At 37.9% G+C, this 121,896-nt stretch overlaps 1 protein-coding gene across 1 annotated transcript; it reads right to left on the reverse strand.

Moving 5' to 3' along the window:
- Window positions 1–25,412: 25,412 nt before the first annotated feature.
- On the reverse strand, window positions 25,413–116,120 carry cntn3b (contactin 3b). Its single transcript, XM_067460228.1, has 23 exons — window positions 115,700–116,120; window positions 96,670–96,807; window positions 94,151–94,295; window positions 85,097–85,272; window positions 78,973–79,068; window positions 74,591–74,794; window positions 70,729–70,831; window positions 64,078–64,262; window positions 59,114–59,250; window positions 57,901–58,030; window positions 57,280–57,430; window positions 57,054–57,181; window positions 52,687–52,862; window positions 48,330–48,447; window positions 47,479–47,637; window positions 46,270–46,419; window positions 45,891–45,961; window positions 44,343–44,577; window positions 39,141–39,250; window positions 35,769–35,955; window positions 33,332–33,444; window positions 30,648–30,813; window positions 25,413–29,910 (listed from the first exon to the last, which is right to left on the reverse strand). Exons 2-23 carry the CDS (start codon window positions 96,722–96,724, stop codon window positions 29,816–29,818), a joined length of 3,090 nt encoding a protein of 1,029 aa, XP_067316329.1. The 5' UTR covers window positions 96,725–96,807; window positions 115,700–116,120; the 3' UTR covers window positions 25,413–29,815.
- Window positions 116,121–121,896: the final 5,776 nt, after the last annotated feature.

Raw genomic sequence — 121,896 nt, forward strand, 5'->3', positions numbered from 1 at the left:
TGGTATAATGATGTTTTGAACGGGTAGCTTTACGTTTTTTTTCTTGTCAGTTATGGTATTCGGTAATAGGTTGCCTACACTGCTTGCAGTGAATTTTCTTCTTGTCTGTAAGGTTTCATCTTTAATCTGCTACCGAATTCAAGCCTAAACAACTGAAATGCCAGCTCAAATTGGAGCAAACTGCACATGATGCAGACAAAGGGATTCAAATGACAATGTTTTGGAGGTGCAAGGTTTACTGCAGAACTGTATTCTTTTTGCTCAGGAGTATTGCCACCTTTGCTGCTTTCCAAACAAGCAGGCTTCACAGGTTATCCAATCACCCAATAAGCACTGGGCCTGTCGCAAGAGGTCTCAACCGCTGCACAAGGAATTTTCTGTTGCTATAGCTACCCGTGCATACCTTTAAAAGCAACCCAGTCTCATGCTTTCTAGCTCTTAGTCAGAGACCTTGGTCATATCATAAAAAGGCACACACACTGGCCACCCACATCCGTTCAGTGACTGCCTGATGTATGTATCCGTGCTGTCAATTTATAAAAAAAAAAAAAAAAATGTCCTAATTAATCGCCAGTGGCGGGCCGTGCATTTCACAGGTAGGGTTTCTGTGGTATATCTTACCTGAATTAATCCACCTCTTAATAAAACCATGATGCCATGGCTATAGAAACCACCAATATTATACAGAAGGGCAAGGAAGATTTCTTTGATCCTGGCAACAGATGATGCCTGAAATATGATTGGGAAAAAGCACTAACCTAAACAAACACCAATGGAAGCAGCGCATCCAAGAGAAAAGCTATGAAAATAAGAAAATACACACACACACACACACACACACACACACACACACACACACACACACACACACACACACACACACACACACACACACACACACACACACACACACACACACACACACACACACATATATATACAATCTTAAATAATTATTTTAAAAAATATTACTACTTTCTAACGTTTAACAATTCTCCAATAATTATTTTAAATGTGATTTATTTTGTCATGCATTAGGACTCTATTCTAATATTAATTAAAAAAAAATATGCTAATTCATCAGTTCTTCAGTTGTGTCACGCCAAGAACAATGTTATGTTCTTCTTCACGGCAATATCCGGATTCAATTCCAACCAGCAGCACCTTTTTTGTTTTTAGAAAATGGCTAAACTCCCATTTATGATGCATTTAAAGGAGTAGTTTCGTGTTTTTTTTCTAGGCTTGGTTGTGTTTATGGGGCGCTGTATAATGTGTCTTAATACTTTTTTTCTTTAAACGCTTAATATATATAAAATCGTTTTCTTATATTTGATCTTTATTCCACACCGCTGTCTCCAATGTTGAAAGGCTCGTTTGCTTCTTGCTTCTATGAAACCCATCCCTCTGAAAAGTGCAATGGTCTTTGATTGGTTAAATGGCCAAATGTAGTTTCATGTATTTTTATTTTAAGTGCTAAGCACAGGTTGTCCGGAAAAACCCCGCCAATAACCATTACGGGCAGAAGTCACATCTGCAGTGACTAGCAAGGGTTTATGATGGCACCAACCCGGGAAGAAGCTTGTGTAGTCCAAACCAGCCATTTTTGTAGGCAATAAACTGCCATAATTTTAAAAGACAATATCTCTGTTTGCATTGAACTTTCAGTGCTGTAACTTTGCAGATACTCTTTATGCTCAAGCAGCAACATTACACACTAACTAAAGTTAAAAAAAGTGAAATCGCATGCAACCACCCCTTTAAGAAAGAAACACGTCCTGACAAAGATGATAGGACGCCATAACACTTTTGTCGGTTGAAAGTGAACTAAAACGATATTATCAACATCTTTAAATCCGGTTCTGAAACTGCTGATCTGAAACTGTGTTGCTGCAGGGCTGCAGCTGGATACTTTTGGCCAACTCCGGCTTGTTTAGAACAGAGATCAGCCAAGGTAAGCTCTGTGTAGGTTTTTAGTCTGGCCCGCCAGAACATGGCTATTTGTGTGCAATGGTTTTCTGAAATGTAGCCTACAAAGTCCTAAGCCACAGCCTACTGTATTAGAAGGTTGTCAATTGTGATTTCTCTTATATTGTTATATTGTATATTGTGATATAGTTATCAGGACTCGGGTTGTATCTCTCTCCTGCTTTGATTTTGTTTTCACATTCCAGCTGCTCGAAATTGATCGCATTTCGCCCTCCTCGCTCAAACCTCACAAACACACAGGGGCTTGTGAATGCTTTAACTTGTTCAAGAAAGACAATAGACAATAAAAGGTCCAACAGAGGAATACTTTTAGCCGTGTTGCTGTTTCAATCGGATTTTGGTGGGGTAATGCGAATTATTACGGCCCACCCATAATCCACAAAGTTCTTGTTTTTATAGTTTTTGTTTTATAGTTTTATAGTTTTTGACCCATAACCTTGTAAACAGTGCTTTAGGATTTTCAGGTAGGTCTAACTGTAGGAAATATACAGAAATACATCTGTACAGAAAAATGTTTTAAACACTTCAGTGTGATAAAACACTGCATAATAAATATAAATGAAATGTAGATTCATCTTTAATTAAAGCTACAAACACTATTGAGTGTTTGTTCACAGAGAGAAGATTCACAAAAAAGATTTTTGATTTTATTTAATGTCTTATCACACTTGAACGGTTATATAGCCCTTGAATAAATGTATAAATAAATTGATCAGATATTTTTACAAAATATTGCCAGTTATTTTCTCTCTTTTTTTTTGCACTGCTGCTGATGAAAATTGTTACACACAAAACAACAGTTGAACCAATCATTTGATTTGAATGATCCAATGAATTGTTCATAAACATTGAATCATTTAGTTTATGAATTAATTAATTTGTGAATGAATCAGTTTAATAAATGATGCAATGAGTCACTACAAGTCTGTCAAGCTTCATTCCTGAATGGGACACTAACAATATCCTAAAATGATAAATGAAATGGAAAACAGAAACCTAAATACTGGATTAAGTAAAGCATTGTACATATGGCACATTTATGAGACATTCTCTGAATCTTTGGAAAGTCTATTCTTTGCTACTTTATTCACCACACACAGTGGCATCTAAATACAGTATTTCTTTCTAACATAATTTGATTAAATTCTTGGCATGCTGGCAGGATGGTATTTTGTAGTGGACACGTGTGACCTTTTGCGATCACTCCAATAAAACATGCTCTGTGTACACTCTAACATTTTTGTCTCTGAATTCAAACAGATTCATAAAACCCAGCATTTCAGTGTCTGTGACTTGAATGCCAATGACTTTGCATTTTTTTTGTGTTGAATATGTATAATTCATGTATAATTCACGTCTTGAGTTTTGTTCGCTTGAGGCTTATGTGCAGAACAGCGAATTAGAGTGTAGCCAAAGAACATATTAACATATGTCAACCCATGGGATCTGGGCTTGTGCCATTCATTTCAATGCAAACCCCTGCCAGTGCTCCTCTTAAATGTTAAAAGCCATTTTTAATTTATGAACAAACAATATAATTATGTAGCCTATGAATACATCCACAGCAGAGTTGTTTTCATTGTAATGTCCATGGCTGATATGTTTTCCCATCAGTTTGCTTAGTGATGAACGTGCATTTATTTAATATATTTAATTATCTATGATCAAAATGGCATTTAACATGCATTTAACATCATTTTATGCTGGCCTATTCATTGGGATAAATGTGTATACAGGGTTTGTGAATTGCTTTCGAACAATCATGTGATATTTATAAAGTAATATAAAATAAAAACATGGTACAAGGATGATCACTACTTGAGGCTTTGAAATGAGAATGATTGAAAAAGAAACACCCCAAGAATGCTTGGCCAGGTCCTGTTATTTTCTGTGTTGTTGTTGCGATTCACTGAACGGCTTTCCTTTTTTTCTGCTTTGATGGTCATCAGACAGATGCTCTGAGAGCCATGATTAACACAATGGAACTAATCACACTGCTAGCCATCAGTGTGTCCACCAAACTTGACAGCCAGCTGTCCTCTCTGTATTAAAGTGTCTTGGCTCCTGATTATAAGAATCTCAGTTCACACAAGTTTGGTCACAAAACCTATCAAGTTTCCTTTTTTTTACTGCCTACAAAGCATGCATGCTTGTGTAGCCTACATTTTTGATGTATTGTAATGCTTTTTCTACACATTTGATCAGTGGATCTCAAACTTTTTGACTTGAAGCCTCATAAAATATCTTAACCATTATTGGTTAAGATATTTTATTTATAAATTTAATCAACTGTGAATTTTTTTAGAATGCCATCCTGTTCTCTATATATATGAGGTTCGCTAATTGTCATTACGAATTTGATTTTGTGTCACGAGCACCATGTTTTTCGAAACATGACATCTGCATTCTGTTCCATGTGGTTGCGCTCTGTTGAGTGTTTTTCAATGCAAGAGTGCGTTGTGTGCGTGAACAGCCCCTACGGCATCATCCTAACTGAAATGGTTGCTGATTTGGAACATTATAGTAACTCTGTCAAATAGAAGTCCTAACTTATCTAATTTACCTAACTTAGCAGCTTAAACTATGTAAGCTTGAATATATTCATTCAAACTAATTATAAACTATACTGTAAACCTAATGCTCAGCATATTTACTTGGAAAGAAACACATTCAAATGAACTTTTATAGGTATTTAGAACTTTATTTTACTTTTCAGTTCACAAAATTGCAACATGTCCTCCAACCAATACGCCTATATAGGTCGTTTGTCACTTCCTTGAAATACGACCCATAGGACCGTTTACTAAAGTTGCGCCCCTATCGACAACATTTTAATTAATTAAATATGACGCACAGGATCGTATTCTAAGTTGTGCTCCCATTGACAGCAGCATTTTAAAGCATTTTACCCTTTTATCTGCTTAATATTTCAGGTTTTGCATAGCTCAGTTGGTAAAGCATTACACTATAAGAACATGTGATCATGCGATCGTGAGTTCGATCCCAGGGAACGCATGTGCTCATAAAGTGTGTATGCACTATTAATCACTGGGTAGGTTTAGGGATGGGTATAGTTGTAAATTAAAAAATATATATTTTTGCTAAATGGAAATATGACAAATGGTGGTAAAAAGTCCAGACATTGCATTAAAATGAACATGCATTTTGGTTGGTAACAACAGTCATACGTCATTTTATGACGTCAAACGTAACGCGACACATTATTTTTACGCCAGCTAGAGGGCGCATGACATTAAAACGTAAATATAGGTTGTAATAAGGTGCTTGAAAAACAACCTATAGAGTCGTATTTTTTTGGAGGACAGGTTGCAAAATTGACACATCTAACTAGAGGATTCTACAGTTTCGAGTCCTCCAACTACTCCACCAGGAGGGGGAGGAGATCAGGAAATTCCAGAGGTGGACAGTAACTAAGTACATTTACTTGAGTACTGTACTCAAGTATACTTTTTGAGTATCTGTACTTTACTTGAGCATTATTTTTTCTGGAAACGTATGACTTTAACTTCACTACATTTGAAAGACAAATATCATACTTTTTACTCCACTACATTTCTATCAAGGTCGAAAGTCGTTTCTGTAGCAGCTCTGAAAATCGGTGTGTGTGTGTACCCATAGTCATACTTTGAAAGTATTTCAGTTTCGGTGAAAAAAAAAAAGATTAGTTGCCACACACTTGATGCATGTCTTATAAAATATTAAAAATATAAACGTCTGGGAGAAAGAGAAGAGTAAAGTTGGGAGATTATCAGATGTGTATCAGTGTATTGGATCCGTGCATTCGGCCTTAAAGTGACAGCAGCTTTGTAAAGAACTTTGTAACTTAAATACAAGTATTTAAATGAGGTTAATTGAGTCGTATGCTAGTACGTCAGATGGAGCATCACTGAATGGCTTAAATCATGACAGTGTGCATTTATACAACAATAATAAAATAATGCATTGGTATTAAAAGGGAAATTTACTTTTGATACTTATTTACTTTTAAAAACAAATACTTTTTGTTTTCAAAAGTTTTTACAACTTTCATTTGTAACGGAGTAATATTTGACCAGTAGTACTTTTACTTTTACTCAAGTAATAGAGTTTCCCATTCCTCCCTTGTTTAACCTTTCCTTGTCTGTCCCGCCCTGGTCTGTCCCTCTTAAGCTGCTCAAGGAGGGGGTAATGTCACATGCCTGTCCTGTCTTGTGTGCACATGTGGGTTTTGTTATTTTGGACATGTGCTCCTGTCATTGTCTGATCCCTCCCCTTTATTATCTGACAGTGTTTGATTTCTCCCCCCGGTTCCCTCTTGATTTCTTCCCTTTATAAGCTCCTTGTGTTTGTCAGTCTTTTTTCAGATCATTATGTCTATGTCTCCCTGTGATTCCCCCCTTTGGTATGTTTTGGTTTATGTCTTATGTGTTTTACCCCCTCGTGGGTGTTTGTTCCGTATTTGTTTTATTTTGTAAATAAATCTTCACTTTATCTGCACTTGAGTCCTCACACCATTTTCCTTTGTGTTGAACATGACGGGTTATGTTTGTGTTTAGGGATATAACATATATCTATAAAATGGTAAAAGGGAAATTGTACATATTTTTCATGACATATGATTTTTTTTCTTTCTCTCTGTAAAAGCATAATAGATTTACATTCATGTACCTTGATCAATTTATCCAAATATACAAAAAAAATGTCATTTTTGTGTCTGTAAAAGTTGCTTATTTACTTATATAACAAATAACTGACATAATTGTGGATAAAACTTTCAATTTAGAATAGGGGGTCAAATACTGTATTATTCATAGTAAGGCTTAATTATTGGCTTATGCTGATGAGTAAACTCAAATATTACTCAATAAGTGCCACAATTAATGGGGTTAAAACTTTAGAATAGGGGTTCAAATAGTCTTTATTACACTATTTTAGCAATTTACAATGGCAAAATCAGTAATTAACCATAATTACTATAGCTTATTGTTCAGTTAACTTAACAGAATGGCGCACAAATATAACTATCACTACACAAAAATAATATATAACTTATTAAGTTGTAAATAATGGCTAATATAAAGGGGTGGTAAAACACGATTTCACTTTTCTAACTTTAGCTAGTGTGTAATGTTGCTGTTTGAGCATAAACAACATCTGCAAAGTAACAGCACTCAACGTTTAAAGCAAAGGGAGATATTTGCTTTGAAAGAAATCAATTTCTAAGGACTACTGCAAATAACCGGTTGGCAACTATACAGCCTTTTCCTCCAGACTTGCTGACATCAGTAGTATTATATAATATTATATATTAATTATAGTCAGAATATTAAATAAGGGAGGCAAGGCCATTTTTTATTGCTGTGGAGAAGAGTAGGTTGGAGTGTGCTAGGTGGATAGCGAACACAGCAGGGCCAGCTAACCAATCCGAGCTCATTGCGTATTTTTTAGGGACTGGCTTCATAGAACCAGGAAACTATCAGCCGTTTCTACAAGGAGAGACAGAGTAATGCATGCAATGAAGGTAAAATGTATGAAAAATGAGGCATTTCTTTAAAAACGAAGCATGAACACAGTGAATACAGTGCACCCTGCAAACACAATCAAGCCTTCGAAAGAATTACCACCCCTTAACATTAATCATTAATTACTATTGCTTGTCTAATGCATATTGTGAACAATCAAATCATTAATTACTAGTTTAACTAATTCATAATTCCGGACCCTTAAAATATTAAGTTAATTAATGATTAATTACTAGTGTAGTGCTTAACTAATGCTTAATTGTGAACAAGTTAATAATTAATTAAAGAATGCTTAACTACTGCATTATTCTGCACCCTTAAAATTAATTGTTACCATAATTTAGCATTTATTTATTGTATTAGCTAGTTGAATCTATAGCCAGTTAAGATTCCCCTACAAAAAAGTTGGTATTACATTATTGTTTAAAAGTGAAATGTATGAATTGGCTAATGCAAATATTTCAAGTTAAGAACAATTCAATTGTATGAGTAACAAATAAAAATCAGCAAGTTCTTTTTGCTTAAACTTTAGCTTTAGCTTAATTTTTTTTTAAAGAGTTTAGCCAACTTATTTAGGTTTACAAACTATTAAGCTAGTGTTTATCATGTACTTATGGTGTATTTTTAAAAGATGATTACATGCATTTGATATACTATCTAAATGTTCTATAAATTAGTATATGTCTAAAATATATAAAATGTATATTATATATTATATATTATATATATATATATATATATATATATATATATAAAATGAGCTCAAAGGTATATTTTAATTAATATTTTGTTTATAAATTTATATTTATATTTTGTTTATAAATATTAATATTTTAATTTAATATTATATTTTAATTAATATTTTGACTGATGGCAATGGAACAACAGCATTCATTAGAGTAAACTATTGTATACTTTTCATTATTGATAGAAAACAGCAAAGGTATTAGTTCTCTCAACGTATTTTGATTTATAGTTTTTCACTGAGCTCATCCCCACTCAATCCCCTGATTTATATGTGAAGGATGAATATGTTGCCTTAGGATTTGTCCAGAAATGATGTAATGCCTACTTTTTTCAAACATTTGGGAGTGTGCCTGTGATGCATAAAATGCTGCCTAGGTAAGCAGCTCACTAGGTTTTGAAGAGAGTGAATATCTGATGGAGTCGGAGAACTTAATATGTCTAAAGGTGAGTGTAGAACAACATTGTAGATTTTCCAGGTTTGGTGACAATGCCAATGTTGTGGGGACACATTCAAATGTGCATGAAGTATGAGTACATCATATTGTCACACTCATTTGATCCCTAAGTTGTGCCCTTGTCTGACCAGTGAATGAGAAAATAATTACATTGTATATAACACTGCCCTCTGACAAGGCTTAATAAGTGTCTCATCTGTGCCTGAGGGACGCTCGCAATGAGAAAGGTTGTGAAAATATTCATCAGAATGATTTGCTGAAATGCCATCCAGTATTAAAATACGTCCCTTGTTACAAATCTTAAAATAGCTTCTGTAAAATGGCAGCATGGATCTCTCTCTCTCTCTTCTCTCTCTCTCTCTCTCTCTCTCTCTCTCTCTCTTTCTCTCTCTCTCTCTCTCTCTCTCTCTCTCTCTCTCTCTCTCTCTCTCTCTCTCTCTCTCTCTCTCTCTCTCTCTCACACACCTACTCATCTTACTCTCTCGGCATCATATCTTTTTTTCTCTCACAGTCTTTATTAGCATGAACAGCTGGTGTTTCTTCACACTCTGAAATCATGCCCAGAAACATTAACATGTATGGTGGACATGTGCCAAAAGATGTGGACCAATTAAACAAGAGCAGAAGTCTGTATTGATCTGTCCGACCAGGTTAAGTTAATTAACAGTCTTCTAGCAACCCAGAAGAACTTTAAGGATATATCTCAGAGGTTGCAAAAAACACAAGAGATTTAATGGAGGGCCTCAGATGTGTTTCATTAAAAATATATATTCCCCCCCAAAACTTTCTTAGCATTTGCTTAGGATTCCAGTGAGCTATAACACACAGATTATCAGTTTATCCTCAGTGCAAGTGAACCTGCATTTAAATATATCTGGGTATTAATATATAATATATTCACTTTTCCAGGTTTGTAGATTTGTTCATGGTTTTGTAGATGAGCGCATCTGATGCAACTTGCCCATCTGCCAAATGAAGCAGCCTATTGTTAGAGTTTGACTGGACAATCGCTACATACAGACTTTGACGTCCACATCAAAAAACATCGGAAGATTCACTATTGTCTTGTTCATTAATATATAATTATAATATCATCATCGCCTTCATTATCTTCAGTTTTCAATTATAGCTCGCACACAATGAATAAAAAACAATAAATATGCACAACGCTCTCCATATAAACTTCTTTGTCCACCCACATGTTCCTACGCACCAGAAAAAAATGCCGTTTCTGAGTGAGCAGCTGGGTTACGGATGCTTTGTTAAACTGTACTACACAGTTACACCGTGCTTTGATCTATGGTGGGCCTGAGTATGATTTATTTTACATGTCGTTGCACTTTTTGAAAAGATGTCATTATTTTAAATATGTTGGTAGCTTACCCACTGTTGAGACTTCAATGGGGTAGATGTTGCCCACCTGCTGTGAAAGAAGAAAAACAGAGATGAGCTTGGCAATAACTCCCCTAAAGAAATATGCAGAAGCAGTAGGGGAAAACACACACACAAAGAAACAAACAAAACAAAGGGTTTTTTTGTTTTGTTTTTTGTTTTTTTTACTTTTTAAAAAAAACAAACGTTTTTTTCTTTATTGCTGTAACACTAAAAAAATAATGTATATATTATTTTTAAAATACTGCATCACCTTGCCATACTTCCTTCATGCCTGTGAGTGTCTAACTTCAGTCAAACAGAAGCTGGCGATGGTTGGTCCGGGTATCCTTATAGATTCCTGACTATGACATCATGCCTTACAATGGCATTCCACCAATGAGTGACTAAACTTCTGTCATGACAACTCTCTGAGTGTTTGCATATATATATTTTTAAATAATAATATGACTAATCATATTTAGCTATTGTTTAGTATTTAAGCAATATCACACAAGCAAGAGTACATGGAGGATTTTTCTCTCTCAGAATTGTGATATATAAACTCCCAATTGCAAGACAAATAGTCAAAATGACCTTTTTTATTTTTTAATACATAGCAGAAAACAAGTTTCCATAATGTTTTTTGAATTTTATATTGCCTTATTCAATATAGCGAGTAATTTACATTTTAGAATTGATTATGCTTGTCACTTAGTCCTACTTTTTCCACCAATTTTGGTTCTAGAACAATTTTTTTCTGCTTATTTCTCCCTTAGGGATTTCAAAAATGTCTTTGTTAAAGCGTTATAAGCTTTGAAACAAGGTAACATATATATATATATATATATATATATATATATATATATATATATATATATATATATATATATATATATATATATATATATATATATATATATATATATATATATATATATATACCTTGTTTCAAAGCTTATAACGCTTTTACTCATTAATGATGTTAATTATATCTAAAAACAATATATTTTAAGTTTATTGCAAAATATGCAGAAATATTCAAATATTTAAGTATTTTGTGAGAGTATGGGAAACTTAAAAGCGTTGCTTATTTCGCTGTAATAGAGTGGTGCATGTGTGACATAATTTTGTTGACCAAAAATGTGGTAGTGAGTTAGCATTTTAGCCTTCTGGTTTCATCGTCCTGAAGTCAATGGGTTTTTTGAATGGGATTTTGGGTGTCCCCTATTGTGTTTCTCCAATGTTATCTCATTACCAATACATACGTATTTTACGAGGTGGCTAATTCATATGAATTTGTACAACCTCATTTGTACAACCTGATTTGCACAAATTTTTACAAACTATCTAAACCCCGGTAGGTTTAAGGGCGGGGTTAGGTCATTTGTCAAGGACGTATGATTTAGCACATTTTACACATTTGTATGTGCATGGTCATACAAAATCAAATTAGCCATCTCGTAAAACGAATTGCCGTGATTTTTTTTCTTTTTTTTCTTCTAGAGAGAACCATGCTAACTGGCGGTTAGACTACAAAGTGACTCTATTAGTGGAATTAGTAGTATTTCTGTATAGAATCATGGGTAATGTAGTTTTTCACCACAAATTTATCAGTACATTTTAGCTAAGTTAAAATAATGCAGGCAACTTACGAATAACAACCTCGTAGTTCACAGTAAGACAGTCTTTAAAGGTTTATTTAAAGTTAAAGTTTTTATATCAGTTTCCATATGGAGAAAGTGAATGGAGTTTCTACTCTATAGCAGTTATGTTACAGAGTAGAAGTTATAGCATGTGTCAACAAGCACACGGTAGAGGTGTTTTATTCTGAGTTTTTGAAAGAACTGGTTCAAATGAATGATTCAGTGATTCACTCATAAAGTATTCACCTATAGACTGGCGTAATAATATAACTTGAAGAAATGGCTGAAATCTTGAAGCCTCACTGCTGCTTTAGGACATATTAGGTGTCTCCATTACTAATGCACTGACTGATAGCGTGTCATATTCCAAGGTCAAAACAAACTGTTGTGTAAAATAACTTAAATTGTTGTAGAATAGTCTAGGCTACCACAGCCCTTCATCACACCACATATCAGTAATGGATTCATGTTTCGTACAGGAGCATTTGACTATTGATCAAAACACCAACACTATACTGTTTTAATGTATAATCTTGCTATGCTTCACCTCAATTTATTACACTGTCCTTTGTTATTTGACCTGTGCCATCTAGTCTTTGGTGGTACAGCTAAGCAGCAGGGGAGGAATATGTGTTTGTAGGTTGTACTTTCTCCACTGTGGCTGAATAAAGAATTTTAAATATGATCAGCGCCATGGGGACCAAATTTATGAAGGTGATTCAATTTGTTTCTTATTGACACTTGCATTCCCCCCAGCAAGAACCCTTCCTTTTTATCGACCCAGTGTTTGTTTATGTCCCTTTGGGGTCACAGAATTTTGAAAGATATTGGTAGTCTGTGACCCTTAGCTGAAAATCCAATGTCATCACTTCTTGTGTCTTGTTTAACACAAATGACAGGAGACAAGCAGCACTGACCTAGCAAATAGAATGCAAAATGTCCCATGCATGGCCAAACCAGTCCTGCTGTGTAGTGGTCATTTTACCCCTGGCTCAGTAGGAATATAATTTAACTGATTTAACTGCTTACATTTACATTTATTCATTTGGCTGACTATTTTATGCAAATCAAATTGCAGTGAATTGAAGGTAAACATTTGGTTTAGCCTAACCAACAACCACTTATGCCATGTTCTACCACATCAGCTAAAGGTACACAGAACAAAAATATGTAATATTAAAAAGAAAAAAAAAGTCAGAATTTGTTTCATGAACATGACAATGACCATAGCAACATTACTGAACCTTAAAATAAAATAAAAGCTAAATAAAAGTTCAAAATATTAATAAATATTGTACTAGTAAATAAATAATACTAAAACTACACTGATTTACTTTACTGGAGTTATTTTGATTTCAATTTTATTATCATCATTATTATTATTATTATTATTATTATTATTATTATTATTATTATTATTATTATTATTATTATTATTATTATTATTATTATTATTATTATTTTATCTGATTCCAATTAATTTGGGTATATTTCAGTTATGTCCAGCCTGTTTACATATTCTTACAGAAAATGTATCTTTGCTAATGCTGTAAATTATACATGCAGTGTTCTAGGCCCTGTTTACACCTGGAATTAAGATCACAAGTGGACGAGGGACCAAATATCATCTGCTTCTCTCGTTTCCTACATGGTACTTTGAGACTGAGGCATTAAAGTCAGGTTCCGGTGAAATATTTGCTTGTGATACAAGTAGGTTTGGCACCCTTCGAGCATTGAATTAATTTTAAAAGGGCCTTCCTGCTTGCTATTTCATCTCTAAAGAGAGTAGGAGATCTTCAGGCACTGTCATTCTTCATGTTTAGAGTTTGCCTCAGGCGTTGTTAAAGCCTTTCATCACCCCAGACAAGGTTATATGAACTTTGGCTCCACACCAGGTTCTGATGTCCTAAGCTTGTGCTCATGATTCACACTAAGACCGGTATTTGTCAGTGTGGCATAGCGGGTTTTAACGTTCCCATAGTTTCGTCATCAAACGCATCTCATTCCCTCGAAAGGGAACGCCTCAGTTATAACAGTAACCCTGGTTCCTAGAGAAGGGAATGAGAGGCTGCATCACCTTGCTATACGTCCTGCATGCCTGTGAGCGACTTACTTCAGAGCTGCAGAGCAAGTACGGCACTTTTTGCTAATACACACAACATGCTGCTGTGAGCAAGTAAGGCATGCTGCTGCTGTACAAAATAGCATACATGCATTAATTAACTGTAGCAGATCTATACAGGCGGAGCTGGAGGGTTTCTGAAAGTGTGCTGCACTGATATAGCAAATGCTGACCATGTACTTACAGGTTGAGCGGCAAGCTCATTGGCTATTGGTACAGCAGGATCCAATCAGCTGTGCCCTATAGAGAATGACGAGATTGCAAGTAGATTGAGGGAAGGACCTATCCTGCACTATCTAGAGTTTCATGACAGAACTTTGTGCTTCAGACGCAATCACAGAGAGGCATTTCCATGGCATTGTCATCAGATGCAGCGTCTCGTTCCCTTCTTAGGGAACTAGGGTTACAGTTGTAACCAAGACGTTTACACTACAAAAGCAATCCGGCCTAATGTGTTTTCGACTACCCCTGGACGTGGTTGAAAGTGGACAAGCTCAACACGTTTTAGACCCCATTTACACCTGCTTTTAGTGTCGTCCAATTGACCAAGAAGGCCTCTTAACAAAAATGTGTAAACATTGCCTTAGAGTAGACTGATCAAAGATATACAAAGATGGTGCACTTAAAAACAGCTAATAAATTACAAATGAGTATAATTCAGTTCATTCAGATATAATTCAGAATTATCCATGAACATCAGCATAAAATGACTAGCATTAGATGTGCACTTAAATTATATACAGGGATAAAGAAGAGATGAGAGTTTTTTACTACCTTGTAACCTCAGTACTTACACCTGTGTGGCTCACTTCGCCCCGCGGTTACCATCACAGAATACTCAATGGGGTAACAGGCTAACCATTTTTAAAACAAGGCAGCTCTTTATACCGAGCAAAATGATGTTCTTCAAAATCATGCCCTGAGAACAAGACATGCCATGGGTTGTACCCAGTACATCGTTTTGTCCCGTTGGGAAATGTCCCTGGATTGTTTTATTGAGTTATGTATAGCATGTTATGGCTAAGGATGGAAAGGCAGTCTATGTTTGCCCTTGTTCAATGTTTTTCTGGTCTCTCCTGCCCAGTCATACTTATTTCCTGGAAAACAATATTTTTTTGGTGCATTGTGCATTATTTATTTATTCCTTTGTGTGTTGCTGTCTTGTACACTTCTTTAAGGTGGTGCAACGTACGACCTTCATCCTCAAATCACATTTGCCCTCAGGCAGATTGTAACAGACCCTGAGCGATTTCGTAGGGGATAAAATTAACTCAAAGAGACGTTCAGCATCTGAATGGCTAAAATTGGTTCTGGTCCCATTTAGATGTATGCGTAGCATGTAACGACCTTAAGCAATATCAAGTTTTCATCCTTGTCAGTATGAGTTCAATGTGAGAGAATTGTTCTCTCTCTTGATTTAATGGTGCCAGCATGTTGTCAAGAAAGGGTATAAGAATTTCTAGCGAGAGGCAATCTGCAAGATAATTACCCTGGTGGGGGGTCTTACAACACTCAATATGGTAAACTGCCTCCTTGATATCAGCCAAAATCCCATGTACAATGCTAAATCAGTATATTTATTGAAGCTTCAAAATAAAACCTATGATCTGTATTAAGCCTTTGATGTTGTTATGGTCAGGTTGCATCATGGAGGACGGTAAATAGTAATATAAACCCAGTAATGAAAGGCTTGACAAAGTAAATCAAGAGGAAGACAACAGAGGCATATGTAGATGATTCCTCAGTCGTCTCTTAGGGAAGTTCTTCTTAATAAGATGCAAAACTATTCCTTTCATATTGTTCCTATGAAGCTGTATCAATTTAGATCTATGAATTTACTGTATATTATATGTATTCCAGAACATTGTAGACCTACGAAAAGTTACTTTTTCATTTCTAATCAGGAATGATATAAACCTGAAAATATTTTTTCTTCCAAATCAACAGCAGATTTGAGAGTCCCCATGTACTAAATACAGCAGCAAACGTGACAAGAATATAATATAATTAATTTGAGTGATGGGTCTTCTGATCAAATGGCAGCCAGTTGTCTCAATGCACATCAGGAACCCAAGCAGATATTCTCTTGTAGTGCCAAACTAGAGATAAAGTCCTCTTAAAACCCATGCTAAAGAGTCTCTTGCGCCAGATACGAACCAGTACACCATGATAATGAGGAGCATCACCCCACATCCTCACTCATACGACTACTTCAAAGAATCTACGTCTGTGCCAGCAGACCATGTTCATTAAGAATGTTAGACCTCACCCGAGCAGAGCCCTAAAGCAGCTCTCAAAACGCCAACATGTCAGGCTTTTTCCTAGAAAAACTGGTGCCAGCATACGATAGAATATGTCATGAATCATATGCTGGATTTATACTGCAAGCGGAGTGCATGCCTGAAGACCTTAAGGCTAATGAGTGAATATATCTCTCCGTTGAGACAGACGGAGAGAGACTTACTTGTGAGATATTATCTGGATAATAAGGACATTTGGGCAACTCACTTTGACAGCAGCATGATGAACCCGCTCAATGCGCTTTCTCTCTCATCTAACACAAACTTTTGAAATGAATAAATTAAGTGTACATATCATGTAGAGTCATTTTGAAATAAGCCATGAAGTGAAACATCCATTATCATATGCGTAACAACAGTTCACTTGTAACTGTACGAACTTAGTTTTCTTTGTTGAAGTTTTTGTAGGGGGCTGGAATGGGACAGATTGAAGGGCTCGTATTAGTTTCTCACAGCCTATCAAAACAGCTTGTTCTGTCTATAAAAGCAATGAAGATACTTCCAGTTTAAATCAATTCCAGCCGCTTCCTACTGTGTTAATGCACATTTTAAATGCATATTTGGATTTTACTTACATTTTTAAAGTTGAAGTACCTGTATGTTATGGTGGCCGAAAGTACGGTGGCCCAGTATGCAGCCATGCTAAATTAAACCACAACACAACGAAATCGCCACAACACAATGAAATTAAATCACAACACAATGGAATCACTAGCCTAAAAATCTAGACGCACCCTAGCGGCAGCAGATCTAATCTGCCCGCAAGTGTCGTCTAGCAACTCTCAATACCCTTTTGAGCTGTAATCGCCCAACTCTTGCCAGGCCAATCACATCGTGTATAGAGTCGGTGGTCGGGGCCATAATGACGACGGCCGAGTTGCGTTTGCGTGCTTCTAGTAAACACAGAAACTGGCGAACGGCGGTCTTTCGAATCAGATTTGACCGCGACTACGGAAGACTTGGAGTTGAGCTTTTCTCTGAGAAAAGAACAAAGAACGGCACTGAAGTCATTCTTAAAAAGGGAAGATGTGTTCGGAGTTTAGCCGACCGGATACGGTGAATGTTTAATCTATCAACAAGCTCTGTTTCACCTTCGTTGCTCTGGTTGGTGTAGCGCTATCCTAACGCGTGCAGAGGGAGTTTGAAAGACAACCGTTTATCCCGCCCCTCGGATTGAGCCCTGTCTATGATGAGTTTCCAGACCAAACATCTTGATGTGGGTCAGGCTTGTCAGGCTACGGAATTACCACAACACAACAAAAAATTCACAACACAACGAAAAATCCACAACACAACGAAAAATCCTCAACAGAACGAAATCGCCACAACACAACGGAATCGCCACAACACAACGGAATCGCCACAACACAACAAAATCGCCACAACACAACGGAATCGCCACAACACAACGAAATTGCCACAACACAACAAAATGGCCACAACACAACGGAATCGCCACAACAAAACGAAATGGCCACAACACAACGGAATCGCCACAACACAATGAAAAATCCACAACACAACGAAATCGCCACAACACAATGAAATCGCCACAATACAATGAAAAATCCACAACACAACGAAATTGCCACAACACAATAAAATGGCCACAACACAACGAAAAATCCACAACACAACGGAATCACCACGACACAACGAAATTGCTACAACACAACGAAATCGCTTCAACACAACAAAATCGCTACAACACAACGAAATCGCTACAACACAACGAAATCGCCACAACACAACGGAATCACCACAAAACAACGAAATCACCACAACACAACAAAATCGCCACAACACAACGGAATCACCACAACACAACGAAATGGCCACAACACAACGAAATCACCACAACACAACGGAATCACCACAACACAACGAAATTGCTACAACACAACGAAATCGCTACAACACAACGAAATCGCTACAACACAACGGTATCACCACAACACAACGGAATCACCACAACAAAACGAAATCACCACAACACAACGAAATCGCCACAACACAACGAAATCGCCACAACACAACGAAATTACCACAACACAATGAAATCGCCATAACACAACGGAATCACCAGAACACAACAAAATCGCCACAACACAACGGAATCACCACAACACAACGAAATGGCCACAACACAACGAAATCACCACAACACAACGAAATTGCTACAACACAACGAAATCGCTACAACACAACGAAATCGATACAACACAACGGTATCACCACAACACAACGGAATCACCACAACAAGAACGGCACTGAAGTCATTCTTAAAAAGGGAAGATGTGTTCGGAGTTTAGCCGACCGGATACGGTGAATGTTTAATCTATCAACAAGCTCTGTTTCACCTTCGTTGCTCTGGTTGGTGTAGCGCTATCCTAACGCGTGCAGAGGGAGTTTGAAAGACAACCGTTTATCCCGCCCCTCGGATTGAGCCCTGTCTATGATGAGTTTCCAGACCAAACATCTTGATGTGGGTCAGGCTTGTCAGGCTACGGAATTACCACAACACAACAAAAAATTCACAACACAACGAAAAATCCACAACACAACGAAAAATCCTCAACAGAACGAAATCGCCACAACACAACGGAATCGCCACAACACAACGGAATCGCCACAACACAACAAAATCGCCACAACACAACGGAATCGCCACAACACAACGAAATTGCCACAACACAACAAAATGGCCACAACACAACGGAATCGCCACAACACAATGAAAAATCCACAACACAACGAAATCGCCACAACACAATGAAATTGCCACAATACAATGAAAAATCCACAACACAACGAAATTGCCACAACACAATAAAATGGCCACAACACAACGAAAAATCCACAACACAACGGAATCACCACGACACAACGAAATTGCTACAACACAACGAAATCGCTACAACACAACAAAATCGCTACAACACAACGAAATCGCTACAACACAACAAAATCGCCACAACACAACGGAATCACCACAAAACAACGAAATGGCCACAACACAACAAAATCACCACAACACAACGGAATCACCACAACACAACGAAATTGCTACAACACAACGAAATCGCTACAACACAACGGTATCACCACAACACAACGGAATCACCACAACACAACGAAATCGCCACAACACAACGAAATCACCACAACACAACGAAATCGCCACAACACAACGAAATTGCCACAACACAACGAAATCGCCACAACACAACGAAATTGCCACAACACAATGAAATCGCCACAACACAACGGAATCACCACAACACAACAAAATCGCCACAACACAACGGAATCACCACAACACAACGAAATGGCCACAACACAACGAAATCACCACAACACAACGAAATCGCTACAACACAACGAAATCGCTACAACACAACGGTATCACCACAACACAACGGAATCACCACAACACAACGAAATCACCACAACACAACGAAATCGCCACAACACAACGAAATTGCCACAACACAATGAAATCGCCACAACACAACGGAATCACCACAACACAACGGAATCGCCACAACACAACAAAATCGTCACAACACAACGGAATCGCCACAACACCACGAAATCGCCACAACACAATGGAATCAGCACAACACAACAAAATCACCACAACACAACGGAATCACCACAACACAACAAAATCGCCACAACACAACGGAATCGCCACAACACAACAAAATCGCCACGACAAAAAATCGCCACAACACAATGAAATTGCCACAACACAATGAAATCGCCACAACACAACGGAATCACCACAACACAACAAAATCGCCACAACACAACGGAATCACCACAACACAACGAAATGGCCACAACACAACGAAATCACCACAACACAACGGAATCACCACAACACAACGAAATTGCTACAACACAACGAAATCGCTACAACACAACGAAATCGCTACAACACAACGGTATCACCACAACACAACGGAATCACCACAACACAACGAAATCACCACAACACAACGAAATCGCCACAACACAACGAAATTGCCACAACACAATGAAATCGCCACAACACAACGGAATCACCACAACACAACGGAATCGCCACAACACAACAAAATCGTCACAACACAACGGAATCGCCACAACACCACGAAATCGCCACAACACAATGGAATCAGCACAACACAACAAAATCACCACAACACAACGGAATCACCACAACACAACAAAATCGCCACAACACAACGGAATCGCCACAACACAACAAAATCGCCACGACAAAAAATCGCCACAACACAACGAAAAATCCACAACACAACGGAATCGCCACAACACGAAATAATCATTGCGTTGTTAGTATCTGCAGTGCATTTCTGTATTTGGTTGCATTTTGAGTATTTGCAACATGTTTCTGTATTTGGTCGCGTTATGAGTATTTACAACGCAGTTCTGTATTTGGTTGTGAGTATTTGCAACATGTAACTATGCAGCACATTTCTGTATTTGGTTACGTTCTGAGTATTTTCAGTGTGTTTCTGTATTTGGTTGCATCATGAGTATTTGCAGGTGTTTCTGGATGTTGATGCATTGTCAGTATTTGCAGCAGATTTGGTTGAGTCACGAGTATTTGCAGCGTTTCTGTATGTAGTTGCATTGTGAGCATTGGCAGCGAGCTTGGTTGAGTTGTGAGTATTTGCAGCACGTTTGGTTAAGTTATAAGTATTTGCAGCGTTTCTGTATTTGGTTGGTTTGTGAGTATTTGCAGCGCGTTTGGGTGAGTTGTGGTATTTGCGGCGTGCTTCTGTATTTGGTTGGTTTGTGAGTATTTGCAGCGCGTTTGGGTGAGTTGTGGTATTTGCGGCGTGCTTCTGTATTTGGTTGGTTTGTGAGTATTTGCAGCGCGTTTGGGTGAGTTGTGGTATTTGCGGCGTGCTTCTGTATTTGGTTGGTTTGTGAGTATTTGCAGCGCGTGTTGTCAGACTGAAGATGTTTTCTTAATTTGCTTTTGTTTTTTCTATTTGCATTTTCTTCAGTTGCAGGGCGTTGAGCTCTCTCAGCCACCATAGTATGTCGTTTCTGTGGCGCCTAGTGGAATTAAACAAATACAGCATATTTTGTAAATGTCCCTTTTGCACATTGTCTCTCCTTTAAATTAAACATCACAAACACAGCTCTTACAGGTGCTTGTGAAGACAGGATGCCACATGTAAATTAGGCTTCTTTTAATAAAAAGTCCAACATATAAGGAATACTTTTAGCTGTGTTGCTATGAATCATGACTGAGAAAGCATTTGAGTAGGCTAACACTCTTAACACACTTATAACAAACCTAATTATATTAGCAATAGCGTGTTGCGTTGCCTCATTCGCTTTGAAACTTACATGACCTGTTTAATCTTTGAAGGTCTTAATGCACCAAAGCTGAATGTCTTTTCAGATGTTATACATGAGCCATGGTCCCAAACCCTCTGGCTTCGCCTGCTACAGTAGCCATGCCCCAAACTCATGCTATAGTTTGAGCTGGAAAATGATCGACACTCTCAATGTTTAAATGGTGCTTATGGGGGTTTATTGTTTTATTGTGTTTCATGAATGGCATATTAATAGTAAATTAACAATAAACTGGGTTACGAGAATGCATTTTAACATAATAAAAAATCTTACATCATCTATAAATGGCATCAAAGCTAAACAAAAAAGCCAAAAAAATAACATTTTCATTTCATGTTTTTATTTTTATTTTATCTCCGTCTGTTTTTATTTTTTTCACACACTTTTGATTATTACTTTGCATTTTATTATCTTTTTATATTTAAGTGATGGTTAAAATATAGATTTTACTATCCATATCTGAAGTGAATGACTTTCTGATTAGTGATGTTTGAATGAATTGTTCTGTTGAGCAGATTAAACTGGTTTACCAATTAGACTGATTTTTTTTGTTCAGAAATTGTGCTGATCCAGTTCACAGACAGTCAATAATTTGACCTTAATGATTGACTTGGAAATGTAAAGTGTGTTGCCTGGATGCCAGCCAAACTCAGCCCCGCCCACAACATTTGAGCTCGGGCAGTTCGGTCTGGACTTGAGCCATAGAGGAGTAATTATGCGTGAACAGAAACTGTTCAGACCAAACAAATTGGTGAAATTGTTGGAAATGGTGGAATTCTGTTTGGGCGGTAAAATGTGTGTTATTTTGGCAAGGTTGCCTGCTAAAATTCGCATTCCTGGGTCTATATATCACATAATTGAGGTTGCTTCACTTCATCCCTTGGGAAAACCACAGTGCAGTTGAGTTCTTTTGACGTTTGACATCGCTCCATTGCTCTGATTGGTTGTAGGTCTATCCAATTGAGGTCTTTCTTGGTTCGGTTGAAACACGCCCCATAATCACAGCCCAATGGAGCAGTATCAGACTCATATTCTGACTAGAATTGAGTATGAGGACGTCAGGCTATAAAGTACGACTTTTTGGTTATAAAAAAATATTGTATTTAATATTAAGGATATAAAGGAGCATGGCATGGGTTCACTGAAACAAACAGTTTGAAAGGAATGAGTTACCACCACTATTTCTTATTACCGCCAGTCTTGATCAACCACAGTGGTATGTGTATGTGTCATGTCAGTGTGTATTTGCAATTAGAGAAGAGATGTTGACTTCCCCCAGACATGCTGTTCAGTAATAAAATCTCTCGCTGGCATTAAAATGGGGCCTGGGCGTCTTCCTGACGAGCTTGGCATTTATACTTAATTAGGAAAACACTCTGGTCTGCTGAACCTTTAATTACATACCATTCATCCAGCTGCTGGAGATGACCCAGACCAACCCTTTCCACACTCATCTGAAATTAGACATGTTTAGGGTGTGATACATCACTGCATATCAAACAAAGCGGTGATAACTGGTCGAAAATAAGCCAGTGTGACTCAGCTTTATCTACAGCGAAGGTTAGAGTCCAAACATCAGCTACCAAGCTGCTTCAAATATTGATTAGTATGTCCAGCTAATTAAATTACCATTAGTAGGCTACTATTATCAGGATAATATCTCTTCTCAAAGGAGCTATTAAACTCTTTAAATACTCTTGACATTTAAAAGGAATATAAGCGATCATATGACTCTTTGTTCTACTATGTTGTACAAGCAGCCATGGCAAAGCTTAATCCAGTTTAAATCCCACAGATTAAAAGCGGCCAGCGTATTATTCATGTAAAATTTGAGGCTGGCCCAGCAAAGACGCTCTGAATTAAACAATCTCGCATTAGATTACGTCTAAGAAGCGACATATGAGCTAATTAGACAATGATTTCTCTGTCCTGCATGAAATGGGGCGAATACAAACATAATCACTTAAATGGATTTCCCTTTGAGGAAATATGTTTATAATATAGCGTATTCAAAAAGTGGTACTTTTTAGTTAAAACAAATATTTTCGAAATATGTGTAATTTAGTCAGAATGATTGCGTTCCTATTCTGTGGTGTTCCATCTGTTTGGTGCTAGTGCACGCAGCGTTGCTTGTTCACGGAAGAATGAATTTTAGCGGATATTCACATGCAGAAGGCTCGTCCTCTCTTGACAGCGAAATTGACATATTTGCACGAGTTTCTAACATTTACAGATGCAGAATGTACCTTTTAAATGCAAGTAAATCACTGAGGAAAGCACTACATTTCAAATGCTTTAAACATCCCAAGTATTTATCTTATCATCACAAGTATATCTCAGAGCATCTGACAGGGCAAGAAACTTTAAAGTAAGAGTTAACTATATCTTACCAGTTTTTTGAAGCCTTTAATATAAAGCATATATCAAGTTTCGGACGAATTGTATCATGCACTTTCCCTGAATCAGCTCATTTTGCGTACTCCACTATTTTTCAGATGCGCTTGTATCAATCTGCTGTATGTCGATTTAAAGTGTATTGCCTCGTTCTGTATTGTTTCTAAAAAAATATATCAATATATTTTACAAACTCGATATACCACCCAGCCCTAATTACCAGTAACAGATCTATACAGGTGGAGCTGGGGAAGGTGGAGGGTTCTGAAAGCACACTGCAACCGCTACAGCAAATGTTCAGCAGCGAGCTCATTGGTTACTGACACAGCAGGAACCATTTAGCTTAGCCCTATAAAGAATGACATGATTGCAAGCAAACCGAGTTAAGGACCTATCAGCCTCTGCCATCAAGAGTTTCATGACAGACCTTGGAATTAGACCAATTCTATATGAAAGTTGTAGTTTACCCAAAAATTTTAAATCTGCCATTAATTACCCTAATGTTGTTTCAAACCCATAAAACTTTTTTTAGGCAGTTCGCAGAATGAGCTGATTCGGGAAAAGTGCATGATACAATTTGTCCTAAACATGAAACATGGTTTATATTAACAGCTTAACAAACAAACAAACTGGTAAGATATAGTTTAGTTAGTTTAAAGCATCTTGCCCTGTCATCTTCAGAACACACATTAAGTTCCTTTTAATGAAATCTGAGAGCTTTTAGTCCGTTCATTGACAGCCTTTGCAACTACTACTTTCAAGGCCCAGAAATGTAGTAAAGACATCATTAAAGTAATGCGACGTCATTGGTTTAACCACAATTTTATGAAGTGTGCTTTGTTTCTGCAAAAAATAAAAATAAATAAAAATTATATATATATATATATATATATATATATATATATATATATATATATATATATATATATATATATATATATATATATATATATATATATATATATATATATATACACACAAAATATTATTCTCCGATACACGTTCATGAGAGCACCGCAAAACAAGCTTGTTGTGCTGACGTGAAAGCAGACGTTGCGTGTGTTTGAGATTCATATTTTTCAAATAAACTGGTAAATTATGCTTCATAAATTGGAGGTTAAACCACTGGAATCACATGAATTACTTTTACAATGTCTTTACTACCTTTCTAGGGCTTGAAAGTGATAGTTGCATAGGCTGTCAATAGAGGGACAGAAAGCTCTCAGATTTAATTAAAAAGATCTTCACCAAGACGTGTTCTGAAGATGAACAAAAGTCTTGTTCTTCTGGGTGAGCAATTAATAAACAAATTGTCCTTTTTGGGTGAACTCAGCTGAGCTACTGTTGTGAAAAAGTACAGTAGCTACAGCAAAAACTGCTTTTTCAAAACAGTATTATGAAATTACTAGTGGCTTGTAAAACTACACCATCTTCCTGCTTTGCAATGTAATTCTAGCCATTTAAAGCCCCAATGAGATATGGCAGCGAACCAGGATTTTGACATTTTTATTAAGTTTTTAACAGGATTATAAAATTCAACACATATGCACCAAACATTTTTCCACATGCACAGTTTTAGTATACAAGACAAAACGGTTACTTTTCAATATGAAAATGTCATGTTACAGGATATGTAAGTCATCTCACAGAGATTATTTACTAATACATCAGTATTAAATTCCCAGGGCCGTGTGCAGTAGAAACGTCAGGTTATCAATGCTGGCCGACTCTAAAAATATATAGTCACTATTTACATCAGGCCAAGGTATTATCATTTTTCATTTCAGATTACTTAGAAACATAATTGGATTGAAGCGATAAGATCTGTCATTAACAGCTCAGATTTTCATATCATATCAATGTTTTGCCAAAGGGAAACCATTATGTGAAGAAGCGCAACTCACTTATTATACGGCGTACACAAAATTAGGCAAATTAGACCACAATTTTAAGAGTACCAAAGAAATCATTGCTATTAAACAACAATTATTGTTTCAGTGTTTATATGCATCATTACATAGATACTGTAACTGAGGGTTGATGGGGCACATTAGAACAGAGTTGGAGAAAAACAGCAAATGGAAAAACTAACATGTTATTTGTGAAGAGGGTGTCATAAGCAGCGTTATTTTTTTTTTAATTGCTGTTATATGAAATACTTATAGTACATTTCAAATATCTATTTGCATTTTCCTAAGCTGAAAAAAAGAACAAGGAATGCTATGTCTGAAATAATAGACAACCGTAATTCCAAAGAGATAAACTCAACTACAGAACTATAAAGAACCATTGACCATGAAATAAATTTAAAACTGTTCATGATACTGGCTTTAAAATGAAAGTGTTTGAAACCCACTTTACTTCTGTAGTGTAAAATAGGGCAGAATTTTATGGGATTTATCCATCATGGATAACTTGGACCAAAATCTCGTATGAACGTTCTTGAAGAATAAGAGAACTCGGTGACCAATCGAAACGGATGTTTGTTTCAGGGGCGGAGCCCTTTTGAAATAAGTTACAATGAGACCAGGAATGTGTATTAAGAAATGCTTGAGCGATACTGCCATTCAAATGTTTGGTGTGAGTAAGGTTTTCTTTTGAAAGAAATACTATTCAGCAAGGATTCATTACATTGATCAAAAGGGACAGCAAAACGTTCACAATATTAGAAAAGATTTCTATTTCAAATAAATGCTGTTCTTTTGAGCGAATTCGTTGAAAATCCTGAAAAAAATGTATCACGGTTTCGACAAAAATATTAAGCAGCACAACTGTTTTCAACATAGATAAGACGCATCTTGAACATCAAATCAGCATATTAGAATGTTTTCTGAAGGATCATGTGTCAATGAAGACTGAAGTAAAGATGCTGAAAAATCATTTACATTTAAAAATATATTACAATAATAAACAGCTATTTTAAATTGTAATAACATTTCACAATATTACAGATTTTACCGTATTTTTTGGTCAAATAAATGCAGCCTTGGTGATCATACAAGACTTCTTCCAAAAACGTATAAAAAACAAACAAACTTTTGAATGGCAGCGTTTGTCTGCATATCCTGAAATGTAGTTTTTTTTTTCTTTTTCTTGCACTTACACATTTGTATTTAATTCTTCTTCAAGGAACTTTTCATTGTTCGCTGCGTCTTTTTGCTAGATTTCCATCTCCAATTCAGTCCATACGAGCACTGAATGGGAGAAGAGAGCAAGGACACCTCAGACACTCAAAGCTCAAACTCCACACAAGATGGCTGACAGGAACACCGACATCAGTCAATCAAGAGTCTGCATTGTGACAGAGCAGAAAAATCAATATCCCATTGACTGGGCCACTGCAGCCTAATCAAGGTGCCCAGACCATTATGAAAGCTTGAAGGAGAACAGATAGGCTGTCCTGATTTGGACTCAGCCTTTTTTTTTTCTCCCTCCCTCGGTGGAGAACCTTTTTAAACATGTCTTCATTGGCTGTTCTGCACCTGTTCTGGAGTCTTGGACAGGAAGGCTGTGTCACCTTGGTTCACTACCTTGTGCTTTCTTCTGACTTTGAGAAGAACAAGTGCAAATTATGGACTCTACAGCCTGATACTGCCATGACAGAGCCAGGAACATATTGTCCAGAGAAGGCACTATTCCTCTGCATTAAAAGGTCACCCTTCGTCTCATTGAGGGTTAAAAATGAAATATTCAGAAGGTGCATTATATGGGTATCAACATGAGATATGATATCCATATATTGGTAATGCAATATCATAATGTGACTTTTGAACAATAATACAGGATCAGGAAGGAGAACCACCTTGGTAGGGATCACACATTTGACTTGTTTGCAAGGCTTTCAAATATTTTCACATCCACAAGACCATTAGAGTTATAAAGAATTGATACGAGTCCCACTTCCAGCAGTGTTCCACATCTTGTCACTTTGTTTTTTTGACAACTTGCTTTGCAGTTTGTGCCAGTTTACTAACATGCATGTATGAGTGCCTTTCAAAAGCTTGCTTTTCATTATTTAATGCAGAATTTTAGACTTTTTTGCAATTTTTTACAGTATATATTAAAGTGCCCTTATTACCTTTTATGTATTATACATGTTATATAGCTGTTTGTGAAAGTAAAAAGTGCAGGATAAGAGGAGTTATTGACTCCCCCGAAAAACAGAAACGATTCTGAACTGTTTGAAACGAGTCATCAGTAATTCCAGTTTTACACTCTTAACAAATTTGCATAATCCCAGCCAACTGTCTTCATTGCCTGTCTGTGAACAACGTCTACGGTGACCTGCCTCAAACACTGTAGTTGTAGCTGAAGCCTGGAAAAGTTTATTTTTTCTTTTCTTTTCTTAAAGCAAATCCACAAATAGGATGAGGACTCTGGCTCGAATAGATACGTTACAACTGACCCCATCATTACTGTTCCTATCATCACTGTGTATACAAGTGTAGAGGAAGCCTCTGGATCAGAAATTCAGATAATTGTTGTTTCATTTCCGGCAAGCACCTCAAGCTGTAGATCAATCATAAACTTACTAGGCCATCTAACAAATCAGAGCAGAAAGGAGGGAGGAACAGAATCCTTTATCGAACTGTTTCAGACACTGTGAGTAAAGCTCAATGTATATTATGAGAAAATTTAAGTGTTTTTTTGACCTTGGATGCATGTAAACCTATTGTAAGAGACCTCCTTAAAATAGCATAATAGGGGCACTTCAAAAGGCATGAATGGGTTGCAAATAGCATGGTGTAGTGTGGCGGCACTAACAAAAGGAAATTAAAGTGAAACTGGTTCAGCTGGATGACGTATAAGGTGCAAATTCTCACAGGAAAAGCAAGCCTTTATTGTGCACTGTGTCTAATGCTTAATGCATCAATAATTTAACTGTCATGAAGTGTCGAACAAAATGCTAATACCCATCAAAGAGACTGAGAGGGAGCCTTTGGAGTCGATGGCACTGTAATCGGGGCGGGACAGCGACACTCATTTCTTTACTAATGGAACACTTCCATTAGGACAAATCAATGCACAGCTTTGTTAACCCAGACCCAGAACTTAGTTAGCACAAAAGCCACACACAGATCCAAAAATCTGCATTATATTAGAGTAACTTCCACCAACACTGGTTTCTTAGCCCTTGTCCTCAACTGCAAAACTATTTTCATCTACTTTGGTGTGTACATGAATTTAAGGCATTGATTGTTCTTAAAGATCAGAGGAAAAGATGTCGCACACATTGGCACACTGCATAAAGAAGCGTATTATACAAAAAACAAAAGCGTTTTGTGTTTTAGAGTGCCAAAGAAACATATCATATCATATGCAAAAAATCATTTTCTTAAACTGTATCTTTTTCCAATTATAAACTAATTGAAACAAGATATATAATATAATATATTTAAAAAAAAGTTAGTTCATATTTCTTACCCCACTGAAAAACATTTTTCTCCTTGTTTTAATTATTAAAACAATTATAATAGCATAAAATAAAAATGCCAAAGGGGATAAGAAAACAAAACTTAATAAAAATCGTAGTATTTTATGTATCGTAGTTTTTTTTTTCTCAAGTTAATTTACCATTTTAAGGATGTTTGATATTTTTACAGGGAGAAAAAAAAAACACCCCAAAAAATACTCATTAAGAAAATGTTTTTTTGCTGCTTGCTCATCCCAAAAACCCTAATGACTCTCTTGCAGAGCTCTGCCATGTTTACGAATGATGAATTTCCCAAGATTCCCAATACATTTCAACATCCGGCCCTTCCATACATGTTGCCGGAGCTGGGGAATCCCATCGAGTCAGACTGTGATGGGAAACTTAAGCCTTGTGCGAGCGAAGAGCAGAAAGTATGTTTTTCTTGGTGCAGCTGGGTCTGGTGCTCATGGGAGGCGAACATCAGGAGGCACTGAGCGTCGACAGAGCGCAGATTAGGAGCGGAGAGAGAGAAAGTGTGCACAGCCTTCCCGCTCTGGATCCACGTGCACCCATGCCTGTAAGCAAATGCAAACACAACCATTAAGAAACACTATTTAACCTCCCGAAGGAGAGAAAGAGAGCATTGTGGTTTCAATTCTCTGACAGCTCCTTCCTGAATCAAAGAGCAATTGTATATAAGGTCAGCTCCACTATCTAAATTATTAGACAATTTCCAAGAACAAAATACGGCCTGAAAGTCCATTTTATATATAATAATATAATATATAATAATAGTTGGATTGAATGGTTGAGCTTAAATTAAACATTATACTTTATCTAGAGGATAATTTATCTAGCATATCTAATATTTCTAACCCCCCAAATATATATTTTAAATTGTGCCTCTAATGCTCATCATACCAGTTTGTACCCTGTTCATGGAAAGAGTCATTATCGAGGAAAAAGTCCTGTGATGGTAATGCTCGAATTGAATCTGAAAGCAAGAAAAAATCCGAAAGATCTCTGTAAGAAGGGGAAGGGAAGTAGAGCAGTTTTGATTGCCGCCCATTTCAGGGAATGAAGGAATTGGGGGATTCTAACTCATTTATATGCAGCTCGGGCTCCGCTGTGACAGAGATAGATAGCGGAGGAGTGTGCATTTCTTAAAAGGTCGGATTCTATGACACACTGAAAGACTGAAGTGAACGGAGCAAAATATTTAGGCATCCAAACCGACTGAATCCCCATTAAGATCTTATCAATGGCAGCGGAAGACGAAATAAAAGACGGCAACGGGAAATACGAGACTTACTGAGTTGGTGGATGTGGATAGGCTCGCTTCCTTCCCCCAAGCCTCCTTCACTAAGGGTCTTGATCTGAATGACGTAGTTGTCATTTGGGTTGAGGGTCAAATCTACCGAGGTTTTGTTGGTGATGACTGAGTACATGTCGTTATTCCGGTGTCTTCTGTACAGCACCTGCAGATGGTGGCAAACCCAGTCAACCAAAGTGTAGTCTTTTAATTTTTATAAATTCTATTACATTATAAGTCCATCAATTAGATCCATTGCAATTAGTCACATATTTGCTGCGAAAAACCTCAAATGAATTCTAAGATATTACATTATTGAGGCATTATAATAGACATACTGGACTTAACAAGCTTCTTTTTTTAATCAATCATACTGAATTAATGCATCAAATTGACAGCTCTAATCACATCCACAAAGCTGGAATACCACAAATGGTTACCGGTAGGGTTGGGTGCCAATATAGCACCGGCATCTATATAATGTCGGACCGAATCAGAATGCTATCGGTTCCTCATTTCAGTGTCATCAAACGTGCTTTCACGCTTTGGCTGGCGCTGAGCCAGAGACAGACGCGCTCGTCACATATTACGATTCACTGTTTTCAACCACATCGTGTTTATTTTAGGTTTCAGACATTTAAATGCATATAAGTAGCAGCAACAACACACTGATGTCTATGGAAGTAGCAATAACAATCCTATATTCATATCAGACACACATGATATACGTTACTATATAGTTTACTCTACTCTATTCTAAGATCACCGGTCGCTTACTTTCATGTATTTCGTGAGAAGGATGAACTTAGGTGATGTATATATGACAGATCCGATTCTCTGAGGTGCAAACTAAAATGGCGGTGACCATCGTGCATTATAGATCAACTAACATGATCATTATGACAAAACACATTCATTTACACATATTTGAAAATCAGAATATCAGATAGCTCATGACATAGGTTAGGTAACACATTTGTGAATATTTTGAATAAAAAAAAAAAAAGAAATAAACCGATACAGCTGCTGAGCTGTCATACAGCGCTATTGCGGCTGCTGTGTGTCATGTGAGAAGCACGCGTTCACATGGAAACAGTAAGGCATAATGCGTTCTCAAATATTTAGCCAGAGAATATGGTCATATTAATGCAAAATAATGCTGAACTGAAGCTGGTTTGTAGCAGACCAAGAATACAGACTAATTTGCTGTTATTAGTGTTGTTATATCACTAATGCTGTTATTTAGTGTTGAATTAGGTCTATTGTAGTTGGGTTAGGTGGCTTTAGCCTTTACTGTGAATTTAAGTAAATTGTGTTTTGTACATATAACCTATTTAATATACTTTAAACTTTTAATAAATTGTTCAATTTAAAGAATTAAAAAATAAATAAAAAGCCATTCTTTAATGTCATCCATCGTCTTTTTGTGGCTTTTTTTTTAAAGTATCGTTTGAGGCACCGGTTAGGCATCGGTACCATTTTAAAAGTACCGGTCTGGCACCGGAATCGTAAAATACCCTAACGATACCCAACCCTAGTTCCCAGAGTGTTGCCAGGTGGTTTCTAGGGCGATCTGGATATTTTGATCCCCAAATATATAGATTGCGTTCCTCCTTCAAAGCAAGCCTATTTTACCACAGACATAATCATGGATCTTGTATAACTTTTAATAAAAAAAAAAGTTGGATATTGCTTAACTTATTTATTTAAAGGGACCCACTTTATATTAGGTGGCCTTAACTACTATGTACTAACATTTTAATGAATCATTTGATACAATGCACTCATTATGTACATATATGTTTTTACATTGTACTTACATTTTATAAATACCTGCATGTAATTACGTCTGTAATTAATTTCTGTATAATTACACAGTTGGCACTTCCCTTACACCTAACCCTACTCGTAAATTACCCACACCACCACACCTGTCCCTAACTCTACCCGTATCCCACTTCAATTTCAGCAAAAGTGCTTTGCAATACAATTTGAACACAGTCAGTACATTGTACTTATTTTTTAATGCAAGTACATAGTACTTAAGGCCACCTAATATAAAGTGGGGCCAGTTAAAGCAATGTATGTTGTCACACCTCTTCTCAAAAAGCTGCATGATCTGAGGCATCATTCATGTCTAATTTAATGTCAGTTTAATATCTATAGAAAGTGGTTCATTCAAACCTCTTTCCCTAAGTTTAAGCAATAGCAGTGATGCTTGCCATGAAAGGAGTTAAACATAGGTGGTGTCCTGTTATTTTAGATAATGTTTACGAATGCTAATGGCTAGTGCTTTTCCTCTGGGCTTCATGACTGTTTTCCCTTGTGGGGAAATTAGCACTGTGAGAGCTGTTAATTGCATGCATGTGTAATTAAGAGAGTGGTGGAATGAGACATGAAATAGCACAGGCTGCGCCCTTATCTATAAAAACACACAAATGAATGGTTTTCCAGCATTTAACTGCCATATCCTTGTAGCTAAATTACTGCACCAACAACCCTTATTATGTATATGAATAGTATCAGATGCAAATATGCATTGTACTTCCTGCCATCATTGTTTGGCTCACAATGTGCCAAAGGAGATGCCTGCATGCTAAAGGGAAAGCACTGAATTACCTCCAGTAAAACTAATACAATATACTAATGCCTTTTTTCAGGTGCAAAGAGATAATGCCACCCACTATGTATCCGGTGACCTCAGATTCAGTTTCGAGAGCGATGACGGAATCCCACTGAAGCACAAGCTGAGAGCCAATCAGATTCCACTCTACATTCTGAGGGGGCTGTCCAGGCGCTGTGGTGAAAGATATGGACAGAAGAAGAAAGAAAAGGTTCATAATGTGCAATCACTTGTGTTACTGCGTTCAATAACTTAAAAAATGTTTGACAAACAGATTAGTTCTTTCAGCAAAGGAAGTTATTTCAGCCCAAAACCATTGGTAAATTAAACCAGTTTCTTTCATAGACAGTCTTGAAAACTGTGATTCATACCAATTAGATGAATTGATTATAATTGTAAGCCTCTGCAGTTTGAGACTGTCTGAGATAGATCTATTTTATGTTATTCCCATTGTCTACAACTGGTTTTAATTTAGCTTCCAAGCTTTGAGAAAGCTGTTCAGCCCTTTGGGTCAATTTCTGCTGCTTTTAAATGATTTATAAATAAACATGACTTAGTTTGACTACTGCAAAAATAGATGGTTGAAAACGCCTTCAATTGGAACGAAAGAACACCTTCAAGTCATGTCAAATCGGTTTCTGTGAACGATTTCAACAAAAACACAAAATACATTTTCTTTTCACTTAGTGATCTGTCCAAAAGTTATAAGTTCTGAATATGTCACAGACCTAACTCACAACAGAATTCTGCTAGTTTATCTGCTACTCGGTGCCTCCGGCAAAAATGTATTTGATTCTTTGAAAGATTTGATGATCCTTAAAAAAGCTCTGCTGAATGTTATGGTAGCTCATTTCTGCAGTAGAGTAAAGACATAAAAAGTGAATTGTGAGAAGTTTAAAAAGGTCCCCTTTTCAAAGTCTTGATTTTGTTTTTGTTTTTTGGATCTACGAGAATATATTTCCTTGCTTGAATGTTCAAAAAAAACTCCTTGTTTTTCACATATTTGACATTGTTGCAGCACCTACTCAGTCTGTCAGTAACGCTTCATTTAGTTATTGTCTCTACATGAAGCCCCTCCTTCTGAAAAGCGCATTGTGCTCTGATTGGTTGGTTGGACCAGTGTGTTGTGATTGGTCAGCCGCATGTTTCAGAAATGTCACGCCTCTTCCCATATGTCTTTGGAGAGTATTATTTAAATGAAGATTAGTGTGACGTATATGCTTCTTGAATATACTTAATTTGTGTGTATTTGAAGTGCAATAAGCAGGGAAAAATACCTCAATTTATTACTGAGAAATGGCTTTATGCATGAGCACAACATTTGCAGGAATGAAATGATGGGAGTAAAATGATGCACAATACATGGAATCCCATTGAAACTGAAACTGAAATTTTTGAAATTGAAGCCCCGTAAAAAATAATAAAAAATCACCTAGAGTAAATGAAATGAGAGTGTAAGGGGAGGTGGGTTTGTGTGTCAACTCGCTGTCGGAGTGAAGCTGGTATTATGTATTCTGCGGAAAGTGAGCATTGGAAGCGGTTCAGATATTTCAGTATCGATATGTATCGAAAAATCTATATTTTTAACAACACCACACAGCACTTAGTTTATTTCAAATAACTTTTTAAAAGAGAACAACTGAAAAAATGTATATTATATGCCAAAATATATTTATTAATTTATACTACACCGCTGAAATATAGTGCATTTGGCATGTGTTGATGTCAAGCCCTGCTTATAAACACTCCACTTTTCTGAAAATAGGCTCATTTTCCAAGTCCCTTAGAGTTAAACAGTTGAGTTTTTATGAATCCATTCAGCCAATCTCTGTATCTGGCGGTAGCAGTTTCAGTATAGCTTAGGCATACATCATTGAATAGTATTAGACCATAAGCATTGCACTCAAAAATAATGACTAAAGACATCTAATACCGATGGTCTTAGTACACAATGTAACTACAGAATAGTCAAGTTTTAAATAGGAAAAATATGATATTGGGAAAAAAAAGTCTTTGGTCATTTTTGAGAGCGATGCTAATGGTCTAATACGATTCAATGATGTATGCTAAGCTATGCTAAAAGTGCTACTGCCAGATACAGAGTTTGGCTGAATGGATTCAAAAATGGTAAAACCCAACTGTTTAACTCTAAGGGACTTGGAAAATGAGCCTATTTTCAAAATAAGTGGTGTTCCTTTAATGCTTATTCTGCATGACCACATTCCACATCCCTTAATCCTACCCAATGCCTAAATGTAACAACTACCTAACTATTAAGAAGCAGTAATTAGAAGTTTATTAAGGCAAATGTGTAGTTAATATTTAGTTAATAATGGTGATAATAAGACCCTAAACTAAAGTGTGACCATTGTTTTTATTCTGAGATTGAAACCGGCTTACTTAGAACAGGCAACCTTTTACAAACATTACATCTTCCAATTAAAAACACATACATTGAATACATGTCTAAAAATGTTTCAGATGGACATAGTACTCACGTGGTTTTTTGGTGGTGACATTGACAGATACAGACTGAGGGCCAGTTCCTGCAGTATTGAAGGCACACACCGCTAGATAATACTGTGTGTTCCCCTGCAGGCCGCTGACATTCACTGCTGTGTAGTTTCCAGTGATCCGCACTTTACCCACTGTATCCGGCTTGGTGTCATCTTCCCAGTACACCACCTGTTTGCCAGCACACACAACAAGGGCATTTTCATATATCCTTGACTATGAATTTACATGTAAACAGCTCTCTGCCAATACAATTACTCTCTTGCAACCCACTGGGATTTTTTTTGTGGTGATTTTTAACAAATGGATACTATGCAAATAAAGGTATTTGGCATATTCGTTTAACTTGAATGATTGCTAAATTATAACCTGAAATATGTTAATTGGTGTTAAATATTTGAAGAAAATGTAAATGCTGCTTTTTTTAATCTTCTGCCAAAGAAGGTGAGACATGATATGCACAAAATGTATTACAGTCATTACACTTAGCATGAGATTTCTAATGAGTCTTTCAACATGACATGTTTTTTTTTTTTTTTTTTTTTTTTACGAGATTTCACGATATTTGATCTTCACCATTTACTTCATTCAGCTGATCCTTTGTGTCTTTTCTGCAGCTTACAAGCTTGAGAACATATCTCTGGCTGTCTGGAAATATGATATGTTTGTAAAATTGTATGGAGATTCTCTTGAGGATATGAAATTTCAATTAACTTTTAGCTGTGTGCTAGGTGAAAAAACAATTAGATAGCAGAAATGAAATGATCAATTATTAACCTTGAGTCATATGTAATATCAATATTGAGGCATTAAGTATTTGATTAGATAATAATGAGAGCCAGCCAAGGGATGAATATTTCTAAATTATTTCTTTTCTACTTTTTGCACTCTGATAATATATTTGCAGAATGTTGTACATGCAGCAGGGATGCAATCAGACTTGAATTGAGAATTCAGTAATACACTGCAATTCAGTTCCTAAATTTGAACTGAGACAGCAAACAGGTTGCATAGTTTAATTTAAAAAATGAATGTAAGTAGAACTAAACAAATTCAAAGAAAGTCACATTGTTGTACTAAATATCTCATTTTTTTACACTAACTTTCAAAAGTTATGAGTTGGTAAGATTATTAAATATTTTGAAAGAAGAATATCACCAATTTATTGGATTCAAAATATAATTATTATATAATAATATAACAATTAACTACAATTTAAAATAATTAATTTCTATTTTAAAATGGAATATATTTCTTGATGGAACAGAATTAGCAGCATTATTACTTCAGTGTCACATGATCCTTCAGAAATCATTCTGATATGTTGATTTAGTGCTCAAGAAATATTTAAAATTATTATAAATGTTGAAATCACTTGTGCTACTTAACATTTTGTGGAAACCGTTTTTCAGGATTCTTTGATATTTAAAAGAACAGTGCATGATATATATATATTTTTTAACAAAGTAATTTTCTTTACTGTCACTTTTGATTAAATCAGTGCATTTTTTCTTTTTTCTTTTTAGATCAGGGAAGAACACTTAACACTTTTAGATCAGGGAAGAACACTTTTCTGCTAAACACAAAAGTAGATATTTGGAATAATGTTTGTAACCAAGCAGATAGAGCAATGATTCACTACCATAGTAGAAAAAAATACTATGGTAGTGAATAGTTGTTTTATCTGCTTTGTTACAATTCTTCAAAATGTCTTATTTTGTATTCAGCAGAAGAAAGAAACTTATGCATGAGGTTGAGTAAATGATGACAGAATTTTCATTTTTGGGTGAACTATCTCTTTAAAGGGTTACTTCAGTGATTTAGCATATGTTTTGAATCAGTAGAAACCCGGGAGTTAATATGACTGATAATGCATCCCCCCTGAGATGAGAGATTTATGTATTTTATTTCTGGAAAAAAATCCTCAGATGATGCAAATATTGTCATATTGTGTCATCAGAGGATTTTTTGGCCAGAGGCCAGAGGCCAGGACTACAGCCAGTAGAGGGAGCTATTTCCGCATGTTTTCAACCGGTCCTTGGGGAGTGGGATCGCGCTCACAGCACTCGGCTCAGGCAGCCGTGGGGATTCATGTGAACAGAGCGGTGCGGAGCAAAGTGAGTCCAATGAAAGTTAAGCTTCCAAAGACATAAACTGAAAGCGAGCCAGGCTGAACACGCGCTGTGAATGTATGCCGTGGTCATGTTTACTGGTTCCTGCTGTGTTTGTGCCGTGACTCTCATTCGGCTCACTCACATTATATTAAACAGACATGTTCATTTTTTAATTGTAGTGTCTGTTCTCTAACTGAACTGATTTTATGAAAATTAATGTGGTGGGCAAGTGATCCAGTAATCCAATAGCGGTGACTTTAGGAGTGGCCTCATAGTGCAGCGAAGCAAGTGCATTCTGGGAGTTGTTGTCTTTCATCCCCATTAGACAAAAATACATTTTCTGTCTTTTCTCAGTCTAGAAGGCACTAAATTCAAAATAATTTCACATTTCTAATACTTTAATGTCCCAGTTTAAATACAAAGCTTAATGCTAATTCACGGAAGTAACCATTTAATTTCCTAGAATGCATTACCTTGCCTTTGTTGAATTACTGATTTGCAATTTAAAGTAAATCAAAGTTTGCAAAGTAAATTCCAATTCAGCTTCCTGTGGTTGTGACTGAAAATAATGAAGTCATGAATTGAAAAGTAGCATTAAATTAGAAAAATGCACAATAGATGCATTTGCATTAATGGTCTTAGACTTTTGGAGCTCACTGTTTGGTTTTGTGCAAGAGAAAATGCGGTGATGTTTTAAACCAGAATTTTCCATTTTAAATATTGCAGGCGCTTCAAAAGACTGTGAGCACAAATAAATGGTATATACTGTGTACAGCGCAGTTCCTTGATCTTTACTGCTTTGATTTGGTCTTTCAGTCCTCACTAACCAAAGAAGAGACAAAAATAAAACCTAAAAAGTTTTATCCCCCTCCCCTCCCCCCTCCCCTCATTTAGAATCCACTGACATGATAGTTCTATTCTTTCCAGACAATATGGCAGCTACCATGGCAACGTGGCGGTTTTGTGCCTCAGGGCATGGGTGACAGAGATGGAGAGAGTTGCTTGTGAGAAAGCGAGACTCTCTTTGCATTCTTGAAAGGCCAGTGGAGAGCTTTCATCCAGCTTCTGAGACGCAGACATTTAACAAAGTGGCAACGCTGTCTAAACACTGGCATTCTCAATGTTCGAAGTGGCATGGGAGAGGTGAGAAGCACTTTTAGTAATTGCTTGAGATCCGGATTACATTATTACAGTAAAAACATGACATTCTACGTAGTGAACTGCAAGACAATTAAATCAAACCTCATATCCGAGAACTCTTTCAGGGGAGGACGGAATAGGCTCCCAGGTAACTTCGATGTCGTCCGCCGACAGACTTTTTGCTGACACTCTCTCTGGCGCTACACTCGGCACTGCGAAGGAACAGAGAAATATTGAGGCTCTTATTCAAAAAGCTTTACACAGCCAACAAGGTAAAATTGGATTAAGTCAGAGAATGAAGCCCTGGTCTCACCTGAGAGAGGCCCTACTTCATTTTAATGGGAACTGTGACTGACAGAGAAGGAGACAATCTGCTGGGAAAATTCAATTAACACTCTAGCACATGAATAGGCCTGTAAGTGTCTAGCAGGATTTGTTGTAACCTATAGCAGCAATAACTAATATAAGGTTGTCATTTGAAGCTTGAACGAGCGAGGAGGGGCGAAAGCTGTCTCAATCAACTTTACCATCATTCTCATTCAAGGTCACACCTGTATGCGTGAAGGGAGGGAATCGGGAGCGTCTGAAAACGTGAAAGGACTGTTGCTGAGTCTGAATATTTTCCTAATATTTTAGCTCCACAGTCCTACACAATGTACAGTTGATTGGCCTATATTATTATTTCCAGTTGATTAGGCCAGTATTGAAAGCGGATAACACCAGGGCTTAGACTGTGGCTTCTGAGGACTAGAGATTTGTGCTAATTGTACTATTTTGCTAATATTTTCTATAGTAAATATTACTAATTAATATTTAAATAATGGTAAACTATTTGAATGAGGGAAGAGTAATGTAATGCACTTCCTCTCTTTGGCTAACTGCTTTTGGTAAATGTTTCAATTAACAATTTTAACCTTAAAGCTTTAGTTTACCCCAAAAATGTATTTTGTCATGAATTACTCACCCGTATATTGTTCCAAACACACATTCATCTTCAGAACAAATTTTTTATTTTTAATTATATATTTATATTTTTAATGAAATCTGAGAGCTTTCTATTCCTCCATAGACATAGAATCAACTACCACTCTACCGATACTTCAAAAAGTTCATAAAGAGATTGTAAAGCTAATCCGTATGGAGAGAATTGAGAGCTTAGACCAAATTTTCTGAAGAGACTCGATTGCTTTGTATGATAAACAACTAATTTTAAATTAGGCTTTTATTCAAATTTAAACATTCATCAGGGAACATAAACAGAAGCTCAACCTAACCAGCTTGAGACCCAATAATAAACCTCATTGGTTCTTGCACATCAAGCGAACATGCTTAAGCTTATGTTTACCATAACTGATATTCCGATATGATATTCTGATATTCTGATTCTCAAATGTATGTGGGTTTTGTCGTTTAAAAACCTTTATAATGATCATGTTATTTAATCTATGACGCGCGATTGGCGTTGCCATGTTAGAGTGCCGCAATTCAGACAATTTGTCAGATTTTAAATCACGTAAATTCATTAGTTTCCCCCGAAATACATGAAAGTTAGTGAATGGTGTACTGGGAAAAGTAAACTGAATAGTTGTGATATATGACAAGTGTAACCCCTTCTGTTCGGACCAGGAATCGGGACATTGTCTGTCTCAGTGCCAGTCAGCCATTTGAATTTAGCAGTTGTGAGCAGTTAAACGATCATGTGATGCACTGAGCCTTCCAATCACACTGGTGTGATTGTATGCTCAACACAGCCAAGCAATATGTTGATTCTTCTAATTTTTTCTCTGTCAATAATGTATGGTCAACAAGAAAAGTATGAACTTAAATTAAGTTTGATATACGCCTAACGTTATCAGCTTTTGTTGAGGTAGATTGTCGGTCTGAGAGAATGCGCAGTTAATGCAGACAGTTTTGTTTCCCTTTCAGGGAAAAGCAAACACGTTTACATGCACAATCTTAAGAATAAACAGATCTACCTGGCTAGATGTTTGCCCCTTTTTCCCTGATTTCTCTCGGCATGTAAATACATTAACCTGCATTTTTTTGGCTTACTGAAGTGCGCATATGCGATAGGATCAGTGATGGGAATAACGGTTTTATAGATAAATGTAGTTACTAACGGCGTTATTTTCTCAGTAACGAGTAATCAAACGAATTACTGTTTCCCCCGTTACAACACCGTTACCATTACTGAGAATAAAATGCGACGTTACTATAATTGAGCTCACTGAAGTGGCTTTCATCGGAACAAGCAAGATGACAAGATGACTCTGTCGGCAGACCTGCAGCTGTGTGAGTGAGTGAGAGTGAGTGAGTGAGAGTGTGAGTGTGAGTGTGAGTGTGAGTGTGAGTGTGAGTGAGTGTGAGTGTGAGTGTGAGTGTGAGTGTGAGAGTGAGAGTGAGAGTGAGAGTGAGAGTGAGAGTGAGAGTGAGAGTGAGAGTGAGAGAGAGAGAGAGAGAGAGAGAGAGAGAGAGAGAGAGAGAGAGAGAGAGAGAGAGAGAGAGAGAGAGAGAGAGAGAGAGAGAGAGAGAGAGAGAGAGAGATAGTGCATGCGTGTTGGGGGGTGGGTGTTGTACAAATAACTGATTATGATAGGTGGGTGGGAAACAACACAACTGATGATGATTCATAATTGGCTTAGGTAGACATACAGGCGCTCGCGCATCTGACCAGCGACAAGAGGAGTCATTGCGTATGCTTGTCCAATGACTTCAAAGGTAGCTTTCGCAAACTGAAAGTATAAGCTCTACTTTTGCCTCGTTGCGGTGAAAGGTAAGAATGTTTATGTAACGTGCAACCCAGGAAGAGTCTCTCCACATTGGTGAACGCAATTGATGAGCTCCACAACCAAAGGATTTACAATAATGTATTGCATTTGACAGGTGTCTCTCAAATTGTTCCGCAGCAACATTAAAATAGTATAGATTAGTGTACAATGTTTTATAATAACAATTTATTCTATTTAGTGTCCATTTCATTAATTTCACATTTAATATTGGGGGCATCTAAGTTATTTTACATATTTAAACATTTTTAAAAAGTGTAACGTAACTTGACCAACACTAGCAATAAATATCGAAAGTTATGTACAAACACTTGTTTGTTTTACTTATTTCAACTGACTTGTGAACACTGGTTAAAAAAAAAATCAAAATTCTATGATATATAGCAACTTTTTTTTTTCTTTACAGTAACGCAAATAGTTACTTTCCCTGGTAACAAGTTACTTTTATTATAGAGTAATTTAGTTACTAACTCAGTTACTTTTTGGAACAAGTAGTGAGTAACTATAACTAATTACTGTTAGGCATCCTTATATAAGCGTATATAAGGCATCCTTAAGCGCATCCAGCTTTTTGTGGTAAAACACAGTCTCTTTCTTGAAATGTCTTCTCATCTCGTGAACAATTTCAAAATGCTGCATAGGCTAATAATCATTCTTCACCTGTCTTTAAATTTCCCACTGACATGTTGACATGATCGAGGAGTCCTCATCCTCCTCGATCTATCTGCTGCCTTTGACACTGTGAATCATCAGATTCTTCTGTCCACCCTCTCATCACTGGGCATCAGAGGGACTCCACTCCACTGTTTTGAGTCCTATCTCACAGGTAGGTATCCAAAGCTCATCAACTGACCACGGGGGTTCCTCAGGGCTCAGTGCTTGGACCTCTCCTCTTTTCCATTTACGCTACATCATTGGGACAAATCATTCAGGCACATGGCCTCTCATATCATTGTTATGCTGATGACACACAGCTCTACCTCTCAATTCAACCAAATGATCCCACAGTAGATGATACCACAGTAATCTCAAGCTGCTTGGCGGATATCTCGGCTTGGACGAAAAAACATAACCTGCAGCTCAACTTAGCAAAGACAGAGCTGCTGGTCTTCTCTGCTAATCCGAGCCTACAACACGACTTCACCATCCAGCTAGGCTCATCTTTGATTACCGCTTCAGGGCCGGTCAGAAATCTTGGAGTAATCTTTGATGACCAGCTGTCCTTCAAAGACAGCTCGGTCATGCAGGTTTGCGTTGCACAACATCAGGAAAATCAGACCATTCCTTTAGGAGCATGCAACAAAGCTTCTTTTCCAAGCCCTGGTCATTTTTAGGCTTGACTACTGCTTCAGGCTGGACTTCCATCATGTGCAATCAAACCGATGCAAATGATCTAGAACGCTGCAGCACGTCTTGTCTTCTTGTCCTCTTTTTATCTCTCTGCATTGGCTACCACTCTTTGCCCGCCTCAAATTCAATGCTTATGGTTCTCTCACTCTTGCTTATGGTTCCACCACAAGCTCAGCACCAGCATACTTCAACTCGCTCCTACGAGTCTACACCCCCACCAAAAGCCTTTGCTCAGCTAACGCTTGAGTTACCATCACAGAGAGGTATTAAATCCCTTTCCAGAACTTTTTCATTCACTGTTCCTGGTTGGTGGAACGATCTTCCGCCTCCATATGCACGACAGAATCACTCGCTTCATTCAAAAGACAGGTAAAAACTCATCTCTTCCATGAGCACTTAATCTTATCATAAAAAAACTCTTCCTCCTCTATTTTTACTTTTTTCCCTCCCTTTTCTGTTTTTTTGCTACTCTGAGTAATATCCAAATCTTTGTATTTAGGGCACCTTTTGCGTTCCTTCGCCTCTTCATGACAGATCGCTTCCTGTACTCCTCATTTGTAAGTCGCTTTGGTTAAAAGCGTCTGCTAAATGCATAAATGTAAATGTTGAACTACTCGAATGTGTTTAATATTTTATTTAACATCACACCAGACATAAATACTTTTTTCGTGTCATTTAGGCTATTATGTCTAATAAGCAAATGAATGAGTAAAGAAATTAGCAAATAAATAATCATTTTAATGATCAGATAAGAAAGCCCCGCCTCCCACAATAGTATCGTGTATTGCCCGATCTCACAGACAGACAATAGGATGATATGAAAATGGAGCATATCTGAAGATGAACGGAAGTCTTACAGGGTTGGAATGACATGAGGGTGAGTAATTAATGAACTAACTTTAAGTAAATTCTATTTAATATAAACACTATTGTCTGTAAAAGAAGCTGGAAAAATAATAATTATACTATTGGCAAGACATTGTTATCAGTCATAAATATAATATACAATTAATATAAGCAGGCGCTCAAGATAAATATATAATTAAAAGAACTTATATGTAATTCCCATTAATTTTTTTTATCACTTCAAATGTGTAAAATATGGTTAAGAATGGAGTTATTCTATGTACGTGTTTGTGAGTGTTAATGTACACAAATGCAGCTCTACCTTCTTCTGCGGAGAACACTGTTGCAATCGTGCTGAAAGGTCCTTCTCCACGGTTGTTGAAAGCTCCCACTTTGACATTGAATGGTGAGAATGGTGGAATGGTGTCATTGCGGAAAACGTAGCGGGTGACGCTGGGTGCCGAGATGACGGCGCGGGTCCAAGTCACCATGCCCACTGGCCGGAAAGCAATTATATAACCGAAGCCCTCTCCATTCTGCAACTCCTCTGGAACAGGCTTAAAGTGGAACACAAAACTATAGTGATATTAAAACAAATTGAGATCAACACACCAGCTGACCCACATGACAACAGGGCTTTATAAGGACTCCGTCTAAAGAGCACTTTTTTTCTCAAGTCTTGTTTAATCACCTCATATGGTGATGATACACAGGCAACTTTTTGAGCAATGTTGCTGGGCAATGTTGCCATCAACGGGCAACCAGGAGAGACACAGGGCCCACGACGATCTAAAGTATCCAGATAGAAGTTTGGTTGCCCATGCAACATTGCTCGTCAACATTTCCCCGCAACATTGCTCAAAAAGTTGCAGCATATATCATCGCCTTTAGAGAGACTACATGGAACATTTAAGGGACTTAACCTAACATACTCTTGTTCACACACTACCATTCAAAAATTTGGGATTAGCAAGATTTTTTAAAGCTTTTGAAAGTATCCTATTTCCAACAAGGCTACATTTAATTGATTATAAACATCTGTTTTCTATTTGAATATACTTTACACCATTAGTCCAGTCTTCAGTGTCACACAAACCTTTAAAAAGCATTATAATATGCTGATTTGCTGCTCAATAAATCTATAAGTCTGCTATAAGTCTTATTATATAAGTCTTCTTATAAACAATGTATAAAAAGAACAAAAATCGCATCATTTATTTGAGTTTTTTAACATTATGAATTTATTACTGTCACTTTTTATCAATTCAAAGCATCTTGCTGAATAAAATGATTAATTTCTTTCTTTATTTAAAAAAAAGAAACACCTTTTGAAAGGTAGTGTACTTATTCAACAACAGTTATATGTCTAACTTAATTGGTTACGCAGCCTTCCAAATGTATTTTTCTGTTACTTCACGTTTGCCGAAATTGCTATTGTGCCACAGTTACAGAATAATATGGCCCTCCAACATGTGTTAGTATTTAGGTTAGCTTAAATGCACTTATTCACTGCTACAGTTCACAAAAAGGCTTTGAAAGTCAAATGCAGCAGCACATTCCTGCAGAAATTTGTATGCCCAACAGCAAAATAATGTCAGACTTTTCCCCTGCTGAACCCTTACTTCCTCCATGATGTATCTGAACAGAATGAAGCCCATTTACGGATGAAACAAACTTAAAAGAAACTCTCTGGCCCTGAGTTGACTTCCATTTGGAGGAGAAGTAGTAAAGTCTGGAGTCCAGAGGCCAGGAGGGAGGGGGTCTTGTGCAGCAACGATCGTAAAATGGCTACATTTCATTCTACACAATTAAGCACCGGCATTTAGCCCAGGCTGGGCGAGGTAGCAGTAAAATCTGACAAATGACTTACCTCCCATGTTATCACTAATTCCGATTTGGTACCTCCTCCGCCTCCAACATCAGTGGGAGCTGTGTCAGGCACTGAGGGCAAAAACCCAAAGAAGAGATTAAAACGTTGCTGGCAGAGCTCTGATTGGGATTTTTTATTGCACGTTTGAGCATTAAAAGTGTATTTACATTTTCATCACACAAAGATTCTAAGCTTTCACTCTTACAGAGGTTTTACCTTATTTAAACCATCCCTCAGAAATTTGTGAATGAATGGGTGTTGCATGTGGAATAAAAGTGATGGATGTGGCAGAGGACGGGAGAATTGAGGATGTATGGTTTGCTCCAGTGCTTTCAATTTCAGTGCCTGTCTGAAATAAGTCTCACACTAGCATACTCACTAGCATCTTCTGTTCTGATCTTGGTAGATGGGGGACTGGGTTCTCCCATCCCGACACTGTTACTGGCCAGCACTCTGAACTCGTATTCCACCCAGGCGTTCAAACCCACCACGGTCGCAGTCAAAGTATTCCCATTGATCACCTCAGGAACTGAGGATGAGAAGAACAGTAAAATACATTAGTAACTAACTGAAGTAAAATAAGTTTAAGTTTAAAGGGTTAGTTCACCGAAAAATGAAAATTCTGTCATTAAATAATTACCCTAATGTCGTTTGACACCCGTAAGACTTCATCTTTATCTTATATTTTTATCTAGATATTTTTTTTGAAATCCGATGGCTTAGAAAGACCTTCATTGACACCAATGTCATTTCCTCTCTCAAGACCCATAAAAGACACTAAAGACATCGGTACAAAGCCCATCTCATTACAGTTATTCTACAATAATTTGCAATTGCAATACGAGAATAGTTTTTGTGTGCAAAAAAAACCTAAATAACGACATATAGTGATGGGCCGATTTCAAAACAAAGTTTCAAATGGTTATGAATCAGTGTATTTACTCATGATTCGGATCGCGTATCGAACTGTCAAACTGCTGAAATCACGTGACATTGGCGATCCGAATCCTGAATCGATTTGCTGATTTATAACCATTCAAATCTTTGTTTTGAAATCGGCCCATCACTATAAGTCGTTATTTCGTTTTTGTTTTTTTGCGTACAAAAACTATTTTCATCACTTCATAAAATTATTGTAGATTCACTGTAGTGAGATGGGCTTTGTAACGACGTCTTTAGTGTCTTTTATGGGTCTTGGGAGAGGAAATGACATTGGTGTCAATGAAGGCCTGTCTGAGCCATCGGATTTCAACAAAAATATCTTCATTTGTGTTCCGAAGATGAACAGAGGTCTTACAGGTGTCGAACGACATGATGGTAAGTAATTATTGACAGAATTTTTATTTTTGGGAGCATGAAGAATCATTTTCACACATGAATTGCCACCTCCGAGTCCAGACCGTAAATTCATCGAAAGTCTTTGGGGTGTGCTGGACGAGACTTGACAGAGTGCTTGACTCTTGCATTGTCAATACAAGATCTTGACCAAAAATGTATGTTATTATAATGATGCATCATTATTTGGTCAAGATCTGTGCTGATCAGCAGCTCATGCACAAACACAATGCGTCTGAGAGGGGCGATGTACCTGTGTCGACAGCTTGCCAGCCGACAGTAAAGGGAGTCCTGCCCTGGATGACATATCCTGTAATGGGACTTCCGTTGTCCTGGCCTGGGCTCCAGGACAGCTGGGCTGTGCTGTCTGTGACCTCCTCCACCACAACCAAGTCAGGGGGGCTGGGGGGACCTGACTCAATCACATAGCCCATGAGGAATTGAATTAATTAAGAGCATTTGATTAGACTACACACCTGCTCAAATGTTACATTCAGCCCATGCACTGTGCATATTGATGACTTGGAAACTGCCTCACTCTGATAAGAAAACGACTGTTTGTTTAGGATATTGTGTTCTAAGGTGTAAGACATGGCAAGTGGTTTGCGTTTGGGCACACTTGCACGAGTTTTAGCAAGCAGTTGTTTCTATGTGTGGACGCTTGTATATGCGCAACTAAATGATTCACGTTTTTGCTCCAAATAACTCTCTGCCATTTAAATGTTTTCTCTTTATTTGCACTGCATTCTGGGGCCCGTCGTGCTGCTTAGCCGATGTGTAAATGAGCCAATTAAAGACATCCTCTATGATAAACAGCTCCTCTCCAAACACCTGGGACAGAACCGTGATGTGTAATGACCATGAATACCAATGTGACTCACAAAAAATGCAGCAGCGAAGACGAGGCTCCATAAAACATCCCAAGTGACACATTTAGCACTCTCTGAACTCTTGCTACATTAGCAGTGCCCTTTCATTGAAATACACACCTCGCAGGAAGCTCTTCACCGTGGATGACTATAGTTAATATACTGTATGAAACAATACGTGCTGAAGGCAAATATTGTGCACTTAGACATATAAACCAAGACAGTTTGTTCCTACCTTTAACAACTAATATTGCGTCAGCAGACAGGCTCTCGACGTCTGTGTCAACGAGGCAAACGTATTTCCCACCATGATTAAGCTGGATGTTTCTAATCATAAGATCACCGGAAAAACTCTGTTGGAAAAGTGGAAACACAATTTAAAGATTGCAGCTTTAATAATTAATTAATGTTGTTATAGCATAAGACACCAAATCCACTCTCTGATAAACACTAGTTTCTAAAAGTGTGAAACAACTTCAAGCGCTGTCAATTTTTGGCACGTGCCATTAAATCCTGGCACTATTTCCAAAATGAGAGAAAGGGAGCCGCAAACAGGGACTACAAATCAAACAAGATTCAATATAAATTATTTTATGATTCACACCAAAGGCAAATCCAGCATAAAATAAAGTTGAAATTGGCATTAGATTAATGTGAAAAAAGAAAAAATAGCAAAATAAACCATTCATGAGCCAAGTATTCACACTGAAATCAAACTGCAAATAATAAAAATAAATCATATTCAGTGATTTTATTGTTTACAAGGCCATCTAAAAAAACAGATCTGCATCACACACATGTTTGGGACACTTGCAGCTGCAGTGTTATCATAGCTTGAGTAACAAAGATTCTGGTTTCAACAGCAATAATGTGCTACCATTTTATTATTATCACAAAAAAAAAAAAAAAAAGAGGCAGGTGCACTAATGTTTCCTGTTATGCTGTCTGCAGATTTCTGCATACTCAGACATTCATCCCTCCCTTTAAAATGGCTGCCGTGCTCTTGAGATACGCGTGGACCAACATAAACAGTCTCGTTGACTAGCCTCCGGGATTCGCTCATATCCAGCTCTCTCAGCCACACAGGAGCTCAGTAAAACACACACACTGTGGCTAATTGGCAAGACGATACTAATTACTCCACAATTACATAAGCCAGGACCAGGTACATGAACAAAGCACACTCAGAGTGAGACTGAATATTGTTCCAAATAAGCATACGGCACATTAAAGTCATAAAAACTGCATTTTTTGGTCCAGATTTCATTTTAAATGCAGACAGCTATGTGTGAAATAAGCCAATTAAATTAAGACTTAAAGGCTTTGATTGACAGGGTTTTCTGACTGAATGCTGTGACTTTGTAGCCTGACGTGGTCATACTCAATTCTAGTCAGAATATGAAAAAACCGATCCATTGGGCTGTGATTATGGGGCGCGTTTCAACCGAACCAGGAAAGACCTCAATTGGATAGAGATACAACCAATCAGAGCAACGAAGCGACGTCAACAGAGCTCAACTTCACTGTGTTGCCAAGTCCGCGTTTTTTTTTCTCCTGCGGATTGTTGTCTATGTCCGTGGGTTGAAGCGACTATTATGTGATATATAGACCCATGAGTTCGAATTTTAGCAGGCAACCATGCCAAAATAACACACATTTTACCCCCCAAACACCATTTTTTTTCTCCAAAGAACCCCCAGAGAAGCTATTGTTTAGGGCTAGTAGTTGGCGGGTTTTGTTGTAAAAACTTGGCAACCCACGCGCTGGAATAAACGATCTTTGCCGCTGTTGTAAAAAAATAACATAATTTAATGATACACAGAGTACTTACCCAACATGATCATAATTTTTGAGAGAGCTTGTTTGTATATGCATTCACCTTCACAAGCTCTCTCAAAAATGATGATCATGTTGGGTAAGTCCTTTTAGGATTTGAACAAATATTACCCAGCCCCTGATGACGTGCATGATTACGTTAGTGTTGATCATCTGTCCGTCATCGTCTAAAGCCCGCCCTGATGATTTCATTGGTGTCGAACAGTTTCTGTTCAGAGATAATTACTCCTCTATGGAGTGAGGCCAGACCGAACTGCCCGACCTAAAAATTTTGTGGGCGGGGCTAAATTCAGCTGGCATCCAGGCTAGTGACTTTGATGAAACGACACTGAATTTCTAAAAAAAATATATTATAGAATTATAAACGAAAACATTTCATTTACTATTTTTCCTATAAAAGATAATAACTAAATATTTCAAAGCTGCTGTCTGTAACTTTGTTGTGTTCAAGATTTACAAAAATGATACAATGAGAATGTACAACATGAATCCATTTTCCAAACTGTGTTTTTGTCTTACCCTGAATCATTATGGTACACTTATATTAAGTATTTATATTGGGACTATTTCAGGCCAGACTGGTATAGGTACCGCTGCGGAGGAGCACAGTCCCTGCATGATCCGTCATAGACATAACCGGAGAGAAGTAACTGCAAGACGCATGCAGTTCTGTTTATTAGCCACTAGAATGCAAAAAATTACGGACTGCAGCTTTAAATAAAATAAAACAATAATAAAAAATAATCGCCAAAATTCCAAAGGCCAGATTTACTAATAGCTTGAGCCAGCACAAACTCTCTTGGCGCAATACAACTAGAACTACTCTGCATAAGCAATTGTAGGAGTTTCCCTTTCAGACGCAACATTTATTGGAGATGAGTATTTAAATGAATCATGAATCAAGGTGATTTACTAAGCTTTGCGCTAGTTCTTTTGCACTATTATTTAACATGTGCAAAAAATGTCCACTCCCATCTGTGCTTTTTTTGGAATTGCGCTCTCACGCTAATTTGCCCAAGACACAATTTATCTCTGTGTTCCTTCCTGACTTTTAAATAAAGTATGCCCAGAAGTTCATAGAAGCTAAATCCTGCATATCACATTGATGTCTCTAGTGGTCTACCATCCCCAAACCACAGACCACTACTCCACTGTAATAGTACATGAAAGTGTGTGATGCACTCCACGCTCTCAAAACAGGACCAGCACTTATGTTTGAATGTGGTTTCCTTTCAGCCAAGTTCAATTTCAATGAGAAAAAAAAAGCTGTAAACTCAATCGATATCAACAAGAGAGCCCATTCTATGGTTGGACTCCAAAATTGCAGGGTTAGATGGGAAAACTGCAGAGTGGGTTAAGTTTAATTATGGTAATGCCCTCATCAGAGGCTGCTGAGACGGAAGCCGTAATCTTTGGGAGCAGAGAAAGTGTGAATCCGTGAAAGCCATATCTCATTATAACCCACAATCTGCATATGTCAATGTCATTTGTAATTGCCCTTGAGAGAAGCCCATGTATGAACTTTACGCAGCCTCCTTCACATGACAATGAAAGGCAGGGCATGGCCATGATCATAATAACGGACCCAAGGGATGTGGGGGAAAAGAAAATAACTGAAACTCAATATTTGATTTGTGTTTATTTGATAATAAATAATGATATTTCATATAACATAAAAAAATAAGAACCAAAAATTAAATTAAATCTTTTTTTCCCCCCAGCTTAATTAAATTCAGGAAGTTAGGATTTGCCTGTGAAATGAACCATCTAAAGCCCTCTTGGACAAGCTTTCAACACCTTAGTCACTCATTTCAAATCCTTGAAAGAAAATGATCAAAGCTGTTTATTATTCTGTTCAAACCTCTAGCCAACCAAGGAAAAATCGAAACTAAAACAGCAAAATGGGAATGCGACACAACAGAAAGCATTTCTTATAAGGTAGAATTTTAATTCATTGGAGTCCTGAGGCAATAAGGAATTGTCTCCCCTGAGATGTAAGTCGTCTTGTGAAACTGTAAGGGTAAAATGGAAACGAGACTCTTAATTGATCTGGCCTCTTTCCCTGGTTCAGTTTGTAAAGACCAGCTGTTTTGTATTATACATGTTGAATCATTCACATTCAATGTAGGTCAACAACAGAATGACCCAGAACATAAAGGCAAAATTCATCCCAAGAATCCAATTTCAAACTACAGACATAATGGCTGGCAAATCTCTTTGAGAGAGAGAGCATTCAAAGTCCCAATAGCTTGTTCCTGTCCAACTCAATGATTAGATTAAATCCCAGTTACAGTATCCAAGTGCTTGTGTTTGAGATACATTCAATACAATGGACTGCATAGCAATTCTTTGGTTCAATTTAACTGCTGGGCACATACACACAAATATTTTTCATGAATTATTGTATCTCCTCTTATTCAAATACTCATCTTACTTCGAATTTGTTAAGCAATTACAAAACACAATTTATTGTAAAAATGTCTATTGCCAAATTCCTTGTAATCCCTTAAACATTTGGAGCATATTTAAATTTTACCCGTTTGCTTTTGTACCTTTAAATCTTTTCTGCAGTCAAGTCTCCATAATTATAAATGTTAGATTAAGGTCTGCACAGTATATCAAACCCTTTTTTGAAAACAAGCAAGGGAAATCCTGTTTTCCAAGACATGTTCCCTATAAATGTTTCATGTTTGGAGGTGGTGGTATGGGATGAGGTTGCTGAGGTTGCAATATTGCCCTAAAACCACACTACTCACCCCTCCCACTCGTTCAAAGTGGTCCACGTCTTGATGGAAATCGATGGGCTGACCATTGAAGGCCCAGGAGAAGGCCACGTCCAAGGCTGGATCGGCAGTCACCTGGCAGGGCAGCACGATGCTCTCCCCCACAGTAATTTCCGTGCTGCTGGGGCCCTGGCTGATCCTCGTAGGCTCTGTTAGTTAGAGTGCCAACACAGTCTGTCAGTTTAGCTCTGGGACAGAAACTAAAGCGAGAAAAGCTTCTTCTGTGCCTAGGAAAATAACAAGACAATCACTCATTTCCAAAAACCTAGTGAACTGCCTCTGAAAGCAGCATTTTAAGGCATCATGCTCCCGACCCAAAGGCTGTTCCAAAAGGGTAGGCTGCATAATTATTCTACATTATAATCCTGAAATGCACTACCACAATCTCAGTAAAAATAATGATAATAAAATAACTTCAAGATGCCGAATAAATTGGGACAAATGGGAATTATAAATGTATTTCACTAAATGAAATGGATTAAAAAATAATAGTCCAAAGTAGTTAAAAGACAGCCTTTTAACCAATGTTCTATGCGAATAATACACTAATACTTTTGATAACGTACACTCACCTAAAGGATTATTAGGAACACCTGTTCAATTTCTCATTAATGCAATTATCTAATCAACCAATCACATGGAACTTGCTTCAATGCATTTAGGGGTGTGTTCCTGGTCAAGACAATCTCCTGAACTCCAATCTGAATGTCAGAATGGGAAAGAAAGGTGATTTAAGCAATTTTGAGCGTGGCATGGTTGATACTGCCAGACGGGCCGGTCTGAGTATTTCACAATCTGCTCAGTTACTGAGATTTTCACGCACAACCATTTCTAGGGGTTACAAAGAATAGTGTGAAAAGGGAAAAACATTAGGTATGCTGCAATCCTGTGGGTGAAAATACCTTGTTGATGCTAGAGGTCAGAGGAGAATGGGCCGACTGTTTCAAGCTGATAGAAGAGCAACTTTGACTGAAATAACCACTCATTACAACCAAGGTATGCAGCAAAGCATTTGTAAAGCCACAACATGCACAACCTTGAGGCAGATGGGATACAACAGCAGAAGACACCAAAGGGTAACACTCACCTCCACTACATATGGGAGAAAGAGGCTACAATTTGCACCATGAGCTCTACAATGAGCTCACCAAAATTGGACAGTTGAAGATTCTCGATTTCTGTTGAGACATTCAGATGGTAGAGTCAGAATTTGACGTAAACAGAATGAGAACACGGATCCTCATGCCTTGTTACCACTGTGCAGGCTGGTGGTGGTGGTGTAATGGTGTGGGGGATGTTTTCTTGGCACACTTTAGGCCCCTTTAGTGCCAATTTGGCATAGTTTAAATGCCACGGCCTACCTGAGCATTGTTTCTGACCATGTCCATCACTTTATGATCACCATGTACTCATCCTCTGATGGCTACTTCCAGCAGGATAATGCACCATGTCACAAAACTTGAATAATTTAGAATTAGTTTCTTGAACATGACAATGAGTTCAATGTACTAAAATGGCCCCCACAGTCACCAGATCTCAACCCAATAAAGCATCTTTGGGATGTGGTGGAACGGGAGCGTTGTGCCCTGGATGTGCTTCCCACAAATCTCCATCAGCTGCAAGATGCTATCCAATTAATATGGGCCATTTCTAAAGAATGCTTTCAGCACCTTGTTGAATCAATGCCACGTAGAATTAAGGCAGTTCTGAAGGAGTCAAACACATTATTAGTATAGTATGGTGTTCCTAATAATCCTTTAGGTGAGTGTATATTACAAGGCTTGACTGGATGAGCCACATTTTTGAACTGTTAAAAATAAAACAAAAGACTAAAAAGTATTATACTGAGGACATTACATTCAAAAATAAAATTAAAGATAGCAACTAAAAAATGAGACACCAATGTTATTTAAACATTATTTATTAATTCAAATGTGTTGTGATTAAATTGTTACAATATGTAACTGTATAAATATTAATTTAAATACTATATGATGTGGACATACAAAATATCTATATGGTAAAAATTATTTACGGTAAAAAAATTGGGATTATTATTATTATTATTAATATACAGTATGTATTGAACATCAGTGTATTGCATTGCTATTGTCCTGATGAGCAGTAGGCCAAGCACTCAAGGCTGTGGGTTAGCAATTTTACCACAGCCTGCAGTGGTTTATTGCTGTAATAAATAATCTTAATTTCTAGGTGCTATACTTAGATTTTTGGCTGCTGTCTTTCCATATGGGGACTATTAATTTGAGAAGAACATAAAGTGGATTTTAATAAGAGCCAAATGAATTGGCAGCATGTCTACTATGAGCAGAATACATTTGGGTGAAGTCACTTTGTAAGGGAAAGGTCATTTTAATTAAATTACATTAAGGGGGTCAACTGCTAGTGCACGACAAAAACATAATGAGAGAAAAATACAAGGAAGAGAAGAAAGAAAAACACTACAAAAGATGTACGGGCTCACACAGAGGCCTCGGTGGTACATAGCTAATGAGTTTCTTCTGATTTGCCATGAAAAAAACTGCTGATTAAACCCATAACCTATGTAACAAAGAACAAAAGGGAGAAATAACATCCATCCTATAGCTTAATGAGGAGATAACAATCCACATGGATAATGGTCACAGCAATTAAGGGTGACCTTAACAATGAGTAATTAGCGTAACGTGGTCTGGACTATGTGGAAGATTGAAGCAAGAGGACATATGAACTACACGGTACCTTTTAAGGTACTAGTGACCGTCACTGGGGTGGTACCCTTAAGGGTACCTTTACTTTTTGTTCCTCTAAGTCAGGGGTAGGCAAGTTTAATTCTAGAGAGCTACCTGCAGAGTTTAGCTCCAACCCTACTAAGCCACCATAGTATAAAACGCATGGCTCCCAGCATGCATTGCAGCATTAAGTATGTTATTAAGCATGCACCATTGTTGAGATTCATATGCTGATTCTTGATATACATTTTTTTTTTTTTCCTAGAATGCATTTAAAAATCATATGGCAAGAAAGTATTATTGGTAAGTTATTAATAGTTTTAGTCAGTGATGAGTTTAGACAAGCATTTTTCTTTATGATCATTTTTGTTAATGGCTTCTTTTGATTTAAACAAATTTAGTGTTTTGTTAACAAAAACCACAAACTCACATAAAAAGCCAAGCGTCAAACTGCCCAACTAAAAGAAACACCGATCACCATAATGGTGACTAAACATTTTCAATAAAACATCAACATCTAAAGGACAATGCAGGACAGTGACTCACTAGGACCAAGCTTTCCTACCTCTGCTCTAAGTAGAGGAAAACAGTGGTATAATTGTACCTTGGGGACCAATTGTGTACCTTTAAAGGTACAGTTATATGTTTTATTCACCAAGGAACAAAATTGTACCCCCGTTGTACCTTTTTTCTGAGAGTGTATGCTAAAGAAGATAATGTAAAAAGCATTAAGGTACAGTGATTTGAGAAACACGGTTTGAAATCAACCCAAACAAAAACACCATTCCCTAATTGAGAATATGACTAATTTATGCTACTTTAATGTGGTTTTGTGACCTTTTAAGAATCATTAAAGCACCAGTCAACATTCACTGCGTGAAAAAATAAAGCACTGACCATTCTTCATATTGTCTCCATTTGTGTTCCACAGAAGAAAGTAAGTCTGAACAACATGACGATGTGCAAATGATGACAGAATGAACATTGTTGAATTATTCCTTAAATTGGACTTTGCTAAGATCTCTTAAAACTTTAAGACATAGTGACTTGATAACAAAAGCTATTTGTCTTGAGATAGAGTATAGCAGCATTGTGTAAGTCTTCTCAGTCAACTTGATTATATAAAACAAATCTTATGCTTTGTGATTTTTTGACTTGAAAGGCTGACAGCGGTGACAATGGAAACTTAGAAGAATGGAGTTGTCAGTTGGCTAATACATTACTTGAAACAGCTGAAGGAATGCATCATGATATGTGCCAGATGTGGCATTGCATTCAAAGCCAATCATAGTTAAACGATCAAGAATACAGTATCTGAGTCAACAATAAGTGTGAACTGGACTGTGTATTGTCTGCACAGCAAAAATAAAGCAGTTAAAAAAAATTTGGCAATTTTTTATTGTAATAGAGAATAGAAATGGGGTAGTAAATAGCGGGGTGGGAGAAACGATGGAAAAAAAGAAAAAAAGAATAGAAATGGGGCAGTAAATAGTGAGGCGAGAGAAACGATGGAGAAACCAGATCTGGAAAATGTTTCAGGCAGAACTCTGATATATGCACAGCACCACTTTGATTTTGAGTTGATCTAGAGTATAAAATATAATGACTCACCTGTGATTATCAGTTTTCCTGTTGTGCTAGCTGTGCCAAACTGATTTTTAGCGATGCACGTGTAACTGCCTCCATCTCGCTTAGTTACGTTGGCAATCTTAAGAGTTCCATTTGGGAAGAGGGAAATCCTTGGGAGTAATGGATAACTGATTAACATCACACAAAAAAAAAAATCACATGGCCAAAGTCTTAAATGTGATACAATATAAACTCTAGAGCAAAATACCTTTCGTTTCTTTGTAGTATCTCAGTCCCTTTTTTCCACAGGCTAATGGCTCTGGGCGAAGCATGTGGTCTGCAATCTAGGCTAACGTCACTGCCCGAGCAAGCTTTAAGCACTCGGCTCAAAGGATTCTGGGAGAAGCTGGGAGCAGAGGCTGTAGGAGACAGAGAGATTTGGTCCTCAGACTCACACTCAATGGAATCTGTTATGAACAGCAATTGACGTTCAAACAGCCTTTGGCAAAAAAAGAAAAAAAAGAAGAAAGCCTTTTTGAAAAGTCTGAAGGACTTAACAAATAAAGCTGTCCGCTTCTACTGGCTGCTTTAAGGCCATTTGTCTTTAACTAAACCTACATTTTACTGTGCTATTCTGTGCTGTATCATCAAAAGAAGCCATTTATTAGCCAACATTGGCCTTGTACGAACAATACTGACCAATGTGTTCTTATTAAAATGGATACATTTCAGAATTAATATAGGGGAAATATGAGTGATACAATGGAGCACTTAATCACATGGATGTTTTCAGTGCTGCGTCGTAATTTGAGCTTGGGCTGTGACTACACAAAGTTTTATCATTCAAATGAAGGATGGAGAGCAGGCAGGGAAAACGCAGAGGTCTTACCAAGCACCATCAGTTCGGCGCTGGAATAAATGATGCCGTGCTTGTTCTCTGCCACACACTGATACATCCCGCCATCTGAGAGGTTTAGCAGGGAGATGGAGAGACCGCCGTTCTCTATTTGCACTCGGCCCTGTAGACACAAACACAAACAATCACAGTAAAATGGTTGCTGTGCGGTTGCTGGGTTGCTTGGTTTCTGAATGGCCCAAGTAAAAACATTCTTACATATTGATCGCTAGATATGGTATGGGTCCCTCCTTCAAAAGCAGGGTTATCATAGTTAACTAAAACCATAAAAATACTGTTTGGAAAGAAATAAACATTAACTGAAAAAATGTATTTTATTTCAGATGTTTGTCGATGAAACCTTTTCATGTTGATGTACTAAAATAAATAAAAATTAACAATAAAGACCCCCTATGGTGAAAATCATGTTCCCAATGTTTAGGCCTAAATGTCTATGTGGTCTATTATTATGTTTTAAGACAAACCATGTGCAAATTCATAAGACAACACTATTGCTGCATATTATCTCCTTAAAACTGCAGAGAAATAAAGACTGCAGGTTTAAAAAATCTCCTGTATTTTGCATCCCTACAATGTCATTGACTTGAATGTTGGCTTTTTTTAACAACATTGCTCCAGTTTAATGCTGAAAGACCATTGGGATTTTACATCTGATGCGTTTGGAGAGGTTGGAGGAGGTTACAAAAGAGAAAAAAAAAAATGCTGACCCTCTGCTCCAATGAACAGAAAAGAAGCATTGAACATAACAGTAAAATACTAATGGCCAATTCATTTGGCATGGGCGCCCAGTTGGAAAAGTATGTGAAACAGGAAGGGAGGTGTTGAGCTGATGGTTCAGCTAATGGCATAGCAGACATTTAAGCCTATCGGCTGTTTTTAAGGGCTGAACTCAGCACAAAGAGTCACAAGGAGAGATTGACGTGATGTGTGATGGAGGGGAGGGGAGGAGGTGCGGGTCACTCTTGGCTTGAATGCAGGTCACATCTAATGGAAGTCTCTCTGCTGCCTTATAACTGCTTGTGTGTTGATGGGAGTCTCTCCTACTTAAACAGATGTTGGCTTTTTTTATAACTCTCTTTTATGTCAGCATTGAGATTTTATGTTTGCATTGACCTTGAACTACAGCACAGTAAGAGCTGATAACGCTTTCAGTCTCATTAGGAGTCTTTCAGAAGACTTAAAGTACCTCAGATATAAGGGTTTCTCCATTCTTCAGCCAGCTATAGGAGGGCTTCGGTTTCCCATTGGCTTTGCACTCCCAAAACAGATTCTCCTCAATTGACAATGCTGTGTCTGTAATCGTTTGCAGCCAGTGCGGTGTGGCTGTGGAAAGAGAAAGTGTTGATAAATTATACAATGGATAAAGGATCGATGATGGACATATTCAACAATACACATCAATGAAATGTTACACTTGCATATTAAAACCACCCACGTTGCCCCAGGCTGATGAATTCAAAGGCCTTGATGACAGAGACAATTTTAGTAAAAATCCAACATCGTTTTCTCATCTTACAGGTCATTTCAAACTTGTGACTTTCTTTTGTCTGCACAAAAAGGAGATGCTAGGCTGCTCCTGGGCTCTTTTTTCCATGTACAAAGAAGTAAAGAACCAAATATACACTGCTGTTTAAAGGGTTCGTTCCCCCAAAAATGAAAATTCTGTCATTAATTACTTACCCTCATGTCGTTCGACACCCATAAGACCTTTGTTCATCTTTAGAACACAAATGAAGATATTTTTGTTGAAATCCGATGGCTCAGAAAGGCCTCCATTGGCCACAATGACATTTCCTCTTTCAAGACCCATAAAAGGCACTAAAGACGTCGTTACAACGTCCATCTTACTACAGTGGTTCTGCAATAATTTTATGATAGTTTTTGTGAACAAAAAACTAAACAAAAACAGAAATAACGACTTATGTTGTGATAGCCGAATTCAAAACACCTTAAGCTTCGGAGCTTAATGAATCAGTGTATTGAATCAATGGTTCGGATCATCAGTCATGTGATTTCAGCAGTTTGTCCGAAACATGAATCAATACGGAAGAAGTGTTTTAAAATCAGGCATTGTGGTGGGCTGTTTGAGCCATCGGATTTTAACAAAAATATATATATTTTTAAATTATTTATTTATTTATTTATTTTAAGAAAGGGGGAACAATGCATATTAATGAACATTAAAACAAATGTAAATATGCCAGATTATAGCCTTAGGCTAATTTCCATCTGCAGACCCCCTGGCAGGTAGATGTTATACATAAAAGAAAAAAGAAAGAAGAAACTATATATAACTCAATCAGACAAAGACAGATACAATAATACAACAAGCAATATCAGAATACACAACAAAACAGCGACAAGTTAATTAGGGGAAAAAAAAAAAAAGTAATAATATTACTCATAATTTACAATTCATCTATATTACACCAAGTCTAAAAAAGAAGTTGAATGAATTATGGATATTGCACAGGCCCATCTTACAAACTTAACCTCAAATATGGTCGCATATTTGGGTCTCTCTCAACCACCTTTTCAATTTTATTTTAAACGTAAGAAAAGTAGTACATTCCCTCACTGAAAGTGGGATATTGTTCCAAACCCTAGAGCCCTGAAATGACAGAACATTTTGAGAAAAAGATGTACGTCTAAATGGGGGATCACAGTCACCTCTAACGTTGGCTCGCGTTACTCGTAAACCAGAGCCACTAAGAGATTTCTGTTTGATAAACTCATTCAATGATGGAGGAGCCAGATTGTGAATAGCTTTATAAATCAGACAAGCAGATTTAAGTAGTTTAAAATTAGAGAAACTTAAAAAACTGTATTTATGAAGAATATTGCAGTGATGGTATGAAAAAGACTTCTTATCCAAAACCTTCAATGCCCTTTTGTAGCATGATTCAACAGGTCTAATAACAGAAGAACCCGCGTATGACCAGCTGGTAATGCAATACTCAATATGAGACAGAACCATTGAGTGTAGGAAACTGATTGCTGCTCTGTCTGTCAAGGATGCTCTAATAGATTTAAAATTCATTATATTGAAATTAGTTATTTTTACAGTGTTTTTAACATGCTTTTGAAAGGACAATTTTGAATCTAAATAGACCCCAAGTAATTTAAATACATCAACATTTTTCAATTCTTGTCCTCCCAGGCAGACCCTTGCTGGAACTAATGGTGTTGTTGGCTTAGAAAAGAACATGGATACAGTTTTTTGAACATTCAAGCAAAGACAAGAATCAATTTATTTGTGTTCCGAAGATGAACGGAGGTCTTACGGGTGTCAAACGGCATAAAGGTGAGTAATTAATAACAGAATTTTTATTTTTGGTTGAACTAACCCTTTAAAATTTTAAAATTTTGCATCAATTTAATGCATTATTTCTAAATAAAAGTATTAAATTATTAATTATTATTATTTTTAATAAAATCTCTGACCCTAAACTTTTAAATGGTAGTGTATATAATGTATCAATGTATACAAGGATATAGCTCATGTTGTGTGCCATAAATCAGAATCACGAGGGTGAGCAAATTTTAGGATCTATTCCTTCAAAGTTAGTTGACTTGCAGCCAGCAAATTCCATTCCCTTCCAATCACATAAGCCGCTTCACCACCTCCAAAAAAGCTTGTCACATACCCATTTGCTAGTCTGTATAATACTGACTGCATGCTTGATGTCCCTATAAAAACAAACAATAGACGACCCATTTCACAAGAGCCATGTGAATATGAATCTAACTGCTGAACTGGGATGTGCAGTGAATAAGTCAATTCAATCACACCACGGGCACACGCTCCGTTCTGTGCTACAAATCCTTTGACCTCGTTCTGGAAGCTTTATCATCCTTTCGTCTGGCAAACACTCCAGTGCCATGTACAGAGTCTTGAGTTCAATTAACAAATTTGTATGATTGCATTTCTCTCCATAAATGTTAATTTAAAAAGCCCAGGATAAGACCTATGAATCCTTTAAGACAGACACCAATCCAGAGCTTTTCCAAATGCTTGTTTTCTGCATAAAGTCAAATAGTGGAACAAAAAATGTTCTTTGGCAAGGCAAACCCGTGTTTTCATTTATCCTACAGAATTGTATTACAGTTTCACGTCAGATGCATACATTCATGCAGGTTTTACAAAGACAGAAAAGCCAAAAGACTTCAGAGTGTGTGTTAGATGGAAGCTTGTTTCTGCCACCGAATTAAAAAAAGAAAATACTAAAGGTAATTGCAAAAAATAGACTTTTTTCAGAATTGCGAGATATAAAGGTGGAATTGCAAGTTATAGTCAAAATTATTATATTATCGCTCAATTTATTTTATTTAACATTAGTTTATATCTTGCAATCCAGATTTTATAACTTTTTTCTCACAATTGTGATTTTATATCTCCCAATGCTGACTGTTTTTCTGTAAGGTTTAAACTCAAATTGACGCACGGGGGAAGGATTTGTTACTATTTTACGTCAAAAACTTTTTTTTTTTTTTTTTTTTAAATGCATTTCAGGTCAAAATGACCTAAGGAGAGGGCGAAGGTAAAGTTTACACAGTTACTAATACAACAATGCCATACATTTCAAATTAAGCTTGACTTTTCATGGAATATCATTGCGACCTTCTACAAGGAGGTGCTCATTGCAGAAGGTCACAATCACGTGACTCATAAAATGTCATGTCTCTCAAGGCCACAAGTCAAATGAGACACTTGCTATGCCATGTCCTCACTGTGATTTATGACATATATGGCATAGCGAGGTTATGTACAGTTTAACATGCCATAATGACATTAGATTTTTGCCTTAAAGGGTTAGTTCACCCAAAAATGAAATGTATGTCATAAATGACTCACCCTAATGTCGTTCCACACCCTTAAGACCTCCGTTCATCTTCAGAACACAGTTTAAGATATTTTAGATTTAGTCCGACAGCATATAGGCACACTATACTGTCCATGTCCAGAAAGGGAATAAAAACATCATCAAAGTAGTCCATATGTGAGATCTTGAAGCATTGAAAATACATTTAGGTCCAAAAATCACAAAAACTACGACTTTATTCAGCATTGTCTTCTCTTCCGCGTTTGTTTTCAAACGTCAAATAAAGATTCAAACGGTCATAAATCAGCGTATCGATTCATGATTCGGATCGCCAATGTTACGTGATTTCAGCAGTTTGACACGTGATCTGAATCATGAATCAATACACTGATTCATGACCGGTTTAATCTTTATTTGAGGTTTGAAAACAAACGCGGAAGAGAAGACAATGCTGAAAAAAGTCGTAGTTTTTGTTATTTTTGAACCCAAATGTATTTTCGACGCTTCAAGAGGTTCTAATTAACTAACTGATCTCACATATGGACTACTTTGATGATGTTTTTATTCCCTTTCTGGACATGGACAGTATAGTGTGCATACACTTAGATATGCTGTTGGACTTAATATAAAATATCTTAAACTGTGTTCTGAAGATGAACGGAGGTCTTACAGGTCTAGAACAACATTAGGGTGAGTCATTAATGATATCAATTTAATTTTTGGGTGAACTAGCCCTTTAAAATAGCTCCAATAACAAAAGTAAAGATATTGTTTAATGAGTAATATATATATATATATATATATATATATATATATATATATATATTTTTTTTTTTTTTTTTTTAATAAATTTAAAGTTGTAAACAATAATATGTTTATTGATTACCTTCATGTATTTTAATAAATGAATATCGAGGCAGTTGGATCTCCTACAAACTCAAATTAAGACAACCATAATCATTCATCCTGTGTTAATTTTTCTCAAAACAAGATGAAACATAAATCATAATGTTCTTATTACATAAATATAATTATATGTAAAACACCGGCAAATGAATAAATAACTGCAGTATAACTGATGCCACTGTCTACTGATTTATTACAGCAGTTTCAAGGTGGGACAGAACTGGCAACAGTCATATTTTGTCAAATTACTGTAAATCTTGTTAAGGCATAGTGGATCTGTCAACAGAAGCATCTATTTATGCTTATCACATAAATTCAACAGGTAGAAAATATACACACAAAAGGGTGTTAATGATATGATGAAAAGAGAAAATACATATAAAGAATAACTAGAAATATAAGGCGAACGACATCAACTCACCATGGAAAGACACGCGGCCCCTTGCAGCATTCTTTCCACGACTGTTTTCCGCTATGCACTCATACGTCCCTGTGTCCTCTTGTTGAAAACTCGGAATCTCCAGAATGGCGTTAGAATTTTTCAGTTTGACTTTGTTTGGGAATGAAACGTCACTAGTTCTTCTCCAGCTGATCTTAGGAACAGGACTGTGAAACAAAGACATCATCAATAGTTAGACCAATTCATTGGAAAGGTATTTTCACCTAAATCAATTATACTTTTGTAATCAGAATGTTAATTCCCTGGAAATCAAAATCCATGACCTTGTCATTGCTAGTGGCAGTGCAACTTTCTGACAAGCGCTTTTATCCAAAGTGACATACATTTCATCCAAACTACGCATTGTATTATGTGTACATCTTTCATTTACATTTATGCATTTGAAAGGTTTCAAGGTTTTTAATCATTAATGTTGAATATTCACGACCTTGGCATTGGAACTTTCATACATTCACACAGTTCAATTTGAGGCATAACATTGTCTAATTCCAGAACTAATTTAATGTTCAGTTAGAGGAAATCCACTTGGCTGATGCTTTTATATAAAATGTATAATTTACATTTTTGTATAATTTAAAAATATTTATATTTAGAATAAAAACAAATAATAAATAAAGAAATCCTAAAAAAACGCATCACAATTTCCAAACTAAGCAGCTCCATGTCCCTCAAACACCAAATCAGCATATTAGAATGATTTTGCTGAAAATTCAGCTTTGTCATCACAGGAATAAACTGCATTTTAAAATATATTACAGTAGAAATTGGTGGTTTTAAATGGTAATACAATTGCATAATATTATGATTTCTACTGTAATTGTGATCAAATTAATTAAGCCCTAGTGAGCATAAGAGACTTATTTCAAAAGTGTTAACAAATCTTACCAACCCCAGATTTGGAAAGTGATAGTTGTGTCACGTCACAGACAAGGGAAAAGGGTGCGAGGACTCAAGTGCAGAAAATGATAATTTATTATAAAATAAAACATAAACTCAAAACAAAACCCACGAGGGGGAAAAACACATAATAGAATAATATAAATACAAACTTAAACAAACCAACAGACTCACGGGGAGGACGGAAGACGCAGACATTACACAAGGATCCAACCCAGACTGACAAACACAAGGAGCTTATAAAGGGAAGAAATCAAGAGGGAACAGGTGGGAGAAATCAACACTAATCAGATAACAAGGGGGAGGGATCAGACAATGACAGGAGCACATGCAAGACATGACAAAACCCACATGTGCAAACAAGACAGGACAGGCATGTGACATTACCCCCTCCTTAAGGAGCGGCTACCAGACGCTCCACTAGGGACGGGCGGGACAGACCAGGGGGGACGGGAGGGACACACCAGGGCGGGACGGGAGGGACAGACCAGGGCGGGAGGAGGACAGACCAGGGCGGGACGGGAGGGACGGGACGGGAGGGACAGACCAGGGCGGGACGGGAGGGACAGACCAGGGAGGGACGGGAGGGACAGACCAGGGAGGGACAGACCAGGGCGGGACGGGAGGGACAGACCAGGGCGGGACGGGAGGGACAGACCAGGGGGGCACGGGAGGGACAGACCAGGGGGGCACGGGAGGGACAGACCAGGGGGGCACGGGAGGGACAGACCAAGGCAGGACGGGAGGGACAGACCAGGGGGGAACAGACAAGGGAGGGACAGACCAGGGGGGAACAGACAAGGGAGGGGTAAACAAGGGAGGGACAAGGAAAACAAAAAGTTCAGGAGGCCATGGTGGCCCACAAAGTTCGAATGGCCAGGGCGGCCCGCCGAGTTCGGGAGGCCCACCGAGTTCAAGCGGCCGGGGCGGCCCGGAGAGTTCAGGCAGCCAGGGCGGCGCGGGTAGAGCAGGGCGGGGAGGCGCGGGCAGAGCAGAACTCCTGGGTGGTGCGGCCAGTGCAGGGAGCGCCAGGGAGGCGCGGCGAGAGCAGGACGCCTCAGCGGCGCACGGAGAGCAGGACGCCTCAGCGGCGCACGGAGAGCAGGACGCCTCAGCGGCGCACGGAGAGCAGGACGCCTCAGCGGCGCACGGAGAGCAGGACGCCTCAGCGGCGCACGGAGAGCAGGACGCCTCAGCGGCGCACGGAGAGCAGGACGCCTCAGCGGCGCACGGAGAGCAGGACGCCTCAGCGGCGCACGGAGAGCAGGACGCCTCAGCGGCGCACGGAGAGCAGGGCGCCTCAGCGGCGCACGGAGAGCAGGGCGCCTCAGCGGCGCACGGAGAGCAGGGCGCCTCAGCGGCGCACGGAGAGCAGGGCGCCTCAGCGGCGCACGGAGAGCAGGGCGCCTCAGCGGCGCACGGAGAGCAGGGCGCCTCAGCGGCGCACGGAGAGCAGGGCGCCTCAGCGGCGCACGGAGAGCAGGGCGCCTCAGCGGCGCACGGAGAGCAGGGCGCCTCAGCGGCGCACGGAGAGCAGGGCGCCTCAGCGGCGCACGGAGAGCAGGGCGCCTCAGCGGCGCACGGAGAGCAGGACGCCTCAGCGGCGCAGGCAGGGCGTTGGGGAAACTTCTCCAGTCCAGCAGTATCCACCAGCACTGGGACCACCGGAATACGATCTGCTGGCATTGGGACCACCGGTACATGATCTGCCGGAACTGGGACCACCGGAACACGATCCACCAGCACAGGGACCACCGGAACACGATCCACCGGCACAGGGACCACCGGAACACGATCCACCGGCACAGGGACCACCGGCAAACGATCCACCGGAACTGGGACCACCGGAACTGCCCTCGGGGCTTCGGATAAAGCCCTGTGCTCCTTCCACGCATGCAGGACTGCCACCACAAAGCATCCCATCACAGCCCTCCAGGCCGTTTCCGGACTCGGGACCACCGGAACGGAGTCCGCCGGCACAGGGACCACCGGAAAACGATCCACCGGCACAGGGACCACCGGAACACGATCCACCGGCACAGGGACCACCGGAGCATGATCCACCGGCACAGGGACCACCGGAGCACGATCCACCGGCACAGGGACCACCGGAGCACAATCCACCGGCACAGGGACCACCAGAACACGATCCACCGGCACAGGGACCACCGGAACATGATCCACCGGCACAGGGACCACCGGAACACGATCCACCGGCACTGGGACCACCGGAACACGATCCACCGGCACCACCGGAACACGATCCACCGGAACACGATCCACCGGCACAGGGACCACTGGCACAGGGACCACCGGAACACGATCCACCGGAACTGGGACAACCGGAGTTGTGGATGACACCCTGTGCTTCTCCCAAGCATGCAGGACTGCCACCACAAAGCCTCCCATAAAAGCCCTCCAGGCCATGTCTGGACTCGGGATTCCCGGACTCGGGACCCCCGGGACTGGCACCGAGGGAGAACTTCTCTGCTGAGTCCTCATTGTAAGGTTGGATCCTTCTGTCACGTCACAGACAAGGGAAAAGGGTGCGAGGACTCAAGTGCAGAAAATGATAATTTATTATAAAATAAAACATAAACTCAAAACAAAACCCACGAGGGGGAAAAACACATAATAGAATAATATAAATACAAACTTAAACAAACCAACAGACTCACGGGGAGGACGGAAGACGCAGACATTACACAAGGATCCAACCCAGACTGACAAACACAAGGAGCTTATAAAGGGAAGAAATCAAGAGGGAACAGGTGGGAGAAATCAACACTAATCAGATAACAAGGGGGAGGGATCAGACAATGACAGGAGCACATGCAAGACATGACAAAACCCACATGTGCAAACAAGACAGGACAGGCATGTGACAAGTTGCTAGCGATGGATGATGGATGATGACGTACAAAAATATCACTGTATTTTATGGTATTTATTGCGATAACGATATCAATGACGAAATAAATGTAGTACCATTCCCATGTTTTTGGCTACAAGTGAGAGCTGCATGCATTCTTGAGAGAGCCTCAGAAAAACAAGCAATGATCTAAAGTAAAATGTACCCGTCATCAAATATGCTCATAAAGTTCAAATATTTCATAAAAAATATAGTAATACTTTTCTTCTGTAAGTGCAGATAGTGTTTGAATAGTGCAACTGTGCTGAAAAACAACTCACTACATACAATAATAATTCACATCAATGACAAGTTTGAAATGTAAACGCAGATTCTGCATTTATTTATATTCTCATGGTGCAAATAATCCTAATCATGTCTTCAGATTATAAGAAAGTTGCAAATAATAATTTAATGACAGAATTTAAGTAATCTGAACTAAAACATGAAAAGTCATATTAACTGAATTTAGGACTGGGGGTGGTGCTTAAGACAGTGTTGGTCATTCAAAGTTTCTGTAAAATAATAACAATTAAAACATAATAATAATACTGATAAGATAGCCTATTAATACTATGAATTGTGTAAATAATATAAACCACACCAAGGACTGATGAGCTTCTGGGTTCATGAATATTAATGACGTTGTCTGCATTTGCTCAAACTGATTTGCTGAAATCAAAACAGGCACAGTTGAGTTGGCACTCACCTATTACTGTGCCCGTTTTGATTCAGCAAATCAGCAAACCATTGAGATTGCCGTTGAGTTTCTTCTTTTTCACAAAGCCAGAATAATTCCAAAGAACTGCAATATTTTACAGAAAAATAACAAAGAATATTGTTTACATGTAGCCGGTCAATTCTGTGTGGTATGTAAGGCTCTCCTGCTCTCTCTTTATGTGTGTGAGCAACACTGATTGCTCTTAGTCGCGCGCCTCACACTAGTGTTTACTGTGCGTCATATACACTCTGCATTCATTGAGATGAACTGAAAAAGTGTGCTTTACGGCTCAATTGACAAATCTCAGCGCAAATCTCTCAAACGCTCAGTCCAAGTGCTCAGTGAGTGGAAATACATCTGTGTGTACAGGTTCCAGATCGTAGAGATAGCTCCTCTTTTACTGATAAACTTCTCTGCATCTTCCGCCATAGTTGTTTTTGCTTTGTACATGAGCTGCGAATGAGAACTAGGCTTTATTGTTATCTCAGGAAGGCTTATTATTATTTTAGGGAGAATTTGTATTAAAATATATCGCAAATGGTATATCGCCCACCCCTTGTAGTGGCATATATGCATTTGGTAGATGCTTTTATCCAAACTGATTTCAACTAGGGCTGTCAATCTTTTAAAATATTTAATCGCGATTAATCAGATATTGTAATGAGTTAACTCCCGATTAATCGCAATTTAATCGCATATTTTTATCAGTTCTAAATATACCTTAAATTATTATGTTTCAAGTTTTTTTCAAGTCACCGCGCGCGGACTGCAGAGTGTGTGCTGTGTAAAAACGCACTTTTCTTTCAACCTGGAGTCTAATAAAAGTTAAGCAGAAAATATGGTAGCTTATGTAGACTATAACTGCACTTGTTTTAGAATAATGTTATTGTTAACCCTTTTCTCTCCCTATTAATGTTTGCTGCTGCATGCGGATCTCAATTTCTCCAACTACGATCCACAGATCAAACAGAAAATGCGCGCTGCGTTAATCGTGTTAATAAAATGAGTGCCGTTAAAATGAATTGCGGTAACGCGTTATTAACACGTTAATTTTGACTGCACTTATTTCAACATAAAGGAAGTGTATGTAAGATTGTGGCCAAAACTGGTACTGCAATAATTTTCAAATGACTAGAGCGGTGTATCCCCTATCCCCCTCCCCTAGACTCGAGGTTGCCAGATAGGCTGCAGGATCCAGCAGGATTGTTTGTAGCTGCAGCTCTGGTAACTAGAGCAGAGCTGGCAACCCGGATGCTGAAACACTATTGACTTTGTGATTGGTCGATAGGTGGAGGGCGGAGGTTCAGGCCAAAACACAACATGTCAACATCAGTTGAGGGCTGCAACAACAACTTTTAAATGACAATATCCTGGCCGGACTACTGTTGTCAGTGATATAAGTATTTGAAATTAACATGATTTCTTAATGTCTAGTGACATATCAGGGCCATTTTATGATTAATTTAAATACATATCTTACATACAGTTCCTTTAATTTTTGATCCGTTCATGTATTCCATGAATCTAATCAATGACACTGGCATTGCTAGCATCATGCTCCTACCTTCTACAGGAATTTTGTCTGAGGAAGTGAAATTCCATAATGTTTGGCAAAAAGAAAATCCATTTCCCCCCTCATTTCTTCAAAGATATACCCTATTAAGAAAATCTGAGTGTGAATGGATCTGATTCAGAATCAAATCTAGGGTGACACACTCCTTGTATAGTGTGAAAAAGCCACCATCTTCCGCTTTTTGAAAACCTGCATTACCCCCCCTTCTAAACGACAACCCTTCTGCTTTTCGTTTGAAAAGAAGCTTGCAGCTCTATTTCCACACTATTTAAGAAGTAAATCTTGCAGGTCATTGCTCTCTGCAGAGCAGGCCATTATACTGAAAAGGTCTGTATAAAGCTTCCGTGACAGATTGCAAATCGTATTAGGAATGAACCTGAAGTGCTGATCACAAATGCGGTGTATTTTATAACGCAGGATAAAATTAAACAGCGCTAAGCAAGGAACTCCGGGCAACAGTTTGCAGAGAGAGGACACAGACAGACGCAGGTGTGTGCATGTCGGACTTACTTTCCCAGGGCGAAGCATTCTAGCTTCAGCGTGGATCCTTTAGCAGCTGGAATGGTGTCTGGGAAATGAAGCTCTATTTTGGGCTCGTACTCTCCCATCGCTCCTGCCATGGGCAGACAATACACCAAAGATGAAAACGGCTTTGTCATTCATGATTTACGATATACAAGCTTTGTACTTCAGAATACAAGCAAAACAACAACAAATGGCAAAACACAAAGACCTGTCAATGAGCTGGGGAGCCGAGAAGATTGTGCCAAAAATACAGAGACACGTTATTAAAGATTTATGGAACACACATAATAAAAACAGGATCCATCTCAAATGGAAGTTTGGCCTCCTTTGAGGCATTGTCAAGGGGGCAGGTTAGTGTTCTTAAAAGAGGCAGTTTAGCTTTCAAGACAGTTGCATATACTCTCCTCACATATACGAATGAAGATCTCTCTTAAAATGTCACATGCTTCTTTGACCCAAGTGGGATATACTGAAAAAACATGTCTAAAATCTGTGTGTGCCAAAATGTAACCATTAAAAAATAGGGTTGCAACATTTTAAGTTTTACAGACCAGAACAAATATACGTTTTACCTTAAAAATACTGAAAAAAAGAAGCTTCATCACATGCTAAGGTAAATACTAATATAAGAAAAATGCCTAATATAAGTGTCATACGCTTTAACACAAATTATCATCATGGTAACGCACAAAAGACTGCAATACATATGAAATTCGTAGTTTAACCATAAACGAAAATGATGTTATCATTTACTCACCCTCAAGATGTTTCAAACCTGAATGAGTTTCTTTCTTCAGATGAACATAAAAGTTATTTTGAAGAATGTTGGATATCAAAAAGTGACTGGTCACCACTGACTTCCATGGTATTTTATTTTTATTTTTAATTTTAATCTTTACTATGGAAGTCAAGGGGCCCATTTGGTCACCCATATTCTTAAAAATATCTTCTTTTGTGTTCATAAGAAGAAAGGATATTTAATGAACATAACTGAAAAAAAAAAAAAAAAAAAACTAAGAAGAAGCTTGAAGGTAATTTAAATGAAAAACGTGAGCTTTATTTACGCTTTAAGATTATTTATGATTTTTGAGTGTAAAATAAGATGGACTTGTTCTTTTTCATTACCAACACTGTATATTTAACTGTATTTTACAGAAAAAAATACACAAAATGTTCCATTATATCTATTACAGTTTTTCATAACAAAGAGAAAGGGTTCTTAAGGCCCCGATACATACGGCAAAATAATTTTTAGTTTTTTTACTAAACGACAAAAAATTAAACAGAAAATAATAGGTGCTCTGCTTGAAAACACAGCTGTTGGTGTTTGAGAGCATTTAGCCATTTTGCTTGCTATGATACAGAATATCCGTGGAAGTGTTAGTAGTATTTAATTTCACAGATAGTTTGTTACTGTATTGTTTCTATTGTGTCTACTTACTTCCTCTTCATCGTATCAATGTGTTCTCGGCAAGACCATTTTGAGCTTTAGACGGCAAGTAGTGTTTAACTGTAGTGTTTAACAGCAGCTCCAGGCATGTGAACAAAGGCGGCAATCTCAGTTTTTACCGCGGCGCGTCAAACCATAAAAATTATCCGGAGATGTAAAAAAAAAATTACGCTTTTAAGCCTGTCATTTTGCATGTCAGTGTGCACACTCGCATTGGCGCCCTTTGTTTATTCGCGGGCCGTTAAACGTCCTGACGCTGTCCAAGCTGCTGAGATTTAGATGAATATGTTAATACGTGTTGCACATTTTCCCCACAACAACAAAATGAACACAACAAAATGACAGCAGTGAGTTAAGAAAGTATCTGAACATTGCAATTTAGATATGTTTGCACCAGCTCTGCAATTCAGCACTTCAGTCAAGTCACGTCATGTCTACTTATATAGCACTTTATACAGTAGATTGATTTAAAGCAAGCAGCATTACAGTATTAAACATGAAGAAAAAAACAGTGACAGTATCCCTTTTGATTTAGAATTGCAACTTCATTTCTACTGTAAAGCAGCTCTCTTATAACAAATTAACCAGAGAAGATTTCCACGTCAAAGAAGGTGGAGCCTCAGTGCACACCTATCTATTACGTAATCACCATGGACCAATGGTACAAAAGTGTTTACCAGCTGTAGCAAACTTTTCTGGAAAGGTTGCTACAGCTAATTGTGATAGGTTGCTTTAGCAAACTCCAAAAACAAACTCCAAACGAAATTTGATTATGCCTTTTATTTTTATTTTTTTATTTTTTTTGGAATGACTTATCACCAGTTCATTTTTTTATATACAGGTGCTGGTCATTTAATTAGAATATCATCAAAAAGTTGATTTTTGTTCACTAATTCCATTCAAAAAGTTAAACTTGTATATTATATGCATTCATCACACACAGACTGATATATTTCAAATGTTTATTTCTTTTAATTTTGATGATTATAACTGACAGGAAAATCCCAAATTCAGTATCTCGGAAAATTTGAATATTACTTTAGACCAATACAAAGAAACTGAAAAGTATGAGCATGTACAGCACTCAATACTTAGTTGGGGCTCCTTTTGCCTGAATTACTGCAGCAATGCGGTGTGGCATGTAGTCGATCAGTCTGTGGCACTAACGCTCAGGTGTTATGAGAGTCCAGGTTGCTCTAATAGTGGCCTTCAGCTCTTCTGCATTGTTAGGTCTGGCATACCGCATCTTCCTCTTCAAAATACAGCAGAGATTTTTCTATGGGGTTATGGTCAGGCGAGTTTGCTGGCCAATTAAGAACAGGGAAACTATGGTCCTTAAACTAGGTACTGGTTGCTTTGGCACTGTGTGCAGCTGCCAAGTCCTGTTGGAAAATGAAATCTGCAGCTACATGTTGGTCAGTAGCAGTAAGCATGACATGCTCTAAAACTTCCTGCTTCCTGGTATGCGGCTTGACCTTGGACCTCAGAAAACACAGTGGACCAACACCAGCAGATGACATGGCACCCCAAACCATCACTGATTATGGAAACTTTACACTGGACCTCAAGCAACGTGGATTACGTGCCTCTCCTCTCTTCCTCCACACTCTGAGACCCTGATTTCTAAACGAAATGCAAAATTTATTTTAATGAGAGAACATAACTTTGGACCACCCAGCAGTCCTTTTTGTCTTTAGACCAGACGAGGCGCTTTGACGCTGTCTTTTGTTCAAGAGTGGCTTGACACAAAGAGTGCAACAGCTGAAACCCATGTCTTGCATACGTCTGTACGTAGTGGTTCTTGAAGCAATGACTCCACTGGCTGCAGTCCACTCTTTGGGAATCTACCCCACATTTTTGAATGGGTTTTGTTTCACAATCCTCTCCAGGGTGCAGCTATCCCTATTGCTTGTACGCTTTTTTTCTACCACATCCTTTCCTTATCTTCGCCTCTTTATTAATGTGCTTGGACACAAAGCTCTGTGAACAGCGAGCCTCTTTTGCAATGACCTTTTGTGTCTTGCCCTCCTTGTGCAAGGTGTCAATGGTTGTCTTTTGGACAACTGTCAAGTCAGCAGTCTTCCCCATGATTGTGTAGCCTACAGATCTAGACTGAGAGACCATTTGAAGGCATTTGCAGATTAGAGTGTGGCACCAGGTGTCTTCAATATTGAACCTTTTCACAATATTCTAATTTTCTGAGATACTGAATTTGGGATTAAAATAAATAAACATTTGACATATATCAGTATGTGTGCAATGCATGAATATAATATACAAGTTTATATATATATATATATATATATATATATATATATATATATATATATATATATATATTACAATATGCTTCTATATGGTGCTTCTATAAAAGTATTTGACAGACACCCCTCTTACCATCGTTTCTCAGCACCAAAGGTGTCGGCGAACTGAACACCCTCTCCTTGGTTATGGTGTTATTAACTACGCAGGTGTAATTCCCTACGTCAGATGGTTCCACTTTAGCAATGTATAGATTCCCTGTCTCCTGGGACACAAAGCGCCGGCTGTCTTGCTGGACGAAGTGAGGGTACTCGTTGAAGACCCAGGTGAATGTGAGGTCTAGAAAAATTTCAGAAACAGAGCATTATATTCCAAACCAGAAATTTATATTTTCAGAAAGGTGTTGAGTCACTTTGGTAAACTACAATCTCAGCTAGAAAGGTGTACAAAGTGTCTGTAAACTACAATCTCGTCTCGAAAGGCGTACAAAGTGTCTGTATTACACCCCACACTTTGCCTCGGGCTGACCTCCTTAGGGCAGGTGAGGCTCAGTAAACAGAGCGGCTCTTCCTTTGTGAGGCGGCAGGAAAGGGAGCGAAACAAACTAGATTAAAGCGCCTCACTGGCACTCTTATGACACATGCCCTGTCCGGCTTCACCGTGGCTGGGGACAAAGGCTTCTCTTCTGGCATCATTCATGCATGGCTGGCTCCTACTGAAAAAGGCTGAACCAGAGAAGACCGAAGGCCCTGCCACAGTGCATTAGCGTGTCATCTACAGGACACTAAGAGGGGGAAGGAAATGGGAAAGAGAGGCTCGTGCACATGATGCAACTGTTGGAAAGGTGTACAGGATGACTGCCAATCGAAAAGTATCCCCGACAATGCACAACCCATTCCAAAACGGGGGAAACACGCTGGCAGGCTGGTTGTTGTGAAGTTAAAAGAAATTCTTTATGATCATGTTGGCTTGGGAATCCTAGCATCAGAGCTCTATTAGCTTAATAAGAAGCGATAGAATTTGTCAAATGCACTGATAGTAGAATAATGAGAGAGAGATTTTTTTGTTAAAACACAAACAAAAATGCCATTCAGAACTACAATGAAAGAGCCCATCACAAGGGAAAATAAAGCAATCATGGGGTACATGGCATGTCCTCTTCATTGTGTTATACAATATAAGAGCTGATTATACTTTGTTCTGCCATTGAAGGAAGTGAGGCACAATAGAAATGGCAGAAAAAAGGACCTACAGCTTGAAAATAATGACAGACAAGGTCAAGAGATACATGCACTGAATGCTCTACCATTCATACAAAGTATGTGTCTATACATGTAATTCATAAGCAAACATAAAAAATAAAAAAAAAGATATTACAAAAGGTGTTATACTACATTTAGCCTGTAACAGGTCAATTCATAAACAGCAAAATCGAATGCTACCATTCAAAAGTTTGGGGTAGATAAGAGTGTTTTTTGAATTTATTTGATCAAACATAGAGTAAAAACACCAATATTGTACAATATTGTTATAATTTTACATAACTGATTTCTATTTGAATATATTTAAAAATGCAATTCTGATTTTTCACTTTCAGCATCATTACTCCAGTCTTCTGAAATCATTCTAATAAGTTGATTTGGCAGCTTATATAACTTTTTATAAGTTACTCTTAAACTTTGAGATTCTTCGGAATGAAAAGTGCATTATAAATTAAATCTATTATTATTATTATCATTATTATTATAACATTTTATATAACTTTTATAACATTGTTTGTACTGCCACTTTGATCAGTTTCTACAGTTTACAGTTTTAAATTGCCAATTTATTTAAGAAAAACTTACTGACCTTGAGCATTTGAATGGTAGTATATGTGAATTGATATTGTGCCATTTGATTTAGCAGATGTAGAGCAGAGCAAATGGTTTGATCACACACTAAATTTAAACATAAAATACTTGCCCTGGGAAAACGTGATTTTAGTGTAGAACAATATAGCTTCCTCCGCTATTATAAAAAACAGGTTGGTAATAATAACTAATTGTTTTTTCTGAGTTCAGTAATCTCAATAGACAGCTAGATCATGGTTACTGTGATAACAGGGCATTTTGATCGAACTGCACGAAACTGCAAATGTGGAGCGGAGAAAACTTGCTTTTAAAATGTTTGATCACATGCTGTTTTACAACAATGAAAATCTTCAGCATTGCTTATTGAGAAAATAGCTTAGATGTTTCAAATATCACTAGTGTAAAACAATATAGCTTCTTCCACAATAAAACAGGTTGGTAATAATAGCCCATTTGTCTTTTGAGTTCAATACACACCCTTAATCTAAAAAGATAAAGAGCAACTATATTGTAGTTCTTCAACTTATGCACAGCAAAAACTTTTATAATAGAATCAGTTGGAAATTTGAAATGCTTAGCATTCTTGTTTGCATTTTTCAGTGATAAACAATTGATTACCTACTATGCACAGAAGATGCATTTGTCTAAAATAATAATACTACCAAAAAAAAACATATTTCCTTCTAATTGGGTTGAGACTTCAATTTCAGGTCTTTATTTCCATTTGCCTCCAGATTCAGGTCTGATTGAAAAGAAAGTGATCCAAATGAAAAAAACAAATTGAAGCCAAACAAACAATGGCAGGATCTGCGATCCATAGTAAATGAGTTTCTTTAGAAGGCCTAATACTAAACAGCATGCTTACTCCATGTAAAATGATCATCGGTGGTTCAGCTTCGCAACAAAGTGAGTTGATTACATTTCTGCCTTCTCCAGCTCTTCAGTTCTTTTGAATTATTTATTTCTGGCTTCTTAGTAATAGTTAGCCTACGTTTTCAATCGCTAGTGACATTAAAGCCAAACATTTGAGTATTCACATATGAAATGCTCTTCTTTGGGGTTCTCTAATTAAACAAATGCTTAATTACAGATTTATCTCAGCAAACTATAATTGCCAGCCTATCAAATAAATTCACATCTTCTCATTTCTGACATCTCATTTGTCGCAGTAATAGTCACAGCCTCTAATTGATATTGATGTCTCTCACTGCCTGGTTCTTGTTTGCACTTGGGGTCTAATGACTTCTGTCCAATTACAGCTGGTTGAATTACAACCTCAGTCTTGTCTAAGGATAGGAGCATATATGCCTAAGTGAAGCACAATTGCAAACATGCACTTCCGCCACTTCTGGTTCCAGCTTTAGAAACAAACAACATTGGAGTGTGAGTTTCTACTGGATTTTATTATACTTCTCAAAAACAGCCTGTATCAATGGAGGCAACATGAAACAAATAGTTTTTTTTATTTATCACCAATAGTTCATCTAAAAAAGTCCTATCAATTCTATATAATCTCCCATGGATGATGAAACAAGGGAAAAAATGGTTTCATTTTATGCAATGGAATGAAATGAAGCATTTTATAGTATTAAATGCAAGTACATACACAGATCCGGTTCAACATTATGGTGAAGTAAATAATTTATTATCTCTTCATCACAGCACCTGTTAGTGGGTGGGATATATTAGGCAGCAAGTGAACATTTCGATGTGAAAAAAGTTTTTGGAAAATGATTTAAGCGGGTTTGACAAGGGCCAAAACTTCAGGTCTTGTGTGGTGTTCCCGGTCTGCAGTAGTCAGTATCTATCAAAAGTGCTCCAAGGAATGAACAGAACCAATATAGGCTCGTGGGCGACCAAGGCTCATTGATGCATGTGGGGAGAGAAGGCTGGCCCGTGTAGTCCGATCAAATAGACAAGCTACTGTAGCTCATATTGCTCAAAAAGTTATTTCTGGTTCTGATAGAAAGGTGTTAGAATACACATTGCATCGCAGTGTGTTGCGTATGAGGCTGCATAGCCAAAATACCAGTAAGGGTGCCCATGCTGACCCCTGTCCACTACAAAAAAAGCAAACAGTGGGCATGAGTGGGTCCTATTCTCCATGTGAATGTTACTTTGACATGTATCACCTACCTAATCATTGTTGCAGACCATGTACACCCTTTCATGAAAATGGTTTTTTTGGCCTCTTTCAGCAGGATAATGTGCCCTGCCACAAAGCAAAAATGGTTCAGGGATGGTTCGAGGAGAACAACAACGACTTTGAGTTGTTGACTTGGCCAAGTGCTGAACCAACAAGTCAAATCCATTAAGCCCTCACCTCACAACTTACAGGACTTAAAGGATCTGATGCTAATATCTTGTTGCCAGATATCACAGCACAACCACAGGGTCAGGCTGTTTTGGCAGCAAAAGGGGGATTAGGACAGTGGTCATAATGTTATGCCTAATTAGTGTTGCATGCACACACCATGCAAACTTTTTTTTAAATCAAATTCGAAAGTGAATTCCTATTTGCAACTAATTTTACTTCCATGATTTTAGAAAAATATAATTGAGGGAAAATCGTTAAAACAGACCCTTTGCTTAAATAACCAATCAATCGTTCACAATAAGACAGATTGTTCAAATTGCTTTAAATGGCGAGATATACAGACTTACCTCCAGAATGCAACGGTGTGCCACATAACAAAACAACCCCTTGGCCTTCCCTCACATTGACAGCACTTCTTGTCTGTGTTTTGAAGTTTTCCAGATCTGTAACAGATTAAATGTGTAATAAAATATATTTGTTTAAGTTCATGTTTCTGCATGCATAATGAAAACAGCACAATCGTTGCAATTAACTGCAACCGTTTAGTAGCACGTAATATTTGAGAGAAATATTTGAGGAAACCAAATCAGTGACTGAGAAAAGGGTGTCTTACAATGCAGTCTAGTGAAAATGTATGAGGATGTATGCAAAAAAAGGAATGCTAACATTGCCTCCACCTACCAGCATCATTACCACAGATATCTTAATCTCACTGAGCCAGTAGCTAGCTTCCCTGTCAATACATGTCCACACGATTCATCCTCACAAATTAACAGGAGGAGAGGAAGTTGGCAGCCAGCTCATATACCTGGCATGATAAAAAACCTTCTCCTTGTTTGGTGACAGAGAAGGCCTTCTGTAACTGTGGAATGCTGTGCCAATTCCACACCCTTAAGCAAACAAGCCAAGAGCCAGGCTCCCCAACACAAAGAATACAGAGTCGATGTGACCGATAAGACAAATTACAGAGTAGGGAGAAAAAACCTGAAAAACAAAACGAGCAGGATAAAACATCAGGTTTAGAGAGAGGTGCTGGAAAACAGTGGGAAAGATTAATGAGAGATTCCCAGCTGACTGAAAAGAAGTTCCACACAGAACTGAGCTGTGGTGGACGTGGAAAGAGCAGAACTTGCTCAGCTCAATGTAACAGGATGAATGGCTTTAGAGTCTGAGTGGCAGAGTCACAGATGCTGATTAATGGTCTCTTGTGTTTAAAATCTATAAGCCTGGACTCATGTAATAGCTGTAGACTGTGTGGTATCTTCACAGTGAATGTCGTAGCTTCATAAATGGAAACCATTCATATGTGGATGTGAAGGTCAAAGATTCATTTTCAGAAATTTCTTATGAGATGGTGGAACATTCAACTTCAAGAACCCTTTAAAGTGCCGCTATTATGCTTTTTGTGAATATTACCCTTCGTGCAGTGTGTAATATAGCTGTTTGTGAATGTAAAAAGTCTGCAAAGTTTTAAAGTCCAACATTCACGACAAATAAAGCCGGGTGCACACTGTGCGATTTTGGCCACGATTTGGCCGTCTGAGACAAATTTAGCAAATCCTAAAAGATTCCTCTGATCCTAGGCTAAAATCTGACGTCTTTGGTCGTCAGTTTGACATGTTCACCGGCAGCCGATTAATGAGCGCTGTGATCAAATTTGACCTCAGACGAAATTCTGGCAGTGTCAGAAGATTTGACACACAATCCTGCAGTGTGACTTCTCCTACGACGACAGTCAAATATCTCCGTTTTTCAAGACAAACTATGACCAAAACGAGAGCTAGAGATTTCTTTGTAGCCAGCATTTCAGTCCCACGTGTAATGCAGCTCACTGTCACCGAACGCGTCATTCATTGATGATATAAAACTCCGGACGAGTTTCTTATGAGATCTTACAGTGTGACATTGCTTACATCGGGGATCATGTGCGTACAGTCTGACAAGGGACAGTCGCAAAGGATTTTGAAAAATCGCACAGTGTGCAGGACCCATAAGAGAATCTATTCCGAACTGCCGAAATGAGTCATCAGTAATTTCAGTAATAACATAAAACATTATTTACTCACCCTCAAGTTGTTCCAAACCTTTACATTGCTTTAGTCTGCTGTACACAAATGAAGATATTTGGAAGATTTTTTTTAACCAAGAAGAAATCCCCCCAACCCCCCTTAGTAGGGGAAAATTCTCTGGTAGTCAATGGGGGGTACACATTAAACATGCATATGGTCACCCTATCCCAATATATATGAGAGTCTTCAAGTTAATGATCAGACTACTCGCTGTTGTTACAACTAGGCTTTGAATTCTAGAGCGCTTGTGTGAGCCAGGGTTTGTCAGGTCACAAATCTGCACTGCTGCTATTGCACCCTTGAGAAAGGCACTCATTCCAAACTCGCCCCGGGAGAGGATTACCCCAATACACAGCCAATAGAAAGCCACCATGGAATAAATCTCCCAAAGACAAATTTTACAGTTAAGCATGTATTTCAAACTGGCTTGCAACACGGTGGGATGCAGTTTTCAACAGCTGTATGAAAGATAAGAAATGCCACAATGACATATTATCAAAGCCAGCGGCATTATCGTCTTATTAAAATCATAATTCCCCTTTGACTAACCAATGATCAATATAGGAAATAAATGTCAAGCAAGTCCTGTTAACCAGTCTCCTAAAGTGAGATTCATTATTCCACCCATAAAGATGAGAATCTGTCTCCTAAAGGTGACGTATGATGCTTTGTGTGGATCAATAGGTAGACGGCGTGAGAATGAAGAGTCTTCACCGTCAGACAAAAGAAGTCCATGGCCAGGCGTGTTCTCATTTCAAACAATCCTTCTCCCGTCTTTGAGAAAAGCTGATTTGAGCATGTGATTTCTTTGAGCATGCCCAAGGACAGAGTTTTAAATCAACGGCACAGAGGCCAGGTGGCTAGATGGTTATTCTCATCCTTGGCAGTTTACTTTGTGGAGCAGACAGTACGGCTATTAATATGGCGTGTCAATACGTAGCGTACAAAGATGCTGTTGAAGCTGGTGACTAATGAGAATGAGTGATGGAGTTTGAAGTCGATGAAATGGCGCTTCACCCTGTGAAATTGTCACATTTGACAGCTCGTTTGATTGCTCTTTTTTCAGCAATGCCATGTGAATACCAAATACCAAAGCTGGGGCTTTTACAATGTCGTTTAGATAAAGCCAAGAGCTCCTCCCAGTTGCCAATGTTTGGACAAATTGTTAATCCTGCATCTCAATGGCATTGGTTTAAATAATGTATATACACACATAAGCCCCTTTCACAGATACTTACCGGTAAATTACAGTTAAGATATCCCGTGTAAACATGACCTTTTGAAAAATATCTGTAAATCAGTGCTGGAAATGTCCTGGTATGAGAAGTTGTTACATTAACAGGTATATTACTGGTATGATGGCGTGAACAAATTAACAGAATTACCTGAAAGAACATGTATAGTACGAGGTCAGAATGCGCTGAGTTAGGAAGCTTGCGTTGGGCCAATCTTAATTTTCTGTCAGTTCTGTTTACGGCAAGATGGACATCTGACTGTTGCGCCGCAGTTTACTATTGTTGCTATTGCATACTATGCTGACTGTAATATTATAACTACTATGTCTCTCATGCTTTTAAGAGCAAAAACACCTTCTGTGTTCTCAGAAGTGAACATGTAGTTAACTGATGCTTCATAGTGAGACTGAAGCACTTCTCCTCATCCAAATGGATAAAGAATAAAGAAAAAGGCTAGGTGTATAAAAGTCATTTCCGATGACTGACATCATAGAGTTTATGTATTTTGGTACTGATGTGTGAATGGTTTCTTTCTGGTAAAAAAGACACAACCCCATTGCTTGTGTGAACAGTGCATGTGTGTATTTACCCGAAAAGTAATTCTGGTAATTTTACAGTAATTACCGGGATTGCTGTGTGAAAGGGTCTTTAGGCTGTTCAAAAGTTTGGGTTGGATAAAACTTTTGTATGATTTTGAAAGTCACTAAACTCACTAAGACAGTAATAATATGACATATTAATACAATTTAAAATAACAGTTTTATATTTTAATATATTTTTAAATATTATGATTTATTCCTGTAATTTCTTCGGAAATTATTCTAATATGCTGATTTGCTGCTTAAGAAACATTTGAAAACATTTGTGCTGCTTAACTTTTTTCTGGAAATTGTTATATATTTTTTTCTCTGGATTCCTTGATTAATAGAAAGTTCAAAAGAACAGCATTCATTTACTTTTGATCAATATAAAAGTTTAAACAAAAGCTAACAGAAACCAAACACTCTTTACTTTTTCCATATTTTTACTTCTTACTTTTTACATATTTTGTTGTTACAGCCTTATTTCAAAATTGATTAAATTCATAATTTGTTTTCTCAATTGTACAAACAATACCCCATAATGACAACGTGAAATAAGTTTGTTTGAAATCTTTGCCAATGTATTGAAAATAAAACTTCAATAGTATTCACAGCCTTTGCAATGACTTTCAAAATTGAGCTCAGGTGCTCCTGTTTTTACTGATCATTCTTGAGCTGTTTCTACAGCTTGATTGGAGTCCACCTGTGGTAAATTCAGTTGATTGGACATGACTTGGAAAGACACGCACCTGTCTATATAAGGTCCCACAGTTAACAGTGCATGTCAGAGCACAAACCAAGCCAAGGAATTGTCTGTAGACCACATTGACAGGATTGTATCGAGGCACAGATCTGGAAAAGGGTACAGAAAAATGTCTGCAGCATGTGAGCACATTGGACTCCATCATCCGTAAACGGAAGAAGTTTGGAACCACCAGGTCTCTTTCTAGAGCTGGCCGCTGGTTTCTGCAGCACTCCACCAATCAGGCCTATATGGTAGAGAGGCCAGACAGAAGCTACTCCTCAGTAAAAAGCACATGACAACCCGCCGGGAGTTTTCCAAAAGGCACCTGAAGGACCCTCAGACCATGAGAAACAAAATGATCTAGTCTGATGAAACAAAGATTGAACTCTGTGGCCTGAATGGCAAGCGTCATGTCTGGAGGAAATCAGGCACAACTCTAGCCTAGAAATCTAGACGCACCCTAGCGGCAGAAAACCTAATCTGCCACGAGCATCGTCTAGCAACTCTCAATACACCTCTGAGCTGTAAAAAACGAACTCTGGTTAGGCCAATCACATCGTGTATAGAGTTGGTGGGCGGGGCTTAACATAATGCAGAGTTGCGCTTGCGTGCTACTAGTAAACACAGAGACTGGAGAAAGGCGGCCTTTCGATTCAGCTTTGACCGCGACTCTGGAAGACTTGGAGTTAAGCTTTTCTCTGAGAAAAGAACAAAGAATCGCACTGAAGTCATTCTTAAGAAGGGAAGATGTGTTCTGAGTTCTGCCGACCGGATACGGTGAAAGTTTAATCTGTCAACGAGCTCCGCTTGACCTTTGTTGTTCTGGTTGTTTGTAGCGCTATCCTATTGAGTGCAGAGAGAATTTGAAAGACAACCGTTTATCCCGCCCCTCAGATTGACCCCTTTCAATGGTGAGTTTCCAAACCAAACATCTTGATGTTGGTCTGGCTTGTCAGGCTAGCACAACTCATTACCAGGTCAATACCATCCCCACAGTGAAGCATGGTGGTGGCAGCATCATGCTGTGGGGATGTTTTTCAGCAGCAGGAAGTGGGAGACTAGTCAGGGTCGAAGGAAATATGAATGCAATAAACATCCTTGACAAGACATGTAATCCAACAATCAAGACATCATTGATGAAAACCTGCTCCAGAGTGCTCTGGACCTCAGACTGTAGTGAAGCTTCATCTTCCAATAGGACAACGACCCTAAGCACACAATCAAGATAACAAAGGAATGGCTACGGGACAACTCTCATGAAAATTGTCCTTGAGTGGCCCAGCCAGAGCCCATACATTAACCTGAGTGAACATCTCTGAAGAAATTTGAAAATGGTTGTGTACCGACACTCCCCATCCAACCTGATAAAGCTTGAGAGGTCCTGCAAAAAAGAATGGAAAAAACTGCCCAAAAATAGGTATGTCAAGCTTGCAGCATCAAACTGAAAAAGACTTGAGGCAGTAATTGGTGCCAAAGGTCCTTAAAGTATTGAGCAAAGACGGTGAATACTTATGTAAAAAAAAAAAAAATCAGCTTTTATTTTTAATTAATTTGCAAATATTAAAAAAAAAAAAACCTTTTTTAACTTTGTCATTATGGGGTAATGTTTGTATAATTGAGGGAAAAAAATTATGAATTATTGAAACATTTATAAATAATCAGTTTTGGAATAAGGTTGTAAAATAAAATGTGGAAAGAGTGAAGCACTGTGAATACTTTCCTGAAGCACTGTATATGCGTATTTATTGTGGCTTTGAAAAAATGCATCTGTTGAATAAACTGATAATTTGACTGGTAACCCTAATTTTAACAATAAAAATATATGCATTTACATAACTCACATGCAAATTGTAGTGTGGCTCTCTGGCTGAGAATGGTTCCTCGGGCGTTGTAGGCAGTGCATTGGTAGACACCACTGTCTTGGTCTCGATCCAGGCCAGTAATGATCAGGTTACCTCCAGACAGGCGACGCCTCTCGTCACCATGAAGATCAATGAACGTTCCGTTTAGAGACCATCTGGAGAGACGCAAACACAATCAGGAGTGTGGTCTCCAGAGAAGCTAACTAACCAATATTCATCACATGCATCGATCTGATGAAGCCAGCTTCATTATACAGCCAGATTCAGCATGAAACAAAGCTCATTGCTGACATTTGTTTTCCTTCTTTGTTCTTCTGCAGTACAGTCTGAGTAATTACTGATGAAAGCAAGCAAAACAGTCAAGAATCAGACATGCCTAATTACGGATTGACCTTGAAGATGTGAAATGTGCAGTCACAAGTAGGTTGGTTTTACTCTCTAATTATAAAATAAAGCTTTCACACTCAACTATGACTAGGTTCATTATTTTTCATTGTGTTTTCAGATATTTAATTACACTTGCATGTATACAACATTTTCAACATGGATTGCGAGGAAATAATGCAAATTAGCCACTCTGACTATTTATAATAACATAAGGGCTGCAACTCTTAAGACTTCTTTGGATTGCAGTAATCCTTGCAGGTTGCTGAAGAATTTTTATTTTATTTCATGTTAAACACAAAATGTATGAACCTTTATCCATCTGATCCCATCTATGGAAGCATGAAGTTATTTCAAGTGTGCTTGAGCGATGTTTCTTTCAAATTAATGCGAATTATTTTGTTTTATAATGCAATGACATTCCTACTTTCTGGGCCACTGTACATCCAAGAAGGGTGTAATTTGTGGGTTTATATGATTTTTGGTAACACTTTAATTTAAGGTGATGTAGATGCTGATACATACTTACTACTTAAATGTTTTCACGTATTAATAATAATAGTAAAGCATGCATAATTACAAATAACTAAACCTAAACAGAGCCATAACCCTTACCATAGCTTTAAAGTAAATACATGTAGTCAATATTACACAGTACTTATCTGAGTAGGTACAATGTAACTACATCACTTTAAAATAAGTGAAAGCTGAGGCATGTTTCCTATCAGAAAACCAACATAATCAACCAGCGCGATCATAAATGTATACTTACGTATCTAAAATGGAAAAATATATAAATTGGTATCTTTTCGAGTGATTAGATATCTAGAACTCTTATATTCAGAATTGACCTTAAAAATCCTCAATAGTTTTGCTAAATGAGGATTGACAGAAACAACAGGGAAAAACGACTGCAAAAAATGCTCAAGAAAATCAAGATGATTTTACTAGATAAGTAAAATGACATAAGATATTTTTCTTGTTTCTGGGAGAGGAAAAAAAAACCTAAATTAATAGTTTTTACTTCAGAACAAGCAAAATGATTTGCCAATGGGCTAAGAAAAACAATCTTATTTCTGTTTGGGACAGAAACAAGAAACAAGTTTTCAACAGAAATCCACTTAATAAAAAAAAAAAAAAAAAAAAAATCTTATGTAATTTGACTTATAAATGCATCTTGATCTTTTTTTTTTTTTTTTTTTTTTTTTTTTTTTAGATATTTAGACAGGAAACAAGACAACAATACTAAATAAGAAAATCATTTTTTGTAGTGATGATCTAGTATTCCACTTGTGTGGGGTGGGCAGCACGGTTTTCCCAGTCTCTCCCAGATGTGACAGACAACAAAGCGTAGATGTACGGCAGCTCTTCTAAGCCCATTTCTACTGCATTATTTATTGATCTGAGTGTGGCAGTCCAGTTAATCTGCCTCCTTTAGTCATCATTTGTGAGTCTAATATCATAGCCACTGTATTTGATATCATTTACTGTGACATTCAGCCTGCAGGCTTACACAGTTGATTACTGCGAGGGAGCTTGTTGTAAATAGACAATATTTGTGTTCTTACAAAGTAGTCAAATATTACATTATAACATCAAACTAATCTAGTTTTCTATTACACTTTCAATATCATGATAAATCAGCAAAGCTCTTACATACCACATAAGGTGAGGCCCTGTGTGTATAAAATGAACGAAATAACCAGTCTATTATCCTGATACGATCTAATATCATCTGTGTTGATGGATATTTACCTGCACAAAATAATGTTGTCTATTTGACACATTTTAGGCAACTTTGATAAAACCAGAACATCCACAGACCAACAACAATCTAATTATTTCAAAAAACAGAATATTTGCAATTGCATGCTTGAGAAATGCTGTCATCAAAACACCATATTTTAACTAATATAAATATTTACGATGAATCATGATGCTGTCAAACCATCATGTGTGTCTTGACTGGCCATTTTGCAGATCTATGCATGAACCCTACAAGAGTAGCAAATACACTTCATGCAATAGTATTAACATTTAACAAAGGATTATAATAAATGTGCATGTTTTAATATGCAAATTTTCCACTTGTTATAAATGGTATAGGCTTGGCTCTGTTTGTCTCATTGCCGCAGCTATATAGATGTATCATCATAGGGTTGCCTATAGCAATATATTGATTATCACATAATTGCTGTATAATAATTGTGGTGTGACAGGCAGCGGGGCGAGGGACCGCGAGAGCGGGCCGGTGATTAACGTTCATGAGTGCCAGCTGCGTGGCACACCGGTCTCGTCTCGCGGCCATGAGACGAGACCGGTGTGCCACGCAGCTGGCACTCATGAACGTTAATCACCGGCCCGCTCTCGCGGTCCCTCGCCCCGCTGCCTGTCACACCACAATAATATTATGGTATTATGCCATGTATCGTATCGTATCATATTGTATCGTATCGTATTGTATCGTGAGGTTCCTTGTAATTCCCACCCCTATTATTGAGGGGAAACAGTGACACTGTACCTTTACTCTGGAAAGTATTGTATCTTTAAAGTCAAAATACAATGTAAGTAGAGTCAGATCTTTTATTCTATATTGTAATGTGTCTGAGTGAAAAGGTTTATCGGGGAAATAGGGTGGGGACTTCAATTCATCAGTTGTTAATTGAGAGATGAATTTGTAATAAAGGGGTGGGGTAAAAGACAAAGCATTAGTCCAGCACATAACCAGAGAGAAGACTGTAATTTCTCCACAAGATACAAAAAAATAGTATCTTGTGGGGTAGTACCTCCAAAGTACCCTCATATCTACCTATATTAGTCCCGTAAGGGTGCAAATTGCCTTAAGGGTACAAATCAGTACCCTTTGAAGGCACAGTGCATTGAGTCTGTTTATCTTAAAAGATTCAAAAGACCCTGACATCATTTATATACTGAGTCTCAAAGATTATTTATTTATTTCCCATGGATGAAGTACTCTTTTTGTATCCAGTCCTATTTGAAGTCATCCTAAAGGACAGCAATGGTTACAATCACAGTGGTAGGTTAAGGTAACAGAATTCAGCCTGATGGTAATTGGTGCATGAATGATCGTTTTTAAAGGCTAGACAAAGCATTACAAACAACCCAGTCTCCAAGGAGCCCCTTAACAAGAATCAAAAAGGCTTAGTAGTGACAGGGAGCCAAAGTATTTTCAGATAATGAGTATAAAAAGTTCTCTGCGAAGTTTAATGGACAATTATGCTGCCCCCGCACAGCAAACTGTCCAAGCCTCCATCAGCATCACTGTCGTTATGATCCTCACTGCTATTATTACTGTCACTATTAACGTCGCCTCGTCGTAATTATCATTATAATCTCTATGTTATTTCAGACTACATTAACAAACTGCCCAGAGACAAAGCCTACACCTGGTCATTAGAAAAAAAAAAGTATCATGGAAAAAAAGTGACATGAAAAGTGCACAAAAATAAAAACAGTGACATACGAAACAGTCAGCTCCAATTATATTTCCCAACGAATGCTCCGCACTGCTTCGTACAACCGGGAAAGCAACCTGCATTCTACAAAGATCATGCTAGAGCCGAGTTAATGAGGGCCGACACAGGAGCACCTCTGACTTTCTCGGTGTAATCTCTGCATTTTAACCAACTCTCCTTCAAATTCTCGTCTCTGATGACTGCCTGCTCCATGGACCAGGTTTCATATCCTTACAATCTAAAAAGCATGCTAGGCAGGTCGAAAATCCTGCCAGGTTAAGTGTAGGTTGGGAAAACAGATTCTGGGCTCTTTCAAGCATTTAAAACAACACCAAAGGGAGGCTTAAAATGAGAACTTTTTTGGGACTAACAACACCAAGGTCATGGGTTTGATCCCCTAGGGAAGCACAAACCGATAAAAACGTATAGGCCTACCCTGAATGCAAGTTGTTAAAACTAACGCAAAAACTTACATGTGTACTCTTGCTGTATGAGTGCTTGTCAACCGCAGGCGCTCACAAAGGATTGTGTTATGGAATCATGGCTGTCCTATGGCCTCAATTTGCCTCAGAGCTTACCTTATCCCTCCCTCTGGACCCACACTACCATATTAATTCAACTTCGCATTTGCTGGTTCTAAAAAGAACAAACCACAGAATACTAGAGAGATACAAGTGTGTTTGTTTTCTGGTTTTTCAGCTAAATGTTGGCATCGCTTTTAGCCCAATTTGGGGAGAGTGAAGCCCTGTTACATGTAAGTGTCACATGAAGCACAGCAGCATGTTCTATAGATATGACAGAATATTATCACTTGAGCAACACAACACAGGCCACTAAACCTGTGTGACACATTTGAGCTCCACTGAGAATTATTATCTTTAAAGCGTTACTGGAGAAGTCAAACAACTCTGCTAAACACCTCAAACAGCTAGAGCCTTAAAAACAGCATGCAGTCAAAAAAGAAAAAAAGTGGAGAAATACTAACAGAAATCAAGGCTTTCCAAACTACACATCACCACACTTAAAATAACTTCTCATGGATTAGCCTTAGTAACATTAGCTGTGCTGTATATTACAGAAGTGAAGTTCTAAGCATAATTTAGGGAGGAGCGAGCCCATCTAATCGTCCAATCAACAGCTGACAGCCAGAGAATATGAACAGCTGTTTATTTCTCTTCAGTCTCAGCTGTTCCAGCATCCCACCTCCTCCCCAAACTCCACCTTTATCTTAGGTACCTTGCCCTACATAATAATTTAGTCACTGTGGAGGTATTTCAGAGCTCCAGTTAAAGCTGCTTCATCGAGCCCCTCATCTATAACCAGCAAGCCAAATAAGCTTAAACTAAATATTTTAAGATTACATAGGCAAACAAACTCATTAAATGTCTATTAGGAGGAGGAGGAGGAGGAAATCTATTTCATTTTTATTACATCTGTAATTCTATAACTGTAATATTTAAGAGGAAGGAAACGCTTTTAGGCTTTCAGGAAAACATACATTTTCATTAAAAGTAAAGTGAGTTGTGGTACTGTCAAGGGTACAGTCAGAACTAGGAGGTAGGTTTAACTTAATTACCATAATCTGCACTACCATTCAAAACTTTGGGGTCAGTAAGATTTTAAGGAAATTGATACTTGTATTAAGCATTAAATTGATCAAAAGTGACAGTAAAGACTATTCCAAATAAATGCTATGCTAAATCTAAATGCTAAATCTATAGTCATAGAGTCCTGTAATTAAAATTTAAACAAAAATATTAAGCAGCATTACTGCTTTTAATATTGAAAATAATAATAAGAAATTTTTCCTAAGCATATTTGAATGATTACTGAAAGATCATGTGACACTTTTGAACTTAAAAAAAGAAAAGACAATCACAATATTACTCAACTTATGTTAAAGGTGTCATTAGCTAATGATTTTTAAAGGTATCGTTATGTTATGACTATTTGTTGGGGCACATGACAATTAACTAATTCAAAATTAATTAAAAACCCATAACCTTAATTACATATTAGTTAATCAATTAGTTAATAGTCATGTGCCCCAACAAGTAAAGTCATAACATATGTATACCTTTATAAAGCATTAGCTAATGATTCATTAAAGAAGACAACTGGAAGTTGAAATGCATGGCTTTGACCCATTGTGGTAATTAACACATTAGTTTATATTATTAGTTAATATAATATTTTATTAAGGAATTAATACATTATGACACGTTTAAATAATAACAATTAAATGATTACTTAATCTATTAATCATGTAGAATCTTCATTAGTTGCTGATGCAGTAATCATGGGTTAGTTCACCATTAGTAATACATTAACTTATGATTATGAGCATTAGTTAAGCATAAATTAATGCATATTAGTGCACCCATCTTTTAAAGTTTTACCCAACTTTCCCTTGAGCTTTTGATATATAAAAGGTCATGGTAATATAAGAATATCCTGTAAGTTTCAGAGCTGAAAACTTCCTTGTTAGTAAAAGAGCCCTGTGATCGAGAGAATCATTCTGCTTTCAAAACCATCCCTCCCTCCCACCCTCCGACTTTTGATTTGGTAGTAGAATTTCTTGATTTTTATATAATCCCATAAGTGTAAAAGTATAAAGCAACTCAATTTTCTTTAAAATGCTTTCTTGAGAAAAGGCTGAAGCCAGCCAAGTGCACTTCTCTGACTCAGCTTTGAGTTACTTTTCCATGAAATCTGAAACCAAGATGCAAAATAGCCTGGCGCATTGTGTTCTCAAAGTTCACACTGGCCCCTGCAGACACTGAAATACCACCAGTCTCTGTTGGAACACTGACAATTTCTCTTGACAAAGAAAGTAGCGGGATGTTCTTTGGAGACTCTTCCTCCTCTTACTGTTTTGGGCAGAATTGGCCATTCTTCAGTCAACATTAGCTGCCTCAACTGCTTTGCTAACACACTTGAAATGACTGCTGGGGTGGACTGAACTTTTCGGGTGCCTCTTGACCAGATTGAATCTTATAAGACAAGCCTTGAAGCATTTACTGTCAGAGAGACCTTAGAACTTAGGAAATGTCTCTTTTTTTTTAAGGTCAAGAAATTATATTTTGATTGTTATCAATCTTATCAGTGTCTAAATGTATTTTTGTAAAGTTCATTGAATGATGGGTGAAGGTTTTAACAAACACAGAAAGAAGAAATCTCCCCATAAAGAAAGACAATACTGGTACCAGTCATAGGCTGAGTTTCACTTTTTCTCATTCAGCTTTACTCATTACATTTTAAAAGGATGAGATAAGACATGAGAAAAATGAATAATTATGATTTATATTATGTTACACATTATTTTTATTCATAGGTCACACAAAATCATTAGCTCTAGTCTGGGTGGTCTGGGGGTAGCTTGCCAAATTATTAATTATTATGTATATTTTTATATTTGCAGTAGTTGAACTATAGTAGCACTTAAAAAAAAAAGAGGCATTTCACTTAAAATTCTTAATTAGGGTGACACATAAAACAATATTTTCTGGCAAAAAGTATGAGGGTTTTTGGAAATTTATTTTGGGGTGGCAATGTAAAACTCGAGCAAATGCATTTTTTTTTCTAAACACAAAGTAAAAGTTATACTATATAGAGATAGCACTGAAGAAAATTATAAATAATACATTCAGGATTTATTAAGTAAAAGATATGAAAAAAAGGTATTAAATAGATAATTAATCAAGAATAAAAAATAAGAACTAAAAATATCTACAGTGGTACACAGAAGAACTGTGATTTTTTTCATTTAACAGTTTGAACTAATTTATTACTACTCTCATTTGAACTTTCCGGCATAATAAATATAATTTTCCATCAGAGATGGCTGTTTGGTAGTGCAACACTAACACTCATTCGAAAAAGTAGTTTGTTACCGGAAATTATTTTATGTTAAAAACAACTGAACTACTGTCATGCTACATGCTGACAATTGGAGTTAGTAGCGCTACTACTTTCAGCGGCTTCCAAAACTGGCTGCTAGACTGTTTACTGTGGACAAATGAAACAGTTATGTACAATGTTTAAAAGCAATCACACAGTCAGTTGGTTCAGGAAAATGATTTTCATGACAATCCAAAACCAAATATACCTAATATCTTTGAGAAAGGAATTAAAGAATTAAGGAGTGCGGTGTATCTCAGTGTGACAAAGCTGAAAATTACCATTTTGCATGTTGTTGAATATATGCATAAGCCTCTTCATTTCCTTTCCACCGAAGTTTATTTATGGTTGCATATCTGCATGAATAAACCAGAAGCTGGGTCGAAAGTCAAAGCTATTTGACCTTAGAGACTGCCGCTGTATTGTTTGTGCAAAAGTAAGAGGAAGCATCAGGACTTAAACTGTCACTGTGCTCTTCTTCTTCTTCATGTGTATTGATACTCTCGTAATGTTCAGATAAACTGCTGTTTTCCACAAAGATGCACTAAAGGGAAATGTAAGCGTTTAAATCGAATGTCACTCACAAGGTTATTACTTCCCTCCCTAGTGCTTGCCTGAGCATTTACATGATGCTGACCCAAGCTACGAAACACAATATACCACAGAGCTAGAGCACGCTGCTATTTTCAGAGCAGACTCCTCACCAGGGAATACGTGGGACAGTATCTTAGAATCACTGGCACAAATTAGTCATTTAGACCCCTCCCCTTTTCAAAGCAAATGTACGTCCTTACAGTAGCATGTATTACCCTCTCAGAAAGATAAATTTGGCATGCTAATTCCTAAAGCTCTTGCTGAGATGTGTACACACCACAGAAGTAATGAATCTTGAACATATCTTCGTAAGTAGGCTAAATTGCTTTTTTAATTTTTTTTAGATCAGTCTTTGGTGAAGCTAGCTGACGCACATTTAAAACGGTTGACACTGGAGAAATTCTGGAAAGCAAATGAAAATGGGTCACAGTCGGATGCCACTTGGAGAGGCTGCTAGAAATACAGTAGTTTACTGGATTTATTCAATGGCAAACCCGAAGGACAGATAAATTGCCTCTCACCTGAAAAATCAATAGCAATCAGTGCCAATCCTTTTCAAGCTGATGCTTTTGGGAATAAGCTGCCAATTTGCCAAAACCAACTGCTTAAATGGTTTGTAATAGCAATGAAAGGATGCATAAACTGCTAGCGTAGAATGCTAGATCGGGTTCATTCCTACCTGTACTGAGGCGAAGGGACTCCAGATGCCTCACAGGTTAAAACAGCCTCCTGTTCAGTGGAATGGATGGGTAGTATCAGGTCCACTGGTTCCGTCTTCCAGCTTGGACCAAGAAACTTTGTGTCTTCTGCTCGTGCTGATAAGACTGAGACAGAGGAATCCCATTTGTTTTACATTAAAATGTGCAAATTTATACATTTAAAGTTTGCTGAATATGGGTAACCAAACAGTTGATGGACCACATTGACTTCCATTGTATGGAGAAAAAACTATGGAAGTCAATGGGGCCTATCAAACTGGTTAAGCAAAGTTCTTCAAAATATCCTCTTTTGTATTTCTACAACTGTACAGGTTTACTCACAACTTGAGGGTGAGTAAATCAGATTTTTCATTTTTGGGTGAACTATACCTTTAAGGAAACTCCTCAAAGGATGCATAAATGGATCTCAATGATCCATTCAATATCCAAATCTGCTGTGCATTGCGTCTTTAACCACAAAGTGAAAACAGGGATCTAGCACAAATACCATTATTCTTTTGCAGCTCAAATAAAAAAAAAAATTTCTAGAAGTGTGCTTCAGGTGACATCACACCCCCATTGTCATAATTGTATCTAAATAAATTCAAAGCACGTGCAGCCATTATTTTCTCTATTATTTAACACTACAGTGATACACCCTGCAGCCATATTAGTGAGATAGCCAGAAAATTCTGCAAGCATGCTGAAACACCATACTACAGGAAAATACACACTTCTGTGTTAGCTGCTGTTGTGGAAATATCAACAGAAAAAAAGGTTGTGTGTTTCATTTCTGAAATTACACACCATTACTATAGGTTATTTGATGCATGTACCAGTTATAATTGTTCTGTGTTTCGGTTTCATGAATACAAGATGAAAAGAAAATGATTTAGTCTTTATTTCCCCACACAATAGCATCTGCACTCTCATTAATCAGTCCTTCTTTTATAAATTCTGCCATCAATGAACATGTTGCCTCTGTGTTCCATTTGTGATCAACTGAATCCAGAGAGGCAGGAAGAGGCAGCAGTTTCAAATATGATACAGACAAGCCTCAATCCCATCCCATATTTATCTTTGACAAACACAGGTATTTGGCCACAGCCTGCAGCCTTTGCTGAGACCAGCCATAAATGGATATAAAAGGACCGGATAAAGAGAGGTCATGATATTGAGAAATCAAAAGACGAATCGTTTCGGATATTTTCACATTATAACAGTTTCGTAGTTTTTCAAGACCTACTTATATAGCCCCACCCATAATGCTATAATCATAGACTGTAAAAAAATATGGACGTAGTGTCTGTGACGTCACCCATAGGACTCTGAAGTGCAGTTCTAGCGTAAAGTATAGGGTCGAGCTGCGTCGACAATGGGCAAAGAGGCCCCCCCCCCCCCCCCCCATTTTAACATGGGGCATTTTAACATGGAGCTCAATGAGATTCTGCTCCCTTCTGGAGCCCCAGTCAATGAAATGCAGTTTAAGTCACTTCTGTATTGGCTTCAACAGAAATTGGGGGAGATTGTCTTTTGACTATAATCAACACTTTTTTTTATCTCGACAGCTGTATTAGTTCCACATATAATAATTATTTTATATGTAAAGATGTTAGCCAATCACAGCAGTGGGCATTTAAATTCAAATCTCACAGCAAGCCTGCGCCTTCCAACAGAGAGTCCAAATCAAAAGGCTCAAATACGGGTAGAAATTGGCCTTTATAAATTATGAAGGTTTTTGATGTAAAAAGTCATACTAACATTATAAGTGCATGCAAAAAATGCAGTTCATGACCCATTTAATATTTTATTCTGATGATCAAAAGTAAATGTAAAGAAAAAAAAAAGTAAAAATATATAATAATGTTTTATTTCGGAGAGATAATGAATGATTTCTGAAGGATCATGTCACACTGAAGACTGGAGTAGTGAGTCCTGAACATTCAGTTTTGCTATCATAAAATGCATTTTAAAATGTATTTAAATAGAAAAACTTTAATGGTAATAATATATCTTAATATTACTGTTATTACCGTCTAATAAAATAAAATGAATAATAAAAAACTAAATAAATAAGTGCGTAAAGGAGACAAAAACAATAAGTTTCTCATCAGCCCAAACTTTTGAACAGTCATATTTTCATATAAAATGAAAAATAACTTGGGGCTCAAACTTAGAGTTAGGTGTTATTCATATATATATTAATTTTGTTATATGAGTGGTGATTTTAATATTTCAAACAATAAGCACAGTATAACTTTCTCAATATATCTATATTTATTTCCTGGACATAATATGATAATTCAATTCAATGATATTCAAAACAACAACATACTCAAGATGAATGACTGTATCAACGCATCACACCTCGGTTTCTTGTCTTAACCCAGGACTGAATGAATCGAAGGTTTAATATCATAATGAAATTGTTTCTTTCATGACAGTCCACTGCACACATTCAGATAGGAAAGGGAAAAAAAACAGCAGGACAATAATTTACCTGCGAGGCAGCCAATGATTGATAGCACCACAAGTCGTTTCCATAGTAACGTCATCTTTAGTTGCCAAGGGCAAGTATGACTCTCATCCAATTGCTTGTGAATGGAATGATTTCTCCCTTGAATGTGAGACGTATAATCTGTGGGGGGAAAGTAATTACAGAAATAATTAAAATAAGACATTCTGATTGAAATATGACAGAGACACTGCTTCTATAGACAGATCTAAAAGATTACACCCCTTTTGAAGTGATCACCTTGACCATAGGGAAAAATTCTGGTGAAATGTGACTGGATCAAAGAGAAAGTTAACAACCGAGTTGTTTTCAGTGTGACCGTCGGCAACTAAAATATTAAAGCACTGCAAACAAAAGCCCTTGGAGACTAGAGTCAAAATGTGCAGAAAATCAATGCAATGATGTTTTGAGTGTAAATGACAGATGGAAGGGACGCTCCGATGGAAGAATAAAACAAGAAAGCAGACAGTTAGAAACCCCCAACTGTTAACTCCCAACAAAATGTTCATTCCACATTTAAAAGAAAGAAACAATTGCTTTTGAGAATTTCTGCATTCGTTATGAAGCCCGATGCAGTCTAAATTATGCTTTATTATTCATGATACCAAAGAAACAAACAGAAACCTGCAACATCAGAGAAATCAGGGGGCTGGAATTTGTTGACCTCAAAAGCTACTTTCTCTTGACTATTAATAGGAGCCAGAAGCCAACCTAAATACTGTTAGCCGCTTTCACTAGCACATAGCATTCCTCCCACATATACAGGCAAAATGACATCTTTGGAGGCCCTGCGTAGGGTTGAATCTGACAGAATAATTTGCAATGACTTCTCAGAGGACCTTTCATTCTGATTACCAGAAAGGCAGCCATTTACATACGAGGTTCATGCATACCTCAATTACAATATGATGCCATCTTACAGCAAATGTTTCTGCATTTGAAGTGGAACAAAAAGCATGGGTCTCAAAGTGTTTTTTTTTTTTTTTTAATTAAGTTAAACTACTTTAAATTTAATCATCAAAATGTAGCATACATGAAGACACTGAAGACACAACGCAATAGAAAAAAAAACAACTATTTAAAAAAAGACTAAAGTTCAATTTTAATAAATGTATATTTAATTCAATAATGCAATGCATTTAGTAAATAATCAGTTTTCACAGAACATATTGATTAAATAGCTATAGTTGGTGCATTTAGGGTGCATCCGAATACACTTTTGCTAGTTTAATAATGAAAAAAACAGTTGGGGCACCATGCAAATGGTCTAAAACGGTTAGTCTCTGAATGAGTCATGGGTGTGTTTTGGGCGTAACGTGCAATACACCAATCTTCAACTCCCTTAAAAATCCAGTTGCACTTACACCATAAAGCTAATTCGCTTTTTACATGGCAGAATTTGTGTGTGGAAAGATTTATATATTAAATATTTTTAATATTTAAAAAAGTTGCGCTGAATTTTCCTGTGTGTGTACTAAATAATATTGTGCACCCACCTATAGGTGCATATACAGTAACTAACATGCCCTTTAAATTAGGGTGACCAAACATCCTGTTTTCCCAGGGCAGGATTTTGGTTATAGATAGTATTTTGTAACATACCAATTTTCTATCCATACAGAGGGGGCATACTTTAAATGTATTGGAATGAATAAAGCATCTTTGAATAAACTTCGAGTATCATTTGAGCATCTCATTGCCGGGCCGAATGTCCTGGTTTTCAGTATTGAGAATATGGTTACCCTACTTTAAATGACACAATAAATACTGATGTTGTTGGTCTATGGTGAGGTCATTGTCAGTTGCCTCAAAACAATGTGCCAACAATGCGCCTGAACACATCAGACCATCATGGGTGAACAGATGGGCGTGCGTTTGCAACTTAAACATGGCGCTGGATGTGAAAATGATAACGGCGTCGGACTGAAACTAGCAACAAAAAAAACAACAACACTGGCATCGCATTACGCGGGGTGTGTGATAGGGCCCTAAATCTTAATTCATTAATTGCTGAAAAGCCCAATTGACTGGCGAAGCTTTCGATACTGTTACACAATCATATTTATTACACAATGGCTTTTTATGACACACTCTTAAAAATAAAGGTTCCAAAATATGGTTTTCACAGGAATGCTATATTTGTTCATTTTCAGTGGACTGCTTTTTTCTTAGTGAACCATTTTCACTATAAAAAGCGTTTTGTGAAATTGCAAGGTTCCATTATTTTCTTTATGGAACCATAGATGCCTAAAGAACCTTTATATTTAAGAATGTATATTGATTATCTATTTCACTTATCGTTCACTATACAGCAGCAATGCTTCATGCTGCTCTTTTATATTCTATCATATGGGCTTCTGGATCAAAAAGCTACATTTATTGTATTTAATTAATACTCATAGATGTTTTCTTGACAAGCTGGAATCCTCTTTGGGATTTTTATAACATTTCATGAGGAGCTCGCTCCTGTGAGTATTGGAGATTTTCTTTTATTTGCTTTATTTTGCTTTGAAAATCCCTAACTGTCACAGTTCCAGCTCTATAGCCCGAGGCAATATGATTTTTTTTGGTTCTATCAACAGAACCAGTTAGTCAGCCTTTATTAAACACCCCGAGGTTTAAAACCATTTGTATACGTACTTATCTCAGTTATGTTTAATCTTACTCATTTCTGGTATACGAGCCCTTTAAATCAATAAACGCATGAAGGCTTAGAAGAAGGGCAATCTGCTATCTTTGCATTATAATTGCATAATCTTTAGAGGAGACCCTTGTTTAGCGCTGTATCCTAGTGGGGATAACTGCTGGGTGTCTGTCGTAATTGCAGGGACAGGGGGTCTCTGGGTGGATTTGCCTGCCGTCTTTTAAGTTTGGGGCGCATTATGCCGCAGGAAACTCTGTCAGATAGGATTACACAGCTCTGCTTTTTACACAGGAAAAGAGGGAAGAGGAACTGTAGCTATAGTCCTCTCATGAAAAGTATTTCTGTTGTCATTTTTTCTCATTGTAACCTCTGCATGTAACCTCAATGCATCGGCGTAACTTTGTTTAAAAAAAAAAAGTAAAAGTGGGACAGGAGTGTGTGTGTGGGACTGGGGATGTAAATTAAACTCAGTTTCAGTATTGTGCCAGAGATTCTGGGTTCACATTTTTTCTCATTAAAACCAAAGATGAAGAGAGTCTCTGCAATGCCATTAAGCGATAGATTGAAGCGCTCATCTGTGCGAAGCCCGTCCACGAGAGCCAAGACAACACTGTTGCCTTCCGCCACGGATAACAGCGGCAACAAGCACTCAGCATGATGACAAAAACAACACATTCCAGCGCCAGATCGCCTCTTATTTAACACTAACAGACAAATTGCCAATCAAGAGATGTTTCTTTTGTACAACATACATCCGTGCTGCGAAATGTTTCAAAATATGGCGGGGACAATATCAAACCATGGCAAAAAGCGGTGGGGTGCAAATTACACCTATGCATGCAACAAGAAACACGCTAGCAGGCACACCAACAAAATAGGGGACAACTCGCACCCCACAAGGCTTTCAAGGAAAGATTTCTGTTGGAAAAATGTGGGTTAACAAAAATGGATGTATTTTGCAAATTGTGTGCACATCACATCCAGCAACATAAGAGACAGGGCATGAATTGCAATTACAACTAATCTCTCATGAGCCTCCCAAAAACTGAGCCGTGTGGTGTTATTTACCTCCAGCTTCCACCAACTATCTTATTAAGCAAAATGATGAGCATTCGACTGGCTAATGTAATGAAGCAGTGCGGCATCACCTCAGCAACAGTGCTATGCAATTGCACACCATTGCATGCTTCTATTGCACCAGTAAATGAGATCACTTCTTGGATAACACGAACATTGTTTTGGCATCAATTTGATATAAGAAGTGGTTAAAGGCATATGTTTTGCCCAAAGGAATTTATTGCACTTTGTGCTGATTTTAATATGTGTCAAGATCTGAGGTCTACATGTAAATATAATGGGTTAACACAATGTCTTGCATATGATCAACAGTATGGGATGTGTTGATAAATATGGCAAGCACTGTTGGTCTCATTATGGTGCCTGATTTGCTAGCAGCCCACTGGTTTATGATGAAATCTATACATTGAGCCAGTCATTGTGTAAATCATCCTCGAACCTATACAATAGATTCTACTATACTGTACAGTGGAGATCAAAATTAGAGAACAATTTAGAAATATTAGATTTTTTCAGAAATATTGTTGATATTCATTGCTTGAAGTTTTAAATGGTCAATGGACTGCATTTATATAGCGCTTTTAACAGACCCTATGGCCATCCAAAGCGCTTTACATTTTTGCCTCACATTCATACACCGACAGCAATGTCAGTCATGTAAGCTCGTCGGGAGCAGCTGGGGTTGGGTGTCTTGCTCAAGTACACCTCGACACTTGGTCAGGTGGAACAAGTGTAACCGGGGATCGAACCATCAACCTTTTGGTTTGTAGACAATCTACATGAACCACTGAGCCACTGCCACCCCAAAAGTGTTAGGACGATTTTAAGGATGATTAGCTTTGGGTATAACATTGTTCTGCTAGCATGTTTTGCAAAATACCAAGGTACTTCAACAAAAATCTTTATTTTGTCGAAAACACTGTGATCAAATTTAGAGAACAATAACCATTGCAGCACAAAAAAACAAACAAAAAAACATAACAACTAAAATGTGATGCTTACAGCAGTCAAAAATCCGGAGTGAACTTGGTCCACTCTTCTTCCTGTCTCTTCCACAGTTCGGTAACTGTAGTGGGTTTCTTAACCATAACTTTGTCGCCAATGATTTTACATAGATTTAAATGGGGTTTAGATCAGACTCTGGGCTGGCCATTTAATTATTTCAATGTTCTCACTTTCAAGGAACTGCTTTACCCGTTTTGCAGTGTGATAGGGGGCATTGTCTTGCATAAAAATTACGGGCTGATTGGGAGATGCTCCCAGTGAAGGAACCACATGTTGCCGAAGGAGGTTCTGATAAACAGGTTCTGAGGTTCTGCCATGTAGCTGTATAATAGGCCCAACTCCTGCTGCAGAAACATCCCCAAAACCATGCCACTTCCTCCTCCATCTTTCACTGAATTCTTTGGGCACTCTGGGTTTAATCTTTCCCCAGTTTGATGCTGAACATAATGTTTCCCATCAGACACAAATATTTTAAACTTGCATTCATCACTAAAATGAACTTTGGACCAGTTCTCTGTTCACACAACATGCTCCTCAGCAAAGGTTAGTCTAGCCTTTTGATTCTTTCTGCTGATGAGAGGCTTGGTCACTGCAGAGTGAGCTTTCAGTCTGAATTGTCTTAAATGACAAGACACTGTATGGCAAAACAGATCCTTACTGTGTTCAGCTCTGAACTGGCGAGTAATTCCAGCTGCAGTGTTGAACCGATTCCACATTGAAAGTCTCTGCATTGTCGTCCTCTCGTGCATTGGTCTTGCGTACCTTTTTGGGTACTTGAATGAATTGGTGTCTTTGTAAAGCTTAAATATTCTAGAAAATACAGATTTGGAATAGCTGAAAGGGCCATCCCTTCATCTGGACAACCTGGTGTCTTAGGGTTTCAGTAACCTTAGCGTGGCTTGCCATCTTGCAAAGTCAGTGAAAATTGGAAAGTTTGTTTCAAGTTAAATAGGGTTTGCCAGATTAACAGCCAAAGTTTGAAGGTATTTGAAAGTGTTCTCTAATTTTGACCAGTTTTATTTTTCAATTGTCTTATTTAAGTTGTATATACTGTACTTCAGAATATATTTAACTTGTGAAATATGAAAAAAAAAAAAAAAAAAAACTGGCCTTCTGCTCCTGTTAGGATAATTTCAAAAAGGACTAAGCAGTGACCTTGAAATTTAGGAAATTGTAGGTTGTTCTCTAATTTTGATCTCAACTGTAGATGTTGATTTTGTGGTTGGTTATGCAAAGTCTGATTCAAGCAAGGCGTGTTCTAGGGGTGTTCCTACTGATTACTCATTTAGTTGATTACTTATTAAAACAATACCTTAATACTTGTGGTATATGTTACTTGACATCCAAAATTAGTATTTTGTGTCAACAAGTGTTTATTAATTGCACTGCAAAAAATGCTTTTCTAACTTGGTATTTTTGTCTTGTTTCTAGTCAAAATGTCTAAAAATTCTTACATTAAGAAACATTTACTTTTTTTAGCATTTTTTTGCAGTGTGACAGCCCAATGTTTGCAACGATTATGTCTCTTACATGTATTGAAAAACATAACGGGTTTCATTTTGTATTTAGCATTGGGAAAATAACACATTGTAAAATGGCACAAAATTATGACCTTTCATTTGCATTTGCATCTTTGTTGTTGAACAGTATGTGCATACATATATTAATAAAATTAATGTTAAGAGTTAGCCTAGGGGTATTATATAACATTAGCCTCCTCATTTAACATTTTACAGCTCTTTCGTATAAAAACAATAATGGATCCGTACTCACATCAAATCTTCACTCAACCGTTCATGATAGTTTAGAATAAAATAAGACAAAATTCATGTAGTCTAATTGCTGTCATTGTCCTTCTGCCACATACTCTCTTTGGTCACGGTCATGGCTCAGGGGTTTGTGTTTAAAAAAAAAGGCTTGTCAAGATGTGAAGGATACAGAATGGTTATTGTGCGCTTAAGAACTCAATAGTTTCTGACAGCGCAGGCTAGTGGTTGAAGTAATTGACTACCTGAATAAGGCCCTGTCCCAAATGGCACCTTAAACAATCACAACCTTTCCCTGAGCCTGCACCTTCACGACGTAATGCCGCTTTGACTGCCGGGAAGAAGTCCGCACCGCATAACCCGCAACAGTGCAGGCTCGGCAGAAGTGCGCATTGAGGTCGCATATTGACCTCAAAGGGGGCGATGGCGAGCACCCTTCTGAGACCTAAATTGATAAATGAGACACCCTGCGTTCTCGTGGACATAACGGACCTGTGCACGCAGCGGCCATTGTAAGTCCACAAGACCGAAAGTGCACATAAAGTGTGCCATTTGGGACAGGGCCAAAAAGGTTATGCTAGGCCTAATGTGTCCCTGGATCAACATCCTTGTTGGTCCTGGAACCATATTTTATTAATATTTTATTATTTTTAGTTAATCAGATTGTATGGCTAGGTTCTAAGTTACAACTCACTCACCCCTGAAAAACAATGTTTTTGGCTGGAATGTTGTTCCAAAACCAAAAACTAATGTTGATTAATGAACACGTCCTACTTGTCAAACTCAGTCAACTCTTTACAAACTGAAGTTCTAGAGGGAACAGCCCCTGAAACCATCCCGTCATGCTTTTGAGCAAGCCACTTAACCCCAGGTTACTCTAGGGGGATTTTCTCTTTAAAAAGTGTGCTTTAAGATGCTTTGGAAAAAGGATCAGTTGAACCTGCATTATGTGTACTTTTAGACTATAATTACTGTAGATCAACTGCTTGGTGGTAACATTTGGTGTGGGACCTGGTTTCGTACTCCTGCTATAAATCATCAGTTTTTTTAACAATGTGCTTGACTGTATATTTTCTTAAGCCAATGGTAATAAATCATGTTCCAAGCCATAGCAATTCAAGGTAGAAAAGCCATTTGCTTCAAACAGTGTTGGTATTGTTAACTATTAAAGTATTAAATTGTTTCAGTTAATTTAAATAAAGCTGAAACATAATATAAATATTAGATGAAAAAGTTTAACTTTAAAAAAAACTTACATGAAAATAAATGTTGTCTAAAATAAGTTGAAGTTATAGTACTAAAGTTACTAAAACACTGAAATATTAATAAAATAGCTGGAGGCAGCAATTAAGGGTCAAGCACCACAGAGGCAGAATGAAGAGATAAAAAATCAAGGTAGTGGGCATCACACTAACTTGGTTGAAAGCCCATAAATACAGTCACTTGTAATGTGACATAATTGCTTATTAATTTTGATCAATAGGTGTCACCAAATGTATCCAGTCTGGTCAGTATTGGGTGACAATTACGCACAAAGTTTGGTGTCAATACGTCAAATCTTTCAAGAGATTTCAGCCTCAGATCTAGTTCGCAATTATGCCATCAAATTTGTTGATGCAGTACAAGAAAACATTGTCTATCCAAACAAATCCTTAAAGGGGGGGTGAAACACTCAGTTTCAGTCAGTGTCATGTCAATCTTGAGTACCTATAGAGTAGCATTCCATCCTGCATATCTCCGAAAAGTCTTTATTTTTTTAATAATTATATAAGAAAGATGCGCTGTTCCGAGTCTTTCCGGAAAAAGCCGAGCGGGTGGGAGCGTGTCGTGTGAGCGGAGCTAAATAATGACGTGTGCAGCAGCGCGCTGTGTGTTGAGTCGAGTCCGTCATCCCTAACAGCGGGAAAAAAACTTTATTCAAAATAAAAATATGGCTTTTAATCAGATACAGCCATACATCTATGATCCGGAATCAGACCCAGAGGCTGCAGTTGAACAGGAGCAGCAGCAAAAACGACTAGAGCAGGACGTCTGTATGTGGTAAGTTACAAGTTATACACTAACTATATAATATGCTTAGCGGCTTGTGTTATTTACATATTTATACTTGAATTATATCGTCGTATTTTTGTCTTTGAAGGTGTACATGTGGGAAGTGCAGTTGTGCACGTGTGTTTGTGTGTTTACGCGTGGTTTGTGTAGACAGTAAGCGGACTAAAAAAAACACAGACATTTGAAGCAGTCTCACTCACCCTTCTAACGTTGGGACTGCTCCATCCTTCAGCATTAGGCGATTGGGAAAATGCGGCGTCGAGCTGGGCCTTGTTTATGAAACAGTCGGCACCGAAATGCAGCGAACAGATATAAACATTCGCGCAACTCAGTTGCTGATCCGGAAAAGCAAATTACATCCACTGTTGCCTTAACGCGGGGTTTTGGAGAATCTGTGCAGGACTGTCTTGGTCTGGCAACCAAAAACGCACTTTTTTGGTGACATTATGTGCTATGTGTAATTGTCACCTGTCCAGCATCCTACAAACCAGCGCTTTGATGGGCGTAGGCTGTTGCTTTCGCTCTCTCCCTCGCTCTCTCTCACGCGCTTCCGGTAGAATTGTCCGTAAGGCCCATACAAGGAAATTCCGCCCCCACTAACGTCAATGGGGACGCATGATCTCAAAAAACTTGCCGAAACTTATGACTAACCGGAAGTAGTATTTTTGACAAAGAAATACTCCCATCAAACGTCCACCTTAACTTTTGAAACTTTGTCTATGTTTAGTATGGGATTCCAAGTCTTTAACAGTGTAAAAAGATCAGTATGCATGAAACAGCATTTCACCCCCCCTTTAACTTTTTGCCTGTATGGTCTAAAGAGGATCTGACTCATTGGCTAGGAAGGGTTTGAAAAAGTAGTTATTCAAGAGAATTAAAATGGTGGACAGGAAGTTTGGCCGACTATGGCAGAATTGGTATCTATGTTCTCTGCATGATCCAAGGAATATATTAAGATCAGTTTAAAATAGGCAAATTTAATCACAGTGTTTTTGTTTTTTGTTTATTGATAATTTATTTATGACACTGTGGCACTGTCATTTGAGACATTTTGAGTAATAATTATAATGAATAATTTGTTACATTTATTTAGCGCTTTTCTAGGCACTCAAAGCGCTTTACATAGAAGGAGCAATCTCCTCAACCACCACCAATGTACCTGCGCATGGTTTTGATGACATTTACCACAGTTTAGTAACTATATTCTAATGTGTATATATTTACAACAAAAATCTAAATAGCCAATGCCCAAAAAATGATGCCATTTGACTTAGCATTCTGCATCTAAAAAAAATAAAATAAAAAAAACAGCTTTGGGAAACAGCCAAAACTGTGCGGACATCATCAGGTTGTGGTTGTCATAATACACACCAATTTTGTTCCCACAATTTTAAAGCATTGTGGAAATATAGACTCAAGTTCGTTCTGTATGCTCTTTGTCAAATTAATTTGTGCATTATTTGAAATTAGTTTGACTAGATTGGTTTTGTTGTTATTATTGTTATTGTTGTTATTATTATTTCTTTTTTTCTTCTTTTTCCTTTTTTGCATGGTTTGAGCAAATCAGAGCAATGGTCTTGGGGGGAGTTTGAAAATAGTTTTTTGATGGAAAAAGGCGTCATAGCGTGCAGTGAATTGTCTTGAGCCAAGGAATCAAGGAATCAATTTTTAGGCCTTACTCTTCAAAAGTTATTAGCATGAACACGAATTCAACTTTGGGTAGTTGGTGATGCTAGGGGGATTGAGGAATAGACTCCAAAATTGCCGTGGTTAATGTCTGCCCTTTATCTATGTGCCACATTTCACAGCTTTTTGTTTGAAATGAAAAAGAAAAACTGCAAAGCTAGCATAGTATAAGCAACTGCATATTCTGTACTATTAGTTATCAATCAGAGGAATCAATCAGAGGAATACAGCTTTCAACAAGAAGGCGAGATGATTGTTTCCCTGTAAATAATTAGCTTAATTGAGATAATTGTACTTAATTAATAAATGTACATAATAATATTTAATAAAGGTTTGTGTCATTACAGAGAAAGCACCCATATACAATGAAAAAATTTGAAAAGTGCATTGCACAGTAAAGAGAAAAAAGGAGACTCATCTAAGTAAGCAATGCAGAATTGACCAGATCCATTCATTATCAGGGGGAGCCAGACAAATCCTCTCTCAAGACTATTCTCAGCAGTTGAACAAACTGTCTTCAAGACCCTAGTAAACACTCTTCACCCCACTGCGACTTTGATGTCAAGATCAATGGTGAGTTTGAGAATTCAAGAAGCATTTATGTCAGAAAAGCAGTAACAGCTAAGCTTAGGAACGTTGAGTTTGTGTCAACAACAACAGACTGTTGAAGTGTGAGGGAGAGAAGCTACATAAGGGTCACTGCTCGCTGGCTTGATAAGGAAACACTAGAAAGGAGATCTGCTGCTTCAGCTTGCAAATGTATCAGAGGGAGCAACACAGTGCATCTTGCATACTTGCATCTGCCCATGATGATACCCACAGCCAATATCACATCTGTGACATGATTATAAGAACTACTACAGACAGTGGGTCTAATTTTTAAGGCCTTTAGAGTCTTTGGGTTGCAGGAAGAGATGGATGTGACAGCAGCTGACACTGAGGCGGATGATGACATTGATGATGACACTGAACATGGAGAGGAAGCAGAGTTAAACATATTATCTTCCAAAACAGCAGCGATGAGCATGTCTACAGCAGATGCTTCTGCAGTAGAAAGACAGAATGTGACCTACTGAACGCTATAACTAGGGTGACCAAACGTCCTGCTTTCCCAGGACATGTCCTGTTTTCTTACATAAGAAAACATACTTTAAATGTATTGAAATTAATAAGGAATCTTTGAGTAAACTTCATTCGAATATCATTTGAGTATCTCATTGCCGGGCCGATTGTCCTGGTTTACGGTAATCAAGATATGGTCACCCTAGCTATAACGCTCTGCTTTTTCCCATGCTATGTTAAACAAAACTGCAAGATCTTCAACCACTTCTGAGGTAGTAGACGCTGAGTGCCATCTGCAGTTCGTAAGACCATTTTTGGGGGTAACGCATTACAAGTAACTTGAGTTACGTAATCAGATTACCTAGTAACTAGTAAACTAAAGTAACGCATTACTTTTAAATTTACAACAAAATATCTGAGTTACTTTTTCAAAAAAGTAACACAAGTTACTTTTTCACATTCATTTGACTAACAAGCCCTCTTGTCCTCATGTTAAGAAAAATCAAGAGTAATTGTAAAGGTGTTGTGAGTGAACTGGTTATAGTAGTTCTAAACTAAATGTGAGCATTTATCTCATTTGCACAATAAAGATTTAGTACAGAAATGTCAAATTCATAATAAGAATACTATGCAAACCTCCAATAATTAAATATTAAAGCTGCTGTCCGTAACTTTTTTTGTGTTCAAGATGTACAAAAATTATATAATGAGAATGTACAACATGAATCCATTTTCCAAACCGTGTTTTTGTCTTACCCTGAATCATTAGTATTTATATTGGGACTATTTCAGGCCAGACTGGTAGGTACCGCTGCTGAGGAGCACAGTCCTTGCGTGATCCGCCATAGACATAAACGGAGAGAAGTAACTCCGGCTGCAATGTTCTTCCGCAAGATGCATGCAGTTCTGTTTATTAACCACTAGAGTGCAAAAAGTTACGGACTGCAGCTTTAATTAAATATTTATGCATTTAAACTACCTTTATTGACCAATGTTCTGCTAATTTTCAATGATTCAGTTAAACCAAAAGCAAAAATTACTTTAGATTTTTTGTTTTTATTGAAGAAGTAAGAGTGTTAAACTTTTTTCTCCTGCGTCCTATTTTTTCATTATCCAGATCGGCAGCACAGCTGAAAGGTTAAACATCCAAAATCCAAAATATCCGCAGCTGAAATAATTTGCATTTTAACCAAAGCCTGAGGTTTATTATTTAAATTTTGGTGTGAAGAGGTCTTTACATTTGCACAAAAATAGAACTTTTTTGTTATAAAAAACAAAGGTGGGGAAAAAGTAACGTACATTACTTTTCTTTAAAAGTAACTAAGTAACTTAATTAGTTACTTTTTTAAGGGAGTAACACAATATTGCAATGCATTACTTTTCAAAGTATATATCCCCAACACTGCTTAAGACAAACCAAACCCAATGGTGTTCACTATACCTAGCTGTCAAAAGGGTGGTCCATATAATGAAATACCAAGTTACAGAGGAGACGATTCAGATGTGAGGAACCTTCAAAATAAACATGTAAGTGCTTGCTGTAGTTATTTTACTTCATATAATACAATTCAATATAATGGCTTTATAAATCAAGGTTTTTTACTAAAGCTTGGTTTGCTAAATACATCATATCTTTGAGGTTGAATCCAGCTGAGATTTCCTTTCTGTCTGAGTTAAAGAAGTGAAGAAGCCTGTGACATCAGCTCGAGAGCAACAGCCACATTGGATATCGTTTGTGTTCGGCAACGCTGAGGAGAATGGAGGCATCCAATAAATTATGTTTGTCAATGCTGCAAGCATTACAAGGACTCCAAAAGAGTCCTTGTAATGCTTGAGATTTGGTGAAGTGATGGATGACCCTGAGCTCATCGCAGCTGCCATCCTTTTGCCAAGATTCAAGACTTCATGGACATCTGACACCCAAATCATGGAAAGAGGTAAAATAAATGAACAGCACTTTACAATCACTTCACCTATCACCTGTTCTTTTTTTTTTATTTGTACCATTGCTCACATTTTATTTTAATTCACTCTAATTCACTTACGTTGTAAATGAGTCAGAATGGTGGTGATTTTTGTTTGTTTGTGTGTAAAAAAAAAAGAGAAAGATTTAAAGTGTGTGTGTGTGGGGGGGGGGGGGGTCATGTGTGGTTATGTTGTTTTGACATATGAGGACACAAATGTGTATAATGACATGGGTATGACATAGGTATTACAAGGAGAGGGCTTAATAAGAGGAAGGACTTTACTCATGTCCCAACTTTTAGGATAAAAGGATACGTTTTTTTAGAAAGTAAAAATGCAGAATGTTTCCTGTGATGGGTAGGTTTAGGGGCATGGGCAGTGGGATAGAAAATATGGTTTGTACAGTATAAAAAATATTACACCTATGGAATGTCCCCATATGTCACAAAAACAAAAACATAGTCTGTAGTTAGTTATAGTCTACAGTACAACAGTGAGCTTCTCAATCTTGTTATATCACTAAACCTGAAGTTACACAGTGTATATTTGTATTAAATAAGATTGAGCATAAGATTGAGCATACAATTTGCATATTTTACTTAAGAGAATTTCAAAACATACAATGCTGTGTTTTTTTCTCCTTATTATGTTAGATTACATCGGGAATCATCTGAGATCATTCCCAAACATAGAGTCCCAGGCCCACAGATGTGGAATGTCTGATGAAGAGGACTTCTTTTCTTCAATAAAGGCAAACCCCCCAGATGCCACAGGTGAAGTGAAGGGATACTTGGCATATACCTCTGAAAACATTGAGCTTCTTCAGACGTTCCTGTGTATAAAGAAATTGTCTCTAGGTTTAAATACAGGGTTTCTTTTTCAGGTGCCTGTGAATGCTCTGGGCAGATGTTTACTGCCATGCGAGCTAGAATTGGCTTTGAAAATCAACTTCTGGTGAATCATTTAAGCTGTGAAATTTATGTGACATTTCTATTATGTGATTTAAATTTTGTTGCTTCTGGTAGCTCTGTTTTTTGAAAATTCAACAATATTTTTTTTTTTTTTTTGCGGGTGGGGTGGCAGTGGCTCAGTGGTTCATGTAGATTGTCTACAAACCGGAAGGTTGGTGGTTCGATCCTCGGTTTCACCTGACCAAGAGTCGAAGTGTCCATGAGCAAGACACCCAACCCCAGCTGCTCCCGACGAGCTGGATGGCGCCTTACATGGCTGACACCGCCGTCGGTGTATGAATGAATGGGTGAATGTGAGGCAAGATGTAAAGCGCTTTGGATCTGTTAAAAGCGCACACTGCCTGATTTTTGCCCCGATTTTGAATCGGAGACAGGTTTTGTGAAATCGCCGACAAATGCCCGAGATCACAGGCAAATCGGTGCTCGTGCACCCGGGTGACAATCACGAAGTGTGAATAATCTAAGACGCGATCAGAGAGAATCGCCGACGAGTCGCCGATGCCGCTGAGATATTTGGCATGCTAAATATCTGGACCTGTCGGCGATTGAAACTCCTGCTGTGTGAACTGTGTTCTGACTGAAAATTACACCGACAGCCAATGAGAGAGTGAGATACAGGGCAGCAGGAGGTTCAGGGAGGAGTTATAGAGCAGAATATCAGTATTTTAATAGATATATTTACAATTCTATCAAACAGAAACAAAGGCCAAACATTTGCACATCCAGCCACAGCAGCAGCAGCACATTTCAAAATTGTTTATTTACCTCAAACTGTCTTTGCAGAACACAATCCTGGCTCGCTCTGTCTCTCCAAACAATTTCTTACGCTATAATCTTTTTTCTTTTTCTCCACAAATCAGCGCACATACAATTTGAAGCAAACTTTGTGCAGTTTATCATTTTTAATAACAATTCCAAGTCTCGCGCGAGAACAGAGTCTGACGCACGTGTGATCTCGCGATGTTTACTTGTCACATCGCACGTGTAGTTGGGAAACGTAGTTTGCGCACCTGAGAGAGCGAGAGTTGTCAGCGATTCTTCCTCTTGTTCAGATATGCAGTGTGAACTCCTCTGTCGTCAAACCATCGTGCAGTGTGAACACAGCAGAGACTGAATGATACCCCAGATAGTTATGCCGTGTGAAAAGAGCAGTGACCCGACGAGTTTGAAAATCGTGCAGTCGGAACTTGGCTTTACTCTTACTTGAGTATTTTTTTCAGTACTTCTACTTTCAGTATGTTTGCTCAAGTGAATTATTTCTAAGTAGAAATACTTTTACTTAAGTAAAAATGTTGTGAGGCAAGGAGAGAAGGTACACTTTTCAGAATATACAGTAGAATGTAGAATGAAAATAGAATGCTGTAGTCTCTAAATTTTTGCAACAATGAATGGGGACTCAAACTTTGAGTGGATGCTAAATCAACATAAATATGGGATCCACAAATAATAAAACTCATATTTTCATTAATGTTTTCATTTTTATGGCTGATAACCATTAAATAACTGATACTCAAATGATAAAACACTAAAAATGAATATCTTGTGAATTTTGACATCACAATCTTATATATTGTGAACAAATTGCTCTTTTGAGTCAAATCCTCAATTAATTGCTTGATCTGATTCACAAAATCCATCTGAACGATTTTTCCGACTGATATGGATCTGAAGCTCAACTGATGATTTGATCACTTAACAGTTCACTGGAGGGGAAGATTATTAGTGAAAAAAATACAGCGTCACGTGGACCACAAGTAAATTCCTAAAAATGTCTCTTTTTCACTTTCAGAGAAGTTTTGAAGAACATGAAGACAATGTTCATTTTGGGGTGGAGTATTCCTTTACGCCTCAACAAGAGATTAAAAAAAAAAAAAATGAAAAGAGAGGTTTGTGATCCAGACTGCAGAAAGCAAATTTGGAAGAAGGGGAAAAACACTGTTATATAAACTAACATTACTTTCGTCTCTAATTAATTCCTCCTAATCAGATTTATCTTTAGTCTGTCTTTAAATAAACGTTATACGCCACAATGAGGGAAATAAATTGTCTCGGAGGAAGCCAAGCAGTGCTGTGGAATGGTTCGACTGAATTCTGCACACTGCTGTTTCCCAGTGTTCTCACCTCTAATTTGGCTGTGCTTGTTAGCAACAAAATGAGATGAGCCATGCATCCCAGATGCATCCATAAATAAACATGAACACACGAGAGAAGGATCCCATTCCTATCTGAGTAGCAGATGTGGTGCGGATAGAGAGCCGAATGTGTATTTTCTCATGTGAGTCCTTCCTCTCTGTGTCTCACCCCTGCAATACATAATGGCACTAAAGTTCTTAGAGCTTAGTCACACCTTTGTGAGATTATAAACCAGGCGATAGAGGCAGTGTTGGCTCTTCTGAGGAGAGGCTGATAGTTTATTGATTCGTCTAACACTTGTTTGAGGGTTTACATCAAAAGCAACCAACCCAGGTCAGATCACTATCATAAAAGTATAACACATGTGCCCCCCATCCCCTTCCAACAATTGTAGTGTCCTCCTATTTTTTTGACAAATTATTACCACAGCGTTTCCGGTCGTTCCTGGTCACTATATGGAAATTGTTCCAAAGGACCCTTAACAGACAGAGTTTGTTTCACACGGACTTGCAGAAAAGTTATATTATATACAAATGTTCACAAAAACTATTTTGGGTGTTGGCCTGTAAAGCACTGTTCTCTCAAATTTCTCTCCATGGAATTCCATATGCATGTAGCTTCTGTGTGGGATAAGAGACAGTTTTGTTACGGGTGACTAGTATCAGAATGGAGTTTTTGTTTTTTTATCCCTTATTCATTGTATATTGAGACTGGGGAGATATGAGGTTATCTGCAGTAGTAATGTTTGTGCCACATGTGATCTTCTGCCCTACATGACTGAGAGCAGTGTGCAGTTCCACTAATAAATCACATGTGCCACTACTACAAAAGCATAGGGTGCTGTCAGAATTCAAATCAAATTTTAAATGTAAAATATGGTTGTGAAATATGCTTGTTTTAAGTGTTCACGACTAGCCTAGAAATCTAGACGCACTCTAGCGGCAGATCTAATCTGCCTCGAGTGTCGTTTAGCAACTCTCAATACACTTCTGAGCTGTAAAAACCAAACTCTGGTCAGGCCAATCACATCGTGTATAGAGGCGGTGGGCGGGGCTTAACATAATGATGGCAGAGTTGCGCTTGCGTGCTTCTAGGAAACACAGCGGCTGGCGAACGGCGGTCTTTCGAATCAGCTTTGGCCGCGACTCTGGAAGACTTGGAGTTAAGCTTTTCTCTGAGAAAAGAACAAAGAACGGCACTGAAGTCATTCTTAAAAAGGAAGTGTTCGGATTTTTGCCGACCGGATACGGTGAAAGTTTAATCTTCGCATGCTTACCAGCTTCAACTAGCTCCGCTTCACGTTGCTCTGGTTGGTTTTAGCTCTATCCTATTGCGTGCAGAGGGAGCTTGAAAGACGACCGTTTATCCCGCCCCTCGCATTGAGCTCTGTCTGGTGAGTTTCCAGACCAAATATCTTGATATGGGTCTGTCTTGTCAGGCTAGTTCACGACCTCTACCCCGAAAGAAAGTTTTTTTTATTTTGTATTGTATAGTTTAACAACAACAACAGCTGATTCAATTGTTTTGCACTGATGTTATTATGTCATAGGTCAAAAGAACATATGGGTCATCATACCAACATGACTAGGAATAGTACTCTGGGAATATTGGTACGACACACCGGCTTCATTGAAGAACGGCCATCATCGATCCAAAGTAACCGAGACAGCAAATAGTGTCTGCGCAGATACGGCCCACATCTCGTATGTGTGGAATCATCCACTTGTACCAGATGTGGAAAGGATCTGGACTGACACTATGTTGCTCTCTGGGAAGTCCTCCATTGAATTTATTGCTTTGAAAGTAGGTAGGTCTCAGACACAGCTTGTCCTACAGTAGAGCTACAATCAGGTGTCTGATTCATTCTCGAACTCTGCGTTTATGATTAGTGCGATGAGCGTTGTATGATTCCTGAATAGATTACTCTCTTGTGGTCCAGCTTTTTTTTTTTTTTTTTTTTTTTGTGTGTGAATCAAAAGCGATTTTTTTTATCCGATTATTCTCAGTGAATAACATCCAGCGGGGTAGGCTTGTCTGTTTCCCGAACGAATGACTCTAATGATCTGATTATTTTGTTGTGTGTGGAACTAATCACTGAATTGCAAGTTATTTTTATGTGTGCTAAACAAACCAGGAACTGTACAAATGTCACCCTTGTTGCTACACATGAAAGATATACGAGTTATGTATTATTGAATGGATGAAATGTCACATTTTATATTTAATATTATTAAAAGTCTGTGAAGTCTAAGTATGTTTAAACGCCTTTTAAATAAATATATAGCACATGTTGTTTATTAATAGACGATCTGTTCTTTCGCAATCTGAATGCTCGCATCGACTGCCGAGTTGACTACATTCTTTAATAATTGCATTTCTCTTTGTTTACTAGTGCCTTCCTTAAAAGTAGGGTACAAAAAGAGGCACATGATTTATTAAGAGGAATTAGAAACGTAACATTCCTTACAATTCCCATTAATGATCATTGCATCGGCTACTAAGTCACTGAGGTCGTCGTGTACGCTATAATATAAGTCATTATTCACAACGATATCCATGATTTACATTGTTTGGCTTCTTGAAGAAAACTTGGGCTTACAGTTTAACTTTGAATAATCTTCTAGGAGTATACTGTAGCAAATTAATCAACTCACCAAGTCACCGTGATGCGCTCCCGTTCACTGTATTCCGAGTCAAAATTAGAGAAGACGTGGGAATTTACTCCATATTCAGTGATGGGATGAACCTCGGCACCTCTAACCCCATAATGTAGTCAGCAACATCGTTCCTGATATCGTTCTCTCACTTTAAGTACCAAATAAATGCCCTCTAAATCGAAGGAGAACGAGGTTTATTCCCTCTCGTGCACAGAGATGCTCCTCGTATTCCCGCAAGCGCCCCGCAATTAGTCCACGAATCACAGCGCCCCGGCTTATCCACTGCACACACGTGCCCCGTGATCGGTTCCGACCAGCAGAGTGATCCAAAAGACGGTTGGTTAGGTTTATATGATGCGTATCTCCTCCTCTTGCTCAGTGGATGAAATGCGCAGTTGTGGTACCTAACACGCTGCTGCACCTCTAGCTGAGAGCGTCTCTGTAAGCACGCCCCGAATTCAATGAGCAAAGTGCCTGAAAGGGAAGATTTTTATGTGATAGTGATCTTCTGGCATCACTTGTCTAACGCCTGACCTCCCGGTGCCATTTATGGTTTATGATGTTGTAATTAAAAATGGGATGTCATAAACTAGAACCCTTCGTTTGCAATCCTGCAATATTAGAACTGTAATAATGGCTCCACTTTAATTCCACTTATGCATTTGCATAAAGCGTAGGACAAAGAAGCGACAAGGACAGCTCAGGATAAACCTAATATGTAAAAAGATTAATTTGTTCCACAAAAACGTACTCCCTGTAGCATTCTCGGGTTGTTCACAGCTCGACTGAGATGGGTGCTAGTTGTCACACGTTATACTCCTGTGACTACCTGTTTCTCAAGGCGGGTTTATTTTTGAAAAATCAATTATACGCGCAAACCTTAAAGTCTTGGTTGCAAAAAATAAAAAATAAAGGGGGGGGGGGGGGGGGAGAAGAAGCAATTGAACATGCCCACCAATGATAAAGTCCATTCATTCACATCAATGAACCTAAATGGGGCATGTTGTCGCATTATAACAAAACAATAAAAACAATTAATGAAACAGCAAAAAAATAATATATGAAAAACAATAATAACAATAATAAAACCAATGTTTTACAAAGCAAAATTTTAATTAATATAGATAATCAAATGTAAAATGTGACAAATTTCCCCAACAGTACGAAAACCTACCTTGAGCTGTCCTTTTTTTTTAAGCTATTGAATAACGATTTAAATAAGATATTGTAATTTTAGTTTGGAGGACATAATTTTTTAATTATTAAAATGTACTCTAAGATGAAACCAACATACAAATCGGCTATAGATGCAATTGGACTTTTGCCTCAGAACCTTATAGGTACTGACATATAGCCCTTTAGAACTTCTATGTGTGACAATTAGCCCCAGTCTCCCATGATTTAAACTGACTAGGAAACCAGTGAATGTCAGATAACCCTACCATTCCAGGTCATTTGGAATTCAGCTACAAAACAGCACACCCTACTGCTGAATGCCTCCATAACACAGTCACTTTTCCTCTTCTGAACCTTGCACAACCTTTGTCCTTCAGTGCTGTACACCGCTGAAAAAAATGGCTTAATCCAGCCTGAGGTTGTTTGCTGTATCTAGCTGGCTGATTTCTGCTGTCCAGACTGGTTTGATGGTTTTGGAGAGTTTTTGCCATCTAGTCAGGCTGAGAGACCAAGCTTAAACCAGACAGAAAACCAACTAAGCAGGGTAGAACTCAAGCTTAATCAAATCCAGACTTAGCCTTTCGGAAATTAATCATGGTTTTATTATAGAAAAAGTGTACTATAGCCATTCATTTTTGTAAGGGTAGAATTAAGATTGTCTTAAGTCCAAGCTATTTTCCGTGGCTGGTTGAGACAAATTTATTAGAGTGTAAGTCCAAATGCTCCTGATATGGACTTGAGATGGACTTGCATCTGTGTCTAGGCTCGATTGCTACAACGCTATGGCTACAATTCAGAAGCTACTGCAGAATCCATTCACAGTTTCTCTTATTTGGAAATACATGGATAAAACCTCCATGTTGTTCAGAGTGAACCAAAGACTTAACAGTGTCAATCAATAAAGCATGAGGTATCTGAAAGCTGATTCATGGCATGGTATTGTGGCACAGAGATGTCATTTTTTCTTTGACCCTGTGTCAAAGCGCAGCGTGGTTTCTAGGAATCAACGATAGGATAGTGATCAGAGATGGAGCAAAAAGGTCTCTGAGAAATATCTGGTAAATAATAGCACCGTTTTTCATTTAATTATGTGCACTGGACCCTGAGGAGCTCCTCATCTAGAGAAGAAAACATGTTCGGTTGACAGCCGCATGACCCACTGCTTTGTGAAACACTCGGTGAAGCTGAATGGTTGGCTGCACCGGCTAGTGTTATAGCATGTCACTCGCGACATTTAGCTTGTGGTGCGCATGAGCTGATATTTAACAGCACATAAACATAAAAGGAATAATTCATCCATAATGGAAATTCTGTTTAACTTACCCACCCTCATGCCATGTCGTTTTCAGTGGAACATGTAACAATTTTTGAATAATATTATTTAAAAGGGGGCGATTATCATTGAATAAAGACTTTTCCCATGAGCCATTGACCCTGTCATCGTTTCACCACTGTTCCTTGGACCACTTTTGATAGATACTGACCGCTGCAGACCGGGAACATCGCACAAGAGCTGCAGTTTTGGAGATGTCGTCTAGCCATCACAAATTGGCTCTTGTCAAACTCGCTCAAATCCTTACGCTTACCCATTTTCCCCCACTTCTTCTAACACATCAACTTTGAGGGCAAAATGTTAACTTGCTGCCTAATATATCCCACCCAACAACAGGTGCCGGGATAAAAGATAATCATCGTTATTTGCTTCACATGTCTGGTCATAACCTGTTATGCCTGCTCGTCTATGTACGTCATCTAGTGTAACCCTGAACTATTCCTTTAAGGTTTATGAATATATGAACAAGGATGAATATTAATACGTGTACAATTTGTGGTTTTATGGCTTACATAAATATTGTATGTCTTGTAACAGGATGCCTCCTGGATGAACCAGCAATCCAAACATCTAAGCAAACATTAATATGAAATTCAGCCCTAACCTCAGATTTCATTATCCAGGCTTGGGGATACGACACTGGATATGTGCAATAAAGACAAATCTTCTCACGTTATTTTATCTTCCAATACAGAGGGAAAAAACGGCATCAAACAGAATTTGGTCCCTCATTTGGTGGATATCCTGCAGGGGTTTGTGAACTTCAAAGCTGGCCAGGTGACACAGATCCATCTGGTTCCCCTATAGGCTTTGAGTAAATCAAGGGCACCTCACTGCTTATTCAGCATGACGTTTCTTTCATTGCAGTCTCTCTAGACAGTGCAGCATGTCTTCTCGGGCATTCTTGAAACACAGATGAGCCGTTAAATATCTTGAGATATGTTTTCCCCAATTTCTCTTCTGGTATCTACAGCTCAATCTACATGAATACTATTACACTCTCAGAAAAAAAGGTACAGTTCTGTCACTGGGGCGGTACCCTAAGGTACAAAAGTGAAAAGGTACATATTTGTACCTTACTCACCCCTACGTGGTACATAATAGTACCTTAAAAGGTACATATCAGTACTTTAAGAGTGCAAATTAGTACCTTAAAGGTACATATTAGTACCTTTTCGGCTTTGTACCTTAGGGTACCGCCCCAGTGACAGAAATGTACCTTGCACCTTGTACCTTGTACCTCTGACAGTGTAGAATACATTGTTTCCAGATGGATGTTGATTTTTAAAGTGTATTCTTAATGCACATATGAAAGGATTGGGTTTAAAGGAGGCGAATAAATCCCCAAATCAAATCCAATCTCTTCAGAAGATGAGTATTAGGTTTGGTGTTATTTATTAATGGATCCATTAATCTCCATCTGCTAATTTGTTTGCAGTGCCATTTTACAATGCCCCGAATTTCAAGAAAATCGTTATTCCTGGCTTTTAAAAATATATTTAGTAATGGAGCTCCTGAATAACCTGTCAATCATGGCTCATCATTAATCATAACCAAATAGTTGAGAGAACTTTTAATGACTTCATCAATCATGAATTTCATAACCATCAATCATAATCAAACTGTTGAGGGAAATTTAATTAAACTGAATGCTTGACCTACTGTATATATTTATTTATTTGGTTAGTTTTCATTTAAAAAATCTAAAATATATACTGTCAAAACATTGCATTTGCAAAAAATACTTTAATTAATAAAATGCCATTTTATCTTAACCATTTCATTTCAATTTTCACATTTTTGCCTATGGCCCTCATCAACCCCAAATTTTTCTTTCAGGCTAAATTTGATGAAATACACTGAAAGTATCAGAAAAACACAATCATTAGTGTGTCACGCGTTGGTTCCGGCCACTGAAGTAACTGACCTTAATTTCCAGAGTGCTGTGTATCATGCTTCCATCAGACCATATCATATACATGGGTCAGGGGTGTCCTCAGAGCCACTGTCCTGCAGAGTTCAGGTTCAAAACTGAACCAGCTAATCAAGGCGTACTTGAAACTTCCAGGCAGGTGTTTTGAGACAAGTTGGAGCTTTACTCTGCAGGACAGCAGCCCTCCAGAACTGAGTTTGGACGCCCCTGCTGTAGTAAAACACAACTTGCTGTTCACATCATCCTTCAGTTTTAACTCTGCATGATGGTGCCTTGTGTTAGAAAACACATTTCCTTCCCTTTTGCAAGCCCAATATGCTACTGAAATGGCAATAACGTGGTTGATAATGTAATCCAATTAAATGCATTTTCTTGGTCAAATTACATCCTGATGTTCATTTTAAAACCCTTTTCTGGCATGGTTAACCATAAGGAAATTAAAAAGTAAAACGTAAAATAAAATTCCCAACCTCAAATATGAATAAACAAATTGCATTTATTCATACTATTGCTAATGTGTAAAGTTGAGTGTTAATCGGCATCTAATCCAAAAAATGTTTTTTTCCAGATTTAGCCCAGCATGATTTAATTTATTCAACAGATTAGATAACAAGACAGTATCAACCAAAATTATAGCTGGGTTTTCATCTTGTGATCGAATCTTAATCCTTTGTATTTTACTGTTAAGTATTGATCTTTAATGACACGATGAAGATGTGACATAAAGATCGATGTTTGGTTATGTTGCTTGTGTTACACTCTTAAACATACAAGTTTTTTATTGGCATCTATGGTTTCATAAAATACCTTTGGCATCCATGTAAGCTTTCCATTTCACAAAAGGTTTACGTGTTATAGTGACTTAAATTGACTCGATGTAATGTTCTGTTTTGTCATGGAATTTCAGTGTTCTTTGTTCAGTTTTCCCGCCATTCATCTGTCCCCATGGCAACCCTCATTAGTTAAGTTCCTTCCAGCTGTGACTTGTTTATTCCCTCATTGCTGTTTGCTATGAAGTTCTCCCCTTTCTCTGTTCTTGTCTGATCTCTGTTGTGTAAAGTGGTGTGTACCTGTCTTCCTGTTCACTTTAAGTAAGGCTATATGTCTACATTAATCCAGATAGATGTGAAAACTTAGACTAGAAATCTAGATACACCCTAGTGGCAGTTTATTTAATCTGCCCAGCAACTCTCAATACACTTCTGACCGTGGAGATCTACTTTTGAGACACGACTGAAGCGTGATGTTGTGACGCTTCCCGTCATTTGTGCATTCAAATCGGTTCAACTGCAGCGCTGCCCTTTCCGGAAATCTATGCGGGCGCGTTAAAGTCGCATGACGTCACCAATAGGAATAAAGTGGAGCGAGACAGAGTGTTGCACGGACAAGTAGATCTGCACCTTCAGCTAAACGCCAAACTCTGGTTGGGCCAATCACATTGTGTATATAGTATGTGGGCGGGGCTCAACATAATGTTTGCAGAGTTGCGCTTGCGTGTTTCTATAAACACAGAAACTAGCTAATGGGGGTCTTCCGAATCAGTTTTGACCGCAACTCTGGAAGACTTGGAGTTAAGATTTTCTCTGAGAAAAGAACAAAGAACGGCACTGAAGTCATTCTTAAGAAGGGAAGATTTGTTCTGAGTTTTGCCGACTGGATACGGCGAAAGTTTAATCTTTCAACCATAGACTGTAACTAGTTTGGGTTCACCTTCGTCGCTCTGGTTGTAGCACTATCCTATTGTGTGCACGC

The sequence above is a fragment of the Pseudorasbora parva genome, chromosome 12 (genome assembly GCF_024679245.1).
Source record: "Pseudorasbora parva isolate DD20220531a chromosome 12, ASM2467924v1, whole genome shotgun sequence".
In the NCBI taxonomy this organism is placed as follows: domain Eukaryota; kingdom Metazoa; phylum Chordata; class Actinopteri; order Cypriniformes; family Gobionidae; genus Pseudorasbora; species Pseudorasbora parva.

Coding starts and splice junctions, on each gene's coding strand:
- cntn3b (XM_067460228.1), bottom strand. CDS start 96,724: ATGACGTTACTATGGAAACGACTTGTGGTGCTATCAATCATTGGCTGC. Junction 57,431..57,900: donor CGCCGAACTGATGGTGCTTG/GTAAGACCTCTG, acceptor TGTCTCCTACAG/CCTCTGCTCCCAGCTTCTCC. Junction 44,578..45,890: donor AATTAGTGATAACATGGGAG/GTAAGTCATTTG, acceptor TTCCACTTTAAG/CCTGTTCCAGAGGAGTTGCA.